Here is a 144,179-nt window from a genome sequence, read left to right as displayed (position 1 = left end):
AATTTAGAAACTAAACTTAACAGTTCGAGTTTTACAATCGATTGAGGCATAACAAGTACAAAGCCAGTCCACACCTAAAATGACATGAAAATCTAACATACCAAACTCAACTAAGTTAGTTGTGGTGTCTTTATTATAGATGGAAACTGCACAATCTCTATAGAGTCTCATAGCAAGAATAGACTAACCAAAAAGATTAGAAACACTGAAGGGCTCTACAAGACATTCGTGATGTACTCCAAACTTCACAACTATATAAGGAGTCACAAAGGACAAATTTGCACCAGGATCAAGTAAGGCATAAAAATCAAGAGAAAAGACTTTAAGCTTACCAGTGACGACGTCTGACGAGTTCTCCTAATCTTGGCCACTAGCCATGGTATATAGATAGTTTGAAACTCTACCTGTTCTTGAAGTAGCAACCCTTGGGAAACTCTATATGATGCTGCAGAAGAGGACTGGTCCGTATTGACCCTATTACCTTATCTCCCTATCACACAATATCTCTTGAAGTGAACCATCTGACCATACTTGTAGCAATCACTAGTGCCATCACGACACTCCTCTAGATGAATCCTACCATACTTAGAACAAGATTACATTCGAGAAGAATCTTAGGCCACACTTCCTTGTGACTTAGAACTCTCAACTCTGAAGTTTTGACTATTTTGGTACCTCAAATCATATCTGTTATTTGGTGCTGGTGCACTTACTAACGACATTACATGACTAGAGGACCTCTTTCGAAAGAACAACCTATTGTCATTACATTCTTTTGGTGATTGGGCTCATGTCCTATCGACTTTGATTTCTTTTTCTGGCGATCCTACATATCCTTTTTCTTATCCTTCTCAACCAGTTGTTCATAAACCATAAGTTTACAGATGCCCATGTTAGAAATTAGTAAAGTGGCATTACACTCCTTATTCACATGTTTGCCTAAACCACAGACAATTTTTCTCATCTAAGACCTCACATCTGGACCCATCTCTAGAGCAGATCTGGATAGGTGATTTAACTTAAGAGTGTAATCCTTCACTATTAGCCCTTCTTGTTTCAAGTTCACAAACTCTTCCACCTTCACCTCCCTATGTTATTGGGGAAAGAAGTGATCCAAGAATGCTTCCTCAAAATCATCTCAAACAACTGGTTCGATATCCTTTCCATGAATCTCCTCCCACTGATTATACCAAACATTAGCCACATCCTTGAGCTGGTAAGAAGCAAGCTTAACTCCCTCGATCTTAGTAGTATGCATAGCCTTCAAGATTTTCCATATCTCATTAATAAAGTTCTGTGGATCCTCCTTTACCTTGGACTTGATGAATACGTTGATCCATCCTCAAGAAATCTCTGTTTCTCATAGTAGCTAAAGAATCTTGGGAACTAGAGCTAGTGATCGGTGTGCCCTGACGGCTTTACTGGGCAACCATCAACTGGGTGAGCGTAGTAATCTCTCCTTTCAATTTTCCTTAAAGACAAGGGAAGGCTTAGTAGAAAGTATTTGTGGAACCTCTTGAGTCCCATTAATATACCCTTGTTCAGACACTCGAGATCCATTCTTTGTCTGTATCCTTGAAGATGGAGGCATAGTAGTCACTGTGATCTTGATGTTGGCGACGTTCGTCTGGCTGACTGTACGCTTTGGAGGCATGATCCAAACACGAGTAAATGTGTGAGTTAGAAGAAAATTTTATGGAGTTAAACTCCATCGCATGAATTTAGTATATGAAAGATGGGTGATACTTCCTAATGTCTTATAGCCTCTCTATAATAGATGTGGCGTACTTCACACTGATAAGAAGGACTCTACTATATATTTCTTCAAAGACATCCTAAGACTCTTAAATGCTATGCTCTGATACCAAGTTTATCATGCCCCAACTCTATATCATAGGCGTGACTGGCACTCTAAAAGCAGTTCTGGTGCTAAGCGATCCCTTGGCCTGGATGAGTCCTAAGTGGAATGTTAACTCAAAAGAAAAACCTTAATAAGAAGGGAATGAAAGGCATAAAATACCACTTTCAATAATACTCTAGAAAATATTTTGAATATATGAAAGAAAATAAGTTTAAACATGAATACTGAAATACTAAATTGACTCTCTATTCTATCTGTGAAACTTGTAGGCCCATGATTACCTCAAAGAGATACTATTAATGAACGATTGAACTATAAAGGAGTTGTCCAAAACTAAGGAGGTCTCACCAAGATCCGATGAAGTGTAATCTTCTCTGAAGCGCCTGTTGATGATCTTTAGCACCTGTATCTACATCGTAAAAATATGCATCATTGAAAGACGTCTGTACATGAAATGTATGGTAACTATAATGGATGAATAGATAAATAATTAAACTGGATATTATCACGACCTGCTTTCTAAGTTCATGATGGGACCTACTCTATCCCACCAGTAGGTAAGCCTAACCTATAGGCCAGAGTTAGATATAACGGACTATCACAAGGAAGTGAAGAATGTGGAAGATAAAAATAATAATAATAAATATAAGAAAGAGAGAGAATCAAATAAATATAAAAAATAAACCCCCATGACCTAGTATCAATTAGTAGTCAAACTTCTACTAAGAACAAGAGTTGAAGCTTATACAAAAGAGGATATAAGTACACACTATCTTTGAAAACAAAATAAAACTAGTCCTATACAGTATAGAGGTAGATAGAAAACTTTGAACAATAGGGGCTCACCAATGTCTTCGAATTCAAGGGACTTCTCCGCACGAGATCCAAATCAGCAGCGAGAATCCATACTACAATATATAGGGTGCAAAAGTGTAATATTATTACCGATAAATGGCACTCAATAGGCATAGGCCGATAGAGCTCCAAAGATGAAATAAACATAATAGGCATGTAAGATAGGAGCATATATCATAGGCAACAAAGGAACAGTAGGAAACTCATAATATGAACGTGTTGAAGCACTGAAATAGAGTAAAGTAAGTAGGTAAAAGAAGTAAAGGAAGAACCTAGATGTTCTATACCATCAACCTATATATGACAAAGATCTACTAAGGGAGACTGCTAACCAAAGCATACCAATAGAAATAACCACAATTATCATATAGAAGTTAAGAAGGCTATTCTACAACAATGCTGCATAAAAGAGTCAAATAGAAGGGAACAAGGCAGTACCTACCTTCAAACAAAAGAACCACCCTTCGTACTGCCACAAGTATGAAAATAGCCAGCCACAACCTTATCGAGCCCCATATGCCCGGCGGGTACATAATCACAAACTAAAATCTGTACGACCTCTAATGTAATAAAATTAGTAGTTCCATTATACCAAGATATATATACCTACCCCTCAGTCCCGACCAATAAGGTAGGATCCCTGTTGCACCTCTCTCTTTCTATTAAGTGGGTCACACAGATAGAGGAATCCAAAGGGGACTTGGAAGTGTCCATCGAAAGAATTTCCGCTCTATCATTGTGACTGGGGATCATCAATATAGACCAATAGCATGGAAAAGGTCATCTTTCTCTTTGACGGGTCAAGTAAAAAAGAGAGTACATCCCAAATGCCTCTAATAGTTTCAAGTAGAAAAGGAGCACGTCCTTTATGCCTCATAAATATCCATAATCATTTTATCAAAAAGATGCAAGTGGTACAACTCCCATTAAAAGATAAGTTTAGTAGTAAAAAGGGGTAACAACTATGTTTCCTCAATAAGATGATCAAACCAATACATGCCCGAGATCGTACCACAAAACACATATGAATGAGGAACCAATGCAATGCATGCCATAACCAGCATCCAATCAACTCAAGTAAATAACAACATAATATACACAACAAGTAACTCACTCCCAGAGTACATCAATGAGCGGAATGAAAAGGAATAATATTTGAAAGAGTAACTCAAGAACCTTCACATCTACCTAAAGGTAACATTCACGGACAAAAATATCTGTAACTTTATCCTTTGGCAATAATATTCATCGAAGAATCCAGGTTTTTACAATAAGATAAGGATTACATCACAATTATAGGCCTAAGAAGGGACAAACCTTAGAAAATCGAACACAACCTCACGTTCCCCACACTAGCTAAAGACACTAAACCAAAGAAATACTCATTGGAAGCAACTACAAAAAGGAAGAATCACTAAAACTCACCCAAAGGTGATAAACATACCGAGTGATATGAAGAGTCAACTATCAACCAAAGAGAGGTTACCAACTCTAGACAAAGGCAAAAGCTAGAAATTTTCAATCAAAACTAAGGCCCTCATAATACTAAACTACCCTAAGGCTCATATGGGAATAAAGAAATAAGGATATAAAAAGGAAATCCTAAACCCATCACATACAATCCAAACTCACATGCAAAATATGCTAAAAATATCCTATGAAGCACAATAAAAAATAAGTAGGTTGTCGCCTACCTCAAAGTCAAACATGCGCAGTCCAAAGTCTATGAATCTAAAGCTTTTCTTCCCAAACCACCTCAAATTTTCTGTCACGCTATCAAAATATAGATCACCTCGTCAATACAAATGTTTTGAAAAAAAATAATTTTCAAACACAGATCCAAAATTGGGTCTAAAATGAGACTATGGGACCTTCACTAGAAATCCCAAAATCGACTCTATGAAATGGTCCTAAATAGGTCCAAGAACTCATTCCCCCAAAAAAGGGCACAAACTGATCTTGAAATTGAGCTAAAACAGTTCATGCACAAATTCACCTTTAAATCATAAATCAAGAGCTATGGCAACCCACTCCATGTAGAAATTACTTTAAAACATAGCTCCCCACATTTATCTAAACATTCCAATGCATATTCATGATCCACACGAAGAGTTAGATCTTGAAATCTCTCAATTTAAAGATCTGTATCTCCAAAAATCACAAAGAGACTAAGTAAAGTTAGACTGATTCACGACTAGTCTTTATTTAAAAAACTAGTTCCAATAAGCCATCATGATCGTGGATCACAAGGATTACGATCGTGGCCCACAGAAGCTTAGAGCTTCGCGATTGTGGAAGGCATCCTTACAAATACAAAGGGTCAGTAAACTTGACCTTCGCAATTTCCAACTGGACCTCACAATTGCATAGACCTGGATGGTTGGGCTTTGCGAACACAACCCCTAGGGCTCACAAATGCAAATAGTAGTTGGGCCTGCACCAGGTAAGTTGCATAGGCTTGTTTGTCCAAGATCAAAAACTCTGATGGGGTGCTCGGGGATTCATTCGAAAACCCATGCGGGCAAAAAAACTATGATACACCACCAAAATCAACATTCCAGACTCAACAGCACACTCAGAATTTCCATTTGAGATCACCTTGATGAAAAGTAGATCCTATAGCCAAGCATCATTTTATCCAATTCTACAAGGAAGTTCAAAAGAAGGATGGAAGCCTCGGGAACCACACAAAAGGTTTATTTAGACCAAACCCAATATTTCGAAACTAATCGTGCTGATGGAATTTCTATCCAAGCATATTTTTCAAGAACGTTGATCAAGGATAAATTTAGGCTAAAGCTTAAAGGCTAAAACACTTAATGGCTCAAACTTGCAACGAAAGGCTCAGGGCTCGAATCGAACATTCTATTAGACTAAAATGACCATGCTGGAGCTAATGGAACTATCAAAATTCAATTCTAAGGTTGTTTTCCTAGACTTTTGATTGAAGTCAACCGTTCAAACTCTAAGAGCTCCAAAATAGAGAAATGGGCATAAAACCAAACGAACAACAAGGCGACTAAACAGTCAGTCCCATTAAGTCATAAATGACTTGAGGTTACTACAAGAAAGCTCTAAACGCTGAAAAAATCAGAAAATACAGAATACTAGAAATAACTTGACTTAAATAAGACTTGCAAGTATAAGGAAATATCAAGGCTTTATAGTAAAAATAATAAGGCAATGAATTCAACTCATATAAAAGTAGTATTTTTCTCTATTGGTGAGTTTCTTTAACTGACAAGCATCATTATGAGAATCATGATGATACAAGTACTGCTCACATTGCCAGAGCCTCCCCTTACATTGACAGGATAAGGTACACAAATTCAACTCATGGTTCCATATAAAAGTCCTTATCAGGACTGAAGTGAGGAATCATCCGAATAAATGGTACGATTCAATCTTACGCTGGCTATGTAGTTTATGGTATTTGAGTTGTCTAAATTCTTACTCAAATCAGTGCTCAATACTACTCACAAAAAATGCAATAATGATCACATAAATATTGTGAGTAATATACTCAAAATACTTCTCTTTAAGTCTTATTGACCTTAAATCAATCTGACTCAACTCTTTCTTAAACTCATTATACTTCACCTTTTTAAAAAAAAACATACTTTCTCAATCTTAGTAAATGCATTTAAAGTCACTTGTGTTTCTTAAACTCACTCTCAAAATAATGTAATGCATTTGCTATAACTGAAAATTCAATTCATAATATGAAGCTATGCAACAACTCAACTAGAGTTCATGTGGAAAAAAATATGAACTACACTTCAAGGATCAAAATTATATAATTATACACTATTCAAATAAACGTATATAAAACCTAATGAAAAGAATAAAAACACAATCAAAAACACAATTTGAATTGATTTAAAACACTTTGAACTCCTACCGATTGAATTTAGATATAGGGCCTGAGCACATACTTAGTCCAACTATATGATTAGCCTTACATACCAGGAAGAACAAAGTTCTTGACGAAACTTGAAATACTTGATGAATACTCTCTGACCCTTGCTTTTCTCCTCTTGAGACCCTACTCTAAGTCTTCAATGAAATAATGAGAAGGAAAGGGTCTAATGTACTTTTAAGGGACTTATTTTTTTCCCAAAATGTCCAGGATTCGGCCTGGAAAAGGTGGAAAAGGATAAAAATAACCTTCATTAAAAGATGACAGGGTCATCTATAGGTACTTCCTATGGGCCGTAGATGATCTTATAGGAGCCCTCTCGGGGAAATGGACTTGGGGTACTGGAGCACATTGGAAATCTCAAGAGTTGGGTCTACAGGACCTTCTATGGTACATAGATCATTCTACAGGTCCCGAGTCTTGATCATGGAACGGGTCTGAGGGTGGAACTTCTGGACCGACCTTAGTCTATGAGACCTTCTACGATTCATAGATCCTTCTACGGAATGTAGCGTCCCTTCGTTCTACACACTTAGACTTTTGGGTTTCAGCACTTGGCCTACGGGGTTACGTTATGGTCAATAGAAGATTGTACGGTCCGTAGACATCACCCTCATGAAGCAGTAGTCAAGGTTCAATCCACGAGCCCTCCTACAACGTGTGTAAGCTTTTACAAGCAGTAGGTAGGATCTGTAGGAAGTCACTTGGTGAAAAACTCAACCTTTTTTGTGGGCTTTCTGGACTGATCTAACTTTGAATATTTTGAGGGTGTTACAAGTTTAAAATAATTTAAAATTTAAATAAATACTATCTTCAAAAATTTGACCTTAATTAAATTAATTAATTTGGTATTTCCTACATCAATATATATATATATATATATATATATATATATATACATATATATATATATATATATATATATGTAGTTATTAGTCTCTGCTATTTTCTCTTGTATAAATAAATATTTGGATTTTGAATTATATTGATAAAACTAATTTTCTTTGTATTATAGTTTACTTCATTATAAAACATCATTAGCTTATATGCTTAATTTGCATTTCTCACTTTTTTTTGTCCAAAAGATAATGTTTATGCTTGTTGAAAAATTCAGTACTTGAAATAAAATAAATGAAAATATAATTATTTTGAAGAAGTAAAAAAAGTTGATAATGAAGGGTATAATAGACATTCTAAAGATTTAATTAAGATAAAGGGGGGATTTTGATTATTGTTCAAAGTTGAGGGGGGTCTTTGATTTTAAAAGCAAAGTTGGGTGAAAACGTTTTTCACCTTCTTATATATATATATATATATATATATATATATATATACACACCTTTTTGTAATTTGAGTATACTTATTAAGGTATTGAGTCGGTATGTCATTATTCTAAGTAGGCACTTAGCCGTAGAAATTAAATATTTTCTCTTTATTTTAAATTTTGAAGTTAGAGTTGAAGATGGAGTAATTATGTTTGGTTATATTCTTTAAAAATGAGTGAAGAGAGAATTTAATTTGGAATTACGAAGATAGGATTAGAAGTAAGATTATAAGCTATTTCTCAAATTTGAAATCCAACTTCATGTTGAATTAAAAAAATTCATGGCCAAACATTGATTTTCACATAAACTAAAAAAATAAATTGATATGAATATAAAAAATACGGAGTTGAACATAGTTACCATACACTAAAAAGAGTAAATTTAATTTAACAAAAAAATAACTTTTGTAGACATAGCGTATAAGTGCATGATTAATCAAAAGTTTATTGAAGAATACGTATCACTTAATAACTGTTTAATAGCAAATTATGCATAATTAAAAATTATTCTAGGGAAATGGAGTAAATATACTCCTCAATTTTTTGATTTAGAGTGAATATATTTCTCGTTTAAAAATATGGTGCATATATACTCTCATTGTGTAATAAATCAAGTATATTTACCCTTTTCAGAAATAGACCTATATTTACAAACAAAATTTTAAAACAAATTAAATTGATTTTTTGATTGTAAAAATATCATGTAACTTTAAAAAATTATCACCCATATTTTACCCCTCCAGATCCTACCCCAATGAAAAAAACAAAGTTCATCTTTCGCACATGCATAAAATAAACTTGCATAGAGTCTAAATAAAAGATGGATTGGTTTTTTCAGTTTGGTCTGGTCTGGAAGGGTAAATAAAAAGGGTGAGATGACTTTTTAAAGTCATACAATTTTTTTTCACTAGAGGCTTTTTAAAGCCATATGATAATTTTAAAATTTTTGATTCGATTTGTCCAAAAAGGGTAAATATACATCACTTGTTAGATGATAAATGTATATTTTCACCATTTGTTATATAGCAATGAGACCTATACACTACTTTGTAACAAAAGGTATATCCACTTTAAATTGAGAAATACATTTCTCTTTTCCCATTTTTAATATTTGGAAAATTTAGAGGATGTCGAATTTATGTTTCTTTGAAATTTTTGCCTTATGTACGAGAAAGCTTTTGATTTTCTTTGATACAGTCAATTTTTTGTTGATTAAGACGTGCAATTACCTTTATCTCATGAATGAAAGGCAAATGGTAGCATTTGTTTTCTTTATCCGAACCCCTGCTCCGCCCTCCCCGTCCCAGCGTCCCCCTCCTGAATATTTAGCGTGCGGATACTCTCAGATACCTAAGAATTGAACTATTTTCCTTAATTTTATCCATAACAAATAGTGAATTAACATCATTGTTGACCATTTCTCCTAACTAGACTAACATTATTAATCTTGAAAATTATTTATCGCTCTCATCTATAAAAAAAGAATCACTTAGCATTCATAGCCTATGTTAAGAGTTGAACATTTGGTCATATAAAAGCTTATCAACTTCATTGATTACATCCTTAATCACTTCACCATAATCCAATAATAAATTGATATTACGAGTTATAGTATAAATTTAAATTTAGTATAATATTTTTACAGAGTTTAGTGATATGAGTTAGTTATAAATCTAGCAAGAGAAAGAACTAGCTTCTCATTTTCAGTTCATTCTAAAGCGAGTGAAGGTTCTTCTTCCTTTTTTTTCTTTATTTATCGGCTTTAATGTTTACAAAGATCCAGAATGCTACAGCAGAAAAATTAAATGGAGAGAATGATGAAGTAACGTGAGAAAATTCAGAATATGATGAATAGGGTCATGAATTACTTAATTATGAAGACATGAAAATATGGAATTAGAAGAATAATTAAGTTATAAAATTGAGGTTTTAAACATGTCAAGAAAACACCCAGTATCTAATGAAGCTTCCCAACAACATCTAAATCAAAGCAACCCCACGAACCATTTCCTTGAGCTGAAGTCGTTGTTTAAATTCTCTCAAGGCTTTGAGTGAAATCTCTCGTACGATTCAGGTGTTTTTTGAAATCTTGGCATGCTTTGATTCGTAGATATAGTATTATCAAACCATTTGAGTTTAGCTATTAATAATAACAAAGAGTACACCAAACATAGAGTTATGTTGAAGATAGCTCAACCATAACTCAATCTTAGGAGTTGTTTTGTTAGGGAGGAATCTCACGTGGATTATCATATGAAAACCTTAAGTATATCTAGATTGAGGTTTTTATCAATGGATTTATTTGTCTTGTAAATAAGGAAAACAAATTATTTTTATGGAACCCAACAAGAAGAAAGTACAAGAAATTGCATGACTTTAGAACTAAATTGAATGATGATGGTTATTACATACACGATTTGGGATATGATGAGATCCATGATGATTATAACGTAATGTATATTTTTTATATTGTTGGTTGTCTGAATAATATTCAATATTTCAATATGTATCGTCTAAGGAATAATTGTTGGCGAACAATATATTATTCTCGAAATGTGATTCGATTTATTGGGTTGAGTAAGCTTGTGAATGAAAAACTTTTTAGGCTACTAGTAATGATTTGAAAAGTGGTTGGAGCATAACCTTTTTTTATTTGATTAATGATAAATGGAGAAAGGAGAAGTGACCCTACAATGAAGTAGAGGATGAAGTCTCGTGTTGGAAATGTTGGAAAGTAATACTACTATGATTTTGAATAATTTGACCACTCACATAGATGTGTCAGCTATGAATAAGTATGAGAATAAAGAATCTTGGAGTAAGATGTTTACCATCAATTGTACTCTACATCTTTGGATTATTTATTTTCTCAATCTTTTTGTTTGTCAAAAAAGAGGTGAATTTGTTCTTATATCTCATGATACATTCATGATATACAATTCAAAGAATTATTTAACCAGGTATTCACAGGCTAGGATATCTCATTATGATCATTTGACAGAATTGTAATGACCCTCCAAGTTATTTTTTAAATAATGCATTCATTTTATCATTTAGAGTATTCTTGTAGCGATCCTAAGTAATTTATGACTTGCTGGCACTGACTATTTGGTCGCCTGTTTTCCTTCTTTGGAGCTTTTACAACTTAAAAAGTTGGTTTCAATCATAACTTCAGGTAAACAACCATAGAACGAAATTCTGACAATTCCATCATCTTTGGAATGGCAAAATTAGGCTAGTAGAAAGGTCAACACGAGTATAAAAGAATTTAGTATGAGTTTGGGGCAATTTGACACTTTAGACTTCGAAATTTGGACCAAGGTTGACTTTGGTCAATATTATCAGAAAATGCACTCGAATAAAAATTATGTCAGCATCATTAGTTTTAAAAAATCGAATTTGGTCTAGAACGATCCTTTGTTTGCTTCCCGAGGCTTCTGGTCTAATCTTCAGGTCCATTATGGAAATAGGCAAAATATGGCACTGGGTGTGGGACCAGGTTTTCATTAGAATATCCTCGTATGGAAATTTTAAATGCACTGTAGAGTCTAAAATCTTAAATTTTATAGGGTAGTGTATCTCGTTTGCACGCATGAGATTCTGAACGAATTCCGAACACCCCATTGGAGACTTGACCATTTCCAAAACTAGTTCTTTCAGTTGGAGCTAGTGCAGGCCGCCTGTAGCCTTTGTGTTCGCGAGGGGTCCTTTACAATCGCATGGGTTAGGATGATTGACTCTTCGCAATTCCAAGAATCCCTTCACTATCAAGAAGAGGAAGTGTCCAATGGTTCCCAACGCGATCCCAGGGCTCCGTGATCGCGAAGAGCAAGTTCTTCTGGCCTTTTAATTTATGATCAAACGTGATCTTCCATTGCCTTAGAACATCAAAGTTGCGTTTAAGCTTTAAGTGGGAGGGGGGGTTCATTACATATTTTGTTTCCCACTAATTCGAGCCCAAATTTTGTTCCAGTTTGAAACAAAATTTTGGGGTAGTGTTTAGGGCCTTTTTATGGAGTTAATTCCGAAATTACCAAAGCGGGTTCCGTAATCTCATTTTTATCTCCGAAATTGGTCCATCACCGAATTTGATAATTTTATTATTAAAATAAATTTATTGACATTTTCATTCTATTTATGAGAGCATGGAATAGTCGAAGAGGTTTCATGTGAGGTATAAGAGAGTTGCTGCCATAGTTTCTTATTTAAGCTTTAAGTGGGGGGGTTTTCTTGCATTTCTTATTTCTGTCTGAATCGAGCCTCAGATTTTGTTTCATTTAGAACAAAATTTCAGGGTAGTGTTTAGGACCTTTTTACGGTGTTAATTCTGAAATTACAAAAGAGGGTCCCACATTCTTTTTTTATTCCAAAATTGGTCCATCACCGAATATGATAATTTTAGTGTTAAAATAAACGTAGTGACATAGTGAATCTATTTATGATAGCATGGCAGTTTTTTGAGGCCATACAAAAGGGAAAATCTCTGGTTACTTTAGTAGGAGCACGTGTGGTCGACCTATAAGTGGGCTACAACTTTTTCCTCCTTAGATAGAGCATGTTCTAGCATTTTTATGATGTTTTGTGTGAAAATGGGGGGTATATTGGTGTTAATCATGCTAAATTCCTAGAAACCATGCTTTGGAATTTAGGTTTTTTGAAGCATGTCTCCTGCTACTTTTGATCATCTGTACCTCATTGTTTTTTTTATGTTATTGGAAGCATGTTTGGCCTTAGTCTAGGCTTAGACTAGTAATTTCCATAGACTTGCATATTTTTGGTGTTGTTAGGCCTTGGAATTTCTCAGACGTCGCTTCGAATGACTTAGCTCCCTGTAGACTGATATAGTAGACTTGAGTATGATAGTCTGGGCCTTAGCTAGGCAGTAAGACCACTAGTGGGACGTCTTATCCTTAATTCCCTGACTTCATTAGTCCTATATCACTTGATTCTTTGTTTGGAAGTCTTTTTCGTTGATTCTGGTTGGATGTGGTTTGGGCTGGAGTGATTTATTGATGGCACTTGGATTGGGGGTACTCTCTATGATGATCAATTAGTCCCTTATCCTAATTCTAACTGATTCACCTCTATTCGTGGTTCAAGTTCCCAAATCACTTTATTAGGCATAGTTCAAGTCCTTGCCTTCATAGTTTAGCCTTGGTTCAAGTCCCCGACTCTACTAAGCTATGGATTAAGTCCACCACCATTTACAACCTTCGTTCAAGTCCATAACTACTTATCATCCTTGGTTCAAGTCTATAACTACTTATCAACCTTGGTTAAAGTACATAGCTACCTTTCAACCTTGGTTAAAGTCCATAGCTACCTTTCAACCTTGGTTCAAGTCCATAGATACTATTACCTTGGTTCAAGCCCTTGGTCACATATACACGTAGTTATAGTCCACGATTATCCTTATCCTTGGTTTAATGCCTCGATTATTCCAACTCTTGGTTCAAGTACCTGATCCTTTCATATTCATTATGTTCAAGTCCCTAACTATTTCACGCTACGGGTTTCAAACTTCAGTCTCTCGAAATGGTTCGGTTCAAGTCTGTGGGAAATTGTGACATAGTTAGTACTACTTTGGATTCCTTCATTTCATTTCAACTATCTTTGATCCTGTTGGGCTTATGGGAGTCCATTTGTTTTGTTACTTTAAACTAGTGCACGAGCGTACCTGTCTTGTTTATGGGAGCCTGGTGGACTTAGTTAGCTTCTCTATTCCTCTTTGGGTGTGAGTAATCTCGTGTAGATACCTATTTTGATTTCTTTTTTCCTTTCTCTAGTTGTGTAGATTCTCCCCTATTTCATATTACTTTTTCTTTTCTTGCTCAGTCGACATATGATGCCTATTGGATACCTGTTGTTTTAGTACTCATACTATACTCTACATTTGTTTTTGTGATGCAGGTAGAAGTACCAGCTATCAGAGTTGATCTCTAGCCAATTGTAGTCTTGATCAAACTAGAGGGTGAGAACACAGGGTTCTAGATTTACCCATCTCTCTCTATATATTTTATAAATTTTCTTTTACTTCTTTAGGCAGTCATGCTTATGTGGTCCACTTTTGGAGCTTGTACTCATTTTGTTAGTGGCTGTGTACATATGACTTCTAGGTCTGGGAGGGATATTTTATTTGTATATGTTTTTTGGTTCTCTTTCACCCATTCATTTGTGTCCCTTTGATATTTTATTACTACTTCTAGTTTGAATATTTGCCATCTATCCGTACATCCTATTATTTACAGTTTTGAGATATAGTTTGACTTTCCTACTGGTGAGTCATAGTAGGCTCCATCATGGCCTGAGGATTCGGGTCGTGATAAGTTGGTATCAAAGCCCAGGTTCACCGATCTAACTTATATAGATCTAAGGTCTAGTGGAGTCTTGCAAATCTATATAAAGACGTCCATAACTAATTTTTGGGAGGCTATAGGGTCTTTAGGAACTTGTTCTCTTTTGTATAAATATATCGTGCAGGGTTGTGTACTAATGCAGTGGGTTGTATTATTTCTTATGCGTCGAGGTAACTTAAGCTGCATGAGTGCAACTACCGTATTCATGACTTGGAGTTGGCAATGGTAGTCTTCGCACTTAAGATTTTGTGGCACTACCTGTATGGAGTTTAATGAAAGATCTACAATAATCACAGGAGATTTTAGTACATTATGAGTTAACGATATATTAATTCAAGGTAGTGTCATTGGATTGAGCTCGTGAGGACTATGCGGTGGAGTGAATGTAGAAGAGGATGCCTTGAGTCAAAAAGTAGTGAGTATGGGTAGTCTAGCCTTCCTTTTAACGGTGGAGTGAATTTTGGCTTTGGACATCTAGTCGTTAGCTAACAGAATGATTCAGCTTGATATTTATGATTCCCAGTATATTCTAGCTTATGTGGGAGCTCAACAATCCCTATTGGAATAGATTCAACATCGTCAGTCTGAGGATGAAGAATTGGTTTCTCTTCAAGATTGGGTTTTCATAGGTGACACCGGCTAGACTACTTTAGATCCAAATATTGTATTGAGGTTTAGTGGTCATCCCTATGTTTCGAGAGTTGCAGTTTGATCCAATTGATCATTTGTGAGGCCTATGATTCTAAATATTCTATCTATTCGAGCATCGCTAAGATGTATCATGACATGAGACAATATTACTGGTAGAGTAAAAGGAGGAGAGATATTGCAGACTATGTATCACACTGTTTAAGTTGTCAGCTGGTGAAGGCTGAGTATTTGAGTCCTAGTGGTGAGCTTCAAGGACTACCTATTCCCAAGTGGAAGTGGGAGCATATAACCATGGACTTCATTGTGGAGTTGCCTCTCAATTCCAAAGGTATTAATAGTATTTGTGTTAATGTTGATCTATTGGCCAAGTCAGCCCACTTTCTTCATGTTCATATTTACTACAATGCTGAGGGGTTGGCCTGTATCTACATTCGTGAGATAGTTCATCTTCATGGTGTGTTTGTTTCCATTATTTCAGGCCCGGGCTCTCATTTTGCATCCATCTTTTAAAGGACTTTTCAGGAGGAGTTAGGCACTCATGTTGAACTTAACACAACTTTCCACCCACAAACTAATGGCCAGTCAGAGCACATTATTAAGATGCTTGAGGATATGTTGTGGGCCTGTGTTATAGATTTTGGAGATCAGTGGGACAAATTTTTTCCTTTGGTGGAATTTGCATACAACAACAGCTACCACTCTAGTTTTTAGATGGCCCCATTCAAGGCCTTATATGGTAGGCATTATCTTTCTTTGGTTGGTTGGTTTAAGTATATAGAGCCTAGGCTGCGCGGTACAAACTTGATGTAGGAGGCTTTGGATCATGTGAGGGTGATTCAGGATAGGATCAAGAGAACTCAGAGTAGACACCAGAGTTATGCGGATTGTAGGTGTCAGCGGTTGAGAGTTTTCATTGGTGATAGAGTATTCCTCTACGTATCACCCATGAAAGGCATGATGAGATTTGGGTGGCGGGGCAAGCTTAGCTCAAATATATTGCCCCTTTGAGATTTTGAGGACAGTTGGTGAGGTTGCATACAAGTTAGCTTTGCCACGGACCTTTTCAACTATTCATTCAATTTTCCACATTTCGATACTACTATGTATGTTCCCAATAAGTCTCATCTGCTCTAGTATCATGGCCCTTTGGAGGCACCGTCAACTCGAGGAGGCTACCTGACAAATCAAGCAGGATATAGGGGAGCAATTTTCAGACTTATCTAGAGAATTTCCAATGGTTAAGGTCCATTGGAATCACAGTACAATCGGGCAGGATACCATGGGAGACCAAGAAGGAGATACAGGAACAATTTCCCGACTTATTTGAACCTTCAGGAACTTCTCGATTCTTACTTTCGAGGATGATAGTTATTTTAGTAGTTGATGTTATAATGACCCTCTAGGTCATTTTTGAAAAAAAAGCATTCATTTCATTATTTAGAGCATTCTTGTAGTGACCCCAAATTATTTATGAATTGCTGGCACTAACTGTTTGGTCACCTGGTCATCCATTTAGGTTTTGGGCTCATTTCCCTACTTGGGAGCTTTTTTAACTTGAAAAAGTTAATTTTGTTCATAACATTAGGTAAGAAACCTCAAATTAAAATTCTAACGGTTCCATCAACTCTAGAATGGTGAAATTAAGTTAGTAGCATAGTCGACATGAGTATGGAGGCAATCACTACCAGTTTGGGGCCATTTGGTACTTTAGTCTTTGAAATTTGTCCTAAGGTTGACTTTGGTCAACATTTTCAGAAAACACACTTCGATGAAAGTTTGGTCTGGCACAGCTCTTTATTCACTTTGCGAGGCTTTCAGTCTATTTCTAAGGCCTATTGTGGAAATAGGCTAAATATTTCACTTGTGTGTGACACCCATTTTTTATTAAAATGACCTTGTTTGAAAATTTTGAATACGCCATTGAATCTAGAATGCCCAAATTGATGAGGTACCATATCTCATTTGTACACACAGAATTCTGAACGAATTTCGAGCACTCCATCGGAGACTTAACCATTTCTAAAACCACCTGTTGTAGCTGATGCTGGTCCCGATCACCAGTAGGCTTCACATTTGCGAGGGTCCTTCGCGATTGCATGGGTCAAGGTGATTGACTCATCACAATCACGAGATTTCTTCCGCGATCGCAAAGAGGAAGTGTTAGTGGTTCGCAATCGCGAGCCTAGGGCTCCGTGATCTGAAAGAGTAAGTTCAACTGGTCTTAGGCCAGATGCAATCAATCATTGCGTTCGAACTTCAAAGTCGCATAACTTAAGTTGTAAAAGTCCTTTGAGGTGATTCAAAATTTGGGGTGTCTGTAATCTTTCAGGCTACGTGTAGGAGTGTTTGGGAATAATTAGGGAGGCTTTGTGAGAGGTAAAATGCTCTCTCAGCTTCTGCCATGGTTGTCTATTAAAGTGTTAAGTGGGGTTTTCTTGCATGTCTTATTTCCCACTGATTCGAGCCACGAATTGTGTTCTATTGGAACACAAGTATGAGGTAGTATATAGGAAATTTTTATGAATTTAATTCTGAATATTATGATTTTACTGTTAAAATGACCGTATTTACATTATGATTCTATTTTTGATAGCATGACACCATTTCGAGGCAGCATGGAAGGGAAAAGCTCAGATTACTTGAGTTAGAGTAAGCGTGGTCAGCCTACATGTAGGCTACGACTTTCCCCTTATTAGATTGAGCATATTCTAGCATTTGTATGACATTTTATGTTAAATTGGGGGATTTGGGTGTTGATAATGCTAAATTCCTACAAATCATGCCTTAGGCTCTATTTTTCAGAAATTTGGGTTATTAAAGCACGTCTCCTGCTGTTGTTAATTATCCATACCTCTTGGTGTGTATTGGGTTTTTGGTTTATGTCATTGGAAGCATGTTCGGCCTCATTCTATTCTTAGATTAGTGATTGCCATAGACTTGTGTATTTTTAGAGTCATTAGACCTTGGAACTTTTCCGATGCTGCTTCAGATAGCTTAGCTCCCTATAGACTTGCATAGGACACTTTACTCTGATAGTCTAGCCTTAGCTAGGCAGTTACACTGCTCTTGGAGCTCTTATCTATAATTCCCTGATTTCATCAGTTCTACATCACTTGATTCTTGATTTATTAATGTCACTTAGATTAGGGGTATACCATGTGATCCTAATTCTTATCGATTCATCTCTATTTGTGGTTCAAGTCCCCAAATCACTCCACTGGGCATGGTTCAAGTCCTTACCTTGGTATTATAGTCTCAGTTCAAGTCCCTGGGTCTACCTTGTCGTGGCTCAAGTCCACCGCCGTTTACATCCTTAGTTCAAGTCCATAGCTATTTATCAACCCTTGTTCAAGTCAATAACTACTTATCAACCTTGGTTCAAGTCCATATCTACCTTTCTTCCATGGTTCAAATCCATAGGTACTATTACCTCAGTTTAAGGACTTGGTCAAATTTACACATCGTTCAAGTCCACGATTATCCTTATAGTTGCTTCAAGTCCTTGGTTATATCAAATCTTGGTTCAAGTCCCTGATCTTTTCATATTCATTCAGTTCAAGTCCCTAACTCTTTCATATTTTGGGTTTGAACCTTCAGGCTCTCGAAATTGTTCAGTTTAAGTCCTCGAGAAATTGTGACACTGTTGGTACTTTTTCGGATTCCTTTATTTCATTTTAACTTTTTTTTCACCTGTCGGGTTTATAGGAGTCCATTCGGAGTGTTACTTTAAACTTGTGCATGAGCGAACCCATAGGGTTTATGGGAGTCTCACAGACTTAATTAGCTTATCTCCTCCTCTTTTTGCATGATTACGCTCTTGTAAATACCTATTTTATTTTTGTTTTCCTCCCTCTTGTTGTGTTTACTTTCTCACATTTTTTATTACTTTTGCTTTTCTTGCTCAGTCGGCTTATGATGCCTACTGGATACCTATTATTTTGGTACTCATACTATATTCTACATCTATCTTCGTGATGCAGGTTCGAGCATCAGCTGTTAGTGTTGATCTTGAACTAGCTGCAATCTTGATCGGAGGCGAGGGTGAGAACACAATATTCTGTATTTACTTGTCTCCTTATGTATAAATTTATACCTTCCAGCTGTTCATTTGTGTCCTTGATCTTTTATTACTATTTTTCGTTTGAATGTTTGTCTTTTACCCTTAAATTCCATTACTCACAATTTTGAGATATGGGTTGTCTTGCCTATTGGTGAGCCATAGTAGGCGACATCATTACTCAAGGATTTAGGTTGTGAAAAGAATATTTTCAAAGCCTAGTGTGTCCACTTTAACAAAATGAAAGACACTACAAGAATGAAGGCAATAAACGTTGTTATAACTGCAACTAAGTAAGCGATGATTTGAAAGTCTTTCATTTTATACATTTTACAAAGGGAATGCTTTAGTGAGAACTTTTACCCACATATTCATTGAGACCTTATTTGACTTTTCCTTTTTACTATTTTCATGAAATAATATAAAATAATTTTGTTATTGCAAATAACTTAATAATTGTTTGTGAAATAGTTATTTGTCCAATTAAGGGTTTTATCTTCTTTCACTTTACTAATAAAAATGGCATTAACAAAAATGGATTGAACTTGAAGAAAACCATAGAGGAAATATTTGGTTGCAAAGATTATGGAAGTAGATTGAAAAACTTGTGAAGATGGGAGAATCAGATTTTGATATGAGGCTTTTTAATGGAATTGATTACATAAAATTACAAACATTCATAATCGTTACGTATTAATAGTTGAAGAAAAACTAGGTGTAATAATTATGTTTTTTCTTATTTGCTTTTTAGCTCAACAAAGATAAAGAAAAAACTTTTAATCTAGGAAAACAATAATGTTCTATAATTTGACACACATGTTGTGGTTCTTATTTTTAATTTTCATTCCTGTAGAAGACATTAATTCAGGAAACAATGGTATATGAGAATTGGGCCGAAGAAACTTTTTGAATAACGAAACATAACAGAGGAACAAAATGAAGCCAAACAAATTGTATGTGAATATTTTTTCAATAAAGGGGAGGTTTAGTGTAATGGCTCTCTAGGCCAATTTTAGTATAAATCCCTTTTTTTCGTTTAGAACATTCCTATAGCGACTCCAAGTCATTTATGACTTGTTGGCATTGATTGTTCATTTGCCTGATCATTCATTTGTTGTTTATGTCCGTTTATGTGTTTTTGGGATTTTAAAACTCGAATAGTTGACTTCGGTCAAAACTTTTGATGAAGAGTCTCAAAATTAAATTCTGACGGTTTCAGAAGATCTAGAAGAGTCATCTTATGATAGTAGCATAGATGACTCGAATCTCGAGCCTTTCGATGTGCATTTGTGCCATTAGGCGTTTTAACTTATATGCTTTGGCCTATGTTTGACCTTGGTCAACATTCTTGATAAACGCACTCGAATGAGAATTTCATCACTGTGGTTTGCTCTAGATTATCGAGTATGATATAGAACGAACCTTCGTGTGCTTTCCGAAGCTTTCAGCCTAATTTCACCCCTTATTATGGAAATTGGGTAAAAACGATACTTGAGTGTGGAACCTACTTTTTTGTTGAAATGACCTCTATTGGAAATTCTGACATCTCTGTTGGGTCCGAAACATCAAATTTGGTGGAGTGATAAATTTCATTTGCATACATGGAGTTCCACACTGATGCCGAATACCCCATTGGAAATTTTAGATTTGGCCAAAATTAACGCATGCAACTCAATTGGTGCAGGTCCCAAATTTTCTTTGTTTTGTGGCATAAGGTAACATTTGCGGAAGCTAGTGGGATGGCTCTCTACATTCATAAGGACATAGGCGCCATCTTGGTTAGCTACCACATTCTCGAGAACTAAGCCATAGTTGCGGAGGTCAGCGAGCTAACCCACTGTGTTTGTGGGCCAAGATTCATATTTTCAAAGGCTATTTCTCTGGTCTTTATGCCCAAGATTCATATTTTCAAAGGCTATTTCTCTGGTCTTTCCATTAAGATCAGAGATGCATTCATCCATTTTCTAAACTATTCAAAGTGTGATATTTCTCTCATTTTTAATCTACTTTGGGTGATTCAAAGTCCAATCTGTTAAGGAAGATCATGGGAATGTGTTGTAGTGTTTGGAGATTTTAGGAGAGCTTAGTTTGATGAAATTGCGAGTTTAAAGGGGTTGCCAACCCTTCTCTTATTAGCTTTTAGTAGTGATTCTTGCATGATGTTCGTTTGGGCTGTTCCAAGCCCCAAATTTTATTCCATTTTGGGATGAAAGTTTGGAGAGATAATAAGTGTTACACCCCATACTTTGGTACCTTAGAATGCTTCTTAAGCTTCTCAAGTTTCTGGGAAGGCTCTTAAGTATCTTAGCAGTCGTTATGTGAGTTGGATAGTCTATAATGCTATCAAATAACTCCAAGGAAAGGAGAACGAAATGCTTCATAATAAGGAAGATTGGAAATAAGGTTATAAAAATTCGAAAGGAGTTGGAGGCCAAGAAATGAGTCGTAGGACTCGATTGACTCGCGTAAACAACCAACTTGGAGGTCTTACATACTAAGCTACTTGAGTATACGTCGATCTTAAGTAGCAAGGAATACATAGGCTCTTGAAGTAAGATGAGATTACGAGCTCACGAACGAGAAATAAGGTAACGACGCACCTACTCGAAGCAAGCAGGTGATGCACCTACTTGGACAAGCAGGTGATGCACCTACTTAGGGTCAAGTAGGTGATGCAGCAACTTGGGGTGGACCCCACTGCCACATGGCAGCATGTGATTGGCAAAATAAGTTGAGGTGGCACCCTAGGAGGATGCCACGTGTCACCCCTAGGGGGCTGCCACGTGGAAGCTTCTAAAGAGATATATATACATGTGTAATATGACTTATTCTTCAGTTCTTTATCCAAACTTCAGCCAAGAGCAAGGAGAGAAACGTAGAGAGAAAAGAGAGGCAGCCACGGGTTGCTCCAACCTAAGGTAAGCCCTCCGATTTCGTTCCGTGAATTAATTATTTAAGGTATTCCACGGTTAAAAGATGGGGTTTAATAGCTTAAAATTACTGTTTGGGGCAGCAAATAAGGGACACGAACAGTCCGCAACTTTCAGCATGATAAGGAGTTTATGAAGTTAATTTTCAGCAAGTTTGGGAAGCCGTTTGTTAAGGTACGGCTTGGTGCTCTTCTCCCACGTTTTGGTAAGGTTTGTACATGATATGAAGTTGTTAATAATGTAAAATCATGGCTTTTATCAGCACCAAACGGATAACAAGCAGTCCGCACAATTTCAGCAAGTTTGAAGAAGTTCCGAGGTGCGATTTGGTGAATTTTGACCAATTTCGGGTGAGGTAAGGTCTTCCATTCTAATTTGAACTTTATGATTTTGTTATAAGGTGTATTAAACACCTTATAAGCTGCTTTAAGTTTAATAAAATCGTGGAAATGCTCGACGATAGACACAATCGAAATTGAAGTCGTCATAGTCAAATTGTAGTCGAAATGAGGCGTTGTTTGTGTTGAGACTGCTGCTGGTTGTGTGGTGTGTGTTTCAGGGCCTAAATGTGTCCTAAAATGTGTGGGGAATCTTCTGGTTGTATACACATTACACCCCCGCTTCGTACGGTAAAAGGTTTTGCAAAACGGAAACTAGAAACCCTATTTTGGTATCGTGGTTTCAAGCGAGTCATTTGCAGGTTGTGTTGTATTATGTTGGTGTGAACTGCTTATACATGTGCTGAAGGTTGTTGTTGTTGGTTGTCTGTAGTAATTAGGAGTGTGATTGGAAATTCGGATAGGACATATTATAGGGGAGATGCTGCCCGAATTTCATTAACTCATTAACTAGTTAAGGAACTAGTCGAGAAGACGAGCGAGGAAATGAATTATGTGAACACTCGTGTATAACTTAAGGTGATGAACAATTAAAGGTTGTTGATACTTGCATTACTTCCATGTTAAATAGGTTTTGAGGACGACGACGTGGACATGATTAAGAGAAGTCCATACGAGGTATGTAAAGCTTTCTCTTGGCATATTTTGGTATAAGTTCGTACAACTATCTTTCTTTCCTTTTAGAAATGTTTAGCCTTAAGTGAATTGTATATGAAGTGCGGGGATAATTCCATTCCCAGAATTCCGAGTACGCCTCATAACCCCTATCCACTGTTCAGTATTAGAGTTTCTGTGAAGATTAAGTATTGCCTAGTAGGGCTTCTATGTGTCAGAATATAATGTATGAGAAGCTATCTTTCATTCCCAGTGAGATGTATTTGATACGAAAATGAGATTACGATTCCATAGTGGTTCACCGAGCCCCATGAAGGGCCGAGTACGAAATATGTATATGAAGATCACCTGAAGGAAAGTACATACCATATAGAGCTTATTCTCTTTCTTCTTTTAGCACATCTTAGCTATAAGTTAAACATGATACGATCGCTGAGATAATGATCTAGCTTGCATATGGTTACTTACTACTCTGCTTGTGCATATGGTTTACATATCTTTACCGAGTCCCACAGAGGGGTGGGTACGACCAAAGTCCCAAAAAGGGGCCGAGTATGATATAAGATGATATAAATATTCACCGAGTCCCAAAAAGGGCCGGGTATGACTGAGCCCCACCAAGGGCCGGGTATGCTATGTGAATGCAATGATAAGACGACATGATTGCAGACCGAGTCTCATTAAAGGGCCGATTATGGTATATTTATGCTTATGATGACATAAAGATAAATTTGTAACACCGAGTCCCCGAGCGGGCCGGATACAGTATGTGATAGTGGTATACATGACTTTATTTTGTGAGGTGCAGGTATAGTACCCTATTAAATGTTATACTTGGTTTCCTGCACCCCTGATTCAGTTGTTATCTTAGTTATGTTGTGCTTATATACTCAGTACATATATCGTACTGACCCCCCTTTCTTCGAGGGGCTGCGTTTTATACCCGCAGGTACAATACAGATTTTGGGAGTCCACCAGCTCAAGATTCCACTCAGCAAGTTTAGAAGAAGCTCCATTGATTCGGAGCCAAGTTTTTGTACCAAACCACCGATGTATATATTTTGTTACACAGGGGTACGGCGGGGGCTCTGTCCCGCCATATGTTGTCGTTCCTATTCTTAGAGGTCTGTAGACATGTATGTGTGGGTTGTTCATGAGTTTATTTTGGTTGTGCCTATATGGCATGTTGTAAATGTTTTTACGTTATGGGAGTCTTGTCGGCTTGCATTCTCTTTTATGATACGATATGAATGAAAGAGGCCACACGTACACGAAAAAGTTTGAACTCATTGGGGTTTTTGTGAGTAGTATCACTTTTCTCATAGTTCAATTTGACTATAGTTGACAAATATGTATACGGGGGTCCAGGTCAGACCCCAGTCGCAACCTACGGGGTTGGGTCGTGACAGAAGTGGTATCAGAGCAGTTCGTCCTTGGAATGTCTATAAACTGTGTCTACTAGAGTCTTGTTTATCGGTGTGTTGTGCACCACATCAATAGACAAGAGGCTACAGGACATTTAGGATGTTACCTTTCTTTCATATCTACGATCGTGCGATAGAGCCGAGTAATAGGGAATGAAATTCCTCATACTAACTTATGATTTCAGTAGAAGGAAAACATCAATAGAAGAAGGTTACTGATGATATTGGAAGTTTCATAGCACGCAGGTAAGCAAGGCATGAATGATAGGTGCCAGGTACGGTATTGAATTACGGTTGACATGTAAAGTGGAAAATTGAAAGGAAAAGTAGACAGAAAATCTAAACAGGTGCAGTTCGAGTTGGACATACGAGGTAAGTCCATCAGTTTATACTATTGTTGATATTGGGCACCCTGTGAGGCTGCGATATGATGTGATATGATACGTATATATGTATCTTTTTTGCGTATTGCCCTTGTGAGGCATTGTTGGCATTTTCTGCGTGCAGGTGTTGAACTAGTAAGAAATACAGAGGAAACTCTGCCCAAATTTCCCTTGAAATAAAAGGAAAATGATTTAGGAAAGACTGGTAGTTCTAGATAGAATGATATATTAAGGATAAGACTAACTAAGAAGGGTAACTTGGGCGGTGCAACTTGGCCTACTGGATCAGCTGCTGGGTCATCGTCTTCTTCGATAGATATGCGCCTCATGGGGGAGGGTGCGATAAAACCAGCACTAATGTACCGGATCCTATCAGAACTCCGAAGTTAAGCGTGTTTGAGCAAGAGTAATATTGGGATGGTGACCCCCTGGGAAGCCCTGTGTGGCTGTGATATGAGATGATATGCATGTATATATACACGTTGGCCGTGCATGGCATTGTTGATATAAAGAAGTATTATGGATACGTAACTCCACCGTGAAAGATGATAAGACCCTTTGAGATAGGGGATGTAGCTTTGCAAAACAACTTGCGCATTGTAAATTCATTAAAGGGACAAGTGGTACCCACCGGGATAAGGCTAGGACTATGACAAAGTTTGGGACACCGAGCGTCGGAAGGTAAGTACTGCCTATTTGAGGATTGGAAACGACTATAAGCCCTAGCTAGTTGTTGATCAAAATAAATGAAAAGTGGCTTCAAATAAATTGCTACGTGACTCGAGTACCTATAATTAGACTGGATTAGCACCTCATGATTGTGTTAAGTTATCGTACCTGGGCAACCAAAGGTATGGAAGATATAAAGGAAGGAATAGGTATGGTGCAGTATACCGAATGTGTTGGAAAAGAATCATACGTATTGGAAAATTGGAAATAAGGGCGTAAGGTAGAACACAACAGATAGTGACATGGATACACCCTATAGGGGGGAAGTGGCTTCAAGTGAGATCCCATACTAGCACAAGTTAATAAGATCTAAAGGCCAGCAATAAACAGATAGAAGCCATGATATCGGAGACACTGCGGAGAATTAATAGTAAGGACTTGAATAGTATGACATCAAAGAATAGGTGTATACAAAGGGGATGAATACAACAAGAGAATTACGATGAGAACTTAAACATACTATAAGGAATAGCCAGGCTATACTCGAATGAAGGTAAGATGTTGGTAACAAAGTTACTGACTACTAATATTGTGGTGTACAAGCAGCAAAACAAGGAAAGGATGAGAGATCTCTCCTATACTGGAATATGAGGAAACTCAAGGGTAAGTAAACGAAGGAAGTAAGAAACGACACAGATTTACGTACAGACTAGTATGGTGATGCTAAAGCATCTTTCAAGCTACTTTAAGCTCCTACACATGTTCGTGTAAAGGGTGCAATATGATGTGTGGTAAAGGAACTGGAAAGAAGAAATGGAAAAGAAATATCACCTGTTCCCTATGCCTACAGGTAATCTACCTTCTTAAATAGACCATATGAGTTGATATAAGGCCTATGAACGGCAGCCAGTACAGAAGAATCCTGAAGCACTCATAAGACCTTATGAGGCTAGTTAACATTCGGGGATGAATGTTCTAAACCAGGGAAGGATGTTACACCCCGTACTTTGGTACCTTAGAATGCTTCTTAAGCTTCTCAAGTTTCTTGGAAGGCTCTTAAGTTTCTTAACAGTCGTTATGTGAGTTGGATTGTCTATAATGCTATCAAATAACTCCAAGGAAAGGAGAACGAAATGCTTCATAATAAGGAAGATTGGAAATAAGGTTATAAAAATTCGAAAGGAGTTGGAGGCCGAGAAATGAGTCGTAGGACTCGATTGACTCGCGTAAACTACCAACTTGGAGGTCTTACATACTAAGCTACTTGAGTATACGTCGAGCTTAAGTAGCAAGGAATACATAGGCTCTTGAAGTAAGATGAGATTACGAGCTCACGAAAGAGAAATAAGGTAACGACGCACCTACTCGAAGCAAGCAGGTGATGCACCTACTTAGGGTCAAGTAGGTGATGCAGTAGCTTGGGGTGGACCCCACTGCCATATGGCAGTATGTGATTGGCAGAATAAGTTAGGGTGGCACCCTAGGGGGATGCCACATGTCACCCCTAGTGGGATGCCACGTGGAAACTTCTAAAGAGATATATATACATGTGTAATATGACTTATTCTTCAGTTCTTTATCCAAACTTCAGCAAAGAGCAAGGAGAGAAACGTAGAGAGAAAAGAGAGGCAGCCACGGGTTGCTCCAACTTAAGGTAAGCCCTCCGATTTCGTTCCGTGAATTAATTATTTAAGGTATCCCACGGTTACAAGATGGGGTTTAATAGCTTAAAATTACTGTTTGGGGTAGCAAAGAAGGGACACGAACAGTCCGCAACTTTCAGCATGATAAGGAGTTTCTGAAGTTAATTTTCAGCAAGTTTGGGAAGCCGTTTGTTAAGGTACGGCTTGGTGCTCTTTTCCCACGTTTTGGTAAGGTTTGTACATGATATGAAGTTGTTAATAATGTAAAATCAGGGCTTTTATCAGCACCAAACGGATAACAAGCAGTCCGCACAATTTCAGCAAGTTTGAAGAAGTTCCGAGGTGCGATTTGGTGAATTTTGACCAATTTCGGGTGAGGTAAGGTCTTCCATTCTAATTTGAAGTTTATGATTTTGTTATAAGGTGTATTAAACACCTTTTATGCTGATGGAAGTTTAATAAAATCGTGGAAATGCTCGACGATAGACACAATCGAAATTGAAGTCGTCATAGTCAAATTATAGTCGAAATGAGGCGTTGTGTGTGTTGAGGCTGCTGCTGGTTGTGTGGTGTGTGTTGCAGGGCCTAAATGTGTCCTAAAATGTGTGGGGGATCTTCTTGTTGTAGACACATGACACCCCTGCTTCGTACGGTAAAAGGGTTTGCAAAACGGAAACTAGAAACCCTATTTTGGTATCGTGGTTTCAAGCGAGTCATTTGCAGGTTGTGTTGTATTATGTTGGTGTGAACTGCTTATACATGTGCTGCAGGTTGTTGTTGTTGGTTGGCTGTAGTAATTAGGAGTGTGATTGGAAATTCGGATAGGACATATTATAGGGGAGATGCTGCCCGATTTTCTTTAACTCGTTAACTACGTAAGGAACTAGTCAAGAAGACGAGCGAGGAAATGGATTATGTGAACACTCGTGTATAACTTAAGGTGATGAACAGTTAAAGGTTGTTCATACTTGCATTTGTTCCATGTTAAATAGGTTTGGAGGACGACGACGTGGACATGATTAAGAGAAGTCCATACGAGGTATGTAAAGCTTTCTCTTGGCATATTTTGGTATAAGTTCGTACAACTATCTTTCTTTCCTTTTGGCAATGTTTAGCCTTAAGTGAATTGTATATGAAGTGCGGGGATAATTCCATTCCCAGAATTCCGAGTACGCCTCATAACCCCTATCCACTGTTCAGTATTAGAGTTTCTGTGAAGATTAAGTATTGCCTAGTAGGGCTTCTATGTGTCAGAATATAATGTATGGGAAGCTATCTTTCATTCCCAGTGAGATGTATTTGATACGAAAATGAGATTACGATTCCATAGTGGTTCACCGAGCCCCATGAAGGGCCGAGTACGAAATATGTATATGAAGATCACCTGAAGGAAAGTACATACCATATAGAGCTTATTCTCTTTCTTCTTTTAGCACATCTTAGCTATAAGTTAAACATGATACGATCTCTGAGATAATGATCTAGCTTGCATATGGTTACTTACTACTCTGCTTGTGCATATGGTTTACATATCTTTACCGAGTCCCATAGAGGGCCGGGTACGACCGAAGTCCCAAAAAGGGGCCGGGTATGATATAAGATGATATAAATATTCACCGAGTCCCAAAAAGGGCCGGGTATGACCAAGCCCCACCAAGGGACGGGTATGCTATGTGAATGCAATGATAAGACGACATGATTGCAGACCGAGTCTTATTAAAGGGCCGATTATGGTATATTTATGCTTATGATGACATAAAGATAAATTTGTAACACCAAGTCCCCGAGCGGGCCGGATACAGTATGTGATAGTGATATACATGACTTTATTTTGTGAGGTGCAGGTACAGTACCCTATTACATGTTATACTTGGTTTCCTGCACCCCTGATTCAGTTGTTATCTTAGTTATGTTGTGCTTATATACTCAGTACATATATCGTACTGACCCCCCTTTCTTCGAGGGGCTGCATTTTATGCCCGAAGGTACAATACAGATTTTGGGAGTCCACCAGCTCAGGATTCCACTCAGCAAGTTTAAAAGAAGCTCCATTGATTCTTAGCCAAGTTTTGGTACCAAACCACCGATGTATATATTTGGTTACACAGGGGTACGGCGGGGCCCTGTCCCGCCATATGTTGTCGTTCCTATTCTTAGAGGTCTGTAGACATGTATGTGTGGGTTGTTCATGAGTTTATTTTGGCTGTGCCTATACGGCATGTTGTAAATGTTTTTACGTTATGTCAGTCTTGTCGGCTTGCATTCTCTTTCATGATACGATATGAATGAAAGAGGCCACACGTACACGAAAAAGTTTGAACTCATTGGGGTTTTTGTGAGTAGTATCGCTTTGCTCATAGTTCAATTTGACTATAGTTGACAAATATGTATACGGGGGTCCAGGTCGGACCCCAGTCGCAACCTACGGGGTTGGGTCATGACAATAAGGACCTTTTGATGTAGTCAATTTTAGAATTTCCATTGTAGGTCTCACATTTCTATTTTAGATTCAAAAATTAGTTTGTCTTTATTTTAAGTGATTTTAATGTCTACATGACCGTATTAATATTGTGATTCTATTTTAGACAGTGTGTTAGCATTTAGAAGCCATACGATATAAAAAAGCTTTGATAACGTTATTTAGAGCGCGCTATCGGCCTAAATGTAAGGTATGACTTCCTACCCTTTAGATTATGCTTGAATATGTAACATTATGTTTATTTGTGTGAATTCAGGGTGGGTACCTAGTTGATGTTGCTTAGATTCATGGAATCCAAGTTTTAGGCCCACTTCAGGTAATTCAGGATTGTTGGCAAGTTGTTTTCTCTAATTTGATCATCCTTACCTTGTAATGTAATTAGTATGAGTTTATTAGTTGATATTAAGCATTTTTAGCCTTAGTTATCTCTCAAATAACACTTTGGATGGTTTAGCTCCCAATAGACTAATATATCAAACTTGAGTCTGATAGTCTGACCCAGTTCTTGAGACCTTTTATCCATAGTTCCCTTCTCTATCGGCTCTCATATAATTTATTCTTGTTTCGGAGGTCGTTCATCGATTTAGGTTGGATTTGGTTTGGGCTTGGGCTGATTTATTGATAACACTCGATTTGGTTCTCCTTTTGATACTTGTTTGCCTGATAATCCTAAAGTTAACCGAATTATAATGACGCCCATGTCATTATTTTCTCAATGCCTTCTTTTTATCTTTTAAAGCGTTCCTATAGTGACCCCATGCTATTTATGACTTGCTGTCACGGACCGTTTAGTTTTCTGGTGGTCATTTGGATTGTATGCCCGTTTTCCTATTTTAGAGTTTTTGAAACTAGAAAAGTTAATTTCGGTCATAACGTTAGGTAAACAACATCAGAATGGAATTTTGACAATTTCATCAGCTTTAAAATTGCAAAATTCGGCTAGAAGCGTGGTCGGTATGAGTAACATGGTATTCAGTGTGAGTTTGGGATCAGTTGGCATTTTAGCCTTGAAAATTAGCCTAAATTTGACTATTATCAACATTCTTGAAAAATGTGCTCAAATAAAAATTAAGTCAGTGAGTTAGTTCCAAAATATTGAGTTTGGTATAGAGCGACCTTTTGTTCACTTTTCAAAGCTTGTTGTCTAATTCTGAGGCTCGTTGTGGAATTTATCTAAAATTGACATTTGGGTGTTAGATCTACTTTTAATTAAAATGACCTCCTATGGGAATTTTGAAAGCTCCATTGAGTCTAGAATGTCTAATTTTGTTGGGTAGCATATGTTGTTTGCTGAGGAGGGATTCCAAACGAATCTTGAGCACCACATCGAAGACTTGGACTATGCCAAATCTTCATGTTGCAGTAATAATTGGTGCAAAGGTTTTTCTCTCTTTGGTTTCTCGGGAAACTAGACATGTTCATGGAAGCCAAGTGCATTGGCCTTCGCATTCGAGAGGTTAGATCCACGTACGCAGAGGCATAGGCCTCTCTTCTTCGCATTCGTAGGGTTTGAACTACGTTAGTAGATCTCGCCTCTCTTGTCTTCAAATTCTCAGGCCCGTGGCCGCATTCACAAAGGTCAATCTTTGAAACCTCTGCGTTAGCGGTCCACTATGGACACATTCTATTTTTACTCTGCATCTATTTTCATAATGCAGGTCTGAGGAACAGCTACAGCATTGAGATTGAGCCTACAACAGTCTTATTCGGGGGTGAGGGTGAGCACATGGCGTTCTAGACTTTTCCTGTCTTTCTTCTGTACATAGTATACTAGTAGTTTGCTTTTTGAGACAAGTCTTTATTTTTTGGTCAAGTTTTGGGACTTCTATTCATTTTGTATTAGCTATGTACCTGTGACTTCGGGGTTCTAGGAGGGATCTTTTATTGCATATATATGTTATGATTTGCTTCTGCCTTGAATCTTCTTTAGTTTTGTAAATTGATTATTCTTGATTAGTCAGTAACCTTAATCTTATTACCTATAGTTCCAAGATATGGGTTAGCTTACCTATGGGTGGGTTATAGTAGGTGCCATCATGACTTGAGAAATTGGTTTGTGAAAGTTTGAATCAAATCCCTAGGTTCACTGATCTCACTAGTACAGAGATAACATTTAGTAGAGTCCTGCAGATTGGTATGGAGACTTTCGTAACTTGTCTTCTAGAGGCTATAAGATGTCACCTCTTTTATATCACTTTTTTGCAGTGTGTGTTGGATTGATGTAGAACCCAAACTAGGACCAAAGACTTCCCATTAGCTCATGCAAGGGCTACAGTACTAGCTTGAGATAGAGAGAAGACTTCAGAGCCAGTGGAGGAGCCTCAGGATTTTTATATGCCTTCATAGTTGATGGGGTCGGGACCAACCGAACCACTGCCCTTACCAATTGCATCTCCGAAACTTCAGGTGATGTTCGCTCATATATGTGTAGTATTAGGGGATATGTAGCAGGACCCAACTCTAATTATATAAGTATTACAGGGTCAGCCTGCAGTAGTAACACCTCATGTTTAGCCGCCACCAGCACTCAGCCCTGCTAGATCAACACCGAAGTTATTGTAACAGAAGAGCGAAAAATGCTTGGGATATTTTTGAGGATATCTTCTCCATAATTTATTAAGGCTATTATAGAGGATGCCTATGCGTTTGTGACTACCTGTTGTGAGCTGCTTTAGTCTTTGAGCCTTGTGGAGTCGAAGGAGATGACTTTACTGCTCATCAGCTCTACGGAATAGTAAGGTAGTAGTAGCACTCATACTTAGAGACCAGACCAGCTAGGTCACCTTTCTATCCAGGTTCATTCCACGGAGCATCTAAGAGACTCTGTTACCAGCTCTCCAAGTTGGAGCAGGGTTCTTTTACTGTTCCTGAATATGAGGCTAGGTTCCACGAGCTCTACCACCATGTTATGATTTTATTTGCCCGGGTAGGATAAGTTGTAATTCTTTGCTTGTGGTTAGAGGTTCTTATTGAGTATGGAGATCGAGCCTATAATTGTAGTGGGGCCACTCTTTTGTGGAGTTGGATGAGTATGCCCGTACTATAGAGCATTTGTGTCGTGATAAACAAGGAAGAAGTGACAAGAGGTCTAGCTTGTGGTTTTATTAGGGTTAGTTTACCCAACCTATTTAGGTGACACTTCCTAACTCAAAGAGTGATTAGTATAGGTAGAGCAGTTTTAGCACTGTGCAGTGTCAAGGTTTATGTAGTTCATAGTTGGGTGCTTTAGACCATGATGTCCATTCTTATGTTTCGAGCAGACATCCACAGAGTTGTTATTATTATGGAGAGTTTGATCAATGGTCTATAGAATGCCCTTTATGAAGGGAGGATGCACCAATTTGGCAGGCAACAGGACTAGCTCCAACAGGAGCAGTTGGGACTGTAATGATAGTTATCAGGGTGTATGAGGACGTCCTTGGCAAGGTAGGTCAGGTGGTAGGATTGACGCTCAAGTCAAACACGAAAGTGTCCACTTCTATGCAGCTCTTAAAATGGCCGAGGCTGAGGCATCAAATGATGTTACAACAGGTATGATCCCATTGTGCTATAATTCTTTCTGTTCTTATAGTGCTAGATTTTGCATATATGTTACCTACAAACAAGCCTGGCTTCCCCAGAGTGTGATTTTGACTTTTCTATTGACTTGGAGTCGGGTACTTGTCCTATTTATATTCTACCCTATCTTATGGCCCCTGTAAAGCTTAAGGAGCTTAGTGTTAAGGCTCAGGATCTCTTGATAAAGGATTCATTCGACCTAGTGTATCCTTTGGGGTGCCATAGTTTCGTTTATGAAAAAGAATGACAGGAAAATGCGAATATGTATTGACTGAAGGCAGCTAAACAAGGTGACAATGAAGAACCGTTATACTATGCCTTGTATTGATGACCAATTTGACCAGCTTCAGGGTGCCACAATTTTTGTACTATTGATGTGAGGTATGGTTACCATTAGTTGAGGATTAGTGTAGCAGACATCCCTAAGACCATATTTAGGACTCATTATAGCCATTATGAGTTCCTAATGATATTGGGTTGGCCAATGCCCCTACTATCTTTATGGATTTGATGACCTGTATTTTCAGGCCATACCTTAATTCTTTCATTGTACTAGTAAATGATGATAAATTAGTATACTCGGGGAGTATAATTTGTGGATTGTTCTCTAGACTTTGTGAGATCAGTAGCTTTATGCCTAGTTTTCAAAGTGTAAGTTTTTTCTTGAGTCTCTGAATGGCTCCTCGGCAGTACTAGTCAGAACTAAATTCCTAACCTTTGAGAATGCAAGAGTGACTCCCCCTATCACAACAAGGCGCATTCTTAGGGAACATAGTGTCCAAGGATTGAAATATGGTTGATCTGACGAAGATTGAGGCTCATTGTGATTGGGCTAGTCCTACCTCAGTAACAGACATTTGTAGCTTTGTTAGATTAGCAAGTTTCTATAGATGATTTATAGAGGGTTTTTCCAATATTGTTGCAACTTAACTAGGTTAACTCGCGAGGATGTACCTTTTGAGTGTTTGGAGAAGTGTGAGATGAGCTTTGTGAAGCTTAAGGAGTGTTTAACTACTGCTTCTATTTTGACCTGTTCATCTGAGGGAGAGAGCTTCTATCACAACCCAAACCTGAGCCATGATGGCACCTACTATAACCCCCGAGTAGGCAAGCCAATACCAACTCAAACTCAAAGTTTATGGAAGTCAAACATTCAATTAATAAATAAATAATTATATGAAAAAAATGGAAGCTGGAATAACATATAAAGGAAGTCAAGCCATGATATAAATATGCAAATATCATACAAAATATACATAAAAGTGACAAGAATGAAAAATTGACGCTAGACCGACCCTTGAATTTCGTATAACCTATACAGGAATTACTAAGTACAAAAGGCTAAAATAAATATATATCATACATAACTGACGATAAAAAAAAACCATTATAAAAGAAGGAAATCAGTAAGTCTTTGAACGTCGCGAGCTCACCACTATTCGTATCTGTCATAATTACGGATGATAAGTGGCATGCTGGGGTGGTATAAACTGGGAGTTGCATCAAAAGGATGCAGAAGTACAGCATGAGTACCAAAATACGTTGTACCAGATAGGCATATAGGTTGACCGAGATCAGAAAAAATAGATTTACAATATATAATACGATGATACTAATAATAATGAAATGAAACATAAACTACAACTTCGGGTAAATCGGGATATGGGAAAAAGATAACGAAAAAAAATCAACTCAATAGGTAACCAAAAATTATCATAACTCACAATCTATGAGAAAGAGTGTATGTATAAATTTTACTAATGATATAATAATAATTCCGAAGAAAAATATTACGGAATGTCCAGAATAACACTTGAGCTCATCAATATCAAGGTAATATCATGGAATATATCCATGGGCTGCCATAATCATACCTCGAGCTCATCATAAGTGAAAGTAGTGATATAGACCAAAATAAATCAAAGGGGGGGTCGCCGCCCGGTATGATACCTCAAGATTATCAATAGAAAGAAAAAATTGTAAACAACAAGATTGTGACAGTTCACATTATTTTTAAGTTATCCCATTAACCAAAGCTTTAATCTTTTCAATAACTCATTCATTTTAAAGGAAAATTTCCCGTTTTAACCAATGATGCAACAATCCAGCATAGAGTATCAAAATTACTAACATGGAAATCTAGCGTCCCAATAGCACGACTTCGGGCCCAGCATTTCATTCAAGTAAAATAGGGGACAAGGATATGAACCCGAAAAGTACACAAAGAGACCAAGAATAACCAACCAAGACATACACGTGGCACCCTAAGTTTCATATCACCTAAGAGCCAATTCTAAGGATACTAAGCATTACAAAAAAATAAGAAAACTCATAAACTAAAGCTCCAACGACTAATAGTTATACTAGCTAACAACGATAGCCATCAACTCCTATTATGATCAAAAGGGCTAAGAACACCTAAATTTCAACTTAAGCAGGAGGAAATACTCATAATACATTCATTCTAATAGGGACAAGTCTAAAAGAGAAGTCATAACCTACCTCAAGGCCAAAACTACACTCGAACTGCAATTCTAGAACTTTTCCTTTTTGGCAGCCTCCAAACAATGCCACTCTACCAAATTATCAAAGAACACATCAAAATAAAGCCAACGATACCCATATTTCTACAATTAAAAATATAATCAAAATCTGGTCAAAAATAGACATTGAGACCACCGTACAAATTTGAAAAACTAGCCCCGTAACAAGGTCCTGAATAGTTCAAGGAATTTCTTTCCCAAAAATGGGCACAATTCGAGCACCGGAAGGGCCTAAATCAGTCCCACCAAGATTGGGACCCAAAAAGTCAAAAGTGAAAGAATTAGATGGAATTGAGAAAGACTTGAATGATCTTTTTGAGGATCAAAGGTTCACGAAACATCCCCGCAAGAATTTTCCAATGCAATGCAACAAGAATTACTAAACTTTAGCAAGAAAAACTCTCAAAATTGACTTTTGTATAAGTTGAAAATGTAAAATGATAATTGAAATTGGGTCTTTAAAACACTTAAATACTAGGCCATTTGTCCTTCATGAATGTGAAGACCGGATCTGCGGATGTGTAGGTTAGTCAGCTGAGCATTCACAAACATGAAGGCTAGTCCGCGAACATAGAGCACTATTCTAGTGCCTTCTGTTAATGCAGAGATCCTCTTACGAATGCGAATAAGGACTAGGAAACCCTCCGTTAATGCAGAAAACAATAAGTCAAACCTCCGCGAACACGGCCAAAGGCCCGCGATTGCGGAGAAAAACCATGAGTTGCACCAGCAGCTCTGCAATAGTAGATCACTAAGGAAGAAATGCTCCTCGATTGGGGCTCAAAACTCGTTCGTAACACACTCAACACAAAAAAATCATTCTACGCTATTTGAAACCACATTCTAGACTAAATGAAATTGGTGAAATGACCAAGAGAGGTCTCCTTGTAAAAATGTTTACCAAAGTCAACACTTGTCAAAGAAAACACATAAAATGACAAAAAGGACAAAATCTCATCGATCACATGAAGAATTGAACCAAAGGTCGTTCTAGACCAAATTCAGTGTCCAAAGCTAACCACACTTACAGAATATCAACCAACAATGTTTACCAAAAATGATGACCAAGGTCAAACATGGCCAAAATATTATATTAAAAATGAAAAATCACTCAAACTCAAAACGAACACTCCAAAACTCAAACCAACTCTCCTTTAAGACCAAAATAAACCCTCCAGAGCTTATAGAACTATCAGAATTTCCATACGACAAGCGAGTTTCTAGATGTTAACAAGCGTCAACCCTTTTCACTTTAAGCCTTTAAAAATAGAAAAACTCACACTAAGATTACCCAACCACCTTGGGAAGTATGGCACCTATCCTAACACTATGCAAAGGCTATAATGAAGTTCTGGGGAAGGGTAACATTGTAAAAATAAGAAAAAGAACACAAAGTACCTTGGAGTTCATTACAACATCCACTACTAAAAGGATTTTCATCCTCGAAAGTCAAAGAAGATAAGATACCTGAAGGCTCAAGGATATCAGGTCCACATGTCTCGCTCGATCTCCTAAATAGCCTCCTCAATCGGGCGGTGTCTCCACTGGACCTTCACTGACAAAATCTCCTTGGACCTCAACTTCCTAAATTATCTATATAAATTAGCCACATGCTCCTCTTCAAAAGCCAAGGTCTCTTCAACCTGAATAAATTAAATTGAAGAATGTAAAACTCATCTAGAACATACCACCGTAGCATAAAAGCATGGAATATAAGGTGAATACTCGAAAGGGATGGGGGGTAAGACTAAATCATATGCTACCTCTCTTACCCACGTCAGGATCTTAAAAGGAAAGATAAACCCGAGGCTAAGCGTACCTCTCCTCCCCGAATTTCATCATGCGCTTCACGAGCGATACTCACAGAAATATCCAATCACCACCCATAAACTCCAAAGGCTGAATCCTCTGATTAGCATAGCCCTTCTACCTATTCTGGGTAGTATACAGTCTCTCTTGAATCAAATAAACTCTATCTATTAAATCATGTAGCAAATCAGTGCCCCAAGGCCTAACCTTAAAAATATTAAACCATCCCTCTAGCGAATGATATCTCCAACCATATAATGCTTTAAAAGATGTCATCTGGATGCTCAAATGGTAGCTATTATTATATACAAACTCTACCAAGGGAAAAAAATTAATACCACTAATCCCTAAAATCAATAGTGTAGGCCCATAGCATGTCCTTCAAAACCTAAATAGTTCTCTCTGAGTCACCATCATTCTTGGGGTGGAATATTGTGCTGAGCTCAACTCGGATGCCCAAATCCCTCTGAATAGATCTCGATAAATGCAAAGTGAAATCAGGACAATAATCTAAAATAATAGATACTGGCACCCCATGTAACCAGACCACTTTTTGGATGTAGATCTGAGCCTACCTGTCTAAACTGTAGACAGTATGAACCAGCAAAGAGTGAGAAGACTTGGTCTATTAATCTACAACAATACAAGTAGAATAAAAACCTCAGAAGGTATGCGTTAATCCTACCACAAATTCCATATTTATCTTCTCCTATTTCAACTCTAGAATAGGTAGCCACTTGGTCAAATGACTTGGCCTCTGATGCTCAAATTTCACCTGCTGGCAGTTAAAGCACCTTGCCACAAATGATGAAAAATACCTCTTCATCCCACACCACTAGTAATGATTTCATAGGTCACAATACATATTTTCTTCCTTGGGATGGATGGAATATCAAAAATAATGGGCCTTCTCAAGAATCAGCCTAACCAAATTTATAACTCTAGGAACATATATATGACCCTGGATCCTTAAAATTCCTTCTGGATCCAATGTTGTCTTCCAATCATACCTACTAAGAACCCTATCACGAATCACCCTCAGTTGTGGGTCATCAAATATCTACGCCCAAAACTGCTCCTAAAAGAAGGATCTGGCTATCACAAAAACAAGTTTCCCATCTGGCTTAGAGATATCAAGTCGTATCATCTAGTTCTCTAATGACTAAATGTCTGAAGCTAAAGGCTTCTCCTCATTTTATAAAAGTGCCAAATTCCCCATACTTATCGCCTTTTGACTCAATGTATCTGCTACTACATTTACCTTGCCCTGATGATAGAGAATAATAATATCATAGTCCTTCAGTAACTCCAACCACCTATGCTATCTCAAATTAAGGTCCTTCTAGATAAAGATATACCAAAGACTATGGTGGTTAGTATAGATTTCACAATGGGCAACATACAAGTAGTGTCTTCAAGTCGTCAATGCGAAGACTACTATTGCCAACTCTAAGTAATGGGTGAGGTTGTTCTGCTCATGAACCTTCATTTATCTAGAAGCATGCACAATAACTCCACCCTACTGCATCTAAATTCAATCCATGCCAACACCAAAAGCATCATAAGAAACTGTAAACCTTTGGCCCTTAATAGAAAGAGTAAGAATCAGAGCTGAAGTCAACAATGCCTTCATCTTTAGAAAGCTTGCCTCGTACTCATTAGACCACTGGATAGGGACATTCTTCTGAGTCAATCTAGTTAAAGGCACTGGAGTTGAAGAGAACCCCTTTACAAACCATCTATAATATCCTGCCAACCCAACAAAACTACAAACCTCAGTAGAAGAAGTGGGTGTAGACCAATCATGACTTGCTACTATCTTTACTAGATCCACCATAGTCCCATTCTTGGACACCACATGCCCCAAGAATGCCAGAGACTCAAGCAAAAATTCATAGTTAGGGAATTTGGCATACAATTGTTGATCTTGCAAGGTCTGAAATGCTATCCTCAGGTGCTTCTCATGTTGCTCTCTACTTATAGAGCATACTAGAATATCATTAATGAATACTATAACAAAAGTTTCCAGGTAGGATCTAAACACACAGTTTATCAAATCCATGAATGTTACAGGGGCATTTGTCAATCCAAAAGACATGACTAAGAATTCATAGTGACCGTATTTAGTTCTCAAAGCAATCTTAGGGATGTGTATCACCCTAATCCTCAACTGGTGATATCCAAACCTCAAATCTATCTTAAAGAATACTGCTGCACCCTAGAGCTGGTCAAATAAATCATCAATACACAACATCAAATACTTTTTCTTAATAGTCACCTATTTTAACTGTCTATAATCAGTACACATTAGTAAGGTATCAACCTTCTTCTTCAAAAATTGAATAAAGGCACACAAAAGAGATAGTGGGCCTTTGATAACGCTCAAACTACACTTCTTATGATTTTGAGTTTATGCAATTATTAGCAATATAAACCCAACATATAAGGTCAAGGTTGAATCCCACAAGGAATGGTTAGGAATAGAATTTGATCATGAAGTAAGAGAGTGTTCTAGACTTTTGTAGCATAAAAATAAGATAATTATGACATAAATTAAATCAGTAGTTTCAACTTATCATGTTAGAGGAGTTATCTAGATTAGAATTCATACAATCAACGATAATTAGATTGTAACAAGGTAGAGTGGCTTTCTATGGTAGGTGCGCAGTTAAACATGTTGTTGGATAAGGGTAAATGCACAAATCAATATCATTAATGATCAATGGATAGGCAAAGATTAATCAATTGTACAAAAATCATCTTTTGACTACTATTCATCAATCCATGCAAGCACTTTCGAGCCTAAACATGTATACTAACAAAACTAACACAATCTTTAGGAAAACCTCCTCTCACGAGAGAGACTACGATTGATAAATTTAAATCAATGGTTATTTATTAATTTAGCCACTTCACATCACCATTTCAAGATAAGATGAAGATCTTACATAGAAATATATTTGAAACCATAAATCATAAAGGAATACACACCAAATTAACAAAACCCATATCAAATTAATAATTTTAGAGCTAATACAAAAACCCAAATCCAAAACAATGAATTAACTACATAAGCAATGTTATACCCCGCACTTTTGATACTTGGAAACATCTATTTAGTTTTTCTAGAGCTACCATGTGATCCATGTGGTCCATGACGTTATCAAATAATCTTAAGAAAGTGAAGATGGGGCCATTCCAAATTTTGCATAAGCTAGCTCTATGTGAGTAGTGATGGTTAGAAATAGGTTTGGAAGGATTGGAAAGAATTTGGAGGCAAGTAGTGAGTCGTGGTAATCGACCTACTTGCGTAAGCTATCGACTTGGATGTCTTACATAATTAAGCTACGTTAGTACATGTCGATCTTTAGTAGCAAAGATCACATGCGTTCTTAAAGTTAGACTAGATTACGAATCTACAAAAAATAAGGAAGTAGGTGATGCACCTACTTAAAAAGTGGGCCCCACCAAGCCACGTGGCAATAACTGGTTGGAGCATAGAGGGGATGGGCCTATAGGAGCTAGACATGTGTTACCCTTAGGGATGGACACATGTAGGGGATGGACACATGTAACCCTTAAGGGCTGATATGTGTCACTCTTAAAAAGATGTATATAAGCTTGAATTGATGACTAACTTGTTCATAAGTTATCATTTTCTCATCTTCCACTTACAAACCCTAGAGAAAAATAAAGAGAAGAAGAAGAGAGTTCAAAGCCATGGAAAGTTTCGACCATGGGTAAGGCAAGGTAGGGTTCATTTCTTATCTTCTTCTAACTTAGAACCCTAAAGAGAAAAGGAAGAGAGGACCACGACCAATGGCTGCAGCAAGCTTGAGTCATGAAGTTTTCTCCGAAAATTATTCTCTAAGGTAATTTCGACCCATTGGAAGGTGATTAGCTACGTGGGTTTCATTTCTCATCTTCACACTTGAAGAATTTTGGAGAGATAAGAGAAGAGAGCTACGACAAGAGCCAGCAATAAGGAAAGGCTCGAATTTTAATCCATGAATTAATTATCTAAGTTATTCTTAGATTAAGTAATGATTTTTAATAGCGTAAACTAATTATTGGGGAAGGAAGGAGGTCAGCGTGAACCTACAACGTTTAATAAGTTTCGGAAGCTCATTTGCTGAGGTACAATTTGATTCCATCTTCACACATTTTAGTGAGGGTTTAAACATGTTACGGAGGTGTAAATATAGACGGGGAACATGAAATTATGCATGTTACTACTAAAGGTTGTGGAAAACCGAGTAGGGGTTATTTTAAAGCCGTTCTAGTTGGCTTAAAGTTTGGCTAGTGTTGTCGTTAGTGTGTTATTGTATTTGGAGGTGGTTTGTATATGCTACAGGGATGGAAACATGGTTAAATATTGGTATAAGTTCTGCTAATTGCATCCACGTTGTGCTCCTTTCCGTAAGATTGTGATTTTACGAAATAAAGATTGAAAACCGTATTTTAATGCCATAGTTTTGAGTGGACTATTTGGAGCTTATATTGAGTAGTATTGAAGTAATTTAATTTTATATGGTTGTTGGCTGTTGTTTTTAGCATGGCTGTACTACTCAGAGGATGGTTGGAATTTTGGATAGGGAAAGTTATAGGGGAGGTGCTGCTCGATTTTTGATAACTTCTTAACTAATCAACATACTAGTTGAGAAGTATGAACAAGTCGAAGTCTATTCACAATAGTGTTACTTTTGTGTTAAATAGGTTAAAGAAGGAACGAGGCGAGCTTGGTTACATTTGATCCATAATGGTATGTAAAGCTATCCCTTCTTTTGTTTCGGCATGTCTTAGATATAAGTGAAATATAATATACGCTTTTAGGGTAATTCCATTCATAAGTTCAGAGTATAACTCGTGACTCATATTCACTTCTGAATGTTGAAAGTCATAAATTAGTTGAACTATTACCCTTGAGCCTTCTATATGTGGAATAGTAATTAGAGGTATAAGCTCCTATTCCAAAGGACACTACGATGACTTTCATAAGTTGTTTACCATTGTCTTGATACATGTCTATGGTTCCTGAGGCTCTATTTGATATGATCCCTAATGACATTTAGAGGGTACTATGATTACTACTCTGGTCCTCAAGTGATGTTTCACTTGATTACTCTATTGAGTCTCAGATGATGATTTAAATTGCTTATGGTTACGCACTACTCTGCTCGTGCATACTATAACATATCTTTCATCGAGTCCCGGGCCGGGTATGTATTCATGCAAAAATGACTGCATTGTCCACCGAGTCCCTCACTAAAGACTGAGTACACTATATGATGACATAATGATGCAATGATATGATTAATTCATCGAGTCCCTCATTAGAGGGCCGGATATGATATACATGTATATGGACCAGGTTGTACATTCCTCAGTATTATTTTACTATATAAAGATCGGGTCGTATGTTCCTCGGTATTATTATATGTATATAGGGATTGGGCCATACATTTCTCGGCACTAACAGATATGATACGATATATCACAGATTCACTGACACTATAATGGACCGGATATGATATATGATATGATCATGCATGATATGATTTCGTAAGGCACAACTACAGTGATTTGTTGAGTACCATACTTGTCTCCTGAACCTCTACTTCAGATGTGATCTCATTTATGATATGTTATGCTTTATATACTTAGTACATATATTGTAAAGAGCCTCCTTCTTTTCGGCGGGTTATGTTTCATGCCCGCAGGTACAGATACGCAATTTGGAGATCCGCTAGCTTAGGATTTCCACTCAGCGATTTAAAGGTGCTCTATTGTGCTGGAGCCTAGATTTTGGTACTCAGATTTGATATATATTTGTTTGTACAGGGGTACGACGGGGGCCCTGTCTAGCCATATGATACCATTGATACTCTTAGAGGTCTGTAGACATATATATGTCGGTTGTTTATAAGTTTGTTTCAGTTGTGCCTATACGACGTGTTATAAATGTTGTTATATTATGGCAGCCTTGTCAGCTTGCGTGCCCTTTCATGATATGATACAAATGAAAGAGGCTATATGTATATGATAATATTATAACCCATTAGGGTCCTCATGTATTGTATCACATTATTCATAGTTTGACTAGGCTACAGCTGATTTACATGTACACGGGGGTCCAGGTCGGAGCCTAGTCACAGCCTACGGGGTAGGTTTGTGACAACAGTTGTATCAGAGCAGTTCATCCTCGGAGTGTCTACAGACCGTCTCTAGTAGAGGCTTATTTATCGGTGTGTTGTGCCCCATATCTATAAATAGGTGGCTATAGGATATTTAGGATGTTACCTTCCTTTCATATCTAAGATCGTGCGATAGAGATGAGCTATAGGAAATGAGATTTCATATACTAACCTTTGATTTTAGCAGAAGAACAACATAAATAGAAGGAAGTGATTGATGATATGGGAAGTTACAAAGCACACAGGTAAGCAAGGGCACGAAAGATATATGTCAGGTAAGGTATTGAAATGCGATTGATATGTCAGTTGACTTTGAAGGAAAAAGTAGACAGAAAAGTGTTACAGGTATAGTTCAAATGGACATATGAGGTAGGTCCATCCTTTTTACAGTGTTGTTGATATTGGGTGCCCTGTGTGGCTGTGATATGATATGATATGAATATATATATTGGCCTTGTGAGGCATTGTTGGCATATTCTGCGTGCAGATTTGAGATAGTAAGAAATACAGAGGAACCTCTACCCAAATTTTCCCGGGTAGTTCATAATATTCCTTAGAAGTTGATACCGATAGGGTGAACTTATTACGTTGGAATAAGATATAAGATGTACCATCCATGTTATCGGTGAGGGGCACTACTTTTACTTGGGGAGTCTTATTGCAGAAGAAAACTGTTGTTGGAGGGCAAAGTGTCCAGCGATGTAGTTTCACTTTTGTTGAATAGTGCAAAGCCCTCAATCCCCTAGTTGTGAACTAGATAATTTGTTCACGACTCAAGAATGAACCTAGACGGAGAACATTTGAGTCAAGCAATAAAAAGTATTGTGATGCTTATTGGATTGTAGTTTCCTTCGGGTGGTGGTTGGAGAATGCTTTATGGCAACATTTTATTAGTTCTTCACCCACTAATTGGAGATGGAATTTATGGAAGGAAAACGTACACTGGTGGCCATTCAGGATCATGTATTTCATATGATGTTGGTGAAATACTACGATGATTCGGAAGGGCTTGTGATACTAAGAGATGATTTAGAAAAGGTTGGCAAATCTTGATAGGGTGACAGATAAGGGTACTGACTAAATTGATAAGTAGGTATAACAACTTGTGAGATATGAAGGATGAGACTGACTAGGAAGGGTAAAAGGTTAAGAAGTATTCTACCAAAGGATTGAATGCGAACAGGATATAATATGAATATAACGCGGATCATTATGGAAATAAGGAAAGCCCAGTGAGAAAGTGGCCAAATATATGACATGATCCATGTGAATACAATATAAAGGTAGGTGTGAAACGTAAAAATGAGCTATGGAACAAATAAGGAATACTTACCGAGTTCTGTAGGGAAAGTTTTGAATAAAGGTTATATGATGACGGAAATGATAGCGAGTACAAGGAAATAAAGAGTAACATAATATTCCTTGTGCACAACAGAAAAAAATAGACATGAATTGGAGAAATGAAAGGACTACTAAAGGAAGCACTCAAGATAGACGTGATTAATTGTAGTACCCCCTTTGGGAGGATGCCACTTACGAGAAAAAGGGTAGTTTTACTTCTTTTTTTAAAAATCACAAATAGTAAACACCGTTGCGGGTCCATAAAATACACAAAACTTGAATCAGTAGTATTACAAAACTATTATCTCCTTTGTGCAAAATGACAAGCCAACATATAAATGCAGTACAAGCATGACTTGAGTTAAAACCATACTCCAAAATAGCAAAACTAGTCACCTTGTTCAAGTTACAAGCATACAATTTTATTTTCACAAACCTTCAAAATTTCATACATAAGTGCCACATGTATCATGTAAAAATCCCCCAAAATATTTACAAAAACTAGATGCATATGCAGATGTGATCTTCACAAGGGCTCCAAAAATTCCTACTCCAAATGTCCATCTTCATACCTCATCCCGTACATTACCTACGATAGAAAACAACTATCGCTAAGCATAAAGCTTAGTGGTGTAAAAACTTTGGGCTTGGATCCATTAAATTATTCAATTTCCTTGTTCATCACAGGTGACTCAATAAGGTAAAAGTAAGCCCAAGTGAACAAGTATATCAAAGTATCGAATACAAACTTTGAAGAGTTTCAAAATCAATATCAATATTCGAAGGCTCAAGTATCAAGAAACTTATAATTCAATTCAAAAGAGTTGTCAAATAATCAATTTCACCCAATAGGTATGTCATGCCTTCACACTAAGCACAATCAATATCAAAACGGACCGAAGCCCCAAAATAAAGAAGGATCGAAGCCCATATCAAGAAGGGTCATCACCTAATATCAAGAGAATCAAGAACCATGTTGAAAGTGACTTTCCACTCGTACTCGAAAATGGACGAAAATCCCATCATCAAGATAAAATGTAAATCCAAAGTCAAGATGGGCAAGATCCAAATCAAGAGGCATGTCAATATTGATGACAAGTCCCCATAAAAAAAGGATAAAGTCCATCAAGAATGCAAAATGATCAAGCAATCCGTACAAGTGGACGGTTTAGCAAAAGTTTTGCAATACTTGAGATAATAGTCATACCAAAATACAAAACAAGGAGCAAGGAAATAAACCATCAAAATACTTCAAATTTCAGAAAATAAAATATTCTAAGTGCAAGTTTATACAAGAACCTTGGCGTTTTAGCATACAACAGGTTCTACCACAACTCGAGGAGCTCAATTCCTCTCAGCCATAGACCAACCAAAATTTACTTCGTCAAACAATTCCTCTTAGCTTGTATAAGCATATATACACCTTAAATACACAATCAAATATCTACTTAAGTTTTAGAGTCTCATAATATCAAAATTAAATATGAAATTAATAAAAATCAACCCAAACTATTCAAACCAGAATTCTGGACAGCCTATTGTCCTGTATTATTTCTCCGTTTCGAAGGGGTAAATGGGGGAAGTAGGCTTTATGGCCACAAGTAAAGTTACAGAAATGTGTCTTAGGGTAGCATACAATTTCAAATCACCCCTAAGAAGTTCTGTACAAAACAATATGCCCAAAATACCAATAGCTGTCCATGTAGGATTTTGAAAACAAAATATGGGTAACACCTCTCCTATACTTCCTCATCCTTTTTTGAGTAGCTAAAAGAAAAACTGGGTTTCCAAGCCTAAATGAAAGTTATATACCTATGAAATAGCTTTCCAAAAACTCTTTAATCACTCGAAACGAAGCTTTATAGAAGTAGCTATACGAATTTTACTAACGGTATTCATATCCAAAAATAGGTTTGCTACCTAGAACAAGAACTTTCTCGCTGCCCCAACTATAAATTCTATGTTGTCAAACACCGCTACTTAACCGAAGAATAACTTAGACAATTAATTGATGAAACGAAATCAGAGGGCTTACCTTAATTGGCCAAACCCGTAGCTCTCTTTCTCATTTCTCTTGATTTTTCTCTCAAATCTTTCTAAGATTAAGGATGAAAAATGACTTCTTAGTCATCTTAACATGTATATACCCGCTCCCTTAAAGTGTGACACGTGGCATCCCCTAGGCGTGACATATGTCCAGCCCATAGGGCACCACCTCATCTATGCACCGAATCCAAAGCTGCCTCGTGGCAGCATGGGGTCCACCCCAAGTAGGTGTGTCACCTACTTGGTCCAAGTTGGTGCTACGCCTCCTTTTCCCTCTTTTGTGGGTTCGTAATCTCATCTCACTTTAAGAACCTATGTAATCCTTGCTACTTAAGCTCAACATGTACTCAAGTAGCTTTGTTATGTAAGATATCCCAATCAATAGCATATGCAAGTAGGTTGATCACCACGACTCATTACTTGACCTCCAACTCCTTCAAATCCCTCTAGACCAATTTCCAACTGTCACTACTCACGTAGAATTTCATAGATAATGTGGATCACCTTGCAATCTTTTAGAAAAACCATAAAAAGAAAATTGGGGTGTTACAACTCTCCCTCCCTTTAAGAAATTTCATCTCGAAATTTACCTTATACTCAAAACAAATATGGATATTGAATTGACATATCCTCTTCTCGCTTCCAGGTTGCTTCAATGCCAGAATGATTCCTCCAAAGGATTTTTACTAAAGGAACTTTCTTGTTTCTAAGCTCTTTTGTCTCATGGGCCAAGATTTGGATAGGTTCCTCATTATATGTCAAGTCAGGACTTATCTCAATGGATTCGACAAGGAGAACATGAGATGGATCAGAGAGATATCTTCTAAGTATAGAAATATGGAAGACATTGTGAATTCTATCTAACTCCGATGGAAGAGCCAGTTTATATGCAACTGGACCAACTCTCTTAACTATTTCATATGGTCCAATAAATTGAGGACTAAGTTTTCCTTTTTGGCCAAATCTTATAATCATCTTCCATGGAGAAACCTTTAAAAAGACCTTATCTCCTACTTGATATTCAATTTCACGCCTTTTAAGATCAGCATCAGATTTTTGTCTATCTGAAGCAATTTTTAGACGATTCTTGATGACTTTTTCCTTATCTTTAGTTTGTTGCACAATTTGAGGACCAACTAGTTTTCATTCACCAACTTCACTTCAGCAAAGAGGAGTTCTACACTTTCTCCCATATAAGGCTTCGTAGGGAGGCATGCCTATACTTGATTGGTAGCTATTATTATAAGCAAATTCTATCAAGGCTAGGTGTCTATCCCAACTACCTTCACATTCTATAATGCAAGCTCGAAGCATATCTTCCAAGATTTGAATCACCCTCTTAGATTGAACGATTGTCTGAGAATGGAAAGATGTACTAAAGTTTAACCTAGTGCCCAAAGCTTCTTGCAATCTAGTCCAGAATCTAGATGTAAACCTTGGGTCTCAGTCAGATACAATAGAAATAGGAACCCCATGTAACCTCATAATCTTCTCAACATATAATTCAGCTAGATGTTCAAGTGGGTAGTCCACCTTGATGAACAAGAAATTAACACTTTTGGTCAGCCTATCAACTATAACCCAAATTGCATCATGATTTGTTTGAGTGCATGGAAGCCCAGAAACAAAGTCTATAGTTATTCTTTCCCATTTCCACTCAGGTATCGACAAGGGTTGTAACAAACCAGTCGGGACTTGATGCTCGACCTTTATCTGTTAACAAACTAAGCATCTGGAAGTAAACTCCACAATGTCCTTCTTCATACCATTCCACTAGTAGTATTCTTTAATGGTTTGGTACATTTTAGTACCTCCAGGATGCATTGCATATGGTGAAATATGTGCTTCATTCAAAAAATGTTTTCTCAAATTGTCATCTGTAGGGACACATAACCTGTTTTGATAAAGTAGAACACTATCCTCCCTTAATTTAAAATCAAGCTTTTCTCCAATTTGAGCTTCTTTGATCAATTTCACCAGTTTCTCATCTAACTTCTATGCTTCTTTCACCTATTCCAGTAGAACTGGTTTGACTTGCAAACTAGCAGCAATAGAGCCATCAGAGTTAAATGCAAGACAAGCATTCATGGCTCTTAATTTAAGAAACAAAGGCAAGTGACTTAGTGATAAACTAGCAAGGGCTTTACGAGTTAGCGCATCTGCTACCACATTGGATTTACCCGGATGATAATCAATTATGCAGTCATAATCTTTAATGAATTCAAGCCATATACGTTGCCGCAAATTCAACTCTTTTTGTGTACCTAAGTACTTCAAACTTTTGTGATTAGTAAATATGTGACACTTTTCGCCATATAAGTAATGCCTCCAAATTTTCAAGGCAAACACTATGGTAGCAAGCTCAAGGTCATGAGTAGGATAATTCATCTCATGTGGTTTAAATTTTTGGGAAACGTACACAAGCACTTTCTCTTCTTGGATCAAGACACAACCCAAACCACAATGAGAGGCATCACTATATATCACATATTCCTTCCCTTTAGTTGGTGGAGTAAGTATAGGAGCTTGTGTTAATAAGGATTTGAGCTTCTCAAAACTCTCCTGGCATTTGTCATCCCATACAAACTTGACATCCTTTCTCAAGAGTTTAGTCAAAGGGGAGGCTATAATGGAGAAGCCTTTGACAAACCTTCTATAGTATCCCACTAAACCCAAGAAACTCCTTACTTTAGTTGGACTTTTAGGTTGTTTCCATTAACCAATAACGTGAATTTCACCAAAAGAGTGAGAAAAAGGGGGCAAGTGTATTAGGATCCACTTTCATACCTGCCACCAACACAATATGCCCTAGAAAGGCTACTTTACCGAGCCAAAATTCACATTTAGAAAGCTTGGCATAAAGCTTCTTCTCTTACAAAATTTGCAAAAAAATTCAAAGATGCTTTCTATGATCTTCATTATCCTTAGAATATATTAAAATATCATCTATAAAAACCACTACAAATTGACCAAGATAAGGTTTAAAAATGTGATTCATCAAATCCATAAATGTCCCAGGACCATTCGTCAAACCAAATGGCATCACCAGAAATTCATAATGGCCATATTGAGTCCTAAAGGTAGTTTTAGGGACATTATGTTCCCTTACCCTCAGTTGGTGATACCCAGACCTTAAGTAAATTTTTGAGAACACACTAGCACCTTTTAACTAGTCAAATAAATCGTCAATCCTAGGTAGTGGGTATTTATTCTTAATGGTTACCTTGTTCAGTTGCCGATAATCAACACAAAGCCTAAAAGTCCCAACTTTCTTTTTCACAAATATCACAGGAGCTCCCCAGGAATGGTTGGATATAGGTTTGGAAGGATTGGAAAGTAGTTAGAGGCCAAGTAGTGAGTCGTGGTAATCGACTTACTTGCGTAAGCTACCGACTTGGATGTCTTACATAGTTAAGCTATATGAGTACATGTCGAGCTTAAGTAGCAAGGATCACATAGGTTCTTAAAGTGAGATGAGATTATGAATCTACGAAAAAAAAGTAAGTAGGTGATGCACCTACCACAAATAGGTGATGCACCTACTTAGAAAGTGGGCCCCACCAACATGGCAGCAGCTGGTTGGAGCATGGAGGGGATGGACCTATAAGAGCTGGACACGTGTCACCATTAGGGTTGGATATATATAGGGGTTGGACACATGTCACCCTTAGGGAATGACACGTATCACTCTTAAAAAGGTATATATAATCTTGAATTGATGACTAACTTGTTCATAAGTTATCATTTTCTCATTTTCCACTTACAAAAACTAGAGAGAAATAAAGAGAAGAAGAAGAGAGTTCAAATCCATGGAGGTTCGGCCATGGCTAAGGCAAGGTAGGGTCTCCTTTCTTATCTTCTTCTAACTTAGAACCCTAAAGAGAAAAGGAAGAGAGGACCACGGCCAATGGCTACAGCAAGCTTTCATGAAGTTTGCTCCGAAAATTATTCTCTAAGGTAATTTCAACCCATTGGAAGGTGATTAGCTATGTGGGTTTCATTTGTCATCTTCACACTTGAAGAATTTTGGAGAGAAAAGAGAAGAGAGCTACGGCAAGAGCTAGCAGCAAGGTAAGGCTCAAAATTTGATCTGTGAATTAATTATCTAAGGTATTCTTCGATTAAGTAATTGTTTAATAGTGTAAACTAATTATTGGGGCAGAAAGGAGGTCAATGTGAACCTACAACTTTCGACAAGTTTCGCAAGCTCATTTGCTAAGGTACGGTTTTATTTCCTCTTCACACATTTGATTAAGGGTTTAAACATATTACGGAGGTGTAAATATGGATGGGGAACATGAAATTATGCATGTTACTGCTGAAGGGTGTGGAAAACTGAGTAGGGGCTATTTTGAAGCCGTTCTAGTTGGCTTAAGGTTTAGCTAGTGTTGTCGTTAGTGTGGTGTTGTATTTGGAGGTGTTTTATATATGTTGCAGGGCTGAAAACATGGTTAAATATGGGTATAAGTACTGATGATTGCAGCCACATTGTGCTCCTTTCTGTAAGATTGTGATTTTATGAAATAAAGATTGAAAACCGTATTTTAATGTCATAGTTTTGAGTAGGCTGTTTGGAGCTTGTATTGAGTAGTATTGAAGTAATTTAATTTTATATGGCTGCTGGTTGTTGGTGTGGCTGTACTACTCGGAGGATGCTTGGAAGTTCGGATAGGGAAAGTTATAGGGGAGGTGTTTCTCGATTTTCGATAACCTCTTAACTAATCGACATACTAGTCGAGAAGTATAAACAAGTCAAAGTTTATTCACAATAGTGTTACTTTTGTGTTACATAGGTTAAAGAAGGAACGAGGCGAGCTTGGCTATGGTTGATCCATAAAGGTATGTAAATCTATCCCTTCTTTTCTTTCGGCATGCCATAGATATAAGTGAAATGTAATATACCCTTTGAGGGTAATTCATTCATAAGTTCCGAGTATAACTCGTGACTCGTATTCACTTCTAAATGTTAAAAGTCTTAAAGTAGTTTAACTATTACCCTCGAGCCTTCTATATGTGGAATAGTAATTGGAGGTATAAGATCCTATTTCGAAGGACTCTATGATTACTTTCATAAGTTATTTACCATTGTCTTGATACATGTCTATAGTTCATGAGGCTCTATTTGATATGATCCCTAATGATATTTAGAGGGTACGTAAGATGATTACTACTCTGATCCTCAAGTGATGGTTCACTTGATTACTCTATTGAGTCTCAGATGATGATTTAAATTACATATGGTTACGCACTACTCTGCTCGTGCATACTGTAACACAACTTTGACCGAGTCCCGGGCTGGGTATGTATTCATGTACAGATCACTGCATTATCCACCGAGTCCCTCACTAAAAGGCCGAGTACGTTATATGATGACATGATGATGCAATGATATGGTTAATTCACCGAGTCCCTTATTGGAGGGACATGTATCATATACATGTATATGGATCAGATCATACGTTCCTCGATATTATTATATGTATATAGGGATTGGGTCATACGTTCCTCGGCACTAACAAATATGATACCAGTATATGACAGATTCACCGAGTACATAATGGACCAGATATGATATATGATATGATCATGTATGATTTGATTTCATAAGGCACTAGTACAGTGATTTCTTGAGTACCATACTTGTCTCCTGAACCTCTACTTCATATGTGATCTCATTTATGATATGTTATGCTTTATATACTCAGTACATATATCATACTGACCCCCCTCTCTTTGGGGGGCTGTATTTCATGCCCACATGTACAGATATGCATTTTGGGGATCCACCAACTTAGGATTTCCATTCAGCGATTTGAAGATGCTCCATTATGCCAAATCCTAGATTTTGGTACTCAACTTTGATGTATATATTTGTTTGAACAAGGGTACGACAGGTGCCCTATTTGACCTTTTGCCTCAATCTTCAGTCGCCCATATTTTAGGAGTTTTAGATCTTTCGGGGGAGCTCATTCAAGCTTGCCTTTTTGATTGGTGTGTCTCCTTCATTACTTCTTTATCGCCCTTTTTGAGCCTTTAGCCAAACCAATCGTTTAGATCTTTTAGGCAGGCACAATGTTCCTCCCCGCTTACACTCAGCGAATCACTAAGTTACCTTTATCTCGCTGAGTTGCCTTTGGAGTTGGCCTTGGTTTTAGGTATCTTAACTGAGATGTAGGGTCCTATTGGCGAGTCTCCAAGGGCTCTTTACAAGCTCTAGAGTGTATTTTTCCCATATTTACCACTTTTTAGTTATTTTCTTCGACATCATGCTCATGCCTTGTCCTTAACTCCTTACATCTACAAATGATCACTTTAAGGTCAGTATTGGACGTAAAATAGGTTGAGAGGACACTAATTCATTAATTTTTGACCCTTAAATAAGTCAAAATTCTTGACTCACACCTGATAAAAACCTTACTTAGGACGTCTTGGAGCTGCAACTTAAGTTCTCTCAACTTAGACGGAGCTATCCGGTAAGGTGGAAAAGAGACAGGCTGCATAAGCAACTCAACATCAATGCCAAAATAAATATCACACTCAGGATGAAGGCCAAGTAAATTAGTTGGAAACACATCTAGAAACTCTCAGACCATCGGAACTGAATCAACAAAAGGCATGTCAACCCTAATATCATGGGCATAAGATAGATAGGCTAGAAACCCCTTTCTTATTGACAACTGAGCCTTGAGGAAAGAGATCACACCACTTGACATATGACTAGTTGTATGTGTCCATGCAATTGGAGGAGTACCGGGTATACAAAAGGTAACAATCTTGGAGAAACATTCCAAAACCACATGGTGAAGAGACAACCAATCCATGCCTATAATCAGGTCAAAATCCACCATATCTAGAACAACTACTCTAGTATCATACCCCAAAATAGTCACTACACTGGATCGATGTACTCGATATACTGCTAAAGAATCACCTATGGGTATGGCTACATATATAGGCATAACTAATGGCTCACAAAAAACATCTAATCGAGTAGCATAATAGCCGGACATATAAAAATAAGTAGAGCTCGGATCAAATAAAATATAGGCAGGCTGATCAGAGATGAAGATCGTACCTGTGATGACAATATCTGATGCCTCTACCTCTAGACTACCTAAGAATATATACATATAGCCTCATCCATCTTTATTACCTATCCAACCTTCTTGGGGAAAACCCCAAGTACCCTTAAAATCACCTCTGCCTCCATGTGCACCCTCTTTAGTCGGCTGAATAGAGTCCTAAACCAGCTTACCCTGGTGTCTACGGTGGTTAATCATAGGACACTCCTTGGAAAAGTGGCCTATCACACAAAACTAATAAGAATGACCCACTAGATAAGCCCCTCTGAGATATCCTAGCTAAAGTTGAATGGACACTATGACCTAAATACCTAAATAACTAACCCCAAGAAGGTTGACCTGAAGTTTGGCTACCCTAACAATTGGTACCCAATGATGTACCATCGGTAATCTGTAAGGCTTTCTAAACTGGTTTACCAGGTAGAAACAGTTGTAGATAACCTCTGCCAAAAGAATCCCTATCATGTGACTGACATCCACTAAAGATTTCTTGATGGTAAGGTCTTTTGTTGCTGCCTCCATAGGCCTCATGAATTATAGCCTCAATAGTATGGCATGATATACTATATGCAAGAAAGAACAACCTAACGGCAACCATATACTCTATGGCCTATCTCAAGGCAATAGATAACCCTCTAGCAAACTTGCACACCACTCCTCCTCTATTGGCATAATCATGTTGGAATGCCTAGATAACTAATAAAATCAAGTGTCATACTCTATAACCGACATGAATCCTTGCACTAGCATTGGGAATTGCCCCTCATCCATTCCCTCAAACTCTAGGGTATATGATTATCTAAGAAGACCTTGGAGAACTGGGTCCATACTAGCAGCAGTGATCCCATTAGTCTGCAACTGAGATAGGACCTCTAGTAGTGGTTTGCTAGTCTTTGTAGCGAAAAAGCAGTGTAATCAACTCCATGTGATTCAACCAATTCGAGGTTGTGCAACCTCTACTTTTAACTGACTAGAAACTCATGGGCATCCTTGACTACAACATTGGACAACCTGGGAGGACTCAATGTGATAAATATCCTCAACGTCTTCTATACCTCTACAGTTATAATAGGTTTGGCTACCATTTGCTGAGCGACTGTCGGAATTGGCTAAACCACTGGATTGGGAGTTGTAGTAGTAGGTTGTAGAATTGGAGTCCGATCATACTACACCCTTGTCTGAGCTCAAGTATGTGCCTCCTCTTGGATGTGGGGTCCATTTAAAGTTCCAGGCAAGGTACCTACTCGGGACATACCCTCCAAGAAGCTGAGGTTTTGAGTTTGAATATCTTGTAGCATTGGTGTGGCGACAAGTATGGGTAGGGGCTGGGCTGGATTCATCTGTACCGACAGATGCTTAATCTTTTCAACCTCTATATCTGGCTCAAGCATTGGTGTTATGCCTGAGCTGTACCCCAACCTCTATGTCGATCTCGACCTCTACCCTTGAGCTAGGGATCTATCTACATGCGCAAGAGGCCCTTGCCCACCTGCAGTAGATCTCGTCCTCACCATCTAAGAAAGAATGAAAGAAACAAGATTGAAAGATTTCTATTATTATCATCACATATTTGGAAACAAGAATGGTGACTTTATTCCAAACAATTCCCTATAACCTCTTGAAGATTGGATACAGAGGTCATCGTACTGATCCATGAGACTCTACTTGACACTTGCTCCTATAGTGGTAAGACCGATGAACCTAAGCTATGATAACACTCTATCAGGACCCAAACCTGAGTCATGATGGTGCCTACTATACACCCAATTAGGTAAGCCAACACCAACTCAAAATTTGTGGAAGTCAAATATTTAAATAATAAATAAGTAATAATATGAAAAAGGAAAGCCAACACCAACTCAAAATTTGCGGAAGTCAAATATTTAAATAATAAATAAGTAATAATATTAAAAAAATAGAAGCAGGAAATAATACTAAAAGTTGAGCTGTGATATAGATAAGAAAATATGATACAAAGTATATATATGTTATGCCCCAAACTCAAGGAGAGAAATTGGCACCTAATGCCAAAACTCTAGACCGAGTCGACCCTACTGAACCATTTGCTACTAGATCATAGCAGCCACACTCAATCAAGAAAACAAACAAGTATATCTTGGCATAAAATTAAGCCCTCGGCCGACAAGAAACAGCTACTCCCAACACTTCATATAAAGAAATAGCCAATTAGAAAATAAGTCCTGATTAGGCCGTTGAGGCCACCATGATCTCTATAAAGAAGCTAATGGCAGGTTATAACAAGACAATGCATCAAACAACTATCAAGCTTAGCAACACAAAAAACCAGGCCAACCCTAGACATAATGTACCTATACAACATATACACTAGTATGCAAGACTCTATGAGTAGTAAATATTTGCGGGACAGGGCCCTCACCTACCCAAACAAAATATATATATAACAAAAACTAATAAACCTCCAAACTCTAGCATCTTCGAAAGAAATAGGCTAGCCAACTGATAGAAGTCAACCCTGCTGCTGAGGAGGTCTATCCAGTTGTCTATCGAGATTTGCAAGCATGAATGATGTGGCCCCAAGCAATGGGGCATTAGTACAAAATAATATACCGAGTATGGAATGAGATACACTATGAACAGGTATCATAATATACTGAGAGTAATCAGATAAATGAATCAAGATTAAGAAAAGCGTACTAACCTTCTCCTAAATATAAACACATCAAAAATAATAAAAGAACAACCTAACCAAGCCCCAATAAGATCGACAGGTACAATCAGCAAACAAAACCACCTGCTTGGGACCTTATAAGCCTAGAAGAGGCCAATTAAGTCTATATACCACTATCGATAGTCCTTTGTCTTCGTAGGAAGTCATGTATCCTATTAGGCAACAATACAACTCCGTAGGCAGCACATATCCCTATTAGGGATCAAAATAGCCTCCCAGTCAACTTATAGCCCTCTTAGGAAACAACCTAGTCCAGAGGCAACAACTAGCCTTCTTAGGCATCAATATAGCCCCTTAGGCAACTCATAGCTCTCTTAGGCAACATATAGCCTAGTAGGCAGTACATAGACTTCTTATGCATCAATATATCCCCCTAAGCAATTCAAAGCCTTCTTAGGCAGCATATATCCCTATAGGAAGCACATAGCATTCTTAGGAATCAATATAGCCCCATAGGTAACAATCACATTCATGCAGCAGACTACAATCGCCCCAAGGGAAACAATAACAATTCTATTTAAATATAAGTCATGCCCAACATAGGGCCACTACTAACAAAATGACAATCCCGACAATAAAGAACTATAACAACTCAAGCAGACAAAAGCCAACAAACATAGCTATGAGTATATCAACAATAATAACAACCTTCTTGTATACCTCCTAAGGTTTCAGGAAATAATCCAATAGAAGGGAATGGACATAACATACCTTCTAACCAAAGCCCATAAGGTGCCTCTATGAATCTTTGCCAACCAAATTAAAGCAACAACATAAAAATCAGCAATTCTATAAGAACAAATCATAAGTAATCAATAAAACGCTAATGCCACACCCGTGACAAGTCATGTCCAAACTATAAAATGAGTCCACTAGAAACAATAATCAGCATCCATTGAAGGCATTCCAACAACATCTCGAAGGAGTAATAAGCTCCCGAGGCAACGTAACTAGATATTCTTTACATCGTTCAATCCAACAACCATGCAATAGACTCCAATAAGAATTAAACCAACCTCCCATTCCCTCCAGCATCTTAATACCATCAATAAACAATAATAGTAGCCAAACTAACTAATAAAAGGGGGCTTCCCATAGTCACAACATCAAATACACCACCACATAGCTCGTAAATCTATAAAAATAATACTGGGACATGGAATTATGAAAGAGGGCTGTAAGATGACAATTAGCTCAACCAAAATGTTTAAAATATGAAGCTTGAAAATATGTCTCCTTATAGAAACAACAAATGGAGCTTAAATAAATAAGAAAACTATACCACAACAATGAGCTCGCAACGTAGAGAAACTTCTGTTAAAATTCTGAGTTGAAGAGATCAACAATAATGGAGGTTTTAGTGGCTTAAATTATGATTTTTCTGGCTATTTAGATCAGTTTTTATGAAAAATAAATGAAGTACATGGATATATATATATATAAAGAAAAACCAACATAGAGCTTGGGGGAACACTTGATGTGCCTACTTTTGTAGTCTCACAAAAATATGAATATCTCTGAATTATCATGTCGTATGGGGAAAAGGTTTTGTTCATTCAAAACTAGACTCATAGACCTTTTATTTTATAAGTCATGAGTATTCTAACTCTCCATATATTAGAAGAAAAGTGATGAGATATTTTACCTAAGATTTTAGAGTATTCCTTAACGACATTTACAATACCTTTTTCTGACTTTTATTTTGCAACTTCCTTGACTTCCATACTTACCATACACACTTTTCTAAAGTAAAATAAATCATAAAAACTCCTTCCTAATATGTTAAGAATTCTTAGTCTTATTCCAATAATACAAGTTAATTCCAACATTCAAACAGGCCGTAGGCAAATCATAGCTCTCTTAGGCAACATTTAGCCCTATAAGAAGTACATAGCCTTCTTAGGCATCAATATATCCCCGTAGGCAATTCATAGCCCTATTAGATAGTATATAGCCCTGTAGGTAGAACATAGCCTTCTTAGGCATCAATATAGCCCCGTAGACAAAAATTACTATAATGACCCTCTAGGTTAATCCTTTGATTTTCCAACCTTTTTCAGCTTTTAGATCTCTTTTATAGTGACCCCAAGTCATTTAAGACTTGTTGACACTGACTTTTTGATCGCTTGGTCGTTATTTTGGGTTTTAGGCCCTTTTTCTTATTTTGGAGCTTTTATAACTTGAAAAATTGACTTCGATTATAACAAAAGGTAAATGACCTTATATTGGTATTTTGATGGTTCCATCAACTGTGAAATAACAAAATTAGGCTTGTATCATAGTTGGCACAAGTATTGAGAAAATCGATGACTTTGGGGCCATTTAGCGCTTTTGCCTTCGAAATTTGGCCTATGGTTGACTTTGGTCAACATTCTTAAAACACATTATCGGATGAAATTTTTTATAGTGCAATTATTTCTGAAATTTCATATTTGTTCTATAATGACCCTTCATTCATTTTCAGCTATTTTCAGTGTAATCTCGAAGCGGGTTGGGGAATTTTACTCAGAACGGTATTTGGGTGTAGGATTCACTTTCAGCTGTAGCGACCTCATATAGAAATTTCAAATGCATAGTTGAATCTAAAACATTGAATTTGATGGGGTAGCTTATCTAGTTTGCACACGGGATTCTAAATAAATTTTGGGCACCCCAACTGAGTATTTGAACTTAGTGAATATTAGCATTCTAGCTGCTATCTGGCGTAGGAGGATTTTCCCTCCATGATTGTGGGCCCTGGGTATCGTTCATGGAGGCTTGTCCCTTTGTTCTCTGCATTCGTTGGGCCTTGATGGCATTCACAGAGCCCTATCCTCTTTGACTTCACATTCGCAAAGGTCAATCCTTGTGACTTCCGCATTCTCGAAGACCAATTTTGGCCTGTCACTTTGATCAAAAGACCACACATTTCAGCCTTTTGCAAATTATTTCAAGGGCAATATATCTCTTATTTTGAGCTCAATTTTGATGATTCAATTGTCTAACTTAAGGGAAATTTCATGGAGAATCCGTTGGTGTAATCAGAATCTTGAGGGGAGGCTTTGTGTGAGGTAAAATCATGAAGTTATCTATTGTTTGTAACATTTTCGAGTTAAGATTGATATGCATTTTGGAGTTAATTTTTTTGATTGTTTTAGATCCATTTTCAATGATTCTTTGGGCTAAGTTGTGGTGTTTTCCTTAAGGAACATCTTGGTGAATTGTTTTTTGATTTTAGGAACTTCCATTTTTTGTAATTCGTTGTCCCTTTTTGTTTTAGCTTAAGCTTGGGATTTTGATGCATGTTTGGATTATAGTTGATTTTGCGTGTGAATTGTGTTCCTTTTGGAAAATAAGTTGAGGGTAGTATTACGAATCTATTTTCAGAGTCAATTCTGTGATCGGATCTAGTCCTACAATTCTAGATTTTGACTCCAAAATTGGCCAATCTCTAGATTTGATAATTTTAGTATCAAAACGATCATATTGATAAGGTGATTAACATTTTGGTAGCATGGCGGCGATTGGAGGTGATTTGGAGGTTGAGAGCTTAATCTTGATGGAATTGAGGTAGGCTATAGTCTGCCACTTTAGACTGAGTTCTATTAGATGTCATTTAGTTTATAGTTCATGTGATTTAGGTTGATATTGACCGAGTTTAGGGCCTTCTTACTTTGATCTCATTTTCTTGACTCCGGTTTGACCTTAGACTAACTCAGTCTCTTGATATCTTTAGTTTAGGCTTGTAGTTTGGATTGCATTATGGATGGGTAAGTTTATCCTTCTTAATATCGGAACTGATGGCCTTAGGCTAGGTTTGATCCATAGGTGCATTAGATTTTGTCCCAATGTCTTATAGCTAGGCATAGCTTTCAATAGGGCATATGATGGTTGGTGTAAATTAGTGCTAGTGCCGAGGACCTCTAAGAATCGTCGTAGCCATAATTTATGCTTAGTTATGCTCGTTGGGAGTAGAGAGGGCATTCTTTGGGGTAGGTCATCACTACTAGAGATATTTCTCCCCCCATGTCTTGATTGTTTTGATTTTGTTAAGCATTAGGCTTGTGATGCTCTTATTTCTATTATATGTTATTGGGCACGAGGCCATATTCGAGAAGATATTGGATCCTAGGTTAGTTCCGTTGCCTTGATAATTTAGTTTGACTCGATATATTTTGGATTGTGTTTGTCTTGTTAGGATGTTGATGATGTCATGCTTGCAGTTTGAGCATTCACCTATTTGTGATACGATCCCTGAATTTTATGGTTTTTGACAATTATTTTTGAAAAGGCTTTCTCACGCTTTTACCATTTTTGAAATTGGTTTTAATAGGGGTTATACCACCTGAATTACTTGGTCACTAGTTTTTAAACTTATGAGGCATCGGGGATGTACCTTTTTTCTATATGAGGCATTAGAGGCATCTGGGATGTACCCAGTTTTACTTGGCTATTCGGTGCGTCGACACCCTTTCTTGAATTCTCGATAAGACAGTTAATCAGAAATGTCACGAAATCCCCCGCTCTTTAGGGGTGCCCTCAGCGTTGAATGGGAAGAAGAAGGTCAGCCAAACTGTGTTCCTCTTAACTTACAGTTCATGACACAATGGGGCATCTCCCCCGAGTTCACTCTTGCTAGCTGGGTCGATGCTCTTGAGAGGTTGCTTGACGGCTAGGTGGGCGCTTTTCAGGGTGCTCACAGTTTGAGGTTATTTGTATTGATATCTGGCACGGAGTTTCCCTTTCTACATCATCTTGGTTTCTCACTTTGTGGTTTTACTATAAGGATACAATATATCTATATTAGACCTGGTTAAGGCTCAGACAGTATATATGGACTTCCTGCATCTCCTATGTACCCCTCTGACTAGTGCACCACTAAACTGGATGAGAGATCCACATGGGTTCCACCTGGCATACTGGGGGCCAGGGGGATTGATTTGTACGTGTTATGTGATTAGGGTGGTAGACAGTGCTCCCTTCCTTTATTAGTTGGGTCTTTTAGTTCCCCTTCCTATAAAATAAGTTGTGGCTTAAAAGTGCAGGTGCGTTCTTTGACTCTATCTCTTATATTTATATATATCTTTTCCCTTTACTCTTATTTTACGCTTTACCTTTTATAGATCTTATTTGTTAATTGTGCTACATTTACCTAATTATTCGTGATTTATACTTACTTTATCTGTGGAGCTCATGCTACCTATGCCTACTGAGTACCATTCATTTGGTACTCATATAACATTTCTTCCCTATGCATTTCATAGTATGGGTTTTCACTATTGATTTGGACTGGTTCAAAGCAGCTCTTTATTCAGAGATTTGGTGAGCTCCTAGCGTTCAAAGTTGCCAATTTCTATCTATGACACACTAGGACTAGTCTTTACTTACTTTCGACAAATGTCTATACTTATTTTGTATTTTAAAAAAAAGCCTTGTATTCATTTTTGATTTAGATGCTTGATTACTGATTGATATCTGGTCTTTGGGTGGTTTCTTGTGATTTATTTTAGTTTTTATCTCTCCTCATATTATTATTATTTGTCTTCTAGCTGACAGCTCGTTACCTCTATTTTGGGCAATGGGTTAACGGTTAGGCTTACCTTCTGGTGGGTATTTGCTGATGCTATCATGACCCAAGATATTGTATCGTGAAAAGATGGTATTAGATCTCTAGGATGACCAACAACTTTGGTATGAGGGCAATGCCTAGTAGAGTCCTAAGGTTCGGCACGGAGATGTATGTATCCTATCTTCGGGAGTCTATTGGGCATTTATAGGAAATTATGTTTCTTGACTTCTTATCATTTTATCTTATTTTGAATAACTTCTAAAACTGATCCTTTGGAATCCATTCTTTCTTAGATGGATATCACAAGTTTTCCAATGGACATGGTTGAAGCATCAGCAGCTTCTACCAGAGTTTGGGTGGGTGGTTCTTAGTCTAAAGATGGGTTGGTAGTTCCCCAGCAGGATTCATCATCAGTATCAGAGTATGTCATATAATTTCTTGAGTGGTTTAGGAATGAGCCCACATCGTCCCCTATGGATATGGATTTAAGTCATGAGTTCATCAGGGGATTATCTTTTCCCTTCTGACTGCCATCAGAGTACTTAATAGAGGCTAGTCTACCTTTCCTCAAGTGTTTGGTCATGCCAGAGTCGTGGAGTAGGAATGTCTTGGGGATTATAGAGATAGATTCAAAAAGCCTCCCTATCAGCACAGTGGTGACATGCAATGGGTGGTTTTCTGGGCATTAGAGATAAATCACAGTTTTTTAGGGGTTTCCATGGGAGTTTGCCATGTTCTTCACATTGATCTTCAAACTTTAGATGATGCTATGATTTTGGAGAGGTTGACCACGGGTCCCAGAAGTTCCCCAGGAAAGAGTTGATATTTCAGACATTTCACACTCCTACTCACCAAGCTAGAGCCTTTGGACCTTGCCGTACCTATGGGGAGTTTAGTCATTGGTCCCGAGAGAGCTCCAAAAGGACCCATGCACAGTTTTCTTAGCTAGGTCAGTATCATGGTTTTATGATACCTCCAAGTATATGTAGTAATTAGAGTGTTGCGGTGATACTTTAGGTGTTCAAACTGAGGTCAGTCACGATCCGTTCTATGCTTCCACAGGTCAGCCAGAGGTTGAGGATCCAGGTATTGGGTGCAGTTGCTTGATCTCTTTATCTATCCTTATATATCTAATTTTGTGTGGTTTTGGGTTTTTTGTACCTATACGTGTCTATTTGGTTTGTTAGATACCTCCTGGCTATTATGGCTACCTTATCTAGGCTTGTGTGTGTCTTTGGCTCTGTGGTTGATTCTTTTTAGTATTGGATCGAATAGGTCGAGTTTTTGTTTCATTAGGGGTGGTTTAGCAACTGTCTATTCCTTTACCCTATTAGTTCGATGTGAGGTTGCAGTCAGGCTATTTAGCTCTCTTTTGTATTCTTTACTGTTGATTTTGCTGCAATACCACTCTTTTTTAGATAGGTGGCTAGACAAACTCATTTTTGGTTCTGGGAGTTGTGGAACTGGTAGATTTGGTTGGATTAGAAGATTTCCTTTGTTGCAGGTTATCTTGATGGGTTAGTCGTTGGTTGGAATTTTCTACTATTGTGCATATCCAGCTTTGCTTTGATTAGTAATCCTCATCTGCCATTTTAGCTTTTCTTGGCTTTGACGGCCATCCCCATTACTTTGCATTATTGGTTCATAGTTGAAAGGTTGGTTATTGAGGTAGTATGTGAATGGAAGTATATCATTTTTGGTGTTTGGTAGTTTCTGCACATCAAATCTGCCTTATGCCTTATTGTATTTCCATTCCTCAAGTGGTAGAGCTGAGGTTTGATCTCTTTTGCCTATCTGGTTAATCCCTTTTATGCCAATCTTGGTATTTCAGATTTAATAGTAGTTGGGAGAAGTGTAATTACTGGAGTTATGAGAAAGGTGATATGGCATTCAATCATATGGTGGTAATCCTAATTGGTCGTCCCTTCCTTTCTGCCTTGGATTTATTCTTGGCTGTGTTACGATACTTCATTCATTCAATCCTTTGAAATCCTCTATGTTGAGAGTGTTGTTGACATTTTTGGATAGTTAGGATATGGAAAGTGTGATATCTTATTGCACCTCATTATAGTTGGGTTGGTAGCTCTTGAGGTCTAGGTTTGTGTAATGGAGCCGGAATAGTAGTATCCCTTGGCGGGTTCAGATTTAAGCTTGTGATTGAGAATTAAAAGTTGTTTAGAAGTTTCATCTTTAGGATAGGGTCAAAGTAATTCTTGGGGTGTGGAATGTTGAATTTGTTAAGGATGGAATGCTTGATTTTGTCATATTCGGTAGATTGTGGTATTGTGAGTGAGAGTAGATTCCCTTGGACCATTATCGATCGGTTGTCCATTCTTGTACATCTCCTACCAGCTTGGTCTCCCTTGGAATTGAATGTTTGGCTCTAATTTGAGGTGGCCGAGTGTTTCATGGGCGGTGCCTAATGTTTCAAAAGTTCTTGAGGTAGATTGAGTCACTAGAGTTGGGCTCAGTGCAACTTTGTCATTCCTTTGATATCGTCCCTTGGAGTGCAGTGTTAAGCTTTAAAAGGTGTGTTTATCTTGGGTTCTTGGTTTCTGAAGTTAAGCTCTTAATTTTGGGATTTACCTCGAGTTATCTCATTATTTATGTTGTGTCATTCCCCGATGTCAGATAGAGTATGTAACTCCTTCATGGTTGGTATCGTGTGGTTCTGTAAGAAAGTTTCATATGGTGTTAGTAGTATTCAGTATAGATAAGGACCGGCAGAACGTCCTTGGTGGATAGAAGAAAATGTATTGGAACTATAAGACAAGTTTTTGGAATTTTGAGTGAGTGATATATGCCATGGTCATGTATTAATCTTTTCCGTTGTTTTGGTGTAGATTGGTCATCCTCAGTTAAAATCTGGTGTTTTTGGTAAAGTTTAGGCTAAGCGAGCAAGAGTTGAAACCCAAGAAGGAATTGGAGGAGTTTTGGGATTTGGAAGTGAATTTAAGGACTTTCCTCTTAGCCTGAGTTCTGTGATGGAGATATTCCACCAAGAGGGTGTTGAGGGTCTAGTGAAACCTGTGGGCCCAAAAATGTCATCCTTTCGTGCCTCCTGGATGTGACTGTACTTTTACAAGTGGATGTTGTAATAACCCTCTAGTTTATTTCTTTCATCTTTCGACCTTTTTAATCTTTTAGATCTTTCTTGCAGTGAGCCCAAGTCATTTAAGACTTTTTAATACTGACTTTCAATTCCTTGGGGTCATTTTGGCACTTTTTCCTTGGAAATTTGGCCTATGGTTGACTCTAGTAAACATTCTTGGAAAATGAGCTCAAATTAAAATTTAGAGAGCGTGGTTAGTTCTGGAATTTATATGTTGGTCTACAATGACCCTTCATTTACTTCCTGAGGCTTTCAATCTAATCATGAGGCCCGTTGGGGAAGTTGGCTTAAAATGACACTTGAGTGTGGGATCTATTTTTAGTCGTAATGACCTCGTATAGAAATTTTTACTGCGCCCTTGAGTTTAAAACATTAAATTTTGTGGGGTAGCATATCTCCTTTGCACACACAGGATTTCGAATAAATTTTGGGCACCCCGTTAGAGTATTTGAATTTGGTGAATATTAACATTCCAGGTGATATCTGGTGTAGGAGTATATTTTGTTACTGAGGTAAAATCATGGATGCAACTGGCGTTTGTAAAATTTTTGAGTTAAGATTGTTTTAAACTTTGGAGTATATTTTGTTACTGTTTTAGCTCTATTTTCAGTGATTCTTTAGGCTAAGTTGTAAGGTTTTTCGAAAGGAACATCGGGGTATAATTATTTTTGATTTTGGGAGCTTCATTTATGGTAATTTGTTGTCCCTAAATGCTACCCCTTTTCATTTTAGCTTAAGCTTGATATTTTGATGCATGTTTGGACTGTATCTTATTTTATGCGTGAATTGTATTCCTTTTTGGAATATAAGTTGAGGGTAGTATTTACAACCTATTTTAGGAAAATTCAATGAGTTACGGAGCAGGTCCGTCCCACAATTCTAAATTTTGACTTTGAAATTAGCTCATCTTTGAATTGTATAATTTTAGTATCAAAATAATCATATTGACAAGGTGATTAACATTTTTGTAGCGTGGCGCCGATTGGAGGTGATTCGGAGGTCGGGAGCTTTATCTTGATGGAATCAAAGCACGCATGTTCGGCTTCGAGGTAGGCTATGGCCTCCCTCTTTTGACTGAGTTCTATTGGATGTCGTTTAGTATATATTTCATATGACTTAGGTTTATATTGACCGAGTTTAGGGCCTTTCTACTTTTATCTCATTTTCTTGACTCAGGTTAGACCTTAGACTAGCGCAGTCGCTTGATATCCTTAGTTTAGGCTTGTGGTTTGGATTGCATTATGGATGGGTGAGTTTATCCTTCTTAAGATTGGAATGGGTGACTTTAGGCTAGGTTTGAGCCTTAGGTTCTTTAGCTTATGTCATAGTGACCTTATAACTAAGTATAAGTTTCAGTAAGGCATGTGATGGTTGGGGTAAATTAGTTCTACTCTCAGGGACCTTTGAGGCTCGTCGTAGCCATAGGTTATGCTTAGCTGTGCTCGTTGGGAGAGGAGATGGAATAATTATTAAGGCGTCACTCCTAGAGATATTTCTCCTCCTATTTGATTTTTAGTCATGTCTCGATTGTTTAGATTTTTTTACGAATCAGGCTTATGATGCTCCTATTTCTATTATTTATTATTGGGTTTGAGGCCGTGTTTCGAGAAGAGATTTGATCCCCGATTAGTTCCTTTGCCTTGATAATTTTTTTTAACTCGATGTTACTTTTTGGACTGTGTATGTCTTGTTTCGATATTGGTGATGGCATATTTGCACTATTTGAGCATTCACTCATTTTGTGGTACGATCCCGAGATTTATTTATAGGTTTTCACTACTATTTTTGAGAAGGCTTTCCCATGCTTTTACCATTTTTAAAACTGGTTTTCATGGGGGTCGTACCACGTGGATTAATTAGTCACTAGTTTTGAAACTCATAAGATGTCGGAGACGTACTACTTTTTCCTCTTGAGGCATTAGAGGCATTTGGGATGTACTAAATTTTACTCGGCTATTCGGCGCGTCAACGCTCTCTCTTTACTTAACGATGCCCACGAGTTTACTCTAGATAGTTGGGCTTATGCCCATGGGAGTTTACTAGTTGTCTTCGCAGGCCTTTTTCTGTGAGCTCACGATTTAAGGTTACTCGTACTGATATTTTACATGGCGTCTCCCTATCTACATCAGCTTGGCTTATCACTCTCCCATACCACTACAAGGATACTATATGTCTAAGTGTCATGACCCAACCCCATAGGTCGTGACTGGGGTCCGACCTGGACCCCTGTATACATAACTATCAGATGTAACAATCGATATAAGAACCCCAGTGGGTCATAGCATTTTTATATACATGTAGCCTCTTTCATTTGTATCTTATCGTAAAAGGGCGTGCAAGGCAACAAGGCTACCTTATCATCTTAACATTTATGATACATCATGCAGACATATTTGAACAAAACTTACACGTACAACCCACACACATATCTACAGGCCTCTAAGAATATTAACAGTAACATATGGTGGGACAGGGCCCCCGTCGTACCCCTGAATAAACAAATATATACATTAAAAGATCAGCACCACAAGCTAGAATCCAGAACAGTGGAGCACTTTCGACATAGCTGACTGGAAATCCTAAGCTGGCTGATTCCTGAAATGAATATCTGTACCTGCGGGCATGAAACACAGCCCCCCAAAGAAAGGGAGGTCAGTACGATATGTGTACTGAGTATATAAAGCATAACATAGCATAAATGAGATTACAGCTGAAATAGGGATGCAGGGAACAAGTGTAACCTTTAATAAATCATTGTACCTGCATCTCATACAATAAAGTCATGTATACCCTCATTACACACCGTACCTGGCCCGCTAGGGGACTTGGTGTTACAAATATATCATTTTATCATCAAAGGCCTATATGTACTATTAGCGCTGTGGAACGCACAACCCGATTCATGTATATAGCAAGTACACACCAAGGAACGATGGCCCAATCCACATATCGTATAATAATGCCGAGGAACAATGGCCTGATCCGTATCTCATATTATAATGCCTAGGTATGATGGCCTAATCTGTATATCGTATAATAATGTTGAGGTATGATGGACTGATCCGTATACATACATATCGTATAATAATGTCGAGGAATAACGGCCTGATCCACATGTCACATAATAATGCCGAGGAATAATGGCCCAATCCACATATCTCATATTCTAATGCCGAGGAACGACGACCGTATTAGTATATTGCATACAAATATTATAAACAGCCCGGGACTCGGTGAAAGATGTATTATAGCATGGGTGAGCAGAGCAACGTGTAACTATATGCAACTAAATTATCATCCGAGGCTCATCTGAGTAATCAAGTGAACCATCACTTGAAGATCAGGGTAGTAATTATCTTAAGTACCCTTTAACAGTCAGTAGGAATCATATCAGTTGAAGTCTCAGGCATCAGATGCATGTATCAAGGTGATGCTATATAGTTAACATAATCAGAGACTTTTACCCTTGTAGAGCCTTTAGAAAGAGGAGCTTATATCTCCACCTACTAGTCAATGTATAGGAGACTTGAGACTAGTAGTTTAACTACTTTAAGACCCTTAGTATTAAAAAATGAGTAAGACTCGCAAGTTATACTCGGAGCTTATGAAGGGAATACCTCCAAATTCATGTCATATGTGATTCTACTTATACTTCAGACATTTCAACAAGAAGAAGAGATAGGCTCTACGTATACTACTTTTCCTCACATAGAAGACTTACAAGGCGATAACTCAACTATTGCAGGAGTTCTAATGAGTAGGAAGTGAACAAGAGTCCTAACTCATACTCAGAACTTTAATAATGGAATAACTCCCAATTTCACATACATAATACTTACATCTAAGACATGCCAAAAGACAAGAAAGGGTAGCTTCACATACCTCTTGTGGATTACTCTTAACCACGCTTGCCTTGTCGTCCTGTGAATCTATTTAATATGAAAGTAATACTAACATCAATGAATTTTGACTTCCCAACTTGTAAATCGGTAAGAGAGTAGTTACAGGAGCTACTCTCATTGTTTATCCTTCTCGACTGGTGTATCGATTAGTCAAGAAGCTGACAGAAATCGGGCTGCATTTCTCCTATAACTTGCCCTATACGAACTTCCAATTTTAATCTCTAACCTTAGAAGCCACACCAACAACAATAACCAGCAGCTATGTATAAGAACAACACCACAATATTACGCAATACAAGCTCCAAACAACTCGCCCAAAATAATGACACCAAAAATAGGGTTTTCATTCTTTATTTTATAAAACCTTTAACCACCCAAAATGGGGTAATATGTGGATGAAACTAGAAGCATATATATCCATTTTCAAACAAGTTCCATCCCTGCAACATAGATAAACCACCTACAAGGACACCACCACCACAACAACAACACTAGTTAAACTTTAAGATGACTAGAATACATCAAAACAACCCCTACATGACCTTCCATACCTTTCAAAAATAACGTACATATTTTCATGTTTCCAACTTATATTCACATACCCCCAACATGCTTAAATACTCACTCAAACACATGACAAGATATTCAAGTCATACCTTAACAACTTAGCTTCTGAAACTTGCCGATAGTTGTATGCTCACGCTGAACTTTGTTTCTTCCCCAACTATCAATATTTACATTTTTAAACCCCGTTAATTATTCAATTAATACCTTATATAATGAATTCACAGAGCAAAAGTCAAGGGCTCACCTTGTTCTCCTCTAAGCCGTAGCTACTCCTCTTTTCCTCTTTAGTTTCTCTCCAATTTGTTTCCAAGTGTAAGGCTGAAGAAGTGACTCTGTAGTAATCATAAGATACATATATACACCTCCACATGATCGATAAACACCTTATATAGTTAATTCATGGAACGAAATTAGAGGGCTTACCTTTTAGAGCTATGGTCGTAGCTTTTCTCCATTTTCTCTCTATTTTTCTCCAACTTTGGCTAAGTATAAAGGATGAAAGAATTAATCCTTAGTCATTAACTTAGGGTTATATACCCTCTTTTGGAGAGTGACACGTGGCATCCCCTAGGGGTGATACGTGTCCAGCCCCTATGCCACCACCTCACCTCACGTATCCACCCACATACTACTATGTGGCATGGTGGGGTCCACTCAAGTAGATGTGTCACCTACTTACTCCAAGTAAGTGCATCAATCACCTAGTTTTTACCTACTTGCTTCTTTTTGTAAGTTCGGAATCTAGTTTTTGCTCCTTTTCATAAGTTCGTAGTCTCATCTAACTTTAAGAATCTATATAATCTTTGCTACTTAAGCTCGATGTATACTTAAGTAGATTAATTTTGTAAGCCATCCAAGTTGGTAGCTTACGCGAGTAAGTCAGGTTCCACGACTTTTTACTTAGCCTCCAACTATTTTCACATCCTTCTAAATCTATTTCCAATCATTTGGGACGGCCTCATCCTCCCTTCCTTAGGATTGTTTAGTCACATTGTAGCCAATAGGGATCACATGAAAACTTTCAAGAAGATTAAGAACACGTCCCAAGGTACAAAAGTACGGGGTATAACACTAAGTAAGACCTGGTTCGAGCCCAAGCAGTATATATGGACTTCCCGCATTCCCTATGGGCCCCTTTGGAAAGTGCACCAGTGAACAGGATAGAGGAGCAGCATAGGTCCCACTTGGCAGGCCCATATATTATGTTATGAGTTTTCACTACAAACTTGCATTCATTAGCATCGCCTATCACTAGTATATTTGCATGGGGTGGTCCCTCAGTTTTATGGGGGCTGGGAGTATATTTTTCATTCTTTGTAACTTCCGAGGGTATGGGCATCCGGTTGGTTATTTTTTTATTTTACTTGTTCCTATATCTTATCATACTTGTTGTTAGTTTGTAAGGTGTTTTAGTCTAGTTTGTTGGGTTTGTGTTTCCTGTTAGACTTGGTTAGATTGATTCATAGGTGGTATATGATTAGCAGTAGTAGATAGTGCTCCCGTCCTTGATTAGTTGGTTCTTTTAGTTCCCCTTACTGTAAATAGGTTGTGGCTTGCGCGTGTAGGTACGTTCTTTGACTCTATCTCCTATATTTATATATATCTTATCTCTTTACTGTCATTTACCCTTTACCTTGTGTTAGATCTTATTTGTTACTTGTTCTATATTTACCTAAGTACGTGTGATTTATACTTACTTTATCTGTGGAGCTTAGTCGGCCTATGCCTATTGAGTACCATTCGTTTGGTACTCATACTACACTTCTTTCCCCTACAAATCATAGTATGAGTTTTTGTCTTGATTTGGAGTGGTGTGGAATAGCTCTTGGTTCAGGGATTTGGTGAGCTCCTTGCGTTCAGAGTTTTTGGTTTCTATCTATGAAAAACTAGTAGCTTAAAACAACAAGAAAACTATACCACAACGATGAGCTCGTAACATAGAGCAGTTTTCGAGTTGAAGAGATCAACCCCCATGGAGGCTTTAGTAGCTTGAGTTCTATTTTTTGGGTATTTTGATTAGTTTTTTGTGAAAAATAAACTAAGGAGATGGATATATATAAAGCAGAACCGACTTAGAGCTTGAGGGATCCACTTGAGGTGCCTGGTTGTGCAGTTTCACAAAAATGTGAATATCATTCAATTTTGATGTAGTATGGAAAAATGGTTTAGTTATTTGGAAACTAGACTTGTAGACCATTGATTCTATAGGTGATGGACATTCTAACTCTTCATATATTAGGAGAAAAGTGCTGAGACATTTGACCCAAAATTTCAGAGAATTCCTTAACGACATTTGCAATACATTTTGCCGACTTTTATTTTTCAACTTGCTTGACTTCCACACATAACATACAAACTTTTTCCAATGAAAAAAACTCATAAAAACTCCTTCCTAATATGTTAAAGAGTTTTATTTTTATTCCAATATTACAAGTTAATTCCAACATTCAAATGGGCGGGGAGTTACAACATATGGCCCGAAAGTGACCAAAATGACAAACTGACACTAGTCCAACCCCCAGACTTGGTGTAACCTATACAAGAGCTACTAAGTACAAAACGATAAAATAAATATATACAATATAGAATAGACTTTCCAAATACAAAATACAAGATAGTGTAAACAAAGGAAAGTAGTAAGTCTCTCAATGCCAGGAATTCACCACTATCCAGATCTGTCACAGCTAAAGATGACCAGGTGTTCACTTGGATGGCTCAAACTGGGATGTATCAAAAAGATGCAGAAGTGTAGCATGCTATACCAATATGGGTACCAAATAGGCATTATAGAACAACCGAGCTAAAAAGAATAGATATATAATAAGTAACAATATGATACTAATAGCAATAAAATGAAACATAAACTATAACTACGGGTGAATTGGGGTACGAGAAAAATATATACAGGCTGAAAAAACTCAATAACAACAGGTAACCACAAAATTTCCATAACTCATAATGCACAGAAAATAGTGTATATATATAATATAGTAATGATATAAAAGTTATCCAAAAGAAAAATATTAGAGAACACCCAGAATAACCCTCGAGCTCATTAATATCAATGTAATAACCTAAAATATATCCATGGGCCGCTTGAAATCACACCTTGAGCTCATTATAAGTAAAAGTAGAGTTATAGCCCAAAATAAATCAATAGTAGGATGCCCGGTATGTTACCTCAAACTTATCAATAGCAAGAAAAAATCATAAGCAGCAAGATTGTGCAATTTCACATTATTTTAAAGCTCTTCCATTAAACAAAGATCTCGTATTTTAAATAACTCATTCATTTTATAAGACAATTTCATGTTTTAACCAATGATGCAATAATACAGGCAAGTAACATATCAAATGATCACACGTCATATAGAACCGAGACAAACCCCACCAAGGGGATTAAAATTGCTAACTTGGAACTCTAACATCCCAATAGCACGACCTCAGGCCCAACATTTCATTAAAGTAAAATAGGGAACAAGGATATGAACCCAAAAAGTACCCCAAGAGAGCAAGCATAACTAGCCAAGACAAACACATGGCACCCTATGTTTCATGTCACCTAAGAGCCAATTTTAAGGATACTAATTGTTACAACAAACAAGAAAATACCTAAACTAAGGCTTCAACAACTAGTAGCTACACTAGCTAAAAACGATGGCCATCAACAACTAATATGATCAAAAGGGCTAACAACACCGAAATTTCAACCTAAGCATATGGTACTACTCATAATACATTCAGTCTAACCGAGCCAACTCTAAAAGAGAGAAGTCATAACCTACCTCAAGAAAAATATCATACTCGAACCACTATACTAGAGATTTCCTTTTTGGACAGTCTCCGAAAGATGCCACTCTACCAAATTATCAAACAACACATCAAAACAGAGCTAACAATACCTATATTGCCACAATAAAAATGGAATCAAAATCGGTAAAAAAATGAGATGTTGGGATCACATACGAAATTGAAAAAACAACTCCTTCAAAGGGTTCCAAATAGCTTAAGAAACTTATGCCTAAAAAATTGACACAATTCAAGCACCGAAAGGGCCTAAATCAACCCTTCTATGATTAGGCCCTAAGATGTCAAAAATGGAAGAGTTAGGAGGAATTGAGCAAAACTTACAATATTTTTGGACGATCAAAGTATTGAATGTCCCCGTAAGAATTTCCAAAGCAATGCAACAAAAATTACTAAAATTGATCAAGAAAAGCTCTTAAATCTAGTTTTCTATATGTTTGAAATAATAAAATGCAAGATGAAATTGGGTCTTTAAAGGATTGAAGTGTTAGGCTATTTGAACTTCATGAACATGGAGATCGGCTCCACAAATATGTAGGTCAATCAGCTGAACCTTTGCGAATGCCAATTCCCTTTGCAAACGTAGAGATCATCTTGCAGGTGCAAAGAAAGGCCCGACAATCCTCCACAAATGTGGCCAAAGGCTCGCAAATGCAAAGAATAATATGTCAAACCTCCAGGAATGCAACCAAAGGCCTATTATCATGGATAAGAATAATGTTCCCCACTAGCAGCTCTGCAATAATAACTTACTAAGAGAGAAAAGTTCCCTAATGGGGACTCGAAACTAATCTAGAACCCCATCTACCCAAACAAACCATCCTATCTTATTGGAATAAACATTCTTGACTCAATGGAATTGACAAAATGGCCAACATAGGTTGTCTCATTAAAATGTTGACCAAAGTCAACACTTTTCAAAGAAAACACATAAAATGCCAAAAGGCCAAAAACTCAGGACCTGAACCAAATATTGATTAAGACTAAACTCGGCGTTCTGGATCAAATCGTACTGACCAAATTTTCATTTAAATGTGCTTACCAAAAATATTGACCAAGTATAAGCTTGGACAAAACATTAAATTTAAAATGACAAATCACACAAAATCAAAATAAAATACTCTAAAACCTAAACCAACTTTCCTTCTAGACCAAAATGAATGTTCCAAACTGACGGAACCATCAAAATTTAATCTCCAGATGTTAACATAGTCAAGCCTTTTCACTTTAAGCCTTTAAAAGAGAAAAACTTGCACCAAGCTCACCCAACAACGTCAGGAATCATCCAACCCATTTTGACACCATAAAAAGGTATAATAAAGCTATAAGGTTAAAATGGTAAAATTACATAAAAGCATGAAAATGACCTTGGAGGTCATTATAGTTTCACGGTATATTATAATGCATCCAATATTATTTTTGGGTTGTGTATGGATGCAATGGTGTTGGGTTATAGCTTATGCATTGTGGAAGCTTAAGTTGCATGAGAAAAACTACCCTACTCATAATTTGGAGTTGGCGACAGTAGTTTCTATACTTAAGATTTGGAGGAACTTCATGTATGGAGTTTGTTGTGAGAATTACACCGACCACCGAACTCTTTAGTACATTATGATCCATGGGGACCTTAAATCAAGGAAGCTCTATTTGATTGAGCTCATAAAGGATTATGACCTATCTATTCTCTACAATCTAGACAAGAAAAATATCTTAGCAAATAACTTGAGTTGGAAGACAGTGAGTATGGATAGTCGAGCCTTCCTTTCTATTTTTGAGTGACCTTTGGCTTTAGACAATTAGCCTCTAGCCAATATGGTGATTCACTTCGATATTTTTAGATTCTAGGCAAGTGTTGGCTATTTGGTTCAGTCTTCTCTTTTGGATGGGATTTATGGTCGTTAGTTTTAAGATGAGGACTTGGTTTCTCTCCAAGAGTGGGTTTTATGAGGTGATGCTGGGAATGCTACCTTAGACTCAAATTGTATTTTCAATTTTGATGCTCATTTATTTGTTCTAAGATTTTAGGGTTTGATTCAGTTGATCCTTCATAAGGCCTATGATTTTAGATATTCTAACCATTCAGGAAAAATAAAGATCTATCATGGTCAGAGATGGCACTATTGGTGGAGTGGCATAAGATGAGATATCATGGACTATGTGTCCCATTATTTGTGTTGTCAGTGGGTGATGTCTGAGCACTTGTGGTCTAGTGTCAAACTTTAGAGGTTACCCATTCTAGAGTGAAAGTGGGAATGTATCACGATGGACTTCTTTGTGGGACTACCTCAGACTCCTGGTTGTGTTGACACTATTTGGGTCATCATAAATCAATTTACCAAGTTAGCACACTTTTTTTGGTTCATACTTCCTTCAGTGCTAATAGGTTGGCTCATACCTATATTTGGGAGATTGTCCGCATTCATAGTGTGTCTGTATCTATCATCACAGACCGAGGTTCTAAATTTATTCAAGATTTTAGAGGAGAATTAAGGAGGATTTGGGCACTCGAGTTGACCTTAGCACATCATTTCACCTTCAGACTAATTTTCAGTAAGTGCATATTATTCAGGTTCTTAAGAATAAGTTGTAGGCTTGTGTTTTAGATTATGGATGTTAATGGGACCATATTTGGTTTTGGTGGATTTCGTATACAAATATAGCTAATACACAAATATTCAGATGGCCCTATTTGAGGTCATATATGGTACTCATTGTTGCTTTCGGTCAGTTGTTTGAGTCATCCGAGCCTATGCCACATGGTACAAGCTTGCTTCAAGAAGCTTTGGATAGAGTCCGAGTGATTCAGGACAAACTTAAAGTAGCTCAAAGCATTCATAAGAGTTATGTGAATTGTAGATGTCGACCTTTAAGATTATGAGTTGGAGACCAGGTATTCCTCTAAGTGTCACCCATGAAGGAAATGATGAGATATGAGAGGCGGGGCAAGCTTAGCCCAATATATAGGGTCTTTTGATATTTTAAGGATAGTTGGAGATGTTTGCTATAAGTTAGTTCTACCTCATTTTTTAAAGTTATTTACCCAGTTTTCCATGTTGTGATGCTGCACAATATGTTCTAAATGAGCTTCATATGTTCCAATATGATTCAGTTGAGTTCAATGATCATCTGTACTTTTTAGAGGAACCAATTGCAAATCTAGATAAACATGTGTGATAGTTGCATTCGAGAGACATTCCTGTGGTTAATGCCCATTGGAGGCATTACCAGTCGAGGAGGCTACCTAGGAGCCTAAGTAGGAGATGAAGAGAAATTTCCCAGCTTACTTGAGCCTTCAGGTGCTTCTTGACTCTTACTTTTGCGGATGAAAGTCCTTTTAAGTAGTGAATGTTGTAATGACCCTCCAGGTCATTTCTATGTAAATACATTATCTTAAACTTTTAGAGTGTTCTTATAGAGACCCTAAGTCATATATGACTACCATGCACTAAATGTTCGATTTCCTAGTTGTATATTTGGATTATATGCCTCGTTTATTTTAGAGCTTGCAAAACTTAAATAGTTGACTTTGGTAAAAACATCAGGTAAATGGCCTCATAATAAAATTTTGGTGGTTTCATCAGCTCTGTAAGGGTCATTTTAGGCAAGTGACATGGTCGGCTTGAATCTCGAGGCTTTTGGTGTGAGTTTGTGCTATTAGGCATTTTAGCTTTTAAGCTTATGCCTAAGTTTGACCTTGATCAACATTTATATGCGAATGAGAATTCTCTCAGCACAAATGACTTAGAAATATCAAATTTGGTCTAGAGTGAGGCTTCGTGTGATTTTTGAGGTTTTTGGTTTAATCTCGAGCCCTTTTATGAAAATTAAATAAAAATGACACCGCAGTGTAGAGCCAATTTTTTGTTGAAACGACCTCTATTTGAAATTCCTACATCATTATGGAGTTTGGAATATCAATTTTTTTGGGGTAGCATAGTACATTTGCATGCACCAAGTTACGTATGAATCTCGACCGCCCTGTAAAAGATTTTGTACTGGGCCAAAACTAGCTAATGCAACTCAATTAGTGCATTCCGTAATTATTCTTTGCATTCGCGGGTATAAGGCCACATATATAGAGGTCAGCATCTAACCCACCATATTCATGGGCTAAGCTCCTGATTTGCGAAATCCATTTCTCTTGTCTTTTAATAAAGATCAAGAATGCAATTTGACCATCTTCTAAAATATTCAATGTGTGATATCTCTCTCATTTTAACTCTTATTTAGGTGATTCAAAGTCTAGTGTATTCATGGAGATTGTGGGAACATGTTGGAGTTTTTGGATATTGCTATGGGACCTTTGTTTGTGGTAATTATGGATTTAAAGGCGGTGTCAACCCTTCTCTTTTTAACTTTTAATGGTGATATTTTCATGATGGTCATTTGGGATATTCTAAGCCTTGAATTGTATTCTATTTTAGGATGCAAGTTTGAGAGCTAATTAGGACCTTTTGACGAAGTCATCTGAATTTTTAGCATCGGTCACACATTCCTATTTTAGACTCCAAAATTGGTCCATCGTTATTTTAAGAGATTTAGGTGTTTAAACAATCGTATTAATGTTGTGAACCTATATTTGATAGCGTGGCAGCGTTCAAAAGATAAGGTATGACTTCCTAACTTTTAGATTAATCTTGAATATGTAGATGTATATTGATTTTTGTGAATTTGGGGCGAGTACCTAGTTTATCATGCTTAGATTCATAAATTCCATATTTTAACCCTATCTCGGTTAATCAGGATCATTGTTATGTTATCTCATCTAATTTTATCATCCTGATTTTGTGGTATAATTTGTGAGTGTTTATTGGTTGATATTAAGTATGTTTGGCCTTAGTCTAGGCTTAGACTAGTGTTTTCCATAGATATGTATAGTTTAGAGGCGATAGATCTTAGACCCTCCTCGGTGCCACATTAGATGACTTACCTCCCTCTAGATTGATATAGCATACTTGAGTCTGATAGTCTGATCCTTAGCTAGGCGGTAACACAATGCTTAAGACCTTTTATCCATAATTTCCTTCTCCGTTGGCTTTTGGGTACTTGATTCTTGTTTCGAAGGCCGTTTATTGATTCAAGCTAGATTTCGTTTGGTCTTACAGTGATTTATTAATGACACTCAGTTTGGGATTCTCCCCTTGAGGCTCATTTGTTTGCTAATACTAAATCTAGACAACTTATCTCTATTTTAAATTACTATCCCAAACACATTCCACCAGTTATTGTTAAAGTCCATGCCTTAGCTCTCAACCTTAGTTTGAGTCGTCAACTTATCTTTTGCCTTGGTTAGAGTCTCCAGTATATCATTCTCCTTGGTTTGAGTCCTCAATGATATCATTTGTAATGACCCTCCAAGTAATTTTCTTAATACTACTTCTATTTCATCATTTAGAGCATTTCTATAGCGACCCCTAGTCATTTATGACCTACTGGCGATGGTAACATGGTTGCATAGTCATTCGTTAGGGTTTTAGACCCGTTTCCATAATTTAGAGCTTTTATAACTTGAAAAGATGACTTTGGTCATAAATTTAAGAAAACAACCTCAGAATGGAATTTTGATGGTTCCATTAGCTCTTAAATAGACGAATTAGGCTAGTAGCATGATCGATATCAGTACCGAGGCAATCAGTATGCATTTGATGTCATTTGGCACTTTTAACTTTGAAATTTGGCCTATGATTGATTTTGGTCATTTTTTCTAGAAAATGCACTCTAATGAAAATTCTGACAGCCAAGTTAGTTCCAAATTGTCGAGTTTGGTCTAGAACGACCCTTTTTTCACTCCTCGAGGCTTTCGCTCTAAGCCTGAGGCCCATTGTAGAATTTGGCTCAAAATGTCCCTTGGGTATGGGACCCATTTTTAGTTATAAAGACCTCGTATGGCAATTTCAACTACACCATTGAGTCCAGAATGTCAAATTTAGTAGGGTAGCATATCTTATTTGCATGCACGAGATTCTGAACGAATCTCAAGTATTTCGTCGGAGGTTTTTGAATACTAAACTTGTTTTCACACCAACTGTATCTGGTGTTGTCGTTAAAAAGTGTTGCTTCTTCAAGCTCTTATGTCGCTTTAGCAGCCAGTTGGGAAGGCGTCGCTTAAGCAACAACCCTGTTGCTAAAGTGACTAGTTTCTTAAGCGACGAGTAGTCTCTAAAACGAGGCCCGCCTTTCAAGTGGGTGTCACTTAAGACATCCCCTAGTGGTCGCTAAAGCGACACTTGAGTCTCGTTAATAAGACTTAATTTTTTTTTCAGATTTTGAATCAAATTTAAAAGTTTGATTTCTTCTTCAATTTTTGGGCAATTTCAGCATTCAAAGGGCTAGTTTCAAGAGTTTTTCATGAGGACTCATGTGGTGAGCTCTGAAATGTGAGGGGATGCTTCGTTTGATGTAAGGTTTCAATTTTAGCTACTGATTTTGGTAATTTCAGAATGGATTTTTAGTTTATTTTGGAGAGTTGTATCTTGGCCAATTTAGCTTTGTTTTAGTGGTTTTTGAGTCTAAGCTGTGGCATTTTTCATAAGGAACATCGTGGTATGTTTGGTTTGAGGTGTAGGGCTTCGTTTGTGAGAATTAGCTGCGTAAGTGGTCTTTCATGATCACTTCTTTAGACTAAATTTAGGAAATGGTTGCATGCTCATATCATGTTGTTTCCTACCCTGAATTGTAGTATATTGTTGATTTGTGAGTGTGTGGTGATGTTTAGGACCTATATTGGGGGTCAATTTTAGAATTTCAGGTGCGGGTCCCACAATTCCTATTTTAGACCCCAAAATTGGTCCATCTCAAAAAAATATTAAAATTAGTGTCTAAACTACTGTATCGATGTTGTAATTCTATTTTTGACAGCGCAGCAGCATTCCAAGACAACTCGAAAGGGAAAGGCTCCAACACTGTGATTTGAAGCTCGCTTGTTCATCCTGCAGGAAGGTTATGATTTTCCTTTCTTTAGATTAAGACAGAATGTGTGAAATCATGTTGATATTGATGAAATTTTTGTTGGGTAGCTTATTTATATATATTTAGTGTTAGATATCATGCTTAGGGCTTTTTATCAGTTTTCTTGGGTATTTGAAAACAAATGTATCTTGTCGTTATTTGTTAGTATTCTAAACAGAGTTGAATGAGCATATTATTGATATTGTGTAGTATGTTGGCCTTAGTATAGGTTGTAGACCTGTTTTAGTTGCCCCGACGTTGCTCTGCCAGACTTAGATCCTTATATAATGGAGTTGTGGGCAAGTGCCTAGTAGTTTGCCTTAGCTAGGAGATACCGTTTCTCTTAATAACACCATCATCCATAACTTAGTACAATCATGAGTTGGAGATGCATCAGAAATACTAGATTTCATGATCATTTGGCTTCATCTCCGGTTTAAGTTTTGGTGGCATATTAGTTGGCACATTGGGCAGGAGATTTTTGGTACTATTTTTGTCTAGTTGGAAAGGAGAATATTTTCCACCATGGGATAAATTATTTGCAAGCATTTGGATATCTAATCCCGGCCTCCATTCTAAATTATCAGGGAGTATTCGGGTACCTATCCCCAACCTCTGCCGGCTTGGTAGTAGGATGAGCATACAGGTACCCAGTCCTGGCCTCGATCATATCAATGTTTTATGGAGAGCATATGGGTACCTAGTAGTGTCCTCGACTGCATCGATGTATTATGGCAAGCATCTGGGTACCCAGTCCTAGCCTTGGCCATGTTAGACATTTGGGCGAGCATCTGGGTCCCAGTCCCGTCCTCAACTCCTAAGGTACCCCTTTGTTTGGTGACTCTTATAGATTTTAGGTTTGGAAATGATACGGTTCTTCAATTCCTAACATCGTAGATTCTTTGTTACCAGACTTGGTAGTTGTAGCTATTTTGTATACTCGGCGGGCTTATGGGGGTTCATCCGGATTTTTATTTAACTTGCTCAAGAGTGTCCCTACTAGGCTTATGGGGCCCCAGTTGGGTATAGTTAACTATAGTTCTTGTAGATAATACTTTTTTCACTTTAGATGCTTTTGTTGATTCCTATTTAGGCTTATTCCTCTTTTTAATATTGTTTTTACCTTTTCTGCTCAGTAGGCCTATGATGTTTACTGGGTACCTGTTGTCTTAGTACTCATACTACACTTTGCTTCTACTCTTGTAATGCAGGACCGAGCACCATCTACCATTGTGGATAGATCGTGCTTGTTGCAGTCATCTTCAGAGACTAGGGTGAGCACTTGGAATTTTGGATCACTTTTGTCTTCTTCATTATGGATAGCCCGACTTTTTCCTTTTTGAGAGTGGCCAGTTGTTGTATGTATTTTTGGTCCACTTTTGGGACTTGTACTCATCTTTTAATTTGTAGAAGCTCTGTACTTGTGACTTTTAGGTTTTGGAATGGATCTTTAGTTGTTTATATCATGTTTTGGTTTACTTTTGCTTATTTTTATAATTCGCTACGTTTTTTTACTTTCTACCCTTAAACCTATTACTTGAAGATTCGAGTTTACAGGTTGGCTTACTTACTGATGGGTTATTGTAGGTGCTATCATGACCTGTGAAATTGGGTCGTGACAAATTGATATCAGAGCCCCAGGTTCATTGATCTCACTTGTACAGAGCTAATGTCTAGTAGAGTCTTGCGAATGGGTACGGGGATGTCCGCAACTTATATTTGGAAGGCTACAGGATGTCATTAGAAAAAATCTCTATGTTGTTTCATTTCATGCATTCTTTTGTTTTATTCGTTTCCTGAAATCTCATTTGTTTTGCTCTATTGCAAGGAAGGTTCGTAGGCGTGGTACTATAGAAGATATTAACCCACCAGCATTGGACAGGCCTACAGGCCAACCTCGTGGAGTAGGCAGGGGAGCAGCACCATCTCTTGACCCAGAGATAGAGCCAGAGATGGTATAGGACATTAAGACGCTCCCATTCCTCCTCACCAAAGGGGCCACAACTAGTAGCACAACCCCCAACCACACTAGTTATAACCACAACACTACAAGAATTGATTGCACAGCTCCTTACATCTATTGGTTGTAACACAGGCCCCGAACCCAGCAGCAAGCATACCAGTACTTTAGGATCCACCCGTCAAGCCAGCACTTGAGGTTCATCCACCTCCACCAGTTGTTGCACCCCCGCCAGCAGTTCTAGAATGTGTGATATCATTACAGGAGTAGAAGATGTTAGGGGTCTTTTAGAGGTTGTTACCCCGATATTTTCTAGAGCCATTGGCAAGGATGTCATAGAGTTTTTGACTACCCATCAAGAGAAGCTCCATTCTTTAGGTCTTGTGGAGTCTAGAGGCACCGACTTCACCGCTCACTAGTTCAGAGGGATAGTTAGGTAATGGTGGCGTTCTTATTTGTAGTCTAGGCTAGATGGATCACCACTAATGACATATCCAAGTTCTCAGAGACTTTATGGGCTTGATATATCCCTAGGAGCATTAGAGACTAACTCTGGGATTAGTTTACTCGATTGAAGTAGAGCCACATGATGATTTCCGAGTATGAGGCCAGATTTTATCAGTTACCCCAACATCCTACTATTATTCGACCCATTATGAAGGAGTGGGTATGATGTTTTATACTCGGATTAAGACATTACCTAAGGTTGGGGATCGAGCACTTGGTTTTCGCAGGCCTCTCGTTTTTGGATGTGGTAGATCATGCTTGTATGATCAAGATTATTCATTGTCAAGCCAAATAAGGTAGCGATAAGAGGCCCATACATCAAGGCAGCTATAGTGGGTCCTAGTGTAAGGGCTATGATTATTATCACAGTCCCCACAAGCATATCCAGCAGGATAGGTACTCGTAGGGTCAGTCCCGCCGGCCGATTTAGGCCACCCTGCCAGTAGTTGAGGGTAGTCAGCCCCATTCAGGCGGTTTCACCATACGGAAGAGCTCGAGGGATCAAGTTGTCCTTCTTCTAACTGTGGATGAGTTATCTCAACCCGCTCAGTAGTGCTACTATTGGAAGAAAGTGTCCCAACCAATCTAGATTATTGGTAATAGCACCACCTCTACAAGGAGGTATAGATCGTGGTAAAGTCCATGGCGATAGTCAGTAGGGTATTTTGGGAGGTCCCTAGAGAGGCAGGTCAAGCGACAGGGCAGAGGGTTGTGGGGAGGCCAACAAGGCCATTTCTATATTACTCCGATGAGGGTAATGGTTGAGGGATCAGATGATGTTATCAAAGGTACTATCCTTATTTATCAACACATTGCTTCAACTTTATTTGATCTAGGTTTCACGTATTCCTAAGCATCTATATATTTTTCTCCCATCTTGGTATTGCTTATAAGCTACTTGATGTGTCGTTACATGTTTTGACCCCAATAGAGGATTCTTTAGTAGTGGATCTAATTTGTAGATCCTGTGCGGTAACTATTCAGGGGCACGAGACTCGAGTAGATCTTATTTTACTTGATATGCTGGACTTTGATGTTATTCTGGGTATAGATTGGATATCCCCTTATCATATGGTTTTGGACTATTAGGCCAAGACCGTTACATTAGCCATGCCTGGCATTCCCCCGATCTTGTAGTTGGGAGCTTATTGTCGCTCACCAACTTAGATCATATCCTTTATACGGGCTAGGTGGCTAGTTGAGTTTGGGTTCTTGGCATACATAGCGTATGTCTATAATGTGTCCATCGAGGACCCTACTATTGATTCAGTCCTATGGTTATGGAATTTACTGATGTCTTCCCTACTAACCTACCTCTATAGAGAGATATTGACTTTTCCATTGATTTGGAGCTGGGAACTAAGCCCATTTCTATACCACTATACCATATGGCCCCCGTAGAGCTCAAAGAGCTTCCAACTTGAGGATCTTGTAGGTAAGGGCTTTAATCACCCGAGTGTGTCACTGTACGGTGCACCCGTTATGTTTACTAAGAAGGATGGGATTATGTGGATGTGTGTTAATTATAAGCAGCTGAATAAGGTGACGGTGAAAATCCATTACCCCATGCTTTGTATCGATGATCTACTCTACCAGCTTCAGGGTGGAGTTGTGTTTTCTTATATTAACTTGAGGTCCGACTACCACCAGATGTAGATTAGAGAAACAGACATTCCTAAGACTTCTTTCTGGACTCGCTATGGCCACTACGAGTTCATTGTGATATCTATCAGCTTATAAATTCCCCTATATCTTTTATGGACCTTATGACTCGAGTATTCAGGCCTTATCTTGTCTCCTTCAAGACTATATTCATTTATGATATACTAGTATACTCACAGAGTAGAAAGAAGCATATGCAGCATTTGAGGATTGTGCTCCAGACTTTGAGAGATCGGCATCTTTATGCTAAAATCTCAACATATGAGTTTTGGTTGGAGTCTGTTGCATTTCTTGAATATGTGGTGTCCAAAGAAGGTATCATGGTGGTTTCGATGAAGGTTGAGTCTATTCATGGTTGGGCTAGGCCCACATTTGTTACAGAGATTTGGAGCTTCTTTGGATTAGCTGGATATTATAGATGATTCATTGAGGATTTCTCCACCATTGCAGCCCTATTGACCCATTTAACCCACCAGGATATTCCCTTTGTGTGGTCCGAGGAGTGTTAGTTAAGCTTTCAGAAGCTGAAGGAGTTTCTCACCACCTCTCCTGTTCTGATTCTTCCAGTTGAGGGAGAGATCTTTTTGGTATATTGTGATACTTCTGGTGTAAGTGTTGGGAGTGTAATGATGCAGCGGGGCCAAGTTATTATATATACTTCCAGATAGTTGAGAGTGCACGAGCGCAACTACCCCACTCATGACCTACCATTGGTGGCGGTAGTGTTTGCGCTCAATATGTGGAGGCACTACTTATACAGAATCTATGGAGAGATATATACAGATCACCGTAACTTACAATACATTATGAGTCAGAAGGATCTTAATTCTAGATAGCGGCACTGGATTGAGCTATTAGCCGATTATGACATCTTTATCCTCTACCACCCGGGAAAGGAAAATGTAGTAGCAGACGCCTTGAGTCGAAAGAAGGGGAGTATGGGTAGTTTAGCTTACTTGTCTACTACAGAGCGACCACTAGCCTTGTACATCCATTCTTTGGCTAATAAGATAGTCAGCATATTTCTTGCCAATACCGTCCACTTTTACTACAGATCGTCTAGCTCGGATCTATATATTTAGGAGGTCATCCGTCTGCACGGAGTATCGGTGTCCATTATATCAGATAGGGGATCTAATTTTACTTTCAATTTTTGGAGGGCCTTTTAGAGAGAATTGGGCACCCGGGTTGATCTTAGCACGACATTTCATCCACATAATGGATTTTTGAGTTGCACTCCGATTGGTTGGTTTGAGTCTTAAGAGCTTGGGATGTACAATACTGATTTACTTTGGGATGCCATAGCTAGAGTCCAGATTATTTAGGATAGGCTAAGGACAACTCAGAGTAGGCATCAAAGTTATGCTGATCGCAGGTGTCGGCCCTTGCGCTTTGAGGTTGGAGATCGGGTGTTCTTCCAGGGGTGTTTCACTTAAGAGACTGCCCTGTCGCTAAAGAGGCTGGTCACTTAAGAGACCAGTAGTCGCTAAAGAGAGTCCCGCTTTTTATGTGGCTGTCGCTTAAGAGAGGACCTCTTTTTATGATTCAAAGGGCTAATCTCAAGATCTTTTTGTGAGGAATATTATGGTGAGATCGGAAATGCGAGGGGAGGCTTCGTGTGATTTAAGGTTTCAATTTTAGCTACAAATTTTGGTAATTTCAGAATGGTTTTTTTGTGGATTTTGGAGAATTATGTCTTACCTGATTTAGCTCTATTTTTAGTGATTTTTGAGTCTATTCTGCTTGTTGTTTTTGTAAGGAACATCGTGGTATGTTTGTTTTGGGTCGTGGGGGCGTCATTTGTGAGAATTAATTGCGTAAAGGGCTTCCATGATCACCTATTTAGCTTAAATTTAGGAAATAGTCGCATGCTCATATCGCGTAGTTTCCCACCCCAAATTGTAGTATATTGTTTATTTGTGAGCATGGGTTGACGTTTAGAACCTATTTTTGGAGTCATTTCTGGAATTCCGGATGTGTGTCCAACAATTCCTGTTTTAGACCCCGAAAATGGTTTGTCTCCAAAAAATATGAAATTAATGTCTAAATGACCATATGGATATTGTGACTCTATTTTTGACAGTGTGGCAGTATTTTGAGACTACTGGGAAGGGAAATGCAACGACACTATAATTTAGAGCTCACGTGTTCAGCCTATAGGTAGGTTGCGAATTTTCTTTCTTTAAATTGAGCGAGGATGGTTGAAATCATGTTGAGTTTGATGGAATTTTGGTTGGATAGATTATCTACATATCTTCAGTGCTAGAAATCATGCTTAGGGCTTTTTATCAGTTTTCTAGTATTTGGATATTTGTTTGTATTCTAAGGAGAGTTGAATGAGAATATTATTGATATTATGGAGTATGTTGGCTTTAGTATAGGTTGAAACCAGCTTTAGTTGCCTCGGCATTGCTTCGACAGACTTAGATCCTTATAGAATGGAGTAACAGGCTAGTTCCTAGTAGCTGGCCTTAGCTAGGAGATAACCTTGCTCTTAATAACACCCGCATCCATAGCTCGGTATGATCATGAATTTCAGATGCATCGGCAATACTAGATTTTGTGATCATTTGGCTTCAGCTCCGATTCAAGTTTTGGTGACATATTAGTTGGCACAGTGGGGAGGAGATTCTCAGTACAGTTGTTGTTTAATTGGAAAGGAGAATATTCGGCACCATGGGGGAAATTATGTGTGAGCATCCAAGTACCTAGTCTTAGCCTCCATTATGAATTATCGATGAGAATTCGAGTACCTAGCCCCGACTTCTGCTGGCTTGCTAGTATGATGAGCATATGGGTACCCAGTATAGGCCTCATTCGAATTGATGTATTATGGTTAGCATCTGGGTACCCTGTCTTGGCCTTGAATGTACTGATATATTATGTCAAAATCTGGGTATCTAGTCCCAGCCTTGGCACGTTGGACATTCGGGTTAGCATATGGATCGTAGTCCTGCCCTCGACCCCTAAGGAACCCTCTTGTTTGTTGACTCTTGGAGATTCTGGAATTGGAAATGATATATTTCATCGATTCCTAACATTGAAGATTCTTGGTTCACAGCCTTGGTAGTTGTAGCTATTCCGTGTATTCGGCAGGCTTATATGGGTTCATCTGAGTTTTTATTTAACTTACGCACGAGTGTCCCCATAAGGCTTATGGGGGCACAGTTGGGTATTGTTAGCTATAGTTCTCGTAGATAATACTCTTTTCACTTTAGATGCTTATGATGATTCCTATTTAGGCTTATTTCTCTTTTTCATATTATTTTTACCTTTTTTGCTTAGTCGGCCTATGATGACTACTGGTACATATTGTCTTGGTACTCATACTGCACTTTATTTCTAATTTCTTGATGCAGGACCAAGCACCTGCTACCTCCATGGATAGATCGAGCCTGTTGTAGTCAACTTTGGAGACTAGGGTGAGAACTTGGCATTTTTTATCACTTCTGTCTCCTTTAGTATAAATGGTCTATCTTTTTCCTTTTGGAGACTAGCTAGTTGTTGTATATATTTTCAGTCCACTTTTGAAACTTGTACTCTTCTTTTACTTTGTAGAAGCTCCATACTTGTAACTTCCAGGTTCTGGAGGAATCTTTAGTTGTTTATATCATGTTTTTGTTTACTTCTTCTTATTCATTCTGCTTATTTTTATAATTTTCCACTCTTGTTTTATTTCTTCCCTCTAACCCATTACTTAAAGTTTTGGCTTTACTGGTTTGCTTACCTACTGGTGGGTTATAGTAGGTGTCATCATGACCTGAGCAATTGGGTCATGACATCATCATTATCCTTAGTTAGAGTCATCAGTGTATCTTTCACGTTGGTTAGAGTCCGTTGAATATCTTTCATCTTAGTTAAAGTCCTTGGCATATCTTTTGCCTCGGTTCGAGTCCTTGACATACCCTCAACATTGTTTAGAGTCCTCATCTCATCTTTGCTTTGGTTAAAGTCTTCGTCTCCAATTCCACTATGGTTGAAGTCCTGGGCACTCAGTTGGCTAATTGAAGTCCATGAAAGATTATGGCACTATTGGGAGGACCTTCAGATTCTATTCGTGGTTCTTAACTATTTTTTTCACTTATTAAGCTTATAGGGTCCATTTGGGTTTTACTTAAACTTGTGCATGAGTGTACCTCTAGGCTTATGGGCCAGAGTTAGGTTTAGTTAAATGCACCTTTTTTATTTTTTTTCTTAGTACACTTGTGTGCTTTTTATCAAGTTTTCCACCCTTTGACCTCTGTTGTGTTTGATTCTAGCATTCCATATTACTTTTACTTTTTTTCCTCAATTGGCCTATGATTCCTAATGAATACCTGTTATTTTTGAACTCCTACTACACTCTATATTTGTTTTTTTGATGCATGTCCAAGAACCAACTACTGACATTGAAATCGAGATTGCAGTAGTCTTATTAAGAGGCGAGGGTGAGCACATATCATTTAGGAATTTACTTGTCTCCTTCAGGACATAGCTGACTAGTCTTTTTCTTTTTGAGACAAGTTTGTATTTTTGTTGTAGACTTTTTGTACTTGTATTCAATTTGTAGTAGCTCTGTAAATGTGATTTCTTGATTCAGGAGAGATCTTTTAATGTATAGATATGGTTTAACTTGCTTCCACCCTGAATCTTCTTTGTTTATGAAAATTGATTTTTATTTTTTAGTCAATAACCTTAATCCATTACTTGTAGTTTGAGATACGAGTTTGCTTACCTACTAGTGAATTATATTAGGTGACATCATGCTTTGAGAAATCGGGTTCTGAAGTTGAGATGGGCATGCTAAGATTTATTCTTCTATATGTAAATTATGACGCGTGGGGGAAAGTGTGGAACTTCCCTCGATTAAAAGATAAGGTTATTTTCTCAAAAAGATGAATATCAATGTAACTATATTAATATAAAATAATTGGTGAAAGGAAGAAAACTTAAGTTGGCATAGATGGAGGAAGAAGAGATATGAAGTTACGATCTCATGGAATGTATTTTTCTAATAATGTACCTATAATATATTAATTAGTTCATGACATATGCATACAAGTTTAGAAGACCCCGATACACAACTAAGTTTACTGACTCGGAAATGTAGCTTCTTCTTTTGCTCTGATAAGAAAATTTACTTTTATTTTATTATTGTTTAGTGCAAATAAAAATTTATAACTTTACTTCAGGACATTGATATGTGTTGTAGTCTCCCATACAACCCAATTTTACTAGTCATGATTCATGTAAGATGATAACGCTCAATAATACCTCACGATTAAGACATAGGTGGTCGTACACAAATACAATTCCCAATGTATAAGGTCAGAATAAAATGAAAAGAACTAACAGAAGGAATTATGCTCTAACTGATTTATCAATTCAATACTAACTAGCACAATCCTATCTTGAACAAGTATATATAAAATGGTGGGATTTAGGAAGAATTAAAATTACGATCCACATGTATCAATTGCAAGAACTCAACACAAATAAGTCTTCACCAAGATAGAAGCAACTAGGGATGTATACATTTTTATGGGGCATAATAAAATAATCTATGATTAATCAGGTCCATATGAGTCAACACATGGATTTCATTTGGTCTAAACTATATTCGATATTCTCCTAAACTACCAAATATGTATCTCTTAGGTTCTCTCAAATCCCAAGACTATTAAAATTAGAACACCAAACATTACTTTAGTTGGTCGATTATCTATAGCTCTATTGTTCAATAAAAAATAAGTCAGATTAGACTATTCCTAACTCTAATCCTATGACTAGGTTCACTCACAAATGAAGTCCTACCCAACTCTATTTTTCTTTCACAATCCAATAGTTTAGAGATTTCAACCAATATTTGTAACTACTAATTATTAGATTAAAACTTCAAGCCAATAATAAATCCATGAATAACAACCAATTTTTGAGCTAATCAGTCACAACCCATTGATTTTTACACTCACATCTTGCACACACTCTCCTACCTATAGATTTAAGTACCCATAAATGGTAAAATATAAATTGTACCCATAAAAGAAAACTCTATTTTAATCATAATTCATAACCAACATTTAATTCCAAGCTTGGAGATGTACACAATTTGAGTTTCTTCTTTAGCAAGTAAGAACTCTCTCAACTAAATTCTATTTCTCCTTTTTACTAATGAAAGTCTTTCAATCTATCTATGCCAAACTATCCCCAACTGGGAAAAAGGTAAGAGTACATAATTACACCAATTCCACTATTGTACTCGAAGCTATCAGAAGGAACCACTTTAAGGATCAAGTATGATTTTTCCTTGAGCTTTCGTATTCCACTTGCATTGAACCGGCGGAATGCTAATTTAGAAATGTACAGTACCGGTCATGGAGCCACTTTACCATATCTTCTTTCTATTGAACCTGCTTTTGGATAAGTAAAATATTAATGTTCGATTGTGCTGCACTAGTGCTTTCGACAATTTCTTTAATTTTTAACTAGGAAAATGCCGATATTTTTTTGTTGAATGCCAGTTCCATTACTGGTGTGTTTCAGTCAATTTTTGCTTCCAATCATTCTAAATTTGTTTTCTAGGAAATGACTAAATACAGGAGAACTAGGGCCTAAATTCCTTTTTATTAGAATTAAAACCTAGTAATAATTCATGAATATGAGTCTAAAAAGTTGGTAAAATACCAACTCAACAAACCCCAAAATTTGACTATTTCTTATCCTCATTGCGATCTTGATGAAGCCTCTCTGAGTATAGAAGTCACTGAGCTAGACCATCATGATCATATGGATTCTAGCGGGGATCACAATGAGGAACCACCGGGGGTTGACCAGTATTGATCATCGTGATTGCGAGGTTGAACTCCATGATTGCGTATGTCATCTTTTCCTGGGGTCACATCGAGACCCTGTCTTTCACGAATATGAAGAATAATTTCATCTAGTCTTTTAATTTTAGACTAGATGCAAGTAAGCTATGTCCTATTAATTCATTTTACGATTCTGAGAGCTTTAGAAGTCTAAATTGGGTGATTTCAAGCATGGAGTAATTGTGAAGCTTATGGCTACACGTTAGAGTATTTGGGAGCATAGGGGATCATCGGTTTGAAGTAAATTTGATCCCTAAGGGACTGCCTTCAATATTTAATTGTGTTTTAATAGTGGATTTTTTGCATATTGTTGGTTTGAGATTTTTCGAGCCCCTAATTGTGTTCCATTTTCGGAACCAAGTTCAAGGAGATTGAATGAATTTTTTGTTGAAATAATGTTTTAGGCTAATTTTTGGTAATTTCAGGGCTTGTTGGCTTGATGTTATCCTTTTATTATCATCCACACCTCAAGGCTTGAATTGTAATTGTTTTCTATTAGTGTTGAGAGTACATTTGGTCTTAGTGTAGGTGTATACTAGTGCTTTCCTTAGACTTGCGTATTTTGGAGCCTGTAGGTCTTAAAATCTTTCCAATGTCACTTTGAATGACTTCGCTCCGTGTAGACTGATGTAACCGACTTGATTCTAATATAATGAGCCTTAGTTAGGGGTAACTAAGTTATAAGGACCTTTATCCATGAATTCCCTTTATTATAGCCCTAGTGGTTCATGGTTGGTTAGACGATATTTATTCATCTGTTTTGGATTGGATTCCGATTAAGCTTGGATTATTATATAAATTACGTTGGGATTGATATCGTTCCATAATAATTTTATGATTATGAGTTTGCATGCTATCTTCAACAACTTTATGTCACAAATTCAAGGTTTAGTAACTGATCTACGGCTGCAGTGCATGATTCAGTCTCTTGTATCCTCTAAGGAGTTAATACCTATTGACTAGATCTTATTTTGATAATATTTAGGGTTATATGTTGTTCGATGTCCATGCTTGTCACTCTCTAGTTTTAGACTCACTGAGTTCTATTCTTTGTAGTGTTAGCTATTTTGTGCATCTATCAGGCTTATAAGGTTCGGTTTGAGTTTTTACTTAAACTTGGCAATGAGTGTACCCTATGAGATTATGAATGTAAAGTTAGGTTTTATCTAGCTACTTACTTACTTTTGTTTATTTCATTATTACACCTATGTGCATTTTTATTGAACTTCCATACTTTGATCTCTGTTTTGTTTAATTCCTACTTTCACATTGCTTTTACTTTTCAAGCTCAAATGACCTTGATACCTATTGGGTACCTATTGTTTTCGTACTCATATTACACTTTACTTTTATTTTTGTGATGCAAGTTTGAGCACCAGTGGCCAACACTGATTTTGAGCTGGTTACAGTTGGTTCTAGAGACAAGGGTGAGCTTATGGAATTTTGATCATACATATCTCCTTTGGTATGGTTTTTGCTAGTGTTTTTCTTTTGAGACAAATCTGTATATTTTGATCCACTTTTGGAACTTGTAGTGATGATAAATCTTTGGCCTGTAAATTCAATGAATGAATTTTTTTATTAGCTCTGTACGTGTGACTTTTAGGTTAGAGGAAGAATCTTTTGTTTTGATACGTATATTTATATGTCGCTTCTGCCTATTTCTCATATTACTTTTGTTAAATTGTTACTTCTACGTTCTTTCTAACCATATATCCATTACTTGTCATTCTGGGTTACAGATTGGTTTACCTACTTGTACCTTGTCATAGGTTCCATCATGGCCCAAGTAATTAGATCTTGACAAATTGGTATCAGAGCTTCAGATTCATCGATCTCACTTGTACAGAGCTAATACATAGTGGAGTCCCATAGATTGGAGTAGAGACGTCTGTATTATATTTTTAGAAGGCTACAGGGCATCATTAGGAACATCCTCTTGTTTGTATCTTTTCATTCAGCATGTGCCTTATTAGTTTCATAAAGTATCACTTTTTTCCCTCTTTCACAAGATGGTTCACATGTATGGTGCAACGATGGGTTGATGCTACTAGGCCTACAGATAGAGTCCTAGATAGGGACAATAGATGGCCCCAAGGTCATGCGAGGGTTGAAATACTAACGCATGATAGAAAGAGGACTTCATAGCCAGTGGTGGAGCCTCATGCAGCCTATCTCCCTCCACAGTCGGTGGAGTCAAGACTAGCCTAGCCACCACTCGCACCATCTATGGCTCACTACCTTCAGGCGACTATATACCAATTATTAATTATGTTTTGGGGCATGAAACATGCCCCAACTCTAGTTGCACCAACACCACAGGGTGACCCTACAACAATAACTCCTCATGTTCATTCGCTACCAACACCCAATGCTGCCCATTTGGTTATAATGGTCGGGGCTATGTCATTAGAGAAGCAAAAGAGGCTCGAAGTTTTCTTGATATTATATCATTTGAGGTTTTCTAGGCTATCGGAGATGATGCCCATGAATTTCTGACTAATTTCCATAAGCAGCTGCATACATTGGGTCTTGTGGTGTTGATAGAAGACAACATCATTGCTCATTAGTTTTGAGGGCCATCCAGGCAGTAGTTGCGCTCATACTTGGAGACTATACCATCTAGGTTGCCTCTGGTATCTTGGGTTAACTTTTTAGAGTCCTTCTTGGCCAAGTTGATTCCACAAAGTGTTAGAGATAGACTCTGTGATCAGTTCTCAAACATTAGAGTAGGGCTTTATGACTATGTTTGAGTATGAGGTGGGGTTTCACGGGCCCTATTTTTATGCTATGATGATATTGCATTCTTAGAAGGAGAGGGTTTGATGCTTTGCTCGTGGGTTGCAATTTTAACTATGGATGGGGGAAGAGCCTATGGTTGCAGCGGACCGCTATTCGTTTAAGTGGTTGGTCATGCCCTATACTATGGAGCATCTCTATCGTGAGGCCAAAGGGGTTTACGACAAGCGGGCTCAATACTAGGGTAGTTACAGTAGGTCCTAGTCTAGGGGTAGTAACACTTATGACAAGCCAAGCCAGCAATTTTAGTAGGGTCAGCCTAGAAGTCCTATTCAAGCATCACTTGATGCTTCAAAGGGTGATCAGTATATATTGTGGGGTTTTAGCATGAGCCAGATTTAAAGAGATTAAGATTTGGGTTATGAAAACCGTGGTGGCTTTTATCATATGGGACGCTCTTCTCAAGATCTCTACCACTATAGGGAGCTTGACCAATGGTTTTAGAAATGTCCCCGGTGAGGGATTATTACACCTGGCCAAAATCTAGAAAGAAAAGTTGCAGTGGCAGCCCTTCCATCTAGAGGCGGTGGCCATGGTCAGGACCGATGCAGTGGTAACTAGGAAGATTGAGGTGGACCTCAACAAGGTAGGTCAGGAGGTAGGTGTGATACACAGGACAGAGCAAACATGGCTATTTCTATGTAGCTCTAATAGGAGCGGAGACTGAGGCATAAGACGATATTATCACAGGCACAATCTCTTTATGACATCAACCTTCATTGTCTATATTTAATCCGAGTTATACCTTTTCATATGTATCTCAATATTATTATTCTCGATTAAATATGTGTTTTGAGCCGTTATCAGCACCATTGCATATTTCAACCCCCATGGGCGAGTCTTTATTAGTGGAATAGGTGTATAGGCTTGATTGGTGACTATTAATGAGTTTTTACTTTACAAATTCATTAGACTTAAATCCTTGAATTATTTCCATGTTTTAATATGTAATACCCGAAAAACAAATTTTAAGCTAAGACCCGAGCTGTTCCTCTTATAAGTATAGGGTTGTACTTGGTGATTCTTAATTGTGCATAGGCTTTAACGTCAACTCTTTAGGGTGGGAATAGATTTGCAGATGAATAAAAATTACAGGAATCCTCTAGCACAAAGTTGAGTTTGAAAGATTCCTTAACGATTGAATTTTGATATATGATTTTACTTAGGTCAACTTCAAACAACTATATCTACTAGGATATAAAGATTTAGGTCGCCCATAGCCTTTCAACTTAAAGGTCTATGAGTCTTTTTAGAACTCCACCATGTTTGCTATATTTGGAGCTCAACGAAAAACATTTTGCCTATTTTAGTGAGGCTCTATAGGATAGTCACACTTTCAAGGATGTCTATATGGACAGTATAAGTTTACACAGACCATGAATCCATAAGTGAAAGTGTGTAGCGTTTTTTTCCGAAAAAATTCATGCACATCTTCCAGGGTTATTTTGGTACTTTTTCAAAATTTTAGGCCTATTCTAAATCATATTCAGGTGTTTTAAAAGAATATATCATTCAAAAAAACTAGTTTTCCTCTCATAATCATCAATCTAAATATTTAAGTCTCAAAAAATTCTCTGAAAACTCACCTAGGGTTCCTCTTCTCCATCAATAACCCTAAAGCTTTCAAGTCAAAAAATTGAAGAATCAAGAGAAGCCTTCCATCCAAGGTTTTCCAAAGTTCTTCCACTCTAAGAACTTCATAAAAGAGTTTCATTTCTCAAGATCAAGCACTAGGATTCCAAGACCAAAGATTTTCTCCAAGAAAGCTAGTGTTCTTCCTCAAGCTCAGGAAAAATCAAGTCTCCACCAAAGTTTTCAGTCTAATAGTTTCATAATCAGGTATGTAAGACTAATCATTGTGTTGGACTGAGTTTTTCCTCATGCCCTATGTCTAAATTCAGTAAGTAAAAGTTTATCCTATGGTTTTTAACCCAATCCTTTTATTCAAATTCGAATTTCTATGGTTCTTTGTAATCAAATTTGATTCTCTATAATTGACCTTATGATACTTCATATGATTCTAATTGTTGATTATTGTTCATGCTTATTTTTTACATTAACCCTATTGATTTGTTGAGGTTTTATATTTCTACACACTATGCATTATTTTTAGTGAAAGTAAAAGTATTTTAAAAGGATGTGTAAAAGAAGAGTTTTAAGGAGACATGAGTGTCCCAAGTACATTAATTGATTTTGAGGTTTTTGCATTACTATACATTATGCATGATTTTCAGAGTTTGAGTGAGTCAAAGTATTATGTATTACTATTAAAAAAGAGTATTAATATATCTTGAGTAGTTTCAAACACATTATTTGTATTGAGAAAAAGTATATCTATGTCAAATATAGTACTAAAAGTTGAGAAAGAGTTTCCAGTAAGTTAAAGTTCATTATGACTTCAAAGGAGTATTTTGCGTTTGTAATCACAGAGATCTTATTGAATATATGAATATTATTTCATGTGTTGGGAGAAGTATTAAGCACCAATTTGCGTAAGAGTATAGATAAATCAAACTCCATAAACAACATAGCCAACGTAGGATAGGACCGTTCCATTGATTCCGGTGACTCTCACCAACCTCACTAAGGGATTTTATATGGATCCATGAGTTTAGTTTGCTTCCCTTATCCTGGCAACGTAATGGACGGATTTTGAAATGTGAGCAATATGTTGTATCATTACAAGGCTCATAGTGATAGTTGTTGGTTAGAGAAACTACCCAAGATAAGTAAAGTTAAATTATTTTTAGTATTCAATGTTGCTTTATATTTTTCACTTATATAGGTTTGAGTTTTTTCATTACACTTTCATTGTTTTGAGTTCAGTCAAGGTATTTTAGTATTCCGTTTAACATGATTATTTAGTTTAGTTCAATATTTTCATTCAGCTTTATTACACACCCTACATTCCATGTATTGACTTCATTTGACGCTACATCATTTTATGATATAGATTCAGGTATGACAATCGCAGACACTTAAATAAAATCTCTTTCCATTAGGAGTTCGTGAGATCTATTTACTTTCAGAGGGCTCCAAATTAGTTGGCTCGTTTTATTTGATTTTTAGTCAGGTATTCGTGGGTCTTATGTCGAAACCTATCTCTATTTAGTAGAGGCTTCATAAATAGTCAATCTTAATAAGTTCATTCAACCGTTTATAGTCAGATATTTTAGATATTTTATCATTATTAGTATTATTATATTATTATATTATTATTAATATATTGTTATTATTAATATATTATTATTGTTATTATAATGATTTATATTCAAATTTATCCTGATATTTTCATGAAATTTACTTAAATAATTTAAAGTTTTACTTTATGAAGCTTTCACATGTACTTTTAGTCTTCCATTTAGTAGTCATCCGGCCATATCTAGGGTGTAGGCTTGGGGTGTGACAAGCTTGGTATTAGAGTGCAGAGTTCAAGTATCTAAGGGAGTCTGTCATGTTGTGTCAGTAGGAGCTTATTCATGGTTGTGAGGGCCCTACTTCTATTAATGAGGGACTATGGACATTTACGAAAAGTTTCCCTTCTTACAAATTTTATATCGTGAAATAGAGTTTTCCCCTAAGAAACTTATTCAAATTCGTGTGTTTCTCAAATTCATTCAACTAACACTCATACTCAAGGTGATTGGAACAGTAAAGCTTACATCCTTATGAATAAGTTACTCTTAGATAAAGTCTTCAAAAGGTAAAGAGACTGCACAAGGGCCTATAAGGAGGCCATTAGAGTTCTTAGGTCTATCTATTTGAAAGTTCACCCTTATTCGAATCATCCATTTGATCCAAAGAAAGATGTGCTCCTAGACTCTATTCTATAAACCTTTCTATAGATGTTATCCTTGAGGAGGGACATATGTTTAAGGATGCTTGGGTGGTGTTGACAACAGAAGGTTAGTGTGATATGCAATATTATAAAGCAGTAGTAGGAGAAGTCCCTAGAGTTAGAAGTATATATTTAGAAGTGTGGCAACCTAAAGAGTGGGGATGGTTATTGAGTATAATATGTAGTTGTAATCATGTACCCAATGAGCTAGTATTTCCTTATGCGTTGTCTAAGGAGTAATGAGTATTTTGTGGATTCCATGATAGAAGGTAGAGCAAGAATTATTGATTAGGATTAATTAGAGTGTAGTTGAACTAGGAAAGGAGTTTATGATGAGATATAGTAAATAGGTAAGTAGTACTTAAGTAGTGAAAGGGAGTATGATGGTAGACTATAATTAGACAACATGTGATATAAAGATCGATTTCTTGTTATAAGGTTTTAGTAGTCTAATATTCCTCAATCTTATCTAGTAGTCGTAAGTCATTATAGAATGTTACAAGTGTGTTGAATTACATGTTTATTACTATTCCCTAAGCTTGGTTTTTTATGAGTATTTTTTTTAAAAAAGAGATAGCATTACGAGTGTGATAGTGCTAGTTTTGAGATTTGTTTTATTAGGTTGACATAGCGTATCCGAGAAGTTAAGATATTAACTTGCAAAAAGTGTAATGTTACAAGTGTGGTCCATGTGACCCTTAGATAAAAATAGTGACTTGTGACTAAGTTATTGGGTAAGAAAAGGTTTAAGATTTGTCCTAGAGATAGTATATAGTTGTATGAGGCTCTAAGTTTATGAGTTGCTATAGTTAGTATCTGTCAATTACCAATGGGGAAAAGGTTGAGGTAAGCATTATATTTTATATAGTATCTATAAGAATTTGGTCGAAGGGGGTTATACATAGATGATGATGAGTCTCCTATTACTGTCCAAATTTCCTTTAGTTAGGTATAGATGAACTTAGAAGATGAATGGTGGTGGGAAGAGGTAAGATCATGAGATTTAGAGAAACCGTAAGATGCCTATAAGATAGAAGAAAGTTAAGAGTAGTATCTCAAAAGGAAGTCCAAGAAGTGGTTTTGTATATTTGAGTATAGTATAATAGGAGAGTTTAAGTATTCTTGGGTATAGTGATACCTCGACACTATGTAGTGTTATTCTGATAGCTTAGTAAAGAGAATCAGTCTACGAAAATAGTGCAGTAAACTTTGAGCTTAGGGGGAGACGATGATATATGAACCAAAATATTTTTTTGAGCTTTAGGGGAAGAGATGAGGTAATGAACCAAAATATTAAATTCAGGAGTCATATTGGATTTCTGATGGTTCCATCAACTTTGGAAGGTCTATTTTTGTCTATAAGAAAGGTTGGTTTGAGTTTTTGAGTCTTCGTTTTGAGTTTGTGTGGTTTTGCCATTTTAACTTTAGTTTTGGCCAAGTTTGACTTCGGTTAATAATTTGAGTAAGTGCACTTGGATTAAAATTCCATCAGCGTGGTTAGCTCTAGAACATCAATTTTTATCTGGCACAACCTTTGGTTTGGTTCTCGAGATGTTCAAAATGAGTTTAAGGCCGTTTATGTATTTTAGGTATTTTTTCGGAAAGTGTTTACTTTAGTCAACATTTCAAAAAGATGACCTCCATTGGAAAATCCATCAATCTCATTGAGTCTAGAATGTTATTTTCAGTTGGGTAGTATAATATGTTTGTGTTCATGGGGTTCCGAATGAATTCTGAACCTCCATTGGAATAATCTCAATTCTCCAAAGTTCAACACTAGCTGAATTACAGGATCTTTTGCTCATCGCGTTTGTGACCCAGGGGTCTGTGATCGCGATGGCCTGAGATCCTGGGCATAGTGATTGCATGGTTGGACCTCACGATCACGATGGATTAACTAAGTCGGACCTCGCGATCATGAGGTCCAGATCGTGAAGGCGAAGGTCAATTTCACTACCTACAGTGAAATTAAATGCCTATTTCCAACAGCTAAATCCCATTTTGGGACTTAATTATTTTTTATTTTTGAGAGCTTATTTTGAACATTTTTAATCATTCTCGTTCCAGTGTGTTGGAAATTCTTGTGGGTACGTTCTGAGATCCTTTCTCTTCCTAAAAACCTCGTAAGTTTTGCATAATTTCATTGTTTCTTGCATTTTTGACTATTCTAGGGTTTGAAATTGGTGGGGTTATTTTGAGATCTTCCGATGCTTGGAATGTGCCCATTTTGGGGCATAAGTTTCTTCAGTTATTTGAGACCTTGTAAAGGAGTTGGTTTTTTAATTTCCTACGTGGGTCCCAATGATGAATTTTGACTCGATTTTGGTTCCATTTTATTTATAGTAATATGTTTTTCGTTGTCTTTGTTTTGATGTGTTCTTCCATATTTTGATAGAATGGCATCATTTCGAGGTGGCCCGAAAAAGAAAAGCTATGGTTTAGTAGTTCGTGTGCGGTTTGTCCTTGAGGTAGGTTATGACTTCCTCTTGTTAGACTTGGCTTAGTTAGAATTGATATATTTTCAATGGTAACATATTATTAGGTTGGTGATTTAAGTTTTGATATCCAATTGAGCATTTAGGAGTCGATGATCATCTTTAGTATCTACTTTGGGTTTTATTCGTTGGAGCCTTAGTCTAGGTGTAGCTTGACTTGTTTGCATCACTTAGAATCCTTATAACTTTATCCTGGGTGATTTAAAACTAGGATGCCGCTTTCTTGACTTGCTTGGTTTTGGTTGCCCGCTTGTTGTGATTTCGAGCTATGCCTATGTCTTGTTTACTTTTGACTTGAAAATATTGGGCTAGAGGTCATGCTTGTGGTATACTGGAGCCTCCGTTTAGTGATTTGATGAGTTGGATGAGATATTTCCCCGGCTTGAATGATATGTGATTTTGACATGCTACTTGTCTTAATTTCCTTACCGGTGTTAAAAGCACTTTTTTTTTAAAAAGAATGAATAAACAGTGAGAGTAATACTTTTGATTGATGAATATGTATGGAGAATTTAAGAAAATATTGTTGATATTTTACTTATGGCATTTCATGATTGATGAGCTCAAAGTATGATTTTGGGCGACCCTTTTATTGACGTTGGCTACACTTTATTTCATTTGATATGCTCCAGGTGCTAATTCCTAGTGTCTCTTTAATACATATTTCAGGTTATTATTTTGATGTTGATGAGCTTGAGGTATGATTCCGGATGGCCCTTTTATTAATGAGCTCAAGGTATGATTCTGGGCTGCCCTTTTATTAATGAGCTCGAGGGTTATTTCGAGGACTCCATGCTATTATTGGGGGACATTGATCCATATCTACTACTTTATATTCATGCATCCCTCTGATATCTTGTGGCTTGAGATTATTACTATGATTAACTGCTTGGTTGAATTTACTTAACTATTGTATTATCTTCCCGTACCCTCTTTCCCTAAAATTGTAGTTTATGTTTCTATCTTATTATTATTAGTATCATCGTGCTGCTCATTATATATTTATTCTTTCTAATCTTGATCAACATATGATGCCTACTAAGTACCCCATGTTTTGGTAATCATATTGCACTTCTGCATCTTTTTGAGAAAGCTTCCAGTTCGAGCAAACCCCAGCGCGCTCTTTATCATCCGTAGTGGTGCCAGTTCTGGATTGTCATGAGATCCCAGCGTTCAAAGACTTGCTACTTTTCCTCTTTTGCATTGACTTGTATTTTGTATTTTGGATAATCAGTTTTGCGATGTATATTGCTCCTGTATAGGTGACACCAGATCCAGGGTTTGGTCTAGCGTCATTCCATTATTTTTGGACACTTTCAGGCCTTTTTGTTTATTTTGTATTGTATATGCATATTTAAAGCATGACCCAATTTCTTTTGTTATATTTGTCTCACTTCTGCATTTTTATGTTATTAATTATTTATTTAAATTAAGTTTTGACTTCTATATTAGTTGGGTTTGGCTTGCCTGCTTTGGGTTTTAGTAAGCGCCATCATGGCCCGAATTCAGATCGTGATAGAGTGGTATTAGAGATTAGTTTCACTGGTATCACCATTAAAGGAAAAACTGTCTAGTAGATTCCCACTGATCGGTACAATCACCTCCGTATCCAATCTTTGGAAGGCTATAAGACATTGTTAGAAATTAATTCACTATTCTTGTTTCTGGTCATGCGCTAAAGATTATGAATACCTCTAAATTCTAATTGTTTCACTCTTCTCAAATGGCAAGGACAAGATCTACTCGGGGTAGATGAGGAACCTCTGTGCCTATAGATAGTGCCCAGCTCGAGGTAGGGATTGAGGACGACATAGCGGCTGGGGCAGAGCTTAGAACACAGCACCAGTGACAGAGCCAGATAAAAAAGTTGAGCAGTTCGAGCTCAAGCATTGGAGGAAGATCCTGCCCAGCCACCACCCGGAATTACGGCCACGCTAGTTTTAAAGAATACTCTAGCTTGATCCTCAGCTTCATGGAGGGTACATCCCGAGAAAAAATACTACCTAGCACTTCACCCGGACCTCAGGTCTAAGAAAAGGCTTAGAGTTCAAGGCAGTCAGGGGGAGAATATGATCTAGCCCTAGTTCCATATCCTACTTCTACAGCTCCTCTTAAGGTGATTCATCATATTTCCATAGTTGTTCTGCATATGGCAGCTAGATTGGTTATGACTCCAGAAGAGAAGATGATGTTGGTCAGGTTTATAAGATTGGCCCCTCCCAGGTTCTTGAGTAGCACAGGAGAGGATGCCCATGCATTTTTTCTTAGTTCCCAAGAGAGGTTGCTTAACCCTAGGTTGGTGTAGTCCCACAGAGTTTATTACACTTCTTTCCAACTGGATGGACCAGCAAAGCAGAGATAAAGATCCTATTTTAGATGCAGACATGCGGGCTTACCATCGATATTATAGACTCAGTTCTCTGAGGCTTTCTAGGAGAAGTATCTATCTTATAGTTTGAGAGAGAATGTGAGGGATGAGTTCACAAATTTAGTACAGGGATCGATGATGGTCAAATAGTATGAGTTACGGCTTCATAAGCTATCCAGGTATGCTACCATGATTATATCGATTGAGGAGGAGAGGATGTACCTTTCGGAGGGTTATTTCTTTCTTTGAGGTTGGCTACAAATCAGATGGTTGCATTGGGATGTTCATTCTTTCAGATAGTAGATTATGACTGTTCTAATGAGGCTATATATCATGAAGCCTATGTAGGTAATGACAAGTGGATTTACCTCTGGGGAATTTTTAGTGAACGACGGTTATATGGTAGTGTTTCTTTTTGCAAAGGCTATCAACAGAAGTATCCACCTAATAGACCAGTTCTACCAGCCCTATAACTTACCGATGGTAGATCAGTAGGGGTCAGTTGTCAGAGTGGCTAGACTTTGGGTTAGTCTTCTTGTGGTAAGACTTCTGGTTATTCAGGTTATGGTGGCTATTCAGGTTCAGGTGGGACATCATAGGGTGGTTCATTCAGAAGACTGAGCTATGAGTATGGTGTGATAGGGCACTTTGCCAGGGAGTGTCCTACTATTTTCCATCGTACACACTAGTATTAGTAGTGTCCATAGGGTCAGTTCGTTCAGGCCCCCAGGGCCCTAGTTCAGCTACTTAAATAGGGTGTACAAGGTGGCAGAGATGATTCTCAGGGTACTAGGGGTGGTCCCCAAGTAGGCCGAACAGGTGGTAGAGGTGGAAACAGTCATATGTATTCTATTCTGGGTATGACAGAGGCAGAGGCATTGGATGCCATCATCACAAGTATCTCTCGTCACCTGCTTATGCTTTATTTGATCTAGGGTCTACTTACTCGTATATGTCTACTCGTTATTCTACTCGATAGGATGTTTTATATGAGCTATTTCTTGTGCCTATGTGTGTGACTACCTCCATAATTGATTCTTTAGTAGTGGATCGAGTGTATCGATCCTATGTAGTGACTATCATGGGATATTATACTAGAGAGGACTTGATTGTGCTAGATATGGTAGACTTTGACTTGATTCTAGGCATGGATTGGTTGTCTATTCATTATGCCATTTTGGATTGCTTTAATGAGACTGTTACCTTATATATGCCTGATATTCCTCCGATCCTATAGGTAGGTGCAGTTAGTAATGTACCATATGGTGTGATATCCTTCCTCAGGGCTTACTGGTTAGTGGGAAAAGGGTGTCTAGCCCATCTTGCTTATGTATGTGATACTAGTGTTGATCCTACTTCCGTTGATTAAGTTTTGGTAGTTCGAGAGTTTCCTGATGTCTTTCCTACAGATCTATCTAGTCTTTCTCTTAAGCATGATATTGATTTTGGAACTGATGTTGAGTCGGGTACACAACCAGTCTCTATTCCATTGTATCAAATGGCTCTAATTGATTTGAGGGAGCTTAAGGTACAACTCCAAGACCACTTAAGTAAGGGGTTTATCAGGTCCAATATGTCTCCCTAGTATGCTACTATTTTATTTGCAAAAACGAAAGATCGTACCTTACGGATGTGTAATGATTATAGGCAGCTGAATAAGGTGACCATCAAGAATAGGTACCAGATGCCGTGTATTTTTGATTTATTTGACCAACTCCAAGGTTCAGCAGTTTTCTATAAGATAGACTTGAAGTTAGGGTATGACAAGTTGAGGATTAGGGAGTCACATATCCCTAAGATAACTTTTAAGACTCGATACGGGCACTATGAGTTCTTAGTCATGTCTTTTAGGTTGACTAATTCCCCTATATCATTAATGGATTTGATTAACTGTGTGTTCAGTCCCTACTTGGACTCCTTTGTCATTATATTTATTGATGACATTGTAGTCTACTACGGGAGCAGAGAGCAGCATAAGTAACACCTGAGAATAGTACTTTAGACCTTATGGGATCAATAGTTGTTTGCCAAATTCACTAAGTGTGAATTTCTTTCTTGAGTCTGTGGCATTCCTAAGGCACTGATATCTAAGGATGGGATTATGGTAGATCCGATGAAGATAGCGGTAGTTCGTGATTGGACTAGGCCCACTTCTCCTACCAAGGTTTGCAGTTTAATTGGGTGGGTAAGATATTACAAATGGTTTGTGGAGTGGTTCTATTTTATTGCAGCATCTTTGACCAAATTGACTCAGAAGAATTTTACTTTCTAATGGTCTCACAAGTGTAATGCGAGCTTTTTGAAGCTCAAAGCCTTATTGACTTTAGCTCTGATTCTTATTCGTCATGTTGAGGACTAGGGATTTAAAGTGTATTGTGATGCTTTAGGTGTTTGGCTTTAGTTGCATTCTGATGTAGAAGGGTAGACTTATTGCATATACTTCTAGGTAGCTGAAGGTGCATAAGCGGAACTATCCCACATATGATTTAGAGTTGATAGTGGTAGTATTCATATTGAAGACTTGGAGGCATTACCTATATGGAGCCCATTGTGAGATATACACTGACCATCATAGTCTTCAACACATCTTCAGCTAGAAATACGTTAATTCAAGACAGTGTAGGTGGTTGATTTTGTAGAGGCTAGCTCTTCCTTGATAGAGTAGATTCGGGCACAACAGTCTGAGGACCCACAGTAGAGGATGACTAGTGATAAGGTACTTAGTGGAGAAGCTAGGAAGGAGAACTTAGATCCGTAAGGCATTTTGAGAATTGAAGGTCGTATTTTTTTTCCTACATTGGAGACTTAGTCAGGAACATCCTTGACGAGGCCCATTATTCCATGCATTCCACTTATCTCGGTGCTGTGAAGATGTATCTTGACCTATAGTAGCATTAATGGTGGTATGGGATGAAGTGAGACATATCAACCTTTGTGGCTAGGTGCTTGAATTGTCAGCAGGTTAAGTTCGAGCATCAGAGGCTAGGTGGTTTGACCCATCCCTTACCCAATACCGAGTGGAAGTGAGAATAGATATATATGGACTTTGTAGTAATTTTACCACCTACCGCCTAGGGTTTTGATTCTATTTGGGTCATCGTAGATCGATTGACCAAGACAGATCATTTCTAACCAATCAAAACTAACTACACTTCACATAGGTTGGCTCAGATTTAGATCTGAGAGGTGGTTTGATTGGATAGGGTGCAAGTATCTATCATCTTAGATCATGGTACTCAGTCTACTTCGCATTTCTAGAGGTCTATATAGAGATAGTTGGGCACCTGAGTTGATCTTAGCATAAATTTCCACCCCCAGACCACTGGTCAATCAGTGAGGACTATTCAGGTCTTGGAGGACATGCTACGGGCCCGTGTTATTAATTTAGGCATAAGTGGGATCAGTCCTTGGCTTTGGCAGAGTTCGCACATAATAATAGCTACTATTTGAGCATTGAGATGGCTCTCTTCAAGGCATTGTATAGTAGGAGATATCGTTCCCCTATAGGCTGGTTTGATGCTTTTGAGATTAGGCCTTGGGGAATCGATTTGTTCCGTGACTCCATGGATAGAGATCGTACGATCAGGGATAGACTTTGTACTACCCAGAGTAGGTAGAAGAGTTATACTGATTAGTGGGTTTTCCTTTTGGAGTATATGGTTGGAGACTGAGTATTCCTGCAAGTGTCTCCCATGAAAAGCATGATGAGATTCAGGAGAAGGGGTAAGCTTAGCCCCAGGTTCATCGGTCCTTTTGAGATCTTGAGACGAGTAGGAGAGGTATCTTATGAGTTGGCTTTGACCCCAAAACTTTTAGGTGTTCACCATGTGTTCCATGTTTCTATATTGTGGCGGTACATTCTATATCAGTCTACGTTCCTCCATGGGATTCGTTTTAGTTTGATGAGTCCTTAGACTTTGAAGAGGAGCCTATGACTATTTTGGATAGGCAAGTTAGGAAGTTGAGGACTAAGGATATCACATATGTGAAAGAACAGTGGAGGCATCGTCCATTTTAGGAGGCTACTTGGGAGATCGAGTAGGACATGCGGACTGGATATCCTCTTCTTTTTGAACCATCAGATATCTTTCTTGTTTGACTTTTGAGGAAGAAAGTCCTTTTAGTAGTGGATGTAATGACCTCCAATGTCATTTTAGTTCTTTTGCATTTTTTAAAGTTTTACCCCTTCTCATAGCTTCTTTATTGCATGTTGGGATGGGTGGCACGGTCCCCAAGATGTTCGATTGATTTTTGAGGTGTTTTTGCCATTTTTAAGGCTTAAGGATTGAAAGTGTTGACTTTAGTCAATATCCAGAGATTCAAGCATCATATGATAATTCTGATGGTTTAATCACCTTTGGAAGGTCCATTTTTGTCAAGTAGGAAAGTTGGTTTGGGTTTTGGAGCCTTCATTTTGTGTTTGTGTGGTTTTGTCGTTTTAACTTTAACTTTTGGCCAAGTTTTCTTTGATCAACATTTTGAGTAAAGGAGCTCAGATAAAATTTCTATCAGCGCTTTTATCTCTAGAATGCCGATTTTGGCCTAGAATGACCTTTAGATTTGTTACCGAGTGTCTCAAAATGAGTTTTAGACTATTTAAGCATTTTAAGTTTTTTCTTTGGAAAGTGTTGACTTTGGTTAACATTTTGACGAGACGACCTCTGTTGGAAAATATATTAATTCTGCTATGTCCAAAATTCTATATTCAGTTGTGTATTATAGTGCATTTGAGTTCACGCGGTTCCTAATGAATTTCGGACCCCCATCGGAGAAAATCTCAATTCTCCAAAGTTTAGCACTAGCTAAATTATTGTTGCAGGAGCTTTTGCTCATCACGTTCATGACCCAGGGGTCTGCAATTGCAATGGCCTAAGACCCTGGAAATCATGATCACATGGTTAGCCCTCGCAATGGATATGGGTTAACTGAATCATACCTAGCAATCCCTAGGCCCAACTCGCGATTGTGAAGGGAAATTTCACTAGCTTCCGTGAAATTAAGTGCCTGTTTCTAGCTGGTAGGTCCCATTTTAGAACATAGTAATTTTTGATTTTTGAGAGCTCCTTTTGGCCACTTTTGATCTCTCATTTTGGTGTGTTGGAACTTTTTGCAGGGACGTTTTGAGATTTTCTCATCCTAAGTACTCATAAGTTTTGCATATTTTCTTTGTTTCTTGAATTTTTAACTATTTTAGGGTTTGAAATTGGTGGAGTTGTTTTGAGATCTTTCAATTCTTGGAATATGCCCATTTTGGGGGCAAAATTTCCTTGTGTTATTTGGGATCTTGTAATGGAGTTGGTTTTTTGATTTTGTGTATGGGTTCAACTGTCAAATTTTGACCCGATTTTGGTTTCGTTTTTAATTATAGATAATGGGTATCATTGGCCTTGTTTGGATGTGATCGTAAATAATTTGATAGAGTGTCATTGTTTGGAGGCAGCTTGGAAAGGAAATGCCTAGTTTAGCGGTTCTAGTGTGGTTTCAGCCTTTAGGTAGGTCATGTCTTCCTCTTGTTAGACTTGGCTTTGTTAGAATTGACATGTTTTCGGTGGTAACATGTGATTAAGTTGGTTATTTATGTGTTGATATCCTATTAACCATTTTGGTGTCAATGATCATCGTTAGTATCTAGTTTGGGATTTTGCCTTTGGAGCCTTAGTCTACATGCTAGTTTGACTTGTTTACATTCTTAGAATTCTTAGAACTTGCTGCTAGGTGATTTGAACTTAGGATGCCTCTTCCTTTACTTTCTTAGTTTTGGTTACCCACTCATTATGATTTTGGCTTATGCCTATGTGTTGATTACTTTTGACTTTGAAATATTGGGCCCGAGGTTGTGCTTTGGTGTACCAGAGCCTCAGTTAGTGATTTGTTGCATTGGATAAGATGTTGCCCCCGCTTGAGTGCTATAGGATTTTTGAGATGCTACTTGTCTTTATTTCTTTGCCGGTGTTAAAAACTCTATTTTTAAAAAAGAATGAATAAATGGTCAGATTAATACTTTTGATTAATGAATAAGTATGGGGAATTTAATGAAATATCAATGATATTTTATTTACGGCATTTCGTGGTTGATGAGCTCAAGGTATGATTTCAAGCGACCCTTTTATTGACTTTGGGATACACTTTATTTCATTTGATAAGCTTGATATCTAAATTCTGAGCGGCCTGTTGATACATATACTGGGTTACTATTTCGATGTTGAAGAGCTCGAGGTATGATTTCGGGCAGCCCTTTTATTGATGAGCTCGAGGGTTATTTTGGTCTCTCTATGCTTCTTTTGGGGGACATTGATCCATGTCTAATACTTTATATTCATGCATTCCTCCGATATCTTGTGGATTGAGATTATTACTGTGATTAACTGCTTGATTGGATTTACTTGACTATCGTATTATCTTTATGTACTCTCTATCCCTAAAATTGTAGTTTATGTTTCTATCTTATTATTATTAGTATCATCATGCTGTTTATTATATATTTATTCTTTCTGAGCTCGATCGGCCTATGATGCCTTATGAGTACCCAATATTTTGATACTCATACTGCATTCTGCATCTTTTTGATGCAGCTCCCATTTTGAGCCACCCCCAACATGTGCCAGATCATTCGTATCGATGCTAATTCAGGATTGTGATGAGCTTCCGATGTTCAAAGACTTCTACATTCTCTATTTTGTACTGACATGTATTTTATATTTTGGACAGTCAGTTTTGCATTGTATATTCATATATCATCATCTATTATACTTAGTTGCTCCTGTATAGGTGACATCAACTCTGAGGTTTTATCTAGCGTCAGTCTATCATTTTTGTTCACTTTCGAGCCTTTGTATATTTTGTATCATATTTACATATCTATATGTTGGCCCAATTTCTTTTGTTATATTTGTCTTAGTTCCGCATTCTTATGTTATTAATTATTTATTAAAATTGAGGTTTGACTTCATCATTAGTTGGGTTTTTCTTGCCTACTCAGGGGTTATAGTAGGCATCATCGTGGCTCGAATTTGGGTCGTGACACTCGTTTTATGAATTACCACTATACGCATGGCCCATACCCATGTACTTCATGTTGATTCATGTTCATGGTATGTTCCTAGAATGAGAAGTGTTAACTTCATTCAACGATTCCATTCTTATTCTATGAATCTAAGAATTTTCATCCCTATGTTATACCAATCATGTTATGTCATGTATGTTCTTCGATAAGATTTATCGAATGAATTATGCACAAACCCTTCTAGAGATCCTTTCTTAAGTTTTGATAGGGACACTGATGGTAGTATTTGAGTTATGGTAGATTATAGATGGGGTGTTCCTTATTGTGATAGCTGTGGTTGACTTATTCAATTTAAGGTTATAAATATGGAGGGTGAGCAGGATGAGGTTTTGTTATGTGTACTAGGTAGGTAAGTGTATTTGGTGTATCTCTTAGTAGAAGTTAATAAAATTGTGGGTGGAGAGATGCTAAGGAATACATGAAAATCCTAAAGGATGTTGATATCAAAGAAGACATAAAGTGATTAGAATTATAGGATTGAATATATGGTCGTCCTTATGTGAATGATTATAGTAGGCTATTGATGTTCTTATTAAGTGTCTCGGGTAACTGTATAAGCATTGTAAGAGAAGTAGCATCCTCTAAATAAAAGTCCCTACAAAGGTATAGAGCATGAATCTTGTGGATCAAATTAGTATGATCATCTTCTGGGTAGCACCTTATGACTTTGATTTAGGATTGAACTCCATGAGAGCATGAAGTTATACATAGGGTTTGGTGGGAGTAATAAGTTTCAACAAATGAGGTGTAGTATTCAGAAAGGAGAGCATAGCTTACAAGAGTTGCTAAGCTTGAAATTAATAGTCATATGGAATACATAGTAGGCCTATTCTTATATCATGATCATAATTCTTTTTTTAATTAGAGATTAGGCCATCAAACATTTTATTAAAGAAAAAGAAACTCCACATTTGAGCCCAACACCCAAGTCCAACAAACAAAAAAAATAATTAAAGAACCGATTAGGAAATACAAAAATTAAGAAAACCATATAAGAAAGGTCTAGATGCTTCTTCTTCGTCTTCCATCCAACTAATTGGATGACCTTCCATCGCAAATCCAACTTGAGGTTTAGAGAAAATTTGAGGATCTTGAGAGATATTCACTATGAGCAGCTAAAAATTCTCACAGGTGTTGTAAATTCCTTCTCAATGAAGACTTCTTCAACTCCAAAATGAACCCCTATCCCCAAATTATGACTAAGTGATCGATCTAGAACAATCCCAACAATTGGCTTCAATCAAAATTCTCTAACTTATTTCCTTGTCCTGTGTAGGTTGAGTTTCCTGAAAACTAGTACCACTGTCAACAATCCAAGGATCTAGATGTTGCGCTTTTTGATTTAAGACTAGCATGTCTGATTTGAAAGAAAATCTCCCTCGAAGAGAGTATGAGCTTACTTAACTCGAATTGTATCGATGACTTGTGTTTATTAAAACAAATTTTAGGACTGGTAATTCCCTTTTATGAGCTTTGACTTTTAGAAATGTTGTTGAAGTTGTTGTTTCAGCCCTTTTTGGTTCGAAGCTTGGTATGCCTCCTTTATCCATTTTTAGAATTTTCCTCACCTATGTTGGTAGCTCTTGGAAATTATTAAAATGAATGCTATGTGAACCTACAAAATTAGCAACTAAGTTAGTTAATAAATCAGCCAACTTATTCCCTTCTCTGAGTGTATGCTCCACCTTCACATCTCTTTTATGTAATTCCCATTTGATATACCTTATTTCTCCTATTATAGCCCATGGTATCTCCCATATTCCATCAAAAAAAAATTATAATAAGAGAGCTAGTTATCCTGACCATAATTCTCTTACCAAAAGTTATGAGAAATTTTGATGAAACCCTTTAAGGTAATACTCCTTTCCATGTTTTAGAATATATGTCTATTCGTGTGTGAATGTTTCAGTTTTTGGATTGTAGTCATGCCTTTTTTTATTTTCCTATCTTTATGTCAGAGTCCAAAAGTGGGAAAGGTGAAATAAAGGAAAAAATATTATAGTAGTATTCTGGTGAAAGCATCTTTGAGCCAACCTATGGTCCATAGAAAGACATATGGTCTGTAGGAGTGTCTCGTAGGTAAGTTCCTAAAGTTGGGGAAAGTATGCTAAGTGTTGGTTCAAGCAACGAGTTGTGTCTATAGACCGTATAAGGTCATATAGTCCATAAATGGGGATCGTGGGAAGGTCTTGAGGAAATGGCAATTTCTAGTAGTGATATTTTTGTTTGATGAATGGTTTTATGTAACCTAGAAAGTTTGATGGGTCATAGGATGATTCATAGGGTAAGGATCAGTGGCTATGTTTTGGAGGTTATGCACGATAATTGGGTTGACGACTCGTAAACCAGGGTCATAGAGGCGTAGTGCTAATTCTAGTAGCTTAAGTTTTGGACATGATTTCTACGAGTGCTTCTGACTGTCTGTAGAGTGACCTATGAGTCATAGGTGGGGTCCATATGGTCACTTTGGTAGTTAATTCTCGAGAATATTTTGTACATTACCATTCATTTAACACCTAAGGGTAATACCCCAAAAGTTTGTGGACAAATAGAAAATCTCATAAAAATGTATCTTTTCATACTCCATGAGGCCTTTCACGGGCCATAGAAATCACCATAGTCGATGGAAAGGGGTCGTGGAGGTGATCTGGGAAAGGGAGTTTGAGGAGTGAAGTCTCCGATTGGAATTACAACTCGTGAAAAGTTGTATGAGCCGTAGAAATGGGTCGTGTAAAAGGCTAAGGAAAAGTTGGGAAAATTCTATTGGACCAAAATCTATAAAAGGGTATACAGACCGTATAACCCACCCATACCACCTCAAGAGACAAATGGACTCTGGGTGGCTTTTCATGAGGGCATTTACGGTGCATCAACATATTCATGACCTCTAGAGACAAGTGGCCTCTGGGTTTGCCTAGGGTTTCTTCACGATGGTCTTCTATGACCCTTCAAACTTACCACTAACTGTAGACTGGCCTATATAATTCACAGTCACGCAGACTTTGCTTCTTTAGTTTTAACGAACCACTATACGCTCTATGTAACTCTTTGCGAACCGTATAAGTGGGCCATCCAATGCACTTTGTCAAGTTTTATTAGGGTTATTTTGGTCTATTCCCATTATTTTAATTATGTACTTGGACAATTTTGGGGATTATTTCCCAGCCTATAAATAATTTCTAACCCTCTTAAAGCCCCATTCTTTCAAATCACAAGTTTAATTCTCTCAAGTTCTCTCAATTTTCTTCAAGGCTAAAACTAGAGCAAAATCTCCAAGCTTCCATTAAAAGGGTTGATTCAAGCTTTCAAGTCCAGGTATGTGAGAATTCATCCATGGAGTTCCAAGGGTCTTTTAAGTTATCACTTTCATGAATTTCTCCTAAACTCTACATTTGATCAATTTGCATTGGTTCAATTAAATTATACTTTTATTCCACTATAAAGATCTTTTCATGCTTGATTTAAATTCAATTACATGATTTCAATGAATTTTACAAGGACCCCAGCATAACTTTACCAATTTCAAGTATGAACTATGGATTTATAATCATAGATTTTATGAATTCTCATGTATGATATATGAAAGTTATGCATTATGATTAAAGTATGCTTTCAAGTATAAAAATAAAGAATTGTGAAAGATTTTCTCATATTATGGAAGATATCATGAGTTGCATGCTTTGAAAGGTAAATATCAACAAGTTCAAGTTATTATCACAGTTTTCAAGGATCTATTCTTATGATGTATTTTCATGATATTGGATTGGTTGATTTACCTTTTCTAATAACTTTGTTTTATGTATTCTATTTGGATTAACTTAGCAGTGAGCGAACTTCATGGTGGGTATCAACAAGGGTACCCTAGTATCAATCCTTAGTTCTAAAACTATGTACCACCATAGGTGCCTTTATGGCCTAGATAGTGGATCCATATATAGCTCTTGTTCACATTTATATGGAGTTTACCTTTTTTAGTAGCCTCTCTCTTCTCGTTATGGGAGTTACATTGGATTCCATGTTATAGATCACATGGTCATGTGTTTAAGATATTGGTCATGCATCACTTGTTCATATTCAGTATGTACAATTAATATTGTTCATGCATATTTCTTACATACTTAGTACTTTTCATGTACTAACACATACTTCTTGCCTATATTATATCATAATGTAGGATTCGACGATCATGATGCTCACCCTGCTCATAGCTAGCTATTGAGTTTCTATTCCATTATTGGTGAGTCCTCATGTTTTCAGGATGAGATATCTATGATTCCTTATATTTCCTATGACTTCTATTTCTTATGTTGGTGAGCTAGGAATTTGTCCTATGCTCCTTATAGACTATTAGAGGCATGTTACATTTTGTTGTGTCTAAGTTTTCCTATTTATTCAGAGTTTGTGGTTGATTTCTCATTTATAATGATATTAATGTTGAGATATTTATTCTTCATTCATGATGTCTCATTCGATATTATTATTACCTTATGTATGATCATGTAGGATATGTCAAGAGGCTTGGTGGGTGTCTCTTGGGATCCTAATTATCGTGTCATATCTGGGGTCTAACTAGTGTCATGACAAACTTTTTATTAGAGCATAAGTTTTAAAGATTCCTAGGGAGTCTATCATGTTGTGTCTAGTAGATCTTGTCCATGGGTGTGAAGCACACCACATCTATGAATTGAAGCTATGAGGAATTTAAGAAATTTTACTTCTTTCATCATTCTTATGTCGTGTGATAGAGTTGAACTCTAAACCTTTTAACTGTAACCTTTCTCTTTGCGATTACATATTTATGCCTCTAAGAAGAGATCCCCTGACAAGGAATGTAAATAAAGAGCAACAAGCTCTTCAAGTCCTAAATAACCCTTTGAATGATCAAGTCTCTTATGTAGAGTTTTGGGTTGTATTTCAAGTGCTTGCCCAAGCTATAGCCGCTCAAGATAATAGGGAAGTTGTTAACCTCGTAAACTCATATATGGGTACGACGGCTAGATAAGTTCGTGACTTCACTAGCATGAACCCTCCCAAATTCTATGGTTGATGAGGTTCCACAAAATTTCATTGAGGATATTGGCAAGATTGTGGATATCATAGGCATTGGCCCGGCGGAGAAGACGGACTTGGTGTTATATGAACTCAAGGGAGTTGCATCAGTTTGGTTTGATCAATAGAAGAGTGAAAGGTGTTGAGATGATTGTCCCGTAGATTGGGAAGAGTTCAACAGTGCTTTCCTTGAGTGCATCTTTCCATTAGAGTTGAGGGAAGCTAAGGTACAAGAATTTATCAAATTAAGGAAAGGTAATTTGAGTGTAAGGGAGTATGCCCAAAAGTTCATCAAATTGTCGAAATATGCTTCTTTCATAGTTTTCGATCCTAGAGCTCATATGAACAAGTTTGTGTCAGGTGTGTCAGATTTGGTGGTCAAATGATGTAGGATCAGCATATTGATCAAAGAAATGGGAATCTCAAGGATTATGACAAATGCTGAGCAAATTGAGGTGGAGAAATTTAAGAAGAGGGCTACAGAGTCCTATAAGGCTCAAACTGATAGTAGTAAATATTCTCATGGTAAGTCAGGTAATACTAAGCTCATCAAAGATGGGGTGTCTAACCCAAAGTCTCTAAGATAAGCTTCTAAAGGACAAAATATCCCCTACTGCAAGAAGAGTGGGAAGAGGAACTAAGGTAAGTGTTTATCAGGGTTGGGTGCTTGTTTTGGTTATGGGAAGATGGGTCTTCAAGTGAAGGATTGTCCTTCGAGTGTTACTAGAGGTAGAGGTGGTCAACCCAGAATCAGGCTCAGATTAATATAAGTCGACCAACTCAATGCGGTACTACTTTGAGTTTTTTCTGGTGAATAACACCAAAATAGATTCCATGCCTTATAGACTCATCAAGAGTTGGAGGATTCTCCCAATTTTGCGACTAGTATGTTGAAATTCTTTGAGTTTGATGCTTATGCATTGTTAGCTTTGGGTGCTTCTCCATCATTTGTTACTCCTTATCTTTCTATGAAATTTGTTGTTAGTCCCGAGATCTTGTTAGAGCCTTTTTCATTCTATACTATTGTTGGTGATTCAGTTTTTGCTAAAAGAGTCAATAGAAATTATCCAATCTTGAATTTTTTAAAAATCACCTTAGTTGGTCTTGTAGAGCTTGATATGACCGGTGTTGAAGTTATACGTAATATGGATTGGCTTCATGCATGTTATGCTTCCACATGTTGTAGAACCTGTATAGTTAAGTTTTAGTTTCCTAACGAGGGAGTCCTGGAATAGAAAAGTATTAATTTTGTATTTAAGGGTCAATTTATCTCATTCTTTAAAGCTCGAAAAATGATTTCCAAGGGTTGCATTTATCATCTAGTCCTTCTTAGGGATACAAATTTCTAATCTCCTACTCTTTAGTTAGTTTTTGTTATTATTGAGTTTCTGAAAGTATTTCCCGATAATCTCTCAGGTATCCCTCCTGAAAGAGAGTTAGACTTTGATATTGATCTTTTTCATGATACACAGCATATCTCTATTTCCCCCTAACATATGTTCCTGGCGGAACTTAATGAGTTAAAGGATCAGCTGAAGGACTTGATTTATAACTGTTTTCATGGTATTCTATTATCTATCACTTGGGATCAAGGTACTCAATTTACATCTCAGTTCTGGAGGTCATTCATAAGGATATTGGTACTCAAGTTAACTTGAGAAAGTATTTTTACCCTAACACCGATGGTCATGCCAAGCGTACAATTATTACCTTGGAGGACATGTTGAGAGCTTGTTAATTGACTTCAACGGTAATTAGGATGATCACTATCCATTGATTGATTTTACCTATAAAAATAGTTAACATTCTAGCATCAGGATGGCTCCATTTGAGGCTTTATATGGTTGGAGATGTAGGTCTCCTATTGGGTAGTTTGAAGTTGTTGAAGATTCCTTGACATGAGCTATGGATAAAGTTAGACTCATCAGAGAAAGGTTGAAGACTTCCCAAAGTCGATAAAACTCATATTCGTATGTGAGGAGAAGGGAACTTGAATTCAAGATTGATGATTGGGTTTACTTGATAATCTCACTCATAAAGGGTATGATTCCGGTATGTAGACCCATATTAGATTTTAAGATGGATTGGCACTATAGCATATGAGTTAGACTTACCTAGGCAGGTGGCATCGGTGCATCCAGTGTTTCATGTTTCTCTTTTGAAAAAGTGTGTAGTTAATCCTAGCTTAATTTTTTCTTTGGACAGTTTTAGTATGAAGTTGAGTTTATCCTATGAGGAGGTCCCGTTTGAGATTCTTGACCAATAAGTTTGAAGGTTGAGAAATAAGGAAGTAGCTTTTTGTATATTTTATGGAGGAACCAAGAGGTTGAACATGCTAAATCAGAGGCTGAAGCCGATATAATGTCGTAATATCCTCATCTCTTTCCTACCATTCTGAGTTAAGTTATTAAGTTCCTTAATGAATGACTCTTTAGAATTCACATGTCTCAGTTATTCCCATGTTTTAATATGCATGCATGTTAATGAAATGATTTTTAAAGTCATGTTTTAGCTTGGGATTGATTATTCGATATTTTTATGCATTTGATGTATCATTGCATTCATGTTGAATTAATAGTCTTTTACCGTACTCTATTCATGCTAGGTGGAGTCCATTCGCAGGAGAATATTCCCAAATAGAGATATTGTAGCCCAGAAGTTCGAACATTGGACAAATAGAAAATCTTTGGAAAATGGAGCTTTTTCACTACCATGATTCCCTTCTCATGCCGTAAAAAATCACCAAAGTCTATGAAATACGGTCGTGGGGGTGATCTAGGAAAGAGAGTCGGAGGGGTGCATTCTATGATCAGGATTATGGCCTGTGAAAAGTTGAACGGGCGGTAGAAAGAGTCCGTGTAGAGGGATAATGAAAAGATGGGCATATTTTTTTGGACCAAGTTCTACAGAACGGTATGCGACCGGTATAAATTTATAAATACTATATAACCCACCCACAAAACCTCTAGAAAAAAGTGGATATTGGGTGGCTTTTCAGGAGGGCCATTACAGTCCGTCAACATCTTCACTACCTATAGACCCATCGTGAAAGAGAGGGTTTTAGGGGTTTCTTAGGATTTCTTTATGAGGGTCTTCTATGACTCATCAAATGTACCACAAACCATACACCAGCTTGTATAAGTCCCCCTTGCCCATACTTGGCTTCCTATGTTTTTACAGACCAATATACGTTATGTATAAGTCATTATGAACCATATAGGTGGGTCATCTAGTGCACTTCGTCAAGTTTATTAGGGGTGTTTTGATCTTTCCCAATAATTGTAATTATATACTTAAAAGTTTTTGGGGATTAATTCTAGCTGATACCTAACTCATAACCCTCCTAACCCCCATTCTTCCAAATCATAAGTTCAATTCTCCTACCAACCTGAAATTGCACCTCTTGATCCATCTGTGTTTGTTTGTTTATCAGTACAGATTCACAACACACTCCAGCTGTGATAATTTGAACAACTTGCAGACATCCAGCTCTACAAATTCAGCAAGATCCCAAGATCAAAAATAAGAGGAGTTGTTCCTTGCAACAAGTTGTCCAAACTAAGGAGAAGCAGATGCCAGAAACAGCACACCACCTCAGCAACAACCATCAGCCCTAAACAACATGCATCATGCAACATCCAAAATCCTCCAAATTTTGTAGGATAATAGCATCCCCAAAGATGGTTGAGACCAAGAAATTTCAGCTCGAACGGATAACCGGAGACGTTAGTCGAGCGACATTGAAAAAGACAGCCGATGTTGCAGGCAGAACAGTAACTCTCAAGAGGAGCAACAGTATACATCATCAAAAATGCTCCAAATTTTGTAGGAATACAGCAACTCCAACAATTATAGAGCCCAAGAAATTTCAGCCCGAACGGAGAATCGGAGACGTTAGTCGAGCGACCTTGAAAAAGATAGATGATTGTTATGGAACCCCTTTGTTTCTTCTTCTTTGGTAAAATCCGAATTTTAACAACTTTCAACAACTTGTATGTTAGCTATTATATGGACCCAAGAATTTAAAGCCCGAAAAAAAAAGTTCAATTCTCTCAAGTTCTCTCAATTCTCTCCAAGGCTAGAACTAGGGGAAAATCTCCAAGCTTCCATTGAAAGGGTTGATTCAAGATTCCTAGTGTAGGTATGTGAGAATTCATCGATGGATATTCTTCAGTCAATGAGACCCAAGGGTTTTTCAAGTTATCTCTTTCATTTATTTCTCCTAAACTCTAGTTTTGATCAATTTGCATTGGGTCAATTCAATTATGCTTTTATTCCATTATAATGATCTATTCATGCATGATTTTGATTCATATCAATGAATTTTACTAGTAAACATGGATTATGCTATCAATTTTAAATATGAAGTATATTTATGATTATGGATTCTATGAATTCTCATGAATTATTTATTTTATGATCCTGGTGCATGCATTGATTTTTACCATCATTTTTTGAGAAAGTAGGATTATTTCCCTTTTTACTACTAAACTTATCTTTTAACGGGAGTCATACCACCTGGATCATTTTATGAAATTAATTTTTGAGATTTACAAGGTTTCGAGGACGTGCTCCTTTTCTACTTAATAACATTAGAGGCATATCGGACATACCTACTTTTTACTTGACCGGTTGGAGAGTAGCCAACCCTTTCTATGACATTTTGGCACTATGTGTATATATCTGGTCACTAGGATAGAGTGGATCAAGAGGATCAAGGATATATTACCTGGATCAGGACCAGACAGGTATATACGGATGTTCCCGAATCCCCTAAGAATTCCTCGTACCTGTGGTCTACTAAATGTGAGAAGGGAGGCACAAGAGTCCTACCTCGCTGGCCGGGACTGGGGATAGGTGTATATGTCTTGGCACGAGGTACTTGGCAATATTGGTACTACTATTTTACTACATAACTTAGATTTATTATGTATTTTCTATCACCACCATAATTGGTTGTTGGATGTACCTAATGTCTTGTGGGGGGCCATACAAGTTTAGTTTGCTATTGTGTACCTTCTGTGCACATAGGAACTCGGTGAGGCTATTGTTGATTGGTTGTGTACTTGGGTAAGTATGAAGGGTGTTCCTTGTTTAAAGGTAGATACTACCTTTGTTCTCTGTTATTTGACTAGTTTTATGGAGGGTTTAGGGTTAGAACGACCTTCTTAGCTTTTATGTGATATTTGTGGTGGTTTTCTATTAGTAAGCCTTCATCTAGTTGTCTTCCTTCGTAGAGTGTTGTCATGAATGGGGTTTTGGGCTAGCGCCTCCATGTACGTTCCCTTGATTCATTTACTTGTTTCCTTTACTCTCTTCTCCTTGAATCAATTTATTTCTTATTAGGAGTTCCTTGTTATTGTTTTAATTACTTGCAATATATTCTCCTTTCTTACCTATTATTTATGTTTATATTATATTTGGAGCTCAGTCAACCTATGTCTACTAAATACCATTTGATTGGTGCTCATACTACACTTCTGCACCCTAAAGATTCTAGTATGAGTTCTCACCATTGATTGTCTCTCATGTGGAGCAACTTTTTTAATTCAGAGAGTTAGGGTGAGCTCTATACATGTGGAGTATCCATTGTCCCTTTGTTTCGGATGGAGTTAGTCTTTATTTTTTCTTTGGAGACAATTGTGTATTGTATTGTCTTTTTACTTTTATTTTTGATTAGTTTCTTAAATAGCGACTGATACCAGATCTTGCGATGTATTTTATGTATTTAGTTGATTTTCTCCCTTTCCTTTGCTTTTATCTATTTTTATTATCTTCCGTATTCTTCATTTCTATGTGATAGTCCATTTTCTTTGGCTCTGGGCTATGGGTTCGGATTACCTACTTGTGGGATATAGTAGGTGCCATAATGACCTGAGATTTTAGGTCGTGAAAGATTAGTATTAGAGCTCTAGGTTCATCACTATCATTGGTATGAGAGAAAGTACCTAGTAGAGTCCTGCGGATTGGTGTAGAGACGTCTATATCCTATCTTCGATAGGCTATATCACATTCTTAGGAAATTCCATTATTGACTCTTTTTCGTGTGCCTTTTCTTTAAGAAGCCTCTAAAATGCTTTTTTGGATCCATTATCTCTTAGATGGATAGCACAAAGTTTTTGATGGATGCAGACAAGACGCCTACTCATATCACCAAGGCTTTGATGCCTGGTCACGACATCGGTGATGTACAATTATAGTTAGAGGATCTAGGGGCAGCCCAAGTTCTAGCAGATTTAGTCATCACCGCAACTTCTCGATATTTTATGTTGGGAGTCCCGAGTCTCTTTGAGGATACCCTACAGGATAAGGTGATTCTTGGTAAAATGAGAAATCCACAAACTAGAGTTGGGTTAGTAGGTCTCCAATTGGGTTCATTATCAGTTTCTGAGTATGTGATCGAGTTTCTTGAGTAGGTTGGACATACTCCCACATTGTTTCTTAAACTGTGAGACATGACACAGCAATTTATTAAAGGTTGAATTTGCTATTTCTTGTAGCATTGGAGCACTTGATAGCAGTTGGATCTATTTTTCCCTAGGTAGTTAGTCATGCGAGGGCCATAGAGAATACATGTATTGATGCTTATAGAGGTAGCGGTAAGAGGCCCCACCATCAGTATAGTGGTGATATAATCTAACCCTAAGGTAGGTATCATCTTAGTCAGGGTAAGCCTCACTCTTGATCTATCAGACCCATGGCAGGAGTACCTCAGGTTCCAAGTGGTTCTATGGTAGGTTATGGTACCAACGATGGACAGAGTTCACGACAGACTTTTAAAGGCTTGCATTTTCGTCATTGAGGTTTTGGGGCTTATTTTATTTTAGCTGGTTATCTCAACAGGTTGCGTTTGGTAGGAAGTGTTATGAGTGTGGCAAGTTGGGACACTTTATTAGAGATTATCGTAGGGGGTGCCTTCTCAGGCAGTAGGCTCAATAGGTACAGGCCCCTAGGGTCCAGTACAGTCAGCTAAGGCTGGTCCTAGAGTGTTAGAGGTGGAATTCGATTTGAAAGAGTATATGTCATGACCCAACCCCATAGGCCATGATGGGTGACCGGACTAGACACTCCCATATACCCCTACTAACTATAAGTAACCCTATCTCCTATTTGCGTCATAAGGAATCAACATGCACGATAACATATAACCCAACGAGGCTACCATGACAAAAGGGAACGTCCCAAAACATAAGTCATATAGGCACCACTATACACACACACATATCTAACCTACATACATGTCCATAGACCTCTAAGAGTAAGAACAGTAACATAAAGTGGGACAGGGCCCACCGTAACCGTGGATAAATAAATATATACATCAAGGGTTAGTACCAAAACTAGGCTCCGGTACAATGGAGCACTTCTAAACTACTTAGTGGAACTCATATGCTGGCGGATCCCTGAAGTGTATATATGTACCTGTGGGCATGAACGCAGCCCCCCAATAAAGGGGGGTAAGTACGACATCTGTACTGAGTATATAATGCATAATATTTCAGAAACGAAGTCACATCTGAAGTAGAGATCCAGGATATAAATATGATGCTCAATAAGGCATTGTACCTATGTCCTAAGAGACAAATCATGCACATTGTTATCACATATCGCACCCAGCCCATTATGGGGCTCGAGGCCATAATTGTATATCATACCTCAATACCACATCATCATATTATATCATTGCATACATATATCATACCCGACACTTTATGGGACTTGGTGTCATCACATTATCATATACCATACCCAGTCCTTTATGGGACTCAGTGTCATCATATCATCATATACCATACCCAGCCCTTTATGGGACTCAGTGTCATAATCATCATATATCGTACCCGGCCCTTTATGGGACTTGGTGTCATAATCATCATATACCATACCCGATCCTTTATCGGACTCAGTGTCATAATTATCCTAATATTATCTAAGACACAATAAAACGATAATACTAGACTATCCTTTGAGGTTCAAAATGGTACTTATCCCATGTTCCCTCTAAGTGTCATTAGGGGTCGTATCAACTAGAGTCTCAGGGATCATAGGCATTTATCAAGTAATGCCAAACGGCTTATGAAATCAGAGGCATTGGTTGTCATAGAGTCCGTAGGAATAGGATCTTATCAAAGTGAGGACATGAGTCACTATAGCATCTATGAGCATATGGACTTCCACACGCCAATTCCTATTTTACATATAGAAGGCTCGAGGGTAGTAGCTAAACTACCATAAGAGCATTAACACCAGAAAATAAGTAAGAGACAAGAATCCTATTCGGAACTTAAGAATGAGATTACCCCAGGTTGTATACATATCACTTACTTTTAGGATATGCCAAACGAGAAGAGAGGAGAGTTTACGTACTTACTACTTTCCATCACATAGAAGCCTTGAGAGGCAATAACTCAACTAGTATAGGAGTTCTACCATCAAGAAGTGAATAAGACTTATGGACCATACTTGTGCTAAGACATACCAAGAAAAAGGAGTTAGCTTTACATACTTACTACCCTCCATCATATAGAAGGCTTGAGAGCTGTAGCTCCATTGTTATGAAAGTTCTATCATTAGGAAGTTGGTAAGACTCATAAATCTTGCTCGGAGCTTTATGGATGGGATACTCCCCAAAGCTTGCATCATGTAATACTTATATCAAGACATGCCAAAAGAAAACAGAGGATAGTCTTTACATACTTATGCCAACGACATGCCAAGAGAAGAGAAAGGATACGCTTTACATACTTATGCCAACGATAAGCCAAGAGAAAACATAATCTTTATATACTTTCTACTTTACCTCACGGAGTCATCATATGCATATATCGTACCTGGCCCATCATGGCTCAGTGAATAATTATAGTATAATAGCATCATACTTATGTCAAAAGCATACCAAGAGGAAAGAAGGATAGCTCTGCTTACTCATGCCAAATACATGCCAAGAGAAAGAAGGTAGCTTCACATACCTCTTTAGGGATTAATCGTAACCCAGCTTGCCTCGATATCTCCTTAACTTATTTAACATGAAAGTAATACTAAGATTAATAACCTTTTATTTTCCCATTTCCAACTCTACAACCAAGTAGTCATAGGAACCATTTCCTTATCCATTTCCCTCGACTAGCTTATTACTAGTTCTGAAGTTGCCAAAAATTGGGCAACATCTCCCCTTTAACTTACCCTATCCAACTGATAATATTAGCAGTCATATTACCAAAAACAAACAGCAGTTATATATACAATCAAATCACTTCAACGTTACTCAATACAACTCCAAACAACTAGCTCAAAACTACAATACCAAAATAGAGTTTTTAGCCTTTATTTCGTAAAACCTTAAACAATACAAAACGGAGGGTCGTGTGGCAGAAACAAGAAGTAATCACTTCCCTTTTAGAACACTTTCCATCCTTGCAACACTCCATCCAACCAGATGCAACCGCAGCACTACAATCACCACACACTACTCAATTTTGATTTAAAGCTAGCGACTTCAATTTAGTTTGTTTCAAACGTCAAGAATCCTTATGCAATTTTTCCACTTCCAGCCTCATTTAAGTTATGTAATATACCCCATAAAACATCATAAACTTCAATTTGAAAGGAAAAGCCTTACCTTGTCCGAAACTCGCCAAAACTCGCCTCGGAAGCTCTTCTAGTGTGACTGAAACTTCGTCGCTGTTTGTTGTCTGTTTGGGGATGCTACAAACCATAAATTTACATTAATAGAACCTTGATACCTTCTTGGTATACCCCATATAATTAATTCATAGAACGGAATTAGAGAACTTATCTTTTTCTCCTCCCAAAACTGTAACTATTTCTTCTCTCTTGCTTAAGTTTCTCTTCTCTTCTTTTCTCTAGAATTTTCTTGAATTTTGGAGATAAGAATGACACTTATAGGATAAAGATGACCATACAAGTCATAAATTATATATATATATATAGGCCACTTTAGGAGGTGACATGTGTCAAGCCCATAGTGGTGACACGTGTTAAACCCTCATAAGGCCAACACACTACCTCCTCCACTTAAGAGCTACCACGTGGCATGTGGGTCCCACCCCCTTGCTGTAGCTGCTTCCATGTGGCACCTCCAGCTGCTACCATGTGGCACTCTCCCATGCTGCCATGTGTTTCTCTCTTCTTCTCCTTATGGATTCCTAATCTCATCTTGATTTATGAACCTATGTAATTCTTGCTACATTAGCTTGGTATGTACTCAAGTAGTTTAAGTACGTAAGATTTACAAGTTGGTAGCTTAAGTAAGTAAGTCGAGTCCTATGACTCATTATTTTGTCTCCAACTCCTTCCGAATTCTTACAACCCTATTTCCAATCTTTTCTATTTTAAGGTATCTCATTCTCCCTTCCTTGGAGTTATTTGGTAGAGTTATATATTATCCGGCTCACATGGTAACTTTTAAGAAGCTCAAGAGCTTTAAGAAGCTCCAAGAAACTTAAGAAGCAAAAGTAACTTAGGAACATTCCAAGGTACAAAAGTACGGGGTATAACATCCTTCCCCCCTTTAGAACATTCGTCCTCGAATGTTAAACAAAACCTTCTTCAAAATCTTACACAGACTATAGGGAAAATTCCTATCTATTGCAATAACACATACTTCCATCAACTTAAGAGTTTCAGAAGTTAGAATTACCTGTAGACATAGGGAATAGGTACGACTATTTGTGTTTCACTTCCTTTTTATCTTCCCAGGTCATTTCTTCACGATTCTCATTTTGCCATAACACCTTGACGAAACATACATCCTTAGTCTGCAATCTTCTAATCTACCAATCCAGGATGGCGATAGGTTGCTCTTCATAGGATAACTCCTCTGTGACCTAGATATCATCTATGGGATATACTCGGGATGGATCACTAATTCACTTGCGAAGCATTGATACATGGAAGACTGGATGTACTGCTTCCAGATCCATTGGTAAGTCTAGCTCGTAGACAACCTTGCCTATTCGGCGAAGGATCTGGTAAGGGATAATATATCTCGGACCCAGCTTCCGTTTCTTTCCAAACCTCATTACTCCTTTCATGGACGACACCTTCAAGAACACCCAGTCACTCATTTGAAATTCCAAAGGTCAACGTAGATTGTCTATATATAGCTTTTGTCAACTTTGGGCAGCTAATAATCTCTCCTGAATAAGCTTTACTTTCTCCATAGCCCATTGGACCATGTCTGGGTCTATTAGTCATGTTTCGCCAACATCAGACTAACCAATGGCGACCTACGCTTTTTGTCATACAAAGTCTTACACGGGGCCATCCGAAGACTAGAATGATAGTTAATATCATAAGTAATCTTGACAGGTAGTAGGCAATTATTCGAGCTACCTTTGGAGTCAACTGTATAGGCCTGCAATATATCTTCTAGTGTTTAGCTAGTAAGCTTATCTATCCATTGGTCTGAGGGTACAATAGTGTACGAAGACCTGTATGTGTTCCCAATCTTTTTGTGGGATGATCTTCAGTAGTTAACTGTAACTTGGGCTCCTTCATCTGAGATAATATTTATGGGAACTCTGTAAAGTCCCACCATTCTCTTGATCTATGATTTCACACACTCTCGGCTGAACAGGTAGTCTTTGATCGAAGGAACACGGGCTGATATTGTTAATCTGTGGATGACATTCCATATACCATCATCCTTCCATAGAGTGCAAAATGTGTCGTATAGACAGGGTCATGTTGTAGAATCTTTGACCTCGTGTATTATTTCTTACCTTCTTTAGACGACATCAATTGGTACCCTTACCTTTTGGTTTTTGCTTTTTTCCCATCAGAGTTGGCTACCGAGTTGTGCTAAAGTTCCTTCACACGATAACCTTCATAGCCATTCTGTGCTTTATCTATCATTACTGGTATAGTTTTGTAGAACTTTGGCATACCATTGCGCTATTTTTTAGTAACCAGCTACTCCTATTCGTTTTGCTTAAGCCTTTTTACAACTCCCTTAACCCTATTATAATACTCTAGGTACATAATCTCATGTCGTTGCTTTATCGTTAGTTCAGATTCTTCCATGGTCCTTTTCCTCAAATTTGGCTCCAATTTTTTTGTAACATGATACATTGCAATTCTTGAAATAATGTGCAAAGGCACTCAACTTCTCCCAAGATTTACCTGCGCATCGACTCGCTAGTCTTCAGGTTCCGCCTTGCCCTCTCCTCTTCTATCTTACAATTGGTATCGGGTTAGATATTTAGTTCAACCATGACCATGTCCTTTTTGGTCATTTGATTTAACTTATCTTTGTATTTCTCTGTAATATGTCCAAAATATCATAACCCCATTTTCTTCATGTACTCCTCCGCTTGGTCTTATGTTGTATATATATCCATAGGTTGCACAACTACTTTTATACAACTGGTATGAGGTAGACGCAGTCTTTTCATTTCCTGGTCCATCTTTCTTTACATATCACCTTCACACTAGAACTTTCCCGTCCTAACACTAATCTGTCCTACCCCTTTCTTTTCCTTCTTTTGGGTACTCCTGGGTTTTCTCATTCCCTACCGTAGGAGATTTTCTATCCTTTCTCCTTGCTACTTGTATGTCAAAACTAAGCGGCTAAAATCTCTGTTGCCATATCTTAATCTTTACTCAACCATGGCCTGACTACCCTTTACATGGTCCTTAGATCGCTTAGTCTTACTCTCTTATTATATTCATCCCTTTTTGTATGCACCCACCCATTAGGGTCTCTGCTAATGGTTCTCCATGCGGTCTCAAATATCATGGCTTCTATCCATTTATTGCTGGCCTTTAGTCCTTGCTAACTCATTCCATCATGGGATCTCACTTGAAATTTAAGTGTTCCCGTTAACATGTGATAATGTCAGTTGACTTCATCTTAACTTATATTTCTCTTGTCCCCTTCCTCCATTTTGGGTGTACCCATATAATCTTTTATTTATTTTCAACTGTTCATACGCATATGATTCTATTTCAACATATTTAACATACCGCACCATATCTACACCTTCTGTTAGATCACCTATACTTTAGGTTACCCTTGCAAGAACCCTTAATACAACCATGGGGTGATTAGAATTCTTGATAACTAGTACCCAATCTAGTTCAAGTACTGGTACTCAAGTCATATAATTAATATAGTAGTTTATCCAGGGCCACATTCCTTTCTTCCCCACCAGTGCTTAGCTAGCGCTCATAATCGTTTCAACTTCTCCATTCAAAAGTACTTGTACTCCAGTGACCAGTGTTTCTAGCCCTGCTATAACACTATCTTCATCCAACAAAGATTATTTAGAAGATAATTGGTTTACTGAGAAGATAATTGATTTCTTCTTGACAATGAATTATTAGCTGGTGATTCCTTTGAACAAAACAAGCCTTTGAGGGAATAATTTTCTCATCAAAGTCAGTTTCATAAAAAATTATAATCATTTGTTTTTTTTCTATTCCATAAGTCAGTGGATAAATCTGTAGATAATTTATTAGTATTTTTATCTCTAAGGTTTTAATTTTGGATTGGAGAGAAGGTTTCTATAGTTGTTATTGCAAATTATGAAATGCTACTTCTTTGAGAAAATTGATTTGAGCTTTCTTGTGTTTCAAGGTAGATACAAGTTTCTTGATAGAATGTTTGTCAAAAGAAAGAGAAATATTTTGTCAATCCCCGAAGCTAAATTTTAAGCGTGGTCAGCACTCGAAAATTATTGATGGTCTCAAGTGGACCCTTGATTTGTGTGACTACTGATCCAAAGATTAAATTCGAATGCATGGGCTTAAAAGAATGAGAATTTAAAACATTTATAAGCTATCTCATGCAACTATCTAAAAATACTTTGGATATAATATTGATAGTAACGTTTAAAATATAAATTTGAAATGAATGAACTGACTCTAACTCTATCTTTGAAGCCTCTAATAATTATGCATAGGTTCCAGGACAAGCCCCACGGCTACCACAAAAAGGAACTAGTAATACTGAAAGAACATAAATAACTGGAGTCCTCTGAAAGCAAGGAGGTCTCACCAAAGGCTGAAGAAGTGTGATATCAACAGAGCACCTGTTGATAATCTAGAATATCCATGTCTACATCATAAAATAATATAGTATCAAAAGACGTTAGTACATAAAATATACGATATGTAATAAAGCTGAATGAAATAAAAACATACGTAAAGCAATGTTGAAAATAAATTAACTAAAAATAAAGTAATGCAAGTGTAAAGGAAACTGGTAAAACTTTACAACTAAAATAAGACAATAATACAAATCTTAAAAATAATAACTTTAATTTTCATTAGGGAGTTTCTCTGACTGAAAATCATCATTATGAGCCTCATGATGATACAACATTCTACACACGTTGCCAGATCCATCATATACCTTGCCTGAGCATAGGACAACAACTTAACTTATGGCTCAATCTAAAAGGTCCTTTAGGGATTTAGGGGAGGAGTCTTGTTTCTCCCTACAACACATGCAAGTGTACGTGATCCATCAAGTAATACAGCGACTCTTTCGAGCCTAATTATAGAACCCAAAGGACCTTAACTCGACAACTAATCAATTTACATTGCAATTAAGTAAATATGTTAGCGCAAGAGAGTTGAAATATTGATTGTTTAAAACTAATGCATTTAAAATAAAGAATATTAACTAATTACTAACAGGAGATTCAGCTCCACAGGAGCTTATTCAGATTAAGAAAGATTACAGGGTTGTAGCATAAAATAAGATCAAACATAAAATTTCTCACTTTGGTTTCCAACAGATCTTTAGATTATTGATTTACAAGGTTAATTATACCTCTGATGATAGCCTAGATACGTTCTTGAGCAGGGATATGTTCAGTCAACAAAGGTGCCCTAAGTAATCTTCTTGTTTATCAACGAAATGCGATATATAGGTATATGCCACATGTATCTTATAGATTAATCATTCTAAGTTCCTTTCCCTGGAACAAACACGTTCCCCACATTCCTTATTCTATCCTCGTATTAATCTTCCGAGTACAAGACAGACAATAGATATATTCTAACGTTGGCCAGATATTAAAATAGTTAAACTAGAATGTAAGAGTAATCATAAACAACAACCCATCATCAGCCAAAGAAATACAATCTTAAACCATCACTTGTAGCTACAACCCTGGAATAGGAAAAATTAGCTACTCATTGTTTGAATCATAATACCAAAGCTTTTAATGAATATTTCAAAAGTGGTTTAATGAAAGAGAGTGAAAAAAATAACCCTAGAAGTCATTTCTCCTCTATTCCATTCGTGTTGTCCAAATAAAAGACTGAATAATAATTAATATGGACCTGCACTTGTATTTCATTTTTCTCATAGATTTAGCTTTTTCACTCATCTCTCGCATCCTTCTTGAGCTTAATTTCCGTGATTCTACCTTTTTAACTCTTATTGTTCAGTTTCTGTAAGACTCTGAAAGTCAGAAAGTTAGAACAAAAGAGAAATCTCAAGAAATGGAATAAATTTCAGGTCTACGATCCACTTTACAATTCGTAGAGGGTCCTATACCTCATAGAAATAAGTCATAGAGGCTGTTCTTGGATTTGTTCAGGACAAGTCTCTAAAGCAGGTTCTATGAATCAACAGGATAAATCGGCGTCCTGTTGATGAGTCGTAATAACTACTCATTTTCAAATATTACAGACCATCAAGTCTGTAGGTTATAAGTCCTGCAGGATGATGCCCCGTAGGGTCAGATTCAATGTTTTAATGAGGGGTATTTGTGATATTTCTGAAGTTCGGTTCAATGAACCTAGACACAATTATGGCTAAGTTCAACCCTATATCTACTAAATTCTTTAAAATTTCCCTCATTTTAAATTAGTCTCCCAAATTCTCTATGGCAAGAACTAAATTCTCCCAAGGGTTCCTCTTCAAGCTTAGAGCTAGGATTTTAGATTTTACCAAGGTTTGTTCTTTAATTTTGAGTAATTTCAACCAAGGCATGTGGGGATTGATCTATGTGTTCCTTTCAATTATGAATTCCCAAAGTTTTCTCAATTTTTCTTCAATTTTCAATTGATTTATGAACCCTAGTTTTTATGAATTACATTGGGCTATTTCAATTTTGTTTTAGATGATTATCAATGGTCTTTATAAGAATGTTTTCATATGAATTGCATGATTTTAAGTTAAGTTATGAATATCCATGCATAAATCTATTTCAAGTATGATTATGAAGTTTAAAGATTATTTTCATGAATTTATTATGAGTTCATGATGTTTAAAAAGGAAGTTTATGATTTAAAATTGAAATTATGATTTAATGATGAAAGTTATGATGATGATCAAGTTATGATCAAAGAAAGTTATTATAGTGTGATAAGTACAATTCTCACACAATCATGTTAAGGATGGTGATAAGGACAATTCTCACCAAAGTTATGGATTCGTATGAATCACTAAAGTTAACGAGCTACTCCTAATGTGTTTTATAAAGATAGATTGATAGGTAGTTACTATCTTTTCCTATTATGTTATGATCATTTTTTTATGAGATTACGTTGGGATATTGACTAAGCACCGAGAGGACTTCTAGGTAGGGTTCGGTCTGGTAACACAGTTATTTACCCAAGGGAATCTTAGTAGAAACCTAAAGTCCCAAACTACGTTACCCACGTAGGATTGACTTTATGGCCTAGCTAGTAGATCCACATATAGCACAATTGAGTTGATTTGAGTACCATGATGGAGTATACCCTAGCAAGGTAGCCTCTCCCTTATCAATGAGGGTTCCATCGGATTCCATGTTATAGATCGCATAGTCTAAGATGTTGGTTAAAAGTCTTATCCCACACATAAGTTAAATGTCAAGTTATGAGTTTTATGATGAAATCTTATGATATGTATTGACCAACCTATCTTTATTTCTCCTCGATACCCAACCTATCTCTATTCCTCTTTATCGGATGGCCCTGGCAGAATTGAAAGAGTTGAAGGAATAATTAAAAGACTTGTTAGAAAGGGGGTTCATAAGACCAAGTATTTTTCCCTGGGGTGCTCCCGTATTATTTATGAGAAAGAAGGATGGGTCGCTTTGAATGTGCATAGACTACCGACAATTCAATAAGATGACTATTAAGAACAAGTACCCACTCCCTAGAATAGATTATTTATTTGATTTATTACAAGGGGCAAGTTACTTCTCCTAGATTGACCTTCGGTCCGTCTATCACCAACTACGGGTGAGGGAGATTGACATTCCCAAAATGGCTTTCTGTACAAGGTATGGTCACTTTGAGTTTGTGGTGATAAGTTTTGGGTTGACAAATACCCCGACAGTGTTCATAGACTTAATGAATAGGGTGTTAAAACCTTACCTTGATACTTTTGTGGTGATTTTCAATGATGATATTTTGATTTATTCTCGGGGTGAGGAAGAACATAAAAATCACTTGAGAGTTATGCTTCAAACATTGAGGGATAGGCAATTGTTTGAAAATTTAGTAAGTGTGAATTTTGGTTAAAGGAGGTGGCATTTTCTTGGTCACGTAATGTCCGGTGATAAGATTACAGTTGATCTTATGAAAATGGAGGCAGTCAAGAATTGGCCTAGACCATTGTCTCCTTTAGACATTAGGAGATTCTTGAGTCTAGCCGGGTACTATAGAAGGTTCATTGAAGGGTTTTCTTCCATCTCATCTCCTATGACGAAATTAACCCAAAAGAAAGACAAATTCATATGGATGGATAAGTGTGAGAAGAGTTTCTAGATCTTGAAAGATCGACTTACCTCCGCTCCTATTTTGACTCTATCAGAAGGATTATAAGGGTTTGTAGTTTATTATGATGCTTCAAAGATTGGTTTAGGTTGTTTCTTAATGCAATATGGCATGGCCATAGTCTATGCTTCTAGACAATTAAAGGTGCATGCGCATAACTACCCTACCCATGACCTTGAATTGGTGACCGTTGTTTTTTCTCTGAAGATTTAGAGACATTACCTCTATGGGGGGCATGTGGATATGTATATAGATCATAAAAGTCTTCATTATTTGTTCACCCAAAAGGACCTTAATCTAAGGCAAAAGAGGTGGCTAGAACTCCTTTAGAACTATGTCATGAGTGTGCACTATAATCTGGGTAAAGCCAATATAGTTGCCGATACACTTAGTAGAGTGTCTATGGGGAGTGTGGCCCATATGGATAAAGGGAAGAGGGAGTTGGTGAAAGATGTTCACCTATTGTCTAGATTAGGGGTAAAGTTGTGTGGTACTGATGATGGTGGTATGGTTGTTCAAAATAGGTCTGAATCCTCTTTGGTGGTGGATGTTAAATCAAAGCAAGATCTTGACCTGATGTTTATCTAGTTAAAGAAGTTGGTGAAGAAAAAGAAGATAGAGGTCTTTTCCCGGGGGTATATGGTGTAATATACTACCAAGGTCGGCTATATGTTCCGAATGTTGATGGTTTAAGGAGTTTGATCTTGATGGAGGCTCATACTTCTACATACTCCATTCATCTCAGTTCGACAAAAATGTACTAATACTTAAAAGAGTTCTATTGGCAGGGTGGAATGAAGAAGGACATATCAAGGTTCGTGTCCGAATGTCCGAATTGCCAATAAGTGAAGGCCGAACAGCAAAGACCGGGTTGCCTAGTCCAAGACATTGAAATCCCTACTTGGAAGTGGGAAGATGTGAATATGTATTTTGTAGTGGGTTTTCCTCATACCTGGAAGCGTTATGATTCGATTTGGGTAATTATTGATAGAATGACTAAGTCGGCTCACTTCCTACCGATTAAGACTTCCTATAGTGCCGAAGACTTTGCCAAGTTGTATATTCCGGAGTTGGTGAGGTTGCATGGTGTGCCGTTATCCATTATTTCAAATCGTGGTATCCAATTCACTTCTCATTTTTGGAGATCATTTCAAAATGGCCTTAGTACTAAGGTAAAATTGAGCACCGCATTCCATCTTCTAACAGATGGGCAAGCCGAAAGGATGATTAAAACACTAGAGGATATGTTAAGGGCTTGTGTGTTGGAGTTTAATGGAAATTGGTCTAATCATCTACCACTCATCGAGTTTGCCTATAATAATAGTTACCACTCAAGTATTGTGATAGTACCATTTGAGGCTTTGTACGGCAGACGATGTAGATCCTTGGTTGGTTGGTTAAAGTAGGTGAGATAACCTTGTTGGGCCCCAATTTGGTACTCGATGCTTTAGAAAAGTTAAAGATCATTAGAGAAAAGTTGAAGATGACTCAAAGTCATCAAAAGTTCTATTCTGACACTAGAAGAAGGGATCTTGAGTTTAATGTGGACGATTGGGTGTATCTAAAGGTTTCACCCATGAAGGATGTGGTTTCGTTTGGTAAGAAAGGGAAATTGAGCCCTAGGTATGTAGGGCCTTATATAATCGTGAGACAGCATAACTTTTCATAGGTTTGTCAAAATTAGGTGATTCAAATTTCTGAATAACCCCAACATCATTACCTACAATATTTTTGAGACCATATTTTAAGTTTCGGAGGTTAAGTAGGTCAAATAAATTAATTGTTGCGAGACATGGTGCTGTGACAAAATGGAGTGTTTGTAGAGGAAAAATCATATCTCACTGTAGGATACTCTAAATTGGTTGATTCTTGAAATACCTGAAATAAGACTTCTATAGCAACAATTCATATGAAGAAACTAAATCCTAATGAGGAAGTTATCATTTTCAAACGTAGCTCCCAAAAAAGAGTATTCCATTAAAAGAAGGTTCATCTCACAAACCATGGGAAGATCTAGATCCATTTGACATCACTCGTGACATCAAATAGTACTCCATTTGACTTCACCCATGATATCACAATCTTTCATTAAATTTTTAGATTTTCCTTTATAATTATTTTAATTATTGTTAGGTCCCTCCTTCACACCTATAAATACCCACCTTATTTCATCATTTTGTTCATCAAGCTTTCTCAAGCAACTCTTCTCTCTATACACTCTTTTACTCATTCTCAAAATATAATCTTAGTTCTTAGTAGTGTATAAATACTATTCCAGTGATTCATATACTCCAGATATTACACAAAATGCTCCGGTGAGGAGAAAATGCTAGGATTCAAGAGTTTTTATTAAGTCTTTCGATTCTAATTAACGCTTTGAATATCAGGTATGTAAGACTTGAATGAGAGTATTCCTTCCACTCTCATTCCTAAAGATTTAGATTATATGATACATTATATTTATTTTTATTAAGCTTTTCTCTAAGTTATGTGGGTGTTTATCCATGGGTTATTCCACCCATGTAGTCCAAAACTCTTTCAACTAAATCTCTTGATTTCAAGTAATATTTTCTTATGGGTAATTCTTATTTTTACTTAATAACATGAACATGATTAAACTAATGATTATTGGTCTATTTTGATGCAACATGGTTTCATATGTATGAATTGATGGTTTACAAATAATTTCTCTATTTATCTCTTTAAAGGTTCTTGAAATTCATGGTAGGTTGTTTAAAGCATGATTTTTAATTAATGGATTTCAAAGTATTTATGCATATTCATTTACATACATATTTGCAAGTTGAAGTGATTTGAACCCACCTAATATTACTATATTTTCAATAAAGTTTGAATTGAAAGTTTTGACTCCAAATGAATATTTATGAAAGCAATATCTATAATCAAAAGGGAGCCTTATGAAATAAAAGAATGATAAAATGATAGAATGATGGATTCTTTTTCCAACAAGGACAATTCTTGCATATTTGAATAACCAAATGTTTTAATGAGCTATTCCACTGAATATGATGTTTTGAATTCTCAAGCTATATGCTATGAATATTTTGAAGTATTAAATCATTCCGTGGGATTGACTTAGCACCGAATGGGACATTGAGGTGGGATTCGGTTAGGGAATCCTAGTAGCAACCCCTTATCTCATTAACTATGTGCCAACATAGAATCCCTTATAAGCTTAGGCTAATGGATCTATGAAATCCCTTAAAGTTAAAGTTAAAGAAATGAATGAAGTTGATGGAGTTCTACCCGATAAGTAGTCTCCCCGGCCAACCTAGAGGGTTATGTTAGATTCCATGTAATAGCTAGCATGGTCTTAAATGTCGATTATGGTCATCTTCCCAAAAAATGAATGTTTTAAAGGATATCTATATGATTGATTATGCATACATTGCATTATGTTTCATATTACATAAATATTTTAATGTTTCCTCAATGTTCATGCATGCTTACATACTTAGTACATTAAAAGTACTAACACATACTCTTTTGCCTACATAATATCAACATGTAGGGACTGGTGCTCCTCCTTGTTCTCCTCCACGTGGCTAGTTAAGATTTTGTTTGAAGACTACTTTTGGTGAGTTCTCATATTTTGGGAACAATACTCCTTTATATTTCTAGCTTATGATATGTTTAGATATTTAGACACTAAATATGACATTTCTTTCTATTATGATTGAGGGTGAGATAGAGACTTATCTTAGCCCCATTAAATCTAAAATTTAGAGGTATTGTTGGACATATATAAGTTAAAGATTTACTATTATGATTTCTGCTTGTTTATTTATTGTCATTACCTATGAAAGGCTAAAAAAATGCTAAGAGGCTTGTTTGAGGTACTTTCAGGTTCCTCATTCTCCATGTCATGTCTGGGCCCTAGGTTTGGATCATGACAAACTTGGTATTAGCGCTAGATATTTTGAATGGTCCTCAGAGACCAACATACCATGTCAAATAGGATCTTGTTCATGATTGTGAAGCGTGCCATAACTATGAATAGGAGACTATAGGACATTTAGAAAAGTTTTCACTTCTTTCAAATTCATGTCGTATCTTAGAGTTTTCTAAGCTTTCCTTTAACTAACAACCTATTTTGTGTTTTCTATATAATGACTCGAGCAAGGGTTGACAATGAGGACCAAGCTCCTATGAATCCTAATGCCTCATATCATGAGGAAGGAGTAACCCATGCCGAGTTTCACAATATCATTACGTTGTTGGTTAAAGTTGTAGCCAACCAAGGGCATCAAGGTGTTTATCCTCCCCAAATTAAAAATCCAGCCTCTAGGATTCGAAATTTCGAAAGGATGAATCCATCCGAGTTCAGTGGTTCTAAACTAGATGAGGACCCTATGGAGTTCATTGATGATGTGTACCGGATTGTGGCTATCATGGAAGTCACTAGTAAAGAGCTGCTACCAAAAAAAAAATGATTACAAGTTCCAAAAGTGGACCAAGAATATATACAACACTGGTTAGTCTCAAAAGTACAAAAGGATGGGCCATCCAAGTTGAAGAAGACAGAAATGATCTCAAAACAGTATGTGCTCACCCTGGTCTCCGGATATGGCTATAACGAGCTCGATTTATTAACGGCTATAGCTGGTGCTCGGACCTGCATCAAAAAAATAGATGTAGAGTGTTGTATGATTACCAGATATATGGTAACCAGTAGGCATCATAGGCCGAATGAGCAGGACATGTAAAAATAATATGAACAAGAGGAATAAGCCTAAATAGGAATCATAATAAGCATCTAAGGTAAGGAAGGTAAATATCCAATCAGAAGATATACTCTAAGAAGACTACATCTAACTATACCTAACTGGGCCGCCATAAGCCCAACCAAAACAATCGTACACAAGCGGACCCCCGATGGTCACTTAAGCGAGGACCCTGTCTCTTTAGCGAAGGGACTCTTTAAAGACTTCCCGTTGCTTTAACGATACCCACCTAGGAGGGACTGGTCACTTTAGCGACCCCCTGGCTACTTTAGCGGCATTCACTTTAGCAATGAGACTAGACTCAGTTGGTGAAAATGGACTTTGGTATGTCAAAATCTCCGATGGGGTGCTCAAGATTCATTCGGAACCCTACAAATAAAATATGCTACCCCACCAAATTTGACATTCCAGATGCAATGGAACATTTAAAATTCCTGCACGAGGTTATTATGATTAAAAGTAGGTCCCACGCCCAAGTGCCATTTTAGCCAAATTCCATAATGGGCCTCGGGATTAGACCAAAATCCTTAAAAGTGAACAGAGGTTCATTCTAGACCAAAGTAGATATTTTGATACTAACCGCACTGTTAAAATTTTCATCGGAGAACATTTTCCTAGAATGTTGACCAAATTCAACCATATGCCAAATTTCAAAGGTAAATGCGCCAAATGGCCCCAAACTCATACCAATTGCCTCGATGCTCATGCCGACCATGCTACTAGCCTAATTTGACTATTCCGAAGATGAGAAAACCATCAGAATTCTATTCTGAGATAGATTTACTTGAAGTTATGATCGAAGTCAACTTTTCAAGTTATAAAAGCTTCAAAATAGGGAAATGAGCCTAAAACCCAAATAAACAACCAGACAATCGAGATACCAGCACCAGCAAATCATAAATAACATGGGGTCACTATAGGAATAATCTAAATGATGAAATAGAAGTAGAAACATAAAAATGACCAGAACGGTCATTACAGTAGGCCAAAAGAATCCAGATTGCAGTACCTTATGAGCAGTGCACTCACCCCTATGATGTCCCTAATATGGTGAAGAGAGGCAACTATCCAACACTTGGCGCACCTTAAATTCAGGCACAAATCTCCTTATCATACCATCAGGAACTTGGTTGCAAGTAGGGCTCATCCCATATGTAGAACTGGCCTTATAAGCCAACCTCTTCTTCTGATGTGTAGTTGCGCCTGGTGGGAATATTCCAATTACCAAGTAATTGAAAATATCTACAAAATAGGGAATTTCGATCACCTCCAAGGCCAACAATTGCTCGTCTGGGAACTCTTCTTTAATCTGCTTTTGTTCCCTAATATTTGATGAACTCTCCAACCCGAATAGAGGTCAACAATCTAATTTTTATAGTCCTTGCGATCCTTGATCTCAATGTCGAACTCTTAAAGCAATAGGATCCATATAATGAGTCGTGAATTTGTATCTTTCTTGTTGAGCAAGTACCTTACAGCTGCATGGTCTATGTACATAAGTACTTTTGTACCTACTAGATAAGATATGAACTTTCATATACATACACCAATGCAAGCATCTCTTTCTCAATGACTATGTAGTTGGTCTGCGTTGCATCAAGAGTCTTACACACATAATAGATAGAGTGAAACACCTTGTCCTTGCATTGTCCCGGCACTTCCCCCACTACCACATCGCTAGTATCATACATAAGCTCAGAAGGCAATTCCGAATTAGGATCTATCAGAATTGGGGCTCCAGTTAGCCTCTTCTTTAGCAGCTAAAATTCCTGCACACATTTTTCATCAAAATAAAACCTTACCTCCTTCTCCAAAAGACTCCACATGGGTCTGGCAATATTGGAAAAGTCTTGGATAAACCTTTTTTATAGAACCCAACATGTCCCAAAAAGCTATAGACACTGGAGAGGTAATATTTCTATCACTTCTATATTAGCTCGGTCCACTTCTATCCCTGATTTGAGAATTTGTATCCTATAACTATGCCTTCACGAATTAGAAAACGACATTTCTCCTTGTTGAGCACCAGATTAGTCTCATTGTATTAAGCAAGAACTCTATCAATATTAGTCAAACATAGCTCAAAGGACTCCCCCAAAACAGAGAAGTTATCCATAAAAACTTCAACAAAATCCTCAACCATATCATGAAATATTGCCATCATACATCTCTAAAAGGTGGCATGTACATTACAGAGTCCAAAGGGCATGTGTCTGAAGGCATAGGTCCTATATGGACAGGTGAATATGGTATTTTCCTTATCTTCAGGGCAATTATGATCTTATTATACCCCGAGTACCTATCCAGGAAGTAGTAGTAGTCTTGCCCAGCCAACCTATCAAGCATTTGATCAATAAAGGGCACAGGATAATGATATTTTTAGGTAGCCTCATTAAGCTTGAGCTAGTCCATGCAAATTTGCCCAGTGATAGTTCGTGTTGGGATCTACTCATTCTTATCATTTGTAATCAAAATCATCCCACCTTTTTGGCACATATTGAACTGGACTTATCCACTTATTATCTGAGATTGTGTAGCTGATGTTTGTATCTGACCACTTAATAACCTCTTTCAGCACAACATCCTTCAATATTGGATTCAATCTTTGCTGAGGTTGTGCAGTTGGCTTATGCCCTTCCTTCATAAAGATTCTGTGCATACACAAGGCAAGGCTAATCCTATGGATGTCATCCATTTGCGAGCCGATAACATTCTTCTACCTTTTAAGCACCTCCAAAACTTCTTTCACCTATATTTCATACATAGAAGTAGAAAGGATTACAAGTAAAGTGTCATTAATGCCTAATAAATCATACTTGAGATGAGACAGAAGAGATTTTAACTCCAACTTAGGAGCTTCCTCAATGGATGGCTTGGGTGGAAGACCCAACACTCTGTTCAGTGGCTTCATGTGTTTTCTCAACATGCTAACATTTGGAAAATTAGGACACTAGACAATTCCTGTGCTTTACCAGCACCATCAATGTCTTGACCCCTGAGCACTCTCTCTAGAGGGTCTTTGGCCACCACACACCTTGATTCCACTTCCTCGTCTATAATAGTAATTATAGACAACTCCTCATAGATAACATGTAACTTTATTTCCTTATACACATCAAAGATCTCCATGTTTTCATGGGCCCTCATTATCAATCACCCAACAGCCACATATATTATTACCCCTTCATTTGCCAAAAATAGGTATCCTAGAATGAAAGGAACTTTTGGGTCTGACTTAAAATATAAGATGACCTAGTCCACGTGAAAGATGAGGGATCCCACTTGGACTTAGACCTCCTTAATTATACCATCCGTCCTAACCACAGAGCGATCTTCCAATAGTAACAATATTGTGGTAGGCTTGGGTTTCCTAATCCCAATTTCTTGAACATAGATGTGGGAATCAAGTTGATGCTCGTGCCCAAATCACAAAGTCCTCTTGAATTTATGCACCTGCCAATTCTAACCTACACAGTGAAACTCCAAGATAGTTTTAGTTAGTTGGGAGCTTATTCAGAATTCTAGAATTGCACACTTCAGTGAGTGATACTATCTCATAATCAACCAACTTGCTCTTATTTGCCACAATGTCCTTTCCATAATGTGCACCTATTTAAGAATTTTTCCAAACTTCTCAAAGTATTGTCCTCCTTCTATTTTTAAACTTTTGTGAAAATGGAGGAGGTTATTTTGATGTTGCTTCATCATTAGTCTTTGACTTGCTTCACTCGCTTTCATCAACAACCTTTTATTTACCTTTTTCCTCAGCAGACTTATTTTAAAGAGCCAACTACACCAATGGGTGACCACTATGGGTGCTTACTTCTTTCACCTGTTTTAGGTTTGGATTAGTGTTACCTAGAAAACCTACTTGCTGGTGATAGTTCTATGCACTTGTCACCTGCACAAACTATTTTTCTAAGTCCTGGGTGGCCTATTAATTGTTACGGACATTTGTAGTCAGCTTTGATTGATTAGCCAGAACCTATTTTAGCATATCTTCTACACTCATGTTGCCCATCTTTCTCGTTTACCGACTTTCCTGGCCCTGTTGATTGTAGTGTTGTCCACTACTCTGCGGCTTGTACTAATTTTGCTCTTAGTGCTTGTTTTGATTGCCACCCCATGATAAGTTTGGCTGGTTTCTCCAACTTAGGTTATAGGAATTGTAATAATTTTGATTTCCTCCACCTCTTGGTGCATTTCCAACAAAATTTACTATTTTTTTATTTGCCCCACAGTATCAAGACATATGCTTACTGCTGCCACAAACTTCACACCAAGTTGGTTGTTGTTGTACCATATTTACTGGGCCTGTTGTTGTCCTAATGCTAGATTTTTAAAGTGGGTGTTCATTATATTCTGCATCGCTGCAATTTGTGCTGTCAATATTGTCCCTGTATCCACCTCAAGAACCCTTTATAGTCTTTTGCACCACTAGTATGGATCATCTTTCATTCTACTATGGATTTCCCAGAGATATACGATTCAATATGGCATATAACTCAGCATATGTCTTCTCTAAAGCTTGTCCACTTGCAGCAGAATCAAAGAGAATCTTGGTATTGGGTTCCAAGTCTTCAATAAAGGTATGGACCAACATCTCATTAGTTTGGTGGTGATAAGGACATCTAAGTAATATGGATTTAAATCTATCCCAAACTTGGTTTAGATTCTCTTCTTTTTCGTTTAAAATTTAATATCTCACTCCTCAGCTTTGTTGTCTTACCTAAGGGAAAAAACCTTATCAGAAATTTCTTTGCCAAATCATCCTATGTGGTTATGGAATTTGTTAACTCAAATTTCAGCCATTGCTTTGCCTCCCCCAATAGATAAAAGGGAGACAAAATGAGTCACATAGTTCGGAGATACCCCCGTAGGAGTATATGTATCACTAATCGCTAGAAAGTTCTAGATGATGACTTGAGGATCCTCATGGGGTAAGCCCAAGAACTATCCATTTGTGTGCAAAAATTGCACCATATTCTGCTTGAGGTAGAATCTACCTCCAGCTAATGGTTTCCTAATTCTAGAAGTAACATTGGTGGCGAGTAGATTGCCATATTGCGCACCGTCATAGGTTCCGCTTCGTCTATACCCAGGTTCCGCTTCGTCTATACCCTCTTTCTCACGTTCAACCTGAGGTATAAGATATTGCAGAGCCATTTGTCTTCTCTGCAGATGTAAGAATTGTTCAGGCTCTGCCAACGGCTCTATAATCTCTCCTTCTCTTTCCAGAATAGTGATAAAAGTTATCTGCAGGAAGCAAAAGCTACGATCAAGTCATCAACACTCGCACAAATAATTAACAGACTCAAAAGTAAAATAATTGCAAATTCTAATGTCCCCAGCAACGATGCCAAAAACTTATTGCTCCTTACAACACATGCAAGTTTACATTGTCAATCAAATAATATAGTGACACTTTCAAGATGGATCATCGAACCCAAAGAACCTTAACTTGACAACTAATAAATTTCTAATGCAATTAAGTAAATATACTAGTGCAAGAGTTTTGAAAATTTGGTTGTTTTAAACTAACTCTTTTAAAATAAAGAATATTAACTAATTACTAATAGGCGATTCAGTATCACTGGAGAATATTCAGATTAAGAAAGATTCTAGCATTGCAGCATAAAATAAGTTAAGGCATAAGATTTCTCACTTTGGTTTCCAACAGATCATTAGATTATTGATTTACAAGGTTAATTATACAATCATGGTCTTCCAACCTCTATCGCCTACTTCTTTTGATAGCCTAACTTTATTGTTGAGCGGGGATAGGCTCAAATAAACAAAGATGATCTAAGTTATCTTCTTTTTATCAATCAAACGCGGTATCTAAATATATGTCACATGTATCTTATAGACGAATCACTTTAAGTTCCTTTCCCTAGAACAAACACGTTCCCTACATTCCTTATTCTAACCTCCTATTTGTCTTCTGAATTCCTGCCAGAAAATAGATATAAACTAATGTTAAAACTAGAATACAAGAGTAATCATAAAGAACAACCCACCTTCAGCCAAAGAAAAACAATCTTATACCATCAGTTATAGCTACAACCCCAGAATAAGAAAAATTAGCTACTCATTGTTTGAATCATAATACTAAAGAATTTAATGAACATTCAAAGAGTATTTTAATGAATGAGAGTGAGAAAAACAACACTTGTATTGAGAAAAGCATGTTTATTTTTAAGAAAGCATAAATAGTTTCAAAAGCAGGTTTAGTCAGTTAAAATAAAATTTAGTATAACTTCAAAGAAGTATTTTGACCATTGACTCAACAAAGAAAATAGTACTATTATGAGCGTTACTGCATATTTTAGGAGTAGTATTGAGCATCAGTTTTGTTAGGAGTTAAGA

Source organism: Solanum dulcamara, chromosome 5, assembly GCF_947179165.1.
Source record: "Solanum dulcamara chromosome 5, daSolDulc1.2, whole genome shotgun sequence".
Lineage (NCBI taxonomy): Eukaryota > Viridiplantae > Streptophyta > Magnoliopsida > Solanales > Solanaceae > Solanum > Solanum dulcamara.
Note: the sequence above shows the minus strand (reverse complement) of the source record.